The following is a 121,896-nucleotide window of genomic DNA, read 5'->3' as shown; positions in this document are numbered from 1 at the left end:
TACACAACAAACCAAAGGTGAAGTATTTCTGATAAATTTAAAAATAAAAAACTTGACAAATTCCCAAAAAAATATTTAGTATGGCAGGCCATTTGCCAGTGTGGCCTTAAAAGTGCACCTTTTATAGGATATGGAACAATAAATCAAGAAGTTTATGTTAATGAGTGCTTACGAAAATGTCTTTTGCCTTTAATTAAGCTTCCAGTACTCTTTTGGCCTAATCTTGCGACATGTTATTACGGAAAAACCGCTTTAAAGTGGTACCGAGACAATAGAGTGATTGTTGTTTCCAAAGAGGTGAACCCTCCGAATTGCCCAGTGCTCAGGCCGATTGAGACTTATTGGGCCCTTGTAAAAGACGCAACATACCTTTAAAAATGAGAGGCAATTTAGGAATAAGTGGCGAAACGTCACTAAGGACTTCAATAAGGATTGTGTGCAAGCGCTTATGAAGGATGTTTTGTATAAATTACGATTATCCGCTTATAAAAAATATCTTGAATATTATATCTTGAATTCGTACAAATCTATACATAAACTATAACTTGTATAGATATTTCTGAAATTGAATAATAAACATAAGTTTTATAACGTTATACATTCAACCAATTTTTTTCGTGCACATACTTTAATAATGCTATCGCTTAGTAGAAGGTCAAGCATGGAGTTACTTCATTCGTCAGCCGTACTGCCGAGGGTAACTTTAAACTTCTTTGTGCAGTTTGCCCTTTCGGTATTGCTGCCGCTGGGAGAGAGCCGTTATTTCATCCCAGTATTTACTTGCCAAGCGACTATCATATCAAAGTCTGCCGCCAAAAGTTAAAGTATTAAGTGCCCACAAAAACCTTCTTTTGGTAAACGTGAAAATAGTCGTTTACGGCGGGTTGATATTCACTCCAAACATACTCCAACATTCCTTTGCCCGAACTGATCCCCATGACAACGGATCCAATTATTGATTAGCAGCTTATGAAGCTCACCCACAGTGCTCAGTGCTACATAATTAGAAGGCAATACTCCACTCTGCGGGCAACGTGTTGTCATTTCGAGACGAATCTTAGTATCCTCTATAATGATCTCAGTTATCCTAGTGCGCAGTACGGCTTCTAACCACTGGTTCTATCACATTTCTTTTCTGACGTGCTTTTGTTACACTTGCGTGAGACGCATTGTCAAAAGCATCTTCGATGTCTGAGATTTTGATTTCCTCGGTCGCGTGCAGATGCGCAAATAAGGGTTCGGTCTTCAGCGCTTTCGACCTTACATCATGTTCTATACTATTTTCCACGCATTTTAGTAGAAAGAAAGTGTAACTAACTGGCTTAAACGATTCTGACAAGTAAATAGTCTTTATTTATATTTAATTCTAAAGATTCACCAGGGTTCAGGGATATATGACATCGCTAGGCTATCTCTCATCAGCCGAACAAAGTGGGGCAGTTAGATTTACCTTCCCTGTTGCAGAAGTACAAATTTGGTCGTTACAAACTGTCTCCGGGAAGTGTGCAAGCAATAGTGCATTCCTTTTTCTTCTGGGCTGGTCGTATAGGACCCATCAGATCTCCTGATAGCTAACACTGTGCCAGTTTTATCTCTGACCAAAACCCTGTGCAGTCTGGCTACTTCCATGTTTGAGGAGACGTTTTTATATAATTCTCTAGAACTGTGTTGTTTCGCAGGCCTAATCTCTTCATTGTAAAAACTTAAATTCCTCCCAGTTCCGATATTTTGTAAATTTTGTACTAAAACTAAGTGCTGTTTAAAATTAACTTCTTTAGTGATACAAATATAAACAAAACATTGATACCTTTTACCGATAATATTTTGCCGATTTTTGTTGTTGTTAACTTTTCTAAAACTATTTCTTTATTCTCAAAAAAGAGATTTGTACGTTTGACCTTTTATTTACCAATGTTTTGACTTTTAAACCAACAAAAAATGTTATTTTAAAATTTTCTTCCTTTGCTGAAAGAAATAATCGATATACAAACATACATATAAATATTTTTAAATTTTCTACATCATTACAGTTTTCTTTTTTACATTTTATTATCCGTAACAATCGAGATACTTTAGCAATATCTTCAGAGTTTAATATTTGCGATTATAACTCATGTAGTACCACAAATCGTATTATTCGACGTTGATAAAAAATCCAGAAAACTTAAATTTTTTTAACAAAACTATATATTACATTCCCTAATTACTTTATTTAGTGAGTACCAATACTTTACAATTACAATTTTCGTTATCGATAAAAACCGATATTTGGTTTTAGAAAGCTTTTTTCCGAATTGATATTTCTAACTATAGAACAATGGAACTAGTATATATTTATGTGAGCCTTATTTAAATAGTTTTAACAGTCGAGTTGTGAAATATCTGTATGTATATGTGTATAATACTCCAACTTGTATCCTCCTACGTTTCCCAGTCTATAAAAAGCTTCATACAGAGTTATTTAAAAGTGCACGCATGTAAATGTTTGTACCAAACGATAGCAAAGTTTGTAGGCAAAATCGAAAATTTCCGCGCAGGTGCATACACGCACACACACACACAATACATATACAACTCATAGAAACGCCGTTACTTCCTTGCGAGTTGAGCGAGTCGTGCAACCAATGAAATGTGAACTTTGCCAACTTTGATCAGAAGAGAAAAGAACAAAAGCCAAAAACAAAAAGTAAAAGGGATGTAGTAAAAAATAAATTTTTTTGTATTTTGCATATCGCATTTGTCTGTAAGTAAGTGCGTTTGGATGTAACTTGCTAACACAAGGCAATCAAACGGTTTCGTACTCGTAGAAATCGCATGAAATATTCATTATTCTATCTCTATGAGTGGAGTGTTGGCCTTGCTGGCAGCTAGCGTGCTTGAGTCCAAGCTTTAGATCCTGTAGAAAGCGACTTTGTGTTGTTGCTTTAGCCAGTTTGGCTTAACTCAACGCTATGCAGCCAACAATCTGGCAAGTCTGCGAGCCTACAGTCCACATATATAATTTCTATATTAAAACATGGACACATACGTACATACTCAAACATATGTAAATATGCATATATGCATAAATATAACATATGTAGTGACGCAAATGTTAATGTGCTATGTAAATGAGTGAAGAGTTAGCTGGCTGGTTAGCAGCTTTAAAAAGTTGCCAGCGTCATTTCTATTTTGTTTTTGTTGGATTTTCGTATTATTTCAGCTGATGCTGCGGACACTTACACGGTTGCTAAAAGCCCTTTTGAGAGTGTTAGTGGGCATTAACTATTACTATTTTTATTTTGAGTAGACTAAATTATATTTATAACAAATAAGAAAGGCTAAGTTCGAGAGCAACCGAACATTTTATACTCCTACAACTTGCAACAATCAAAGAAAGGAAATACCTTAAGGTCCAAAATGTCAACCAGATGATCAGAATCCAAGCAATTTAAATAAACATACACTATATATAACTCATACACTAAAGAATGAAAATCGTTATATGTATTTTATGGGAGCAAAGTCAGCCGGATGTTCGAAAATCCTGGTAATAGATATATGGGGGCTAAGTCAAATTTATGCCCAATTCTATCTATTTCGCACACAAATATTTATTGTTTTGAGTAAAACATGTAATTTTCATTGCGATAACTCGCAAATTGGCCGATATATGCGGTACAAAGTCATCCTGAAGTTCGAAAATCTTTATATTAAGTATTAAGTATATGGTGGCGCAGAGATAATATTGATATGAAAGGATTCACTCTGATTTAACCCACTTTCAACTTTCACCTGAATTTTAACTTTTCTCATCATCCTGATCATTTACATATATGTATATAGAGGCTTTATATTGAGGATACTAAACTTTTTAATCAAGTGTTTACCGATAAACTCAGTAAGTGTCAATGAATTTTACCTGGTAATATATTTAATATATGTATTTAAGAATTTGCGCGATGTATTATATATATAATCTTAACATATAGTAGTTTAGTAAATTTGTAATTAAAAGGCGATGAACTCATTGGCCGACCAAAAGATTTCTGTTACAGATTAATATTTAAAACACTTCACATATTGATTTTGGATGACCTTAAAATGAAGTTAATCGCGGTAGCTAACACTGTAAAGATATGAAAAGATCGTGTTGGACCATTAATGAAATTCAAGGGAGTCCACAGTCTGCGAATCTGACTGTCAATGACTATTTTCTTGTTTTCAGACCCCGAGAAAATACTTGTTGAAAAGATATTAGGCAACAATGAAAAGGTATAAGACTCTTTGAAGCAAATAAATATGTTAACCTCCAAGTTTATTATTTTTCGTACTGGAATAAAAAGATGCTGAGGATATCTCATCAAATCGATGTTTTGAGTACTCAAAAATGTATTTGTTTCAGTCGATGTGTGAGATTTTTCAATGTCGCGGTGAAGAGTGATTTGTCTTTGGTTAGTTTATCTGATCTTTTGAAAGACTACTAGCAAAAAAATGATTGCGAACCACTCAGAATTTACTGTTCTACGCTGTTCCAGTGGTATGGTTGCGGCAAATCTAGTTTTTGCCAAAAAAACGCGTAAGCGTTTGCTTGGAAGTGCTTCGTGCGCGAACAATTTATGTTGGATTCGGCTTATCTGGAAACACCTATACAGTCGCTTGCTGTTTACTTTCGAGCTCATATGTATGTGTAAAATCACGATTTTGCCGCTGTCACGCTGTCATAGACGTGTTTCGAAGAACCGCTGTCGTATTTTTTAACATTTATCTCAATCTTTTTTGAGCGACCGACAAATTGTGTGTCATCCAACGGGAACAAATTTTTTTGCTGTAAAACGTTCATACTCACGATAAGTCACATGACGATCTTGCAATATTATTTTGCGAAAAACATCATCCACTAATTTTGGACAACCTTTACGAAATTTGATCTACAACCTCGATTGAATTCACGATATTATCGATAAACTCGGGTTCTTGATGGAGCTTCAACTACAAAATTAAATTAAGTTCATCGATGTACTGTTGCTGAATTGTGAAAAATAATCACGCTAAAATGCTTGCGATTTCATTCCATTTTTTGGCCGAGATGAATATTTTAAGTTACTGTGAACAGCACAAGAGATCAAACTTTACTAAAAAGTTATGAGTTGTCAGATTCCAACACTAAGGTTCCCGAAATATATAAGACAACCTACGTATACTTATAATACTTAATTATATAATTCAAGACTATACAGGAAAGTTTTGCTACGAAAAATTAAATATTTACCGCAATATCCCTTCACTGCTGGTGGGATTCCAGCCTTCCCCACTAATGAAACCTAAAACATCATTCCCTACTAGAAGACTTTGTCCATACTATTCTTAAAAAGAGAAATTTTGCTCAAAATTTTGGTCGTTTTTGGTCTGCCGAAATTTGATTTTTGTTGAGATCGAAAAACTGGTAGGCCATTGTATGGAGAACTATGTATAGAAGCTGCAGGAAATTTAAAATATGGAAAAACGAAATATGAATATATTTTTTTAATTTCGCACTGGGTGTTTCCCTTAAAACCTAATACATAAACATATGTGTAGCATATGTATATGTATAGAAAAAGCTTAGAGTTAAGAACACTTATTCGAATATAAATATTATTTTTTTATTTTAAATCTCAAATATCTAATATCCCACAATACTATGTAGGCATTGAATGCTATCGCGCATGCTCGTGGAAATTCATTCATAGTTTCAAAAGCACAAAGCAACAACTAAACATTGTCATTTAACAGTTTGAAATATGTAGTAACTCAGACTCCATCGGCAACTACCAATTCGTTGTAACTTTTACTTTTTTATATGCAATGTCCTTTCAACAGGTGCCAACAGCGACGTATGCACGCATACACACACTTTTGAGCATCGAATGTAAACGCTAGATACCTAGCATGCGAAAGTTGCAGACAATGTTGCATGGTTTTAGGCGTTAGTGGTTTGTTTAATGCAGGGTTTTATGCCACATGAAGCCAATTGTTGATGCTACAACAACAATACCAACAAATGGCCCCATAAAACAGCTGCACCGCAGTTAAAGAAGTCATTACAATGGCGCAGTATATTAAATATGGTGTTGTTGTAACTTCTGTACGTTATTCCATACGTACATATATATATATGTACACACATCGGCATATCTATCGTATCACTATTCGTACATCCGTCGTTGTCTCTTTAAACGCCGATTCATCGGTGTCCATTCGCGTTTGTGCGCGCCAACGCGACCGTCTAGCGGCGAACGCGCGCATACACAAACACAACAACAGCAACGCATTACCACCATTTGGCCACCACTCACAAGTCGCACAATCCACGCATTCAGTGCATTCGACGCGTCTTCGTTGCCAGCTCGGCTACCGCGGCCGCCATCGCTGTCGTTGGCGCTCTGTGTGGCTCGCTGATTTGCCTCATTCGCCGCAGATATTTAACATCCTGTTCCGTTTGATCTGGCATTCAGTTGTTGCATACTCGTCAGCGTGTTCATATTAGCGCTGCCAAAAAAGCGGGCGGATACAAAATTTTAAATAAAAGCTATTGTGGCAAAAGAACAAGCAGCACAGTTAAAAAGTCAGTCACACGGTTTTGAGAGTCGTGATTTTTGAATTTGAATTTTGCTTTAAAGTGCGATAATCAAATTACTGTAGTTTGTGTATGTGCAAATTAGAAAGGTTAATAATTTGAGTAAAGTCAAAACTGTGAAGAATTCAAAACTGAACTTTTTAATATATTTTAAGTGCGCACAATAAAACTTTCAAAAAATTCTTGAAAACTGTCGCAATTTATTCTCAGGTACGTGCTCAAGAGTTTTTAGTTGATTTGGGCATTTCAAAATTTACAAGGTTTTATTTTATTTAATTTTAATAAATGTTTAATAAGGATTAATTTTGGTATTTTTTTATATATTTCTAATCAAACTTCAACCAATTTTTTTATATGTATAATAAATTTTAATGAACCAAATATGTATCATTTTGGTAGACCCCTCTTGCCATTTTTGCGATGGAGACATTATTCCATCAGTGTAAAACTTTTCTGGTTTCTCAGCGAAAAACTGCGACAAGTAATTTTCACAGGCTTCTCTTAGAGCCAACTTTTCTCCATTAAGGGAGTTATGCATTGATCGAAACAAATGATAGTCCGACGGTGCAAGGTCAAAGCTATTTGGTAGATGCATCAAAACATCCCAGCCAAGCTCTCCCAGTTTTTGCCGAGCCAACAAAAATGTGTGTGGTATATGTTGTCCTGATGGAAGTCGAAGCCCTTTATGTTGATCAGTTCTGGCCGTTTTTTTTCGATTGTTTGCTTCAATCTCATCATTTGTTGACAGTAAAATGCAGAATCAATCGTTCAACCAGGCTGAAACAGCTCATAGTGGATGAAACATTTCGAGGCGTCGATCCTGGCTTTGCGACAATTTGTTGAAGCTCATGCCCACGCTTGGACCATGATCTTCTTCGCCCATTATTATCGTATTTGATTCACTTTTTATCTCCTGTTACTATACGCTTCAGAAATGGTTCGATTTCATTTTGTTTCAGCAATGAATCGCAGATGATAATTTAGTCAATTAAATTTTTCACAGACATTTCATGTGGTTCAAAACCGTTTGATGATGAATGTTAAGTTCCTTAGCAATGTCATGGCTGCTTATGTGACGGTCCTGGTCAATCTTTTCCATAATTTCATCGACTTTTTCAACGATAGGTCGACCAGAGCGAAGAGCATCTTTCACATCAAAATTTCCAGAGCGGAAGCGAGCGAACCATTGTTGTGCTGCACGAACTGATACAGCATCGTCGCCGTAAACTTCACAGATCTCACGGCTTGCGTGGTATTCTTCCCTTTTTTATGAAAAAATTTCAAAATATAGCGGATTTATTCATTATTTTTACTCATTTTTGAACAACTGTTACCAACTAGTGTGACACAATGTGATTGGTAGCAATTAAGATATACTCGTACGACTGAAACATCTATTGATAAAATACGAAAATACTTTTTCGACTACCAATTTTTTTATTCAAAACCAAAAAAAAAAGACAGCCTATAAAGAAAAAATTTTACCTTTAAAACTTTTGAAACAATTTAAAATCATATAAATAGAAAAATATAACAATTAACTCTGTGATTAGCTTCTTTATATTTTTTTAAACTATCTCGCTGAACTTAGTTTAAGGAAGAGGACTTCCGTCATTTTTGACGACAGAAAAAATTTAATTTTATTTTAAAGGACCAGTGTGATAAAAAAGTGAATAAAAAGTCAATTTTTGGGATTAAAAGAAACACTGCTTTGTTTTGAAATTTTCCGGGTATAAATACATTTTTTAAGAAATACCTTTTTGGAAAAAAAAAATTTTTTTGAGCTATATAGATCGTCAGCGCTAAAAACGGCGAAATCTAAAAAAATTTACTCGAAATTTTGGAGTTTTAGAATTACTATATACGGAGCAGGCAGAAAAAAATTCAGGATGATCGGCTCATTTGTCTTCAAGTTATCACTGCAACAAATTCGAAAAACCTTGTTTCGAGAAAACGTGTTCAAAGATAAACTGTTAGAGCTGATTGAACTGAGAGGCTATACTTTGGAAGGCTGTAACTTCAAAACGAATAAATTCGCATAAAGTTTTATTATGCTATTTTTATGGACTATCGGAATATGCAAAAATTAGGACTTTTTTCATACTTTCACACTAGCTTTGCCCCCTAATACCGATTTCTTGTCAGTGAAATAGTGAGAAACTTAAAAAAAACTATTTAAACAAATTGTTATACTCTTGCAACCTGTAATAGTTTGTTATTGTTTTGTTCACCTAACGGTTGTACGTATCACCTAAAACTAAGCCAGATAGATATAGGGTTATCTATATATAAATGATAAGGATGACGAGAAAAGTTGAAATCCGGTTGGCTGTCTGACTGTCCGTCCGTCCGTCCGTGCAATTGTTACTTGAGTAAAAACTGATATATGGCGATGTGGGTTCCTTAGAACAAAGAAAAGTTCGAGTTCGTAGATGGGCGTAATCGGAACACTGCCTCGCCCACAAATCGCTATTAACCGAAAACATATAAAGTGCCGTAACTAAGCAATAAATTAATAGAGAAAACTGTCATTTAGTACAAAGGATTGCAGTAACAAGGGACACCAGGAGCGTGGCCCCGTCCTCTAACAAGTTTACTATATATATCTCCTAAACGACTTAAGCTACAATAAAAAAATTTGCTGAGTACAAATCTTATAAGAACCTCTACCGACAGTGTGAAAAATGGATGAAATCGGAATATCCCGCTCACTCCCCATATAACGATACTGTTAAAAACTACTGAAAGCGCAATAAATCAATAACTAAATACGTCAGAGACATTAAATTTTACCTACGAGATGGTATGAGTAGGTTTTATAAGAGCCCATATCTAGGAACCCGACCAACCGATTTCAACAAAATTTAGTATGTGGCATTTTTCTTACATTCTTATGTCACATTGTGAAAATGGACGAATGGACAACAACCACGGCTACTCCCCATGTAGCATAATTTTAAATACCAGTTGATTCGTTCAGTTTCCAATACATAAATCAAGAAGCAGTTAATATAACTGCATAAAACTTTGCATGAATATTGTCTTTATTGTGTGCCACCAATGCTTTCCTCAACCCCCATATACTTAATATAAATATTTTCCAACTTTCGACTTTGTACCGCATATATTGGTCAATATTTGAGTTATCCCAATGAAAATAAAAGAGCGTGTTCTACTCATAACAGTGTATCTCTGTGCCAAAAATGGGTAAATTTGAGTGACAATGTGGGCTAGCCCCGTGTAACTAATAACAGGATTTTCGAACATCCGGTTGACTTTACTTTATATGATTGGTTTTACACCTTAATGTATGTATTTCCCTGGCTTTGATTATTGCAAGTTGCACGAGTATAAAATGTTCGGTTGCACCCGATTTTGGACCTTCTTTACTTGTTTAATTTCTGTCTTTTTTTCGGTTCAACAGCAGTTTAATTAAAAACGATTGTGTTTTTAGGAAATGTTTAATAAAAAAGTAGGTCTAATATCGTTTCTCTTTGTTATAAAATACTTATTATTATTCAATGAAACTGAAAATATGGTATTCGACTAAAAATATAGGAAAAATTTCACCTTAAAAACTTATAAAACAATAAAGAAGATTATATATTTTTTAAGCAATAAAAAGCAAAACTGCTGCAGTGATTACGGCCTTCTCCTTGGACGAAATCTATAAAAATATACCCCAAATTTTGGAGTTTTTGGCCTGCCAAAATTCGATTGCTGATCATATAAAAAACCGATATGTCATTGTATGTAGAATTATATACAAAGCATGCAGTAAAAAATTGAAAGGTTGTAAAGTTTTGTTTCAAATATTCATATAAAATTGTAGTATGGTACTTTTCAAGACTATCGAAATATGAAACAGTGAGAAACTTTCTTTTCAAACTTTACCACCAGCTGTGCCCCTTGTTATCATTTTTTGGCAATTATTTAAAATATATGAAGCTTAACAAATAGTAAAAATTAGTTAAACAAAATTTTTAATTAAAAAAATACTAAAAAATGCTGTAACTTTAGAATAATTTGAATTCCAAATATGAGAAAAAAATCCTTGACTAGAATTCCTGTTTAAGGGATCGTCTCAAGAAAACCCTCCGAAAAATCACTGGTTTTCGCGATTTTTTTAATGTTGAAATTAATTAACTAATTGTTCCGTTTTTTTATAAATAAGTACATTTCAAAATTGACAAAATGGCAGTGGTTTGAACAAAAAGTATCGCATTTAGCCCGTTTATCGTAGAAAAAATAGGAAGATTTCAAAAAACTAAAAGCTTCCATATTGCGATAGAAAATTATGTTAAAATGTTTTCTCCAAATTGGAAGCATATACTCTTCCTTTGAGAGTGGAAAATGTTTTGAAAAACACTATTCTGAGAAATATGCGTTTAAAGATTTCATTTCCAAAAATTTCGATTTCAAAAATTGAGAGAATGTTTATTACAGTGTATCCAATAATGAAAAAAAAATCGATTTTTCAAAAAATTTCAAGCTGAGACGTCCCTTAAGGCTGATGTACAAAAAAGAGAAATGTTTTCACTTTTAAAATTATCGCTTAGTAATTTAAATTTATTTACTCTGCTTACGATTCTGTGGGTGGATGCCTTAAGCTAGGCTTTTGAAATAATATAAAAGGCATATAATTGAATGTTATCGATAAGAATTTAAGATTATTAAAAAGTAAAAGGTTTGCAAATATGTTTTAAAAATGATTTCGGGCAAGTGAGCGCCGCGGCTGGCTCAAATAAATACCAAGCGCTATTCGCTTGATGGTCGTTCGGCTTCAATTCTTACACAAGCTGGATTTTGTACGTTCACTCCCAATATACTTCGTCAAAGCCTTTGATAAAGTGATGGGCACAGGTCCATTTGTTGCGCGCGATAGCTAATGGATTCACAAGGGTCTTCTTGAATACTCTATTTCAAAGCAGCAGTCAAAGATACTATCAGCGCGCACTGGACGGAGACTCTTAAGATGTGATCCATTGTAACTCGAATTACTGACTCTAATCGGCGACTATATGGACAGAACATTGGCCGATTATTATCGTAACAAATTTACACACACCTAGTATAAATCAAGTAACAGCTTTCAAAAAAACAATTCCTTTTTTTATTTGACAAGAAACATACACACATATGTTCACGAAACTAGACACAGATCATTTTCCAAAGCAAACCTATATAATCTGCGAACATATTGTTCACTCAGAACCACTAAAGCATAGTGTCCAATCACAATCAAGATAAAGATCTGCTTATTATGTGAAGAGTATTTTAGTTTCTGTGCAGCTCGGCTTAATAAAAGACCACTCCAAAAAATGGTCAAAAATGCAATACTTTACATCCGAATGCGCTGAGCTTATTCAATGGTAAGGAGATCACCCAGTAATTAGATTTTCAAAATTGCTTTACAACTGTACTTCCGAATTCTTATGATTCCGGCATAATAATGGTTTATTACATTCTAGTTCATAATTTTTAATAAGATACATGTCTATATTATGTGTGAGTACTTTTAATCATTTTAATGAACAACAAAACAAATAATTATGGTTACTGAAATAATCGCATGGTTTAAATAATCGACAGTTAAAAATATTAAAATAAATGGCAGCATATAAACCAGAACTAATTAAATAGCAATTATATTTTGGAATATCACTGGAACGCCTGGCAAGTTTACAAATAAATAAAAACTCATTGTGGGTGGCTTAATATCGCTTTCAAACCGCATTTTTAACCAGCAGCTATTAAATAATTCCAGCTGCACATTAGCGGTAAAACAGTTGTATTTAAATGCCCACCGATTACCAAGTAAACAAGCATATATTTGCATACATACATATCTAACTGCGAGCAAATATATTTTCTTCTTAAAATAAATCATGAGTTGTAACTTAGAATTGTTTTTCTTTGATGTGCAACAAATGTCTGCATGTATTGGTTTCTATGTATATTAACATTACTTTTAATTGAAACACAATTTAAAACAAGAAAAAACGTTAACTTCGGCTGCACTGAAGCTAATACACCCTTCACAGCTGCATTTCTTTTAGTAACTATGTGTTCAGTTTGTATGGAAGCTACATATATGCTATAGTAATCCGATCTGAACAATTTTTTCGGAGATTACATTGTTGCCTTAGAAAATAATTTATAGCAAATTTGGAAGATTACATTGTTTTGATGCAACCTTTTTTTCAACTTAGAAAACTTTCGAAATAAAAAATCGATTCCGACCAAAAATCGAGTTTTCTCGTAAATCGATTTTCAGTAGTCGAAGTCGATTGAGAATCGATTCATGACATTCCAAAAATCGATTATTTTACGAGAAAAATCGATTCGCGAGTAGAATCCGTGAATAAGAATAGTGAAGATACATTGTCAAATGTGAAACTTTTCCATACAAGAACTTGATTCCGATCGTTCAGTTTATATGGCAGCTATATGTTATAGTGGTCCGATATCGGCCGTTCTGACAAATGAGCAGCTTATTCAAGAGAAAATGACGTTTGCAAAATTTCAAAAGGATATCTTAAAAACTGAGGGACTAGTTCGTATATATACAGACGGACGGACGGACGGACAGACAGACAGACGGACATGGTTAAATCAACTCAGCTCAACATACTGATCATATATATATATACTTTATAGGATCTCCGACGCTTCTTTCTGGGTGTTACAAACATCGTGACAAACTTAAGATACCCTATTCAGGGTATAAAGAACAATGGAATACATGAAAAATCGTTTGCTTACATATCACTTTAGTCGGATTATTGCAAATCAGCAGGTTTAATGTATATATCTCCTAAACCTCTATAGCTAGGACAATTCTTCTACTTAGGAACTCTTACCGACAGTGTGAAATTGGATGAAATCGGACGATAACCCCGCCCACTCCCAATATAACGGTATTGTTAAAAACTACTAAAAGCGCTATAAATCGATAACTAAATACGCCAGAGACAATAAATTTTAGCCCCGCGATGGTATGAAAGTATCCGAGCCAGAGTAAAAATTTGATGTTGGGCGTGGCACCGCCAATTATGTATAGGTAAATACCAAAATGGACGAAATCGGACTGCAACCACACCTGCTTCCCATATAACATAATTTTAAATTCCATCTGAGCCTTTCCCTTCCAGTGTACAAATCAGGAAGCAATAAATATATGCGGATAAAACTTAGAAAAATGCCTTTAGCGTATGCCACCTTAGGACCATATATTGTCTTAATCCAACAAAAAATGTTCATGCCACTAGGTATCGAAAATTTGGGCCTCAGAAGTTGACATTTTGCTGCAAATTTCGGTCAATGTGGGAGATATTTAATTGAAATTTAGGGTAGCCCTTTCCTGACAATGTTATGTTTGTACAACAAAAATGGGTTGAACCGGCTAAATACTTAGCTCCCATATACCTAATACACAGATTTTTGAATTCCATGTGAGTTATCTCAATGAAAATGAGAGAGCGTGTTTCACTAATAACAGTGTAGCTTCGTGCCTAAAATAGATAAAATTGGGTGAAAACTTGACCTAGCACCCATATAACTAATAGCAAATTTTCGAACATTCGGCTGACTTTACTCCATATGATTGGTAGTGCTATGTGAGTTACCTTATTAAATAGATAAAATCGGGTCGATACTACCCCCAACTCCCATATACTACTTAAAAAGTTGTTCATTATTCCAGCAAGTTTTATGGCGAATATGTCGGTTAGTGTATAAGTTATGTATATATACTATATATGTACATATATAATAGGTTGTCAAAAAAGTCTTGCGGTATTTTCGCTAGTTGGCGCTGAAAGCGCGTAGTTCTAGTTTTATTCGTCGCATCGGGTCATGCTGTACCTTTTTGGAAAGCCCATTTCACGCGCTAACACGTTACGTGTTTGATTGATTGTCGTTTCTTTTAAGTCGTTCGTGAGTTATAGCGTCGCAAACATGGAGCAAAATAAAGAGAAAATACGGCATATTTTACAGTACTACTACGATAAAGGCAAAAATACATCTCAAGCCGCCAATAAAATTTGTGCAGTTTATGGACTCGATACAGTTTCCATTTCCACCGCACAACGATGGTTTCAACGTTTCCGTTCTGGTGTAGAGGTGGTCGAAGATACGCCACGCTCCGGAAGACCTGTCGTCGAAAATTGCGATAAAAACGCTGAATTGGTCGAAAGAGACCGGCATAGTAGCAGCCGTAGCATCGGTCAAGAGCTGGGCATGAGTCATCAAAAATTCATTTCAATTTCAATAAAAAAAAAAAATCAATAAAAATACCGCAAGACTTTTTTGACAACCCATTATATATAACTGCTTGGATTCTGATTCACTGGTTGACGTTTTGCACCTTAAGGTATTTCCCTGGCAAGGTATTTCCCTGGCAAGGTTGCACCCGAATTTAGCCCTTTTTCCTTGTTTTGCTTAACTTTCCTAAAAATCGAAATTCATGAATAAAAAAAATAATAATTCACAATATTAACACTATGTTCAAAAAGATCAATTAGCTGAGACAATTAAGTATGGATTTCAAGCTACTCCTAGATTAAGATAACATGCAAGGTCTAACACAAAATTAGCGACGATCATTATTAAGAAAACATTTTCAAGAAACTTTTTCATCTGTTCCATTCAACAGCGGCAAACTTTTAAATCATAATACATACTATATAAGACTTTGCTAAAATAACCGCCACTTGGTAATCAAACATAGAGTCTAGCCTCCAGTGTTGATGAAAGTTTCATCAGAAATTCAGATGTGCTTAAAAGTTTTTGTAAATTGGTGTGGTATACGAAAAGATCACGGTAAAAATTGAAGTCATACCGAACTTCTCCGATATTTGGTTCGGACATATGAGCAAGAGTATAGAATAGAGTATATTTTTTTGTCTGACATTTCTTTCTGCGTTTGACATTACCAGCACGAAAGCTCGAAAATTCCATAAAATTCATAAACTGAGTTTTCAACGCATAATCAAAGTATGAACTGGGTTATTGTATCAATTCATTATGATCTATCAATTACTTATTGAAAAATTAATATGTAAATTCATTGTGCCCTACTTTCTTTTATAATATTTTTACGTATATTTTTGTTGAATAAAAAATTTAACATAACTGTTAGATAATAATAATAATAATTCTTGTAAGGCGTTAAAGATGCTGACGTAAGCAAATTTACACTTATTAAATGCATTTAGAAGTGTAAGTGGTGTGTGTGGGAGCACTTGTGTGTGCTAAAGCATCATTACTTATGCGATTATATGAACTATGAGTAAATTATTACAATTTCATTTGCTCTAAAAGCAAAGGCGAAGATGAAGTAACCGAAATGAATCTCCTGACACTGAATAAAAGTCAGGTGTGAATGCTTTTAACCTGCTAAGAGGGTTCAAGTCAACAAAGCACGTTCATTGAGGGTCTGTTGGTGCTCATTTTGAAATCATAAATGAGCCAATGGAGAAATTGTTAAGGATTATATGGTATATAGTCTTGAAGCACGTTTTAAATGTGTGAATATGGCTGTATGTGTCTATTTAAACTTCTATGTCTGAATTTATCTACAATGTTCATTCTACATATGTATATGTCGATAGCCTGCTGAAAAACCAAAATTTGGGAGTATTGCCGACTTTTCCGACAACATATAATCTCAATAGCACAATATATTTGAGTCAGAGAGGGCTCAACTTCAACGGCCGTTCTCCAGTTCTGCCTTGTCGTCGGTGGATGTGTGAGACGGTGAGTAACTGCAAGAGTATTTTTTCTTTCGCTGCATTGGGCCATTTTTCAAATTCCGCATCGAATCGGATCAATAATGGAGCATAGTAGACTAGATTATATCTCGTGAAGACCTTAGAACGGCCATAGTTTTTCCGGTTGATAGGAAAAATTTCACTTTCTTCGTTGCAGGTTCCCCGAGTGAAGCTTGCTTCTGTAAAGTTATATCACTGTTTCGCTTGATGTCCGGAATGTCGATATTTGATATATTATAACATTCTCGTTGTACATGTAATTCGCGGTCCATACAAGATAGGGAACTTTCGACACGCAGTCTTCATTTAGAATTCCAGCATCACAAGCCTAATTCGTTAAACTAAATTTGCTCAAAATTCATGTAATAATCATGTGAGAATTTTAGTAATTCAAAAATAGAAAGAAATAAGTAAAAATTTGCATATCCATACATGCTTATAATATGAGTTATACTGATTTTGCTCCTGAACTAGGCAGTTTTTTTTAGGACGAACCCGTCAGATATATTTAATATCACAACAAAAAATGACATTGGCATTTTCGTCGTCAAAGTATTGCGGATACTTTGCCAGATTATGGGCAAAGGACGCAAATGCATTCATAACAAACCAAACGCGAGATTTAGTATAAAAATTTAGCGGAATAATTGGAGTGTTGATATTAAGGTCTATTATAATTTGAGCTATATTGAAATATTTTCGAACCATTGCACAGAGCAATAAAATGTTTAAACGAAAACGATGGAGTATACTCGTATGCGTACAATTTCAAACTAATTCTTCCTGAAAAATAATAATAATATAAAATAGAACTGCAACCAAATACACAGTACAATAAATTAAAAATTGCGTCGTAATCATTTCATGAATAATAACCAAGTGCATCTCAAAAACCTTGCCAGTCGAGTTTTTTGTCTTTCCACGCTTGAGAACCATTTCATAATATGCAGTCCACTAGGCTGAGTATCGATTGGAGTTGGTTGATTTCACTGGTGCACAGCCCAAATTCAACAGTATTTTCCCCCCAAAAACCAATGCTTTATTAACGCACGAAATTCTTTTTGATTCATTTTTTTGTAAACTAACACAAGTTGGTTCACCAACAATGCTATATCTTCTTAACTAATAGTCAGAATCTAAATAATGGAAATCATATAGATGGTACATATTAGTAGTACTAACTATGTATCACCAACAGTAAAACGTGGACGGGTCCTCTAGTTACTAATACACTAGAAAGAAAAATACTAAATAAAATTCATGTAATTTAAACATCAACAAAAATAAATCATAAAAGTAAAACATTTTAGATTTTTAATAAACACGAGAGAATTCCAACAGTAAACGCAGCTCTGTTGGCTAAAGATGTCAAAACTAAGCCGCAAGCTGTGGCTCTGAACGCTTAATTGGTTTAAAAGTGAGCGGTCTAGATGATCTTAGACCAATGCTTAAGCGGCCTCACATACGTACATACATTTATAGATAAATTGAAGCACATGTGGCCACGTGTATTACTCACATACATACTTTGGTCAGTAACAGAATGCGACTGCGTACAACAGTATAGCCTAAGGAAAATTGCCTGTGTTTCCCACTTATTCATTAAACACCGTCACACATAACATACTCACGTACCTGTATATACCTACAAACATACATACTTGGTTGCCGTTATATTTTTTTTTCGCTGACACGAATACTTCTTCCCACCTCTGCTTATTTCTGTCGCCTTCTACTCCTGCGTGCTACTTAAAAAATCCAAATCAAATCTTTTAACAAAGTAATTGTGCCGTTTCTTTTCTTGTGCGCTTCGTGCAACAGAAACTGTTATAAAATGCCCCCAGTCGGTGTGGCAATGTGTATTTAAAATTTCCTGTAAAGTCATTTAGCGGTTTATGCCTTTAAATAACGATTTACTGTCCTTTTACAAATATTTAAACTTAATAAAAAGTAAAGATTTTTAAGCCACGGTTGTTCTGTTTTAACTTTAAGACATAATAAGTAACTGAAATATAGATATTTTCTTCTCGGACTGTTTTTGAGGGGGCCAATAGAAGTCACTTTTCGAAACATTAAATAGTACAATCACGGATAAACGAAAATGACCAAAAAACCTTTACCAAACTCTATTCGGAGTGTTTTTGAGGTTAGGGAGATCTAAAAGTCACCAAAAGAGTGAACTGATATTACGTTATGTTACAGTAAAAACTCTATTCTAGTTATCATTTAAACAAACTATTCATTCCAGAAATTGGAGTGTACAAACTATGTCAAGGGTGTATGTAGAACTGTGACTTTATATCTAAAATATTAGACATTGAGGTGCGGCGAACTGCTACGATTATTAATGACTATGATATTTAGTCAAAGCATTAGAGTTTTGCCCTCCAAATAGCTGTCTGTAAGCCTTATTACAAAGCTTTAGACAACACCTTCTGTATTAGTAGCAATATCACCAAAGAAAAGTTGTTGAAAAGACAACCACTTTAGATAAAGATTCAACAAATGCAGTTTTGGAGAAATAACGCATACTAGAACTATGATTTCCACGAACTTCATATATATTAAGTCCTTTGACTTGATAAAGACTCTCTAGCTAAATATATTGCGAAGTACCAGCTGTTGTCAATAAAAGAGAGAGGAGATAAAATAAAACAATTCTTTTTTTTCGCCAAATGAAAGTTATACAAGTTTTAAGCAAGTTAACAAGTTAAGGTTTGTCATTACTACCGGAGGACAGATTGCCATAAATGCAGAAAATAGCTACAGATTTCTTCTATCGTCTATAGTTTTTTTGCTTTGAGGATTTTTGTTAAAAAAAAAACAGTGATAAATATATTATTGATATATATATATATAACAATCAATGTACATATATATACATATATTAGGGTGTTTTTTTTAACTATCAATTTTTTTCAGTCCCATGATGAAGTTTCCTTGATTACCCTAAAAAAAATTCCCTGAAAATTTTAAATTTAATATTAACATTAAGGACTGGACCAAGGCATGTAAAAATTTTCCATTGAAAATACACGACAATCGTGATTTTTTTTCTTTAAATTTCCATAGCTCAGAGGCATTTTATGGCATCGCTTTGACTTTAGACACATATTCCTCAGAGTTGAACACTCTATAAAAGTGCCCATTGCGACAAAGTCGAAACTCACACCGGCGAGATAGTAAGGGGCTCTAAACCTGATTTTTCCACGAAATTCGCATTTTTATACCCTGAACAGGGTATATTAAGTTTGTCACGAAGTTTGTAACACCCAGAAGGAAGCGTCGGAGACCATATAAAGTATATATATAAATGATCAGTATGTTGAGCTGAGTCGATTTAGCCATGTCCGTCTGTCTGTCTGTCCGTCCGTCCGTCCGTCTGTATATATACGAACTAGTCCCTCTGTTTTTAAGATATCCTTTTGAATTTTGCCTACGTCATTTTCTCTTCAAGAAGCTGCTCATTTGTCGGAACGGCCGATATCGGACCACTATAACATATAACTGCCATATAAACTGAACGATCGGAATCAAGTTCTTTTATGGAAAACTTTCATTTTTGACAACGTATCTTTACGAAATTTGGTATGAGTTATTGTTTGTAAAAATAATGTGATATCTGAAGAAATTGTTCAGATCGGCTTAATATAGCATATAGCTGTCATACAAACTGAATGATCGGAATCAAGTTCTTGTATGGAAAACTTTCACATTTGACAATGTATCTTCACCAAATTTGGTATAGATTATTTTTTAAGCCAACAATGTAATCTCTGAAGAAATTGGTCAGATCGGTTAACTATAGCATATAACTGCCATACAAACTGAATGATCAAATGCTGGTATGGAAAACTTTTGCATTTGACAAGATATATTTACGAAATTTGGTATAAATTATTTTCTAAGGCACCAATGTAATCTGTGAAGGGTATATTAGCTCGGTGCAGCCGAAGTTAACGTTTTTTCTTGTTTTGTATATATCTCGTAAATGGCAAGAGCTATATAAAAAATGTACACGACAAATTTGTAGGAAATTTTATTTGTGACAAAATAGGTCCGAGGTCAAAATCGCTATCAATAATACTTCTCGAGATATTCGTAGTTAAAAAAAAACACCCTAATATACTCTTCATTATTCATAATAATTTTTATTCATTGAGTTATAAAATTCATTAGAAATAAAAATTTTCCCAAAAATAATAAAATTTTAACTGTTAATATCTTTTAAACGTTGGGTTTACGAAAAAATCGTGGAGAGCTTTTTTGTAGAGCATTCAATTTCCTACAAAATCTAAGGAACAAGATATTTTTTCAAGTAGTTGGAAGCGAGATATAAATTTTTCTATCTGATAATAATAAAAAATAGAAAACTGTTTGTAGGAGGACCTACCCGTTATAATTAAAAACTCATGTTTGGAGAGGCTTTCTTAGAGGTGTCTAGGAACCTATTTTTCCGAGTACCAAACGAAAAAAAAAAATTTTTTTTTTGAATCACCCTAATATACATACATATGTATATACATATTAACCAAAGAGTACCTTAAAATGTTACTGTCGATGTTTTTCGGCGATATTTTGCTTTTGGAGTATCCCTTAACCATGTCCAGCAGTAATCGGCAAGCAAATTGGCACTCCACTTACCTTAGTACCGTTTCTCCATAGCAGAAATGTTTTGGTGGAAGAATTTCTTCACTTACGGCCCTTAAATTTTCGGGGAAAAAATCCAGTTGGGAGTCCAGAAAGTGAATTTTAAGGGACATGTTGCAACCCATTTTTTTGTAGGCAGTAAGTAGGCCCGTATTTCAGTTTCATTGAGCACTTCCTCAAATGTTTTATTTTTCATTAGTTCTCTTATTTGCAGACCCACAAATATGCCCTCCTTAATTTTTGCTTCACTGACTCTTGGACATTTCTGTTTCAGATACAAGAACCCTCTTCCATTTCTGTCCATTGCCTTGACAAAACTCTTCATTAAGCCCAATTTAATATGTAAAGGTGGTAGTAATACCTTTTTGGGTTCACTGGTAAAGTTTTTTTGTCTCGGAGTGAGGGCCTGACGTACTAGCCACTGCTCGGAATAGTCATGTAAATGCTACGAATGCGATATTAGTTGAAAATGTGGCGAAATGATCACGATTAATCAATGCAGTATGAGATGGTGCATTATCGCACTTCTTTGATCAATAAATTCAGACATAGTAAAAATCGAAGAAATCACTTTTAGAGCCTCATAAAGCGACGCGTATCTCAAATTCTAATGTCACTAACAGTACTACCAACTTACACAAAAAAAATTTACCCATTCGAAAAACAGGCGAAGTATAAATTAAAAATACACCTTTCAATTTGATCACAATAGTATTGTAAAATATAAACCGCAGGTTACAGAATATCTGTGGGTGATGGAAAATTTTCGTTTTCAGATTTGACTACAGGGTATCAAACTGCATTAGAAGCACCTAAGAATTTTCATATCACAAATTATGGGTCTACCAGTGTAATGAGTATTTTTGCTTCCAATAGAGCACCATTTTTGCTTTAGTATTTCCACCCTTTAAAAATTGTATAATCGAATGTACTTTCTAAACGTATGAGAAGTCCACTATGAAACATAAGCTGAACCATAACCACACCAATGGTTATTGTTATTTCATAGTGTCCTATATCATCTTGATTATCTCTAGCTGACAAACGGACAGCGGCTAAAGGCATCTTCTACAAGGCTCGGGTACCCAAGGTTTAGTACCAAAATAAAATCCTTTCCCGCTTTTTTTTAAAGTCCTTTATTGCCATCGATTAAAAGTAAAGTTATATAATCTACTAATGTAGATAAAAAAAATCACCACTTTACGTTCTGAGTAACTATTTAATGACCATCCAAATTTGGTGTGTCAGTGAAGGTTATCTCATTGGCTGGAGCTGTACGTTGATATTCGATGAGCACAATGCGATTGTCGCCGCTCTTAAGTACTTCCTGGGGCACGTAGAGAGTCACCTGTGGACCTGCCACCGGCCAATAGCGACCCAAGTTTTCGCCATTAATAAACACCAATCCTTTACCCCAACCTTTCGTATCTAAGTACGTATCGGCTACTTGCCCGTCAGGAATGGTTAACTGTCCATAGTAAATAGTTGGACCACTAGGTAAGATGTTACCGCCCTTTTCTTCGTGAAAGCGACGTATAACATTGACGTCGTCAGCATTTACCAAGGCTATCAGCGTTTCGATATCCTCAACCGATTCCAGTGGATACTTGGTCATAGTCCAGTTGGTCAATATGTCTTTGTCGAGCATAACATTACTGGTGATACCTTTAAAGTCCGTTACCGGCCCAAAATTAATGCGTCCCTGATTCTCCACCAATAATTGCAAACGCCTGCCGTAGGTTGGACTGATGGGAAGCTCATAGATGGGTGTCTCACGTGAAAGTATGCCCACCAACTGATCGTCGATAAACACATACGCGCGATCATGTACGCCACTAGCGCGTAAGATGGTAGGATCACGTTTGAACGTGGGTAGCACAGTTTCATAGAGCACAAAACCCGAATACTGATCGAGCGCTTCAAAAGTTTTCGGCTTTGTATCGACGACAACACCAGTCGAAAGTATTTCCCGCCCCTTCGCTGAAAGCATCGAACAGCAGGCATTCAAACGTATAGTACCGTAATTTTTCTTTGCGGTCGGCGGTGGTATCGGTATATTCGGTAGCGGTAAATAACGTCCGATAATTTCACGTAATTTATGATATTTTTCCGTGGCATCGCCTGCCTCGCTCATTGGCGCATCATAATCATATGAAGTGATATCGGGTTGATAACGACCGGGACCACCGTCATTAGCGCCTGCGGTAAAGCCAAAATTAGTTCCACCGAACATCATGTAAAAATTTACGCTGGCACCAACATCCAACATCTCACTACAGTCACGGGAAGAGAGATAAATGAATAACTTATCAAAATAGCCCATAAAAATACATTTATACAAACATGAATGATTTTGAAATCGCCTCAGTACGCACACGCGCCATTGGTTCTGACCAATGCGTGAGCCAACCTGGATAGAATTCCGCATTAACCAACGGTCCTTTTGGTTGTATCTGTCGCAATCGTGCCCAATAACTACTTATCTGATTTGTTGCACCAAAGTCCATGGTTGCTAACACACCTTCTATGTGACCGCAACTCAGTACGCTCGGACCGTCATTAGTAAAGAGCACGGCATTGTCCTGCACATGTACGAGTGTTTCATCACGCAACCAAGTGCGGTATTTTTTATCACAAGCATAATAGGAACCATACTCATTTTCCACTTGGACCATAATAATTGGACCACCATTTCCGTAGAGGTATGGCTTGAGTTTATTGAAGAGCGCATTGTACCAAGTACGCACCTCAAACAAGTAGTCTATAGAACGAACAATTGTTATTTCTTAATAATGTTAAAAGACCTTGGACCACTTACTGACATCAGATGTACGCAGTTTTATATTGGGATACTTAGTGAGCAGCCAATAAGGGAAGCCCCCCTGAAATGAAAAAGATTTAAAAACTTTAAGTTTGATTATTTCTTTGTCGCGATAATTTTTGGGCCAGAAAAACAACTACAAAGCTTTCCATCTATGGTATAACAAAGGGAGTATTTCTTATGGAATCTTGAATGTAAGAGAATATTGATATACGAGTGGTTAGATAAGCGACGGCCAGGAAGTCGCTAGAATCGGATGTATATTGTATTACATGTTTTCGGCTTTCCCTAACTTAGTTATACTAGGTTGAACACGGCCGGAAGAAATTCAGATAGGTTAGCCTCACTAGGCGAAAGTTAAAACTACTTATACTGATATATATTTGGCGGTTCCGCAAATTTTTCGGAGGAAACACTTCATACAAGTATGTTCTTAAGCTTTCGTATTAGGGTGGGACTAAATTAGGTAATCCAAGTGAAGGTCCCAGCGCATAGTTTTTCATCTACGCAACTAATAGCCTTTTGCACTGGAGTTAATTGATCAATTAACCGGCCTTTGGTCGTTAAAACGCTGATTTAGATCGATTTACCAAACAAAATAAAAGTTTTATTTTACTACGTTAATTCTTAGTCAAATTGAAATCAAGTTTAAATTGGGATGCAACTCTACGGGTTGTTGTCCACACTGTAAAATTGGCTGTGTTTAAGTCTGAATGTTTTTGTCTAGGCTATAAACTCGGCTGTGTGCATTGATAAAATAGCAATTAGCTGATTATCATTCGAAAAAATACAAAATGAAGAACACCAGCAAATATAACAGCTGATCGTTGATCAAGCCTATGGTTAATCGAGTAGCCGGCTTTGCGAAAGGCAAAAACTGGTTCTCAATTAAAATCTTAATGTTCTAAATTAATATGGCTGTGGGAAAAAGCTATAAGAGATGAATGAAACTAACCCACAAATGCTTTTATGATAAGTGCCAACATCACTTGATTGAAACGGGGCTTATTAGCATAAATAGTAAATTGGGAAGAAAATCGCTATCAGCAAAGACATATGTGCATCTTTAATGCTTCATCTGTTGGCGAACTGGTGTCGGTCGAATCACTTTTTATCTATATAGTACCGTAGTAGGTAAACTAACTATCACATCTACGAAATTGTGACGACGATTTTGTTAGATGACCGTCACTCTCGCTTCAAGCCAACGAAAGCGGAGTCTAGCTTCCAAATGCTTATACGAGTAATACTGGAACATCATGAATTGTATATTTTTCTTTATTGGACGGACAAGAATTGACATGTCTTTAGCGGTTTCGGAGAGCCATTGGGCAATTCCATTCCCTCGCCAATGTGGAAGAAGTGAAAATTTTGGTTTTGGTGTCCAGAGACTTCCTAAAAATTTTAGACAACCTTAAAGGAAAAAACGTTATTTCAACACTCTCAATGTTAACTCCTTAATCATTGTGAATGAAAACATCTTATTTTATATTTATAGTTGTAGCCTTTGTCCGAATTTGAAACCATAACCCTCGATGTGGTAGTCACTCTGAACTCACTTAGCTCAAGAATTTGAAGCCATGTGTGAATATTCTCCACAGCCATAAATGAAATAACAACAAAAACTATTTTCTGAATACTTACAAAATCTCGTTCAGCGCAAATATAAGGGCCCGGACGTAATATCACAAGTAGGCCCAACTCATCGGCCAGTTTGATGAATCTCTCCAAGTCGGCAATGCCATTCCAGACGTATGTGCCATCTTTCGGATTATGCAGTGACCATTCAACATAACTGTATAATTATATGGAAAATTTTGAAATTTTTCAACGGCATGCAGAAATATGTAGCGCTCACGTGGTCACCGCATTCAAGCCGGAAGCGCGCAATGTCTGCAACTTGCGTTGCCAACTATCAGGATGTGCGCGAAAGTAATGAAACGAGCCGGCTATAAAGCGAAATGACTTGCCATCCTTCAGGAAACGATCATTATCCCAGTCAACGGTAAAGTTTCTAGATCCCGGTGCGCGGTGTGCATAGCATGCATGGACGCCCAGCAGCAGCAGACAACAAGTTAAGCCTAAGAGGTGCATTGTCTGAATGTAGGAATAGAAATAAAGAATTTGGTTATATACGTATAGAGTACATAGGTATGTATATATACATATATACAGTATATACATATATAGTGGTTTGTCATGTGTATACTATACATATATATATATATATATATATTACTTGTAAGTATATAGCTCTGCAAGCGCCTAAATAAATAGCAGACGCTAGAAACCAACAATGTTGACTTGCTACTAAGCAACTATATATGTATATAGATGTGTGTGTTTGTGTATAAGAGTATGTAAATCTGCAGGAAGTAACTGCATCTGCACTTATAGGTGACCTCAAATAAATATGTTGCTATAAAAGTCATATCCACAAGTGCTAATTAAATAATACACTTGCATTGTTCGAGAGTGTCAAGATCCTCATACGCGTATGACGACATCACAAATTAGATTGAACTGGATTAGATTAGTGGCAGGCTAGTAGGTGCATGCCCCACATACAAATGTATGCATATATATATGTGCGTGTGTATGTTTTGGTCTTGAACGTGCACGGAAGTCAAATTATAATTTCACTATCAATGCTACAGAACCTGCCTGTCTGTCTGTCCACCAATAGACGCAAACAATAGTCATAATAATTTCTTTACAGCGAATTTCGACAATTCGCCGCAAGGCCAAAATCAGACTTATTTGCATTTCTTAGCTCAGCTTGGGGGCAGTAAACAAATATATAGATGCATATCTAAATAATTGGGCATCGCGGTTAATTAACGCAATATGTACTTATATATAGTGCATACATGTTTGTATGTATGTATGAATATACATATAGTATGTCACTCTGGTGGTCACTGATAGTCGCTCCGTGTTCCACTCTGATAATTTCAGCATAAATTAATTTCGACAGCTCCGATATTTATGCACGGCGGCAGAGCAATGCGCAAAGGCCTGCAAAAATTCGGCAAAAAAAAACTGGAATTGCATTAAATTACACACATATGCATATGTAGAAATGTTTGTGTGAGCCTGCACAGCTGGGCACTCGCTTTTCATTTACGATTTAATTTCAAAAGTGAAATTAACAAAAGACTATGACAGATTTATTTAACTCGCATGTTGTAAATGCCACATCTGCTCGAGTTGCAGCAATAGCATTGCTTTCGTTTTTACTAAATGAAATAATTTGATCTCAATCAAAGCCGAATGCAACACTGTATTAATTGCAACAAAAGAAATATTAAATAGCATGGCGATTGGAGTAATTTGAAACAGATTATTAACCCCAACTGTCAGTTGTCAATGGACTATTATCAAATATTTACGAATCTACGACGTTTTTGTTGGCAACTGAAAGTTAATTATGACGTAATTGAAAGAAATACTATTTTGGTTACTCAATCCACACAGATACCACCAAAAATGTATAATATTGTATTTATCAAAGGTCGTTTTACTTTTAAAATAGAATTAAAAACTATCAGTGAGATCTATGATTATTTTGGCACAATTATAACACTGCCTGGTCTTCACCAAAGATATAATATCCTTCACAAGTGCATTTTTTTAGGATAAAAGGGTATGTAGGATTTTTTAATTTGGATGACAGCTATAAGCTGATCTGGAATGCGATGATTGTTAAAAGTAAAAGTTCCCGACCTGACACATAGATAGATAAAACGCTACTTGCATTAATCCAATTTTTAGTTAGCCCTAACTGTGAAAAGGTGCCTGTGCAAATTTGACAGCTGACGGATCATTACTTTGTGAATTATATCATTGTTATTTTAATGTTAATAAAATATTGCTTTTTTGAGGGAAGAAGTACAGTTTAGCAAAAACTAGGCTTGATGACGAATTTCTGGACACTGCCGCAGGAAAATCAACAATCAAGGATTGGTATGATAAGTTAAGACGTGGTGACATAAGTACCGAAGACAGTGAACGCAGTGGAAATAGATTTTTACTGAAGAAAACATTAAAAAGGTGGACAAAAAATGTTGGATGACCATAAAGTGAAGTTGTTCGAGATGGCAGCCACTCTAAAAATATCTACTGAACGTGTACGTCATATCACTCACGACTATTTAGGAATGAGAAACCTTTGTGCAAAGTGGGTGCCGTGCGGTTCACTTTTGATAATGAACAACGAGGAGTTGGTGATTTCGAGCAGTATTTGGAGATGTTCAATCGTAATAAACCCTGGTTTTTGCGTCGATATGTGACAATGAACTAATTACATCATTTCACTCCGAAGTCCAATCGACAGCCATCCAAGTGAACTGTACACGATGAACTCGCTCCAAAGCATGGAATATTTTTTATTGGCTACCTTGAAAAAAAGGACCATTAACAGCGACTATTACCGTCACAGACCAGTGAAAATTCATGAATTGACCTTCGAATTGCTTCCTCATAAACTATCAGAGACCTTATAAAATATATATAGTATAATAAGTAAGGAAGGGCCAAGTTCGAACATTTTATACTCTTGCAACTTGCACTTGCACACTCTATATGTGCAAAACCAATCACATAGAGTAAAGTCACCAGATTATTTGCGAAAATATTATTAGTTATATAGGGGCTATTTTTAGCTAAAATTTTTCTATTTTAGGCACAAAGATATAGTGTTATGAATAAAACACGCTCTTTTATTTTCATTGGAATAACTCACATATTGGCCGAAATTCAAAAATCTTTATGTTAGGTATATGGGGGCTAAGGAAAGAATTGGTTCGATTCATCCCATTTTTTGCACAAAGACGTACCAATATAAGATAAGGAATATCCCTTAATTTCAGTTATCACACATTTTCGATCAAAAGTATGGTACTTTACTATCCTGTACCAAGTTACAATTTTATATCTTAATTTATTGCTTTGTTATGGCACTTTATATGTTTTCGGTTAATGGCGATTTGTGGGCGCGGCAGTGGTCCGATTACCCCCATCTACGAACTCGAAATTTTTTTATACTAAGGAACCCACATACCAAGTTTCATCAAGATATCTCAATTTTTGGTCAAGTTACAGCTTGCACGGACGGATGGACAGACAGACGGTCAACCGTATCAACTTTTCTCGCAACCCTGATCATTTATATATATATATATAACCCTATATTTATCTCGTTTAGTTTTAGGTGATATGTACAACCGTTAGGTGAATTATACTTGTACTTATAATTCTCTGTAGCAACTGGTTGCAAGAGTATAAAAATTATCAGCATCACAAGCTTGGATATAACTAAGTTCGTGTGTTTGTATATATGAGAACTAGTTTCTGAGCTATTGAAATTTGCACCCATCGTTTTCTCACCAAGAAGCTGCTCAATTTTTGGAACGGCCGATATCAGAAAACTATAGAATATAGTTGCCATGTAAACTGAACGATCGAAGTAAAGTGCTTGTAAGGAAAATATTTCATTTGACAAGACATCTTCAAGAAAATTGACATGGATTATTGCCTAATACAATGGTGCAATCTTCGAAGAAACTGTTCAGATCGGATCAGTTATATGATAACTGAAGCATCAAAGCTCTTATCTTGTATATTTGTGAAAAGTATTCTAGCTGCGGAGCAACTGAAGTTAACGTTTTTTCTTGTTTTCTAATAAATTTAATTAATAAATATGACTTTAATTTAATTAATTAATCCTTATGACTTTACTATCGAATCAATATTATGAGATTATTATTATTCCACATGTCAAGAGAATGGCCATGAAACTGAACAATTATTCACATATGTATCTCTCATGGTTAGAGCCCGTCCATAGCATCATGGCATAAAAAAAAACAAATTTCATTCAGTTATAGAAATTCTAAGCACCTTATGGTAATTCAGGGTATAATTTACAAATAATTAAAACTTCAACCAAATATTTTATTTACACAATATTCCTCTACTGACAGCAGCTAATAATTCATTAAATGCTTGAAAGTCTGAAAGTATGCGCCCGCTTGAGCAGAGTGTATTTTTTTTATAGATAATCGTTCCATCTTAGCAAGTAACCAATAACCGTTGAGTAATACTTATACTGCCCAATGATATGCAATGTCTGTCTACTCTCAAAGCGTTTACTTATTAAAAATAGTTGTTCTGTGATAAGAATGATATAAGAGCTCAATTATACAATTCATTACAAAACCCAAGCTCTAGTTTGAAAACCTTATGAACTGGTTATTTATAATAGTAAATTGATGTTCAACCCCAGCTCAACTATGATCAGGTTCAATACTCTCTTGGCTGGCAATCTTCTATTATCTTGAGATAATATGAATAAAACATCATAGTTTGGTTTGGTTGCTAAACATATACATATGTATGTATGATTAGTCAGGCTTAGGTAATCAATTAAAGGCATTTTATTTGATTTTAACCAGCTTTCTCATTTACATATCTTTCGCACATAGTACATATGTATGTAAATTATTACAGATTTTTTTTTTTTGGTTTATACAAGTACTTGTAGAAAGGCCTTAGCATTGAACTTCAAGGCAAGTTCCAAAAAATATTTGCATATAAAATTAATGAAAAGGAATTGCCACGATACGGCAGAAGAATAAATTAGTTTTATTGTATTATTTTAATTGTTAAATACTTTATTTTTTCCTTTTTTTTCTTCTACGCTGCTTTCGTGAGTGTATTAATCATTTGACCCATATTAATTAAGAGCGCTTTGCATACAAAATTTTTAGGCTGATATGTCAAGCCACTTAATCGCGTTTCAAGTAAAAAAAAATTAGAAATAACATACATATGTAAATAAATATTTTGGTCTGTAAAAGTGGTTTTGAAAATTAATGATCTGAAGGGAATATTAAAGACTTGGATATCAAAGACGATAAATAATAATAATTATATAACATAAGAAAAGATCTTCAAATAAATTAAAAAAATGAAATGTAATCCAGAATTTATTCGTCAGAAATTATTCAGTGTTCTTTATGATCAATAGAATTACATTTCTGTGCTAAAGCAGACTTGTGAGATTAAGTACTTCAGGAAAAACTCGTAACAGTCTCTTCTAATCAATGTGCAACTGATAAAATATACCTTGTGTTTGATTATGGCAAATCTACAAACGTTTGTAAATTCGATGCCCGTTGTATATTTATAATATATTATACATAATTATTTAATTATAATAATAATAATTATACAATTATAAAAATATAAGTATGACATGGAAAGGAAAAAAAGAAAAGTCTCCCATTCTCGGTTACTTCATTCCGTCCGCTCGGGTGACATCGGTAATTTTATGAACAATGCCCCGTTCTTAAATAGTTCCATAAACAACTAGATACACCAATCGTTTTGTAAAACGTATTTTTTGTTACAATGTAATATTTGGCAATGCTTTTCTACAGCAAGAATTTTCACTTACTTACCCCTCGAAGCGTATAAAGTAATAATATTAACAACAGTGTCATATTCTATACAAAATACGCTTGTCATTAACATAGTTATCAGTTTTTTATTTAACATAATAAACAAAGAGGGGAGTTTCTGATTCGAAAATACTAATTGTGACCCCTAATGACAGCAGAAGACGCATTATAGAGATAACAGAAACAAATATTTGCACAGAATTTACTTAACTGAAATCTCGCAATTTTTATTTTTTAATAACAAAAAATCCCATTGGCTCACAACATTATGACATTGCTTGTTGTAGATGATAACTCGTAAAGATAAATATTGCATTTTCTTAGGCGTTTATTGACGACCTCTCATCGTTGCTTTATAAGTAATTAATGAATCGGCAACCTATGTACTTGTAAAGATAATGTGGCGGTAAACACAAACAAGAGGTATCGTGAACTTACTTTATTCTCGTACGCCGAACGTTGAAATATTGGATTCATCAGGTCAATCTTTTAAGTTGTAAAATTCAAGTAAACCTTGTCAAGCTTTTATTTACTTAAACAATTTAAATACCAAACCTCTGCATAGTTTCTATAGTTATATAATCGTAACTAGAAATTTACAAAGTCGAGGAAATATATACTTCTCATCACAAAAATATTCTCCCCGAATTTCAATACTAGACCTCACAGATTATATGTAGTTATGTACATATATGCATAGCCCGATTTCCACAATTTTTGGACGTAAGATGAAATACCTTAAGGCATTATACTTATGTGCAAAATTTTACTCTAATAACATCATTGATGATTGATTTGTATACTGTAAAGTTAAATAATCAAATGGAATTAACAACTTTTTATATGGGAAGTAGGCGTGGTTGCCATCCGATTTTCAAAGTATACCATATGATAGAAATATTTGGATAATCACACATACCAAATTTGGTTGAAGTTGGTCATGTAGTTCCTGAGATACAGGATCTCATCTAAAGGTGGGCGGTGGCCCGCACAATGAGAAATTTTTACAGTCGAACCTATAAAGCCCATCCCCACCATCTTGGCTGTGAAATGTAATGCTTCCGGCACATTTATTCATTGAGTTATCGCACTTGTAGCAGTTTTCAACATAACCGTTATATGAAGGGTTTTACAGTGTATGAAGAGGTGCTAAAAGGGGTTCTTCTCAACAAATTTTGGTTTCTTTGGCTTTCTTCTTCTTCTTAATTGGCGTAGAAACCGCTTACGCGATTATAGCTTTGGCTTTGAGGTTTGGAAAATTTGTACATCAAACCATGTAGGAGTCGTGGTCACCCCAATGTTAAACAATTTCTTATCTTAATTTAGTGCTAGTTAAAGGTTTTCGTCTAATGGCTAGTGGCGTGGCAGTGGTCAGGCAGTGCGATTACGCCTGCAATTTTTTTGGGTCCAAGGAACAAATATCGCAAGTTTCATGAGGATTTTTTAATTTTTACTCAAGTTATCGCTTTCACGGACAGGCAGACAGAGACCAAGATTTCAGATCGTATCGTTATCTTAATCCAATACATAGCTACATCTATCTCGATTAGTTTTAGGTGTTACAAACAACCGTTAGGTGAACAAAACTCTCATGCTTCGTGCAACATGTTGCAAGAGTATATAAAGCAATGCTAACTTTTAAACACATTTTCCTGACTTATTTTTTTGCTTTCTATTATTCTATACAAATTTTAAATAATACAATTCCCAGCTATAATTGCCGGTGAAGATATGAACATTTCCCACATATTTCCAGAAACTATTAAACATGTTTGTATGCAAATATGAGTGTAAATCAATTAAATACATATATTAATTAAAACGATCGTAATTCAATTCAATTAATTGTTACTGATAGCTGACACGATTGTTACTCAAAATATAGGAACAATTACTTACGACACTTTCAGCGAGTTCAAATGAAAACGAAACTGTTTTACGCCGCTTAAAATTTGAAAATCTCGAATAAATAAATAAACAAGTAGTATAAAATTTCCAATAGAAAATATACTTGAGCACTTGATGAACGAATTTGAAATGCGGGTATTTAAACAATCACTTATTTACTTAGGCAAGATCGCCGATCTTGTTGACTTCTGTTTTCGTCTTACGCTTCTTTGGCGTTCTTGTGCGGCTAGAACATTTCACGTACTCGTATTTGCTTTTCCCGAACTGCGGCACCGTTGCCGTCACTCAACTAATAGTCAACTTGACTTATGCGCTTACAAAACGCAACTGAGCACTCGACTGGCGATCGCACTGGCAGGGAACCATAAATACACGCAAATCGGGAACACTGCGACCGGCTCGCCGTAGTTGAACGCGGCAGGCACGATGCCCACAATACTGTAAAAGTAAATATGTCACAAATGTGTGTCAAGAAACAATAGGGGGATTCTCTTGCTCTTGCAAGATTGCAGACTGACTCAAGTCAAAATATACAAGGGCACGAAAGCACCCATTGCAGAATCTAATGAAAGAAAAAACGTTAACTTCGGTTGCACCGAAGCTAAATACCCTTCACAAGTGCATTTCTGTTAGTAACTATGTGTTCAGTTTGTATGGAAGCTATATGCTATAGTTAACTGATCTGATCAATTTTTTCGGAGATTACATTGTTGCCTTAGAAATTAATATATACCGAATTTCGTGAATATATCTTGTCAAATGTGAAAGTTGTCCATCCAAGAACTTGATTTCGATCGTTCAGTTTGTATGGCAGCTATATGCTATAGTTAACCGATCTGAACAATTTCTTCGGAGATTTCATTGTTGCCTTAGAAAATAACATTCAAGAACTTGATTCCGATCGTTCAGTTTGTATGGCAGCTATATGCTATAGTTAACCGATCTGAATAATTTATTCGGAGATTACATCGTTGCCTTAGAAAATAATGCATACCAAATTTCATGAACAGATCTTGTCAAATGCAAAAGTTTTCCATACAAGCATTTGATTCCGATCGTTCAGTTTGTATGGCAGCTATATGTTATAGTGCTCCGATATCGGCCGTTCCGACAAATGAGCAGCTTCTTGAAGAGAAAATGACGTTTGCTAAATTTCAAAACGATATCTTAAAAACTGAGGGACTAGTTCATATATACACAGACGGACAGACGGACAGACAGACGGACATGGCTAAATCGACTCAGCTCGACCTACTGATCCTTTATATATATACTTTATAGGGTCTCCGACGATTCCTTCTGGGTGTTACAAACTTCGTGATAAACTTAATATACCCTGTTCAGGGTATAAAAACTGTAACAAATCTTTATAATTTAAATGGAAATTATAAAATCTATTTAAAATTTACATTCCTCAACAATTTAACGTCAAAATTTGTATTTAAGTAAAATGACAGCTAGCACAGGGTTGCAATTATTTTTTTACGTGTCATTGGAAAAATCTGCAATTCGTGCACCGTGCAAGGGTTTTGCAAGAGCAAGAGAATACCCCTAATATGTTGTTGTAAATTCTCAAACATGCTATACATATTTGTACGACTATCTCCACTCACCCGAATACATATGTATGTATGACTTAATTTTTATTTGTTCTTTAGCAAAGTAATCGCGTGCGCCGCAAGCACGTTTTCAGCTTTGTCTTGCCCCCTTGCCGACATTCCGCGACTAGCACAACGCTGCTGCGTGAAAATGCATGCGATAGCGTCCGACAGGCATTGCCCCGCTTTAGGCGTTTGTTGACATGCAAAACGTCAGCTCAGCGACGTTTATACTGCCCGGTACACAATTATTTTCACTTTGATAACCTGTGCTCCCAATCCCCGAGCGCAATCGGGTGAGATGCAAACTTTTCTATGCTCAATTTTCGACTTCTCTTCAAGAGCAAGCTGTGGAGCAATGTTCTTTGAACAGTGAAATACTATTAGAGATCACCAATGTATTTTTAACTTTCATGCAAATGATATTTAAATGCGGGCACCTTGGGTTACATTATTGGCGTTTTAGTAAGGATCTCTAACTTTTTTGAAACTATGATATAGCCTATGTTCAACGGAAAGAGTGTAGCTTCCCAAAAGTAAATAAATTTTCAAATCCGCGAAGTAGTTTCGCAGTCTATTCAGTTCAAACAAACAATCAAATATTCCTCTATAAAATAATTAGTATAGACGACAATTATATAAAATTATAGACTCTTAAGATAGTTTTAAGTACAGAGTATTGGCTACAGTTCCCAAAACATCCTGAGAATGCGCATCAGCATAAAAAGTTGCTTCTGAGGTTAAGTCCGCTAAGTGATGAATATAGATAATCTGTGACAAGCAATTATCTCCACAATTAACAGACTAAACATATCAACATTGCTTCAGGAGGATTTAACTCCGATGAGTTACTGTTCCCTTTGCTCGACTGACAAGCTTTTAATTATAAATGCGTAAACTTGAGTCATCCTGAGGCCTCAAAACACTTTGCAAGTAATCTTAGCGTATTGAAATATCTACCAAGTTTTGGTAAATGTTACTGAGGATTAGCAGCTAATTGAAGAATAATCTAATCACATCTACAATGAGAATTTAAACTCAAAAAACTGTCGGTAGTTGATTTAGAGCCTCTTAAACATTTTCTATTAGTGCAGATCCTCATAATAGGAAATATCTTTGGCCTCGTGGATAAAGCATTACTGTGTTCTCATATTTATATATTATTTTTTCTGCTTCATTCATTTCTACTGTACTTAACCTAATATGTGATTGAAATGATATAAAAAACTAAGAAAAGGATACGAAATCAAATGATTACCATAGATCCAATAAATTTAACAGCAACCTCTGCTCGCAGCTCTTTTGGAACTGGAATTATTGAATGCTTCAAGCAAGAGTGCTCGGGGACGTCTAAACGAAGTATGCTTGATTTGTTTGTTCGATTCACTTCTCTTATATCTTAATATATGTATATGTGAAATAAAATATACATATGTGACTTAATTATAGCTTTAGTGCTGTCAACTACAGAAATAATTGCTAATATATGTATGTACGTAAAATAAATTATAATTTTTATTAGAATGTACAAAAAAAAAATAATGATAAAATCCTTGTTTTTGCCCGCGAAATGAAATTATGCTTTCCGAATATACAGGAGTTTCTGCAAATGTACCGTTGAATTGAATAGAAAACAACATTTCCTGTTATTACTTAAGTCAATTGATTCGTGGCAACTGCTGCAGCAAGTCTTCGTCACTTGTGAGCTGCACATACATACCTATAGATTTGTTGTTGGTATGTAAGAATTGCAATATTCGCGGCTAAGGCAGATATTTTTTGTTTCATTTCCACTTCAACGGATATTGCCACTGCGTTGGTTTTACATAGCAATCTGCATACAGTAACAGTAAATAGCAAACATTCCAAAAGCGCTTGCCGTCTTTGCTGCAGCCGGTTCATTGGTATGAAGCAGCAGAGTAAGTAAAAAGTAAGGAAGCGCTAAGTTCGGGTGTATCCGAACATTTTATACTCTTGCAACTCGCAAGAATCAAATTCCGTGAACATTTTTAAAGAGCTGGCAAAATTTTGTGTTAAAATATTGCAGTTGTAGGTAGTATCGACCGGATTTTATCTATTTTATATACTATTGCAATGCCACATACTAATAAAATGCTCTCCTAATAAATGCTTTTATGCCGCGATGTCTGCATTTGGTATCCCCGCAAAACTAATACGGCTGTGTAAACTGACGTTGCGCAACACCAAAAGCTCCGTCAAGATCGGGAAGGACCTCTCCGAGCCGATCGATACCAAACGAGGTTTCAAAAAAGGCGAATCCCTATCGTGCGACTTCTTCAATCTGCTGCTGGAGAAAATAATTCGAGCTGCAGAACTTAATCGAGCGGTACAATCTTTTATAAGAGTGTACAGCTGCTGGCGTATGCCGATGATATCGATATCATCGGCCTCAACAGCCGCGCCGTTAGTTCTGCTTTCTCCAGACTGGACAAGGAAGCAAAGCAAATGCGTCTGGTAGTGAACGAGGGCAAGACGAAATATCTCCTGTCATCAAACAAACAGTCGTCGCACTCGCGACTTGGCTCTCACGTCACTGTTGACAGTCATAACTTTGAAATTCTAGATAGTTTCGTATATTTGGGAACCAGCATAAACACCACCAACAATGTCAGCCTCGAAATCTAACGAAGGATAACTCTTGCCAACAGGTGCTACTTCGGACTGAGTTGCGCATTGGCCACGGCGAATATCGCATTCGATGGAACGATGAGCCGTACGAGATATACGACGACATTAACATGGTTCAGCGAATTTAAAGACACCGGCTACGCTGGCTAGGTCATATTGTCCGGACGGACGAAAACACTCCAGCTCTGAAAGTATTCGACGCAGTACCCGCAGAGGGAAGCAGAGGAAGAGGAAGACATCCACTCCGTTGGAAGGACCAGGTGGAGAAGGACCTGGCTACGCTTGGAATATCCAATTGGCGCCACGTAGCGAAAAGAAGAAACGACTGGCGCGCTGTTGTTAACTCGGTTGCTTCGATTTGGGCAATTTTTGGTTTTAATGTGGACGGTGCCACGCCCCCATTGTCCAATTTTGACCCAGCTCATTTAAAGCCGTATTTAGTTATTGATTTATCAAGCTTTTAGAAGTTTTTAAAAGTACCGTTATATGGGTTATAAGGATTATCATCCGATTTTATCCACTTTCACACTGTCGGTAGGAGTTCTTATAATATATGGTCCGATTACGCCCATCTACGAACTCCGCCTTACTTTTTTGGAACCAAGGAACACGTGTACCAAGTATCATCGAGATATCTTGATTTTTACTCAAGTTACAGTTTGCTCGGACGGAGAGACGGATAATTACCTGGAATTCAATTCACCTCGTATTCTGATCAAATATGTATATATATACTACCATATATCTATCTCGATTAGTTTCAGGTGATACATACAACCGTTAGATGAATAAAACTAGTATACAATGTAGCAATATGCTTCAAGAGTATAAAAATGTGAGACAAAATTAATACGGGAGAAAGCGAATCTCGGTAAACCTCAATTTATGGTTTCTAAAATATTACTTTCTAACAAGTTATGATTTTTTACGCGAGTGATTGTGAACTGTCTTCGCATAAAGACGGTATAAGCTGTAAATAAACAAATAATTCTTTTACAAGGGCATTTTTCGTTTTCAAAAAGTTCTATTTTGAGTAGACTGCATCAAATTTTATCTTTACATTTAAATACATTTTTAACAAATTTTATAATGAATGTTTTTATGGCACATTTTAGCTCTCTACTATATCCTCAACATAATGATGTTAAGTTCTTATTTATTTCGAATAGAAATACCGGGAATAGCTTCTATAAGCGAGAAGCGTATGAATTCTCTTTCCCATAAAATATCCCTGAAAATATGGCATGGAACTGGTAAAATTTCAATTGTCGAAAATATTCTAAATTTTTGTACGGTCACAAGGGAATATCTAGACCATTCGAAAAGTTCCATCCAACCAATGTTAGTTTTGGATATTCGTGTATCTATGTCTATAATAACAAATCTTATATACTTTTTGCAACAAGTTGCAGTCGGGTATAAAATAGCAATAACGGGGAGAAGCAACAAATTCAATTGACATCAACGGCGACCACAAATGTTATCGCTCATTTGAAATTTCGCTTCGTTTTCATTTACATATATTTTTTTTGTAAGCTGACACTACAATTTCATTGAATGTCTTCATGCCGTCTTCGAGTTGTTGCTCTAATTGTAGTTGCTGTTGTAATTATTGGTGTCAATCAATTCAATTGAATATAATCAACAGGTTGCTGCACGTACTTTATAATGCAGTGTGGCAGAACCAGCAGTCAAAGATGCACACGCAAACACGAGTGCAACTGTATATGTATGTGTGTTTGTAATAATTTAAACCACACATACGCTTTCTTGGAGTACACGCATCTGTGGCAGTAAGCAGCAAAGTGGCAATACTCGTACAAGTCAAAGTAAATATTGAAGACGACTTAGCTGCTCATTGACTGATTGCTCAAGCGCTAAGTTCGCAACAAGAAGGCAATGCATGGACACGAGGTGACAGTTATGTTTGTACATTTGCATGTTTACTTAAGAGTTAGTAAATTTTGTGCTCAATGAAGTTGCGTGGAGACATTTTTACTGTAGTAACACAGAGGAGAACGAACAGAAAGAAGCTCGAGGAGAAAGTCATAGAAATAAAGAGTTGAAAGAATTTGCGTCAGTTGAGGTTTCATTGGGTTAGTAGAAATACATATATGACACCAGGATAACGTTAAATGTATGCCCTTCAGATATAGGCGGCAAGTTAGAGAACATGTTTTCCCCAAACGTTTTTGTACTCTGTACTTTTTGGGAACTGAAAAAGTCTACTGCAATCAAAAATTCGATCGATGTTACGTATCTAGCACATCTTTACTATTTGTTAGACTTAGAGTTTCCTGTATTTATTTATATCCATTATTAAGTGTAGGGTCTTTCAACTGCTGCAGAATTTTTATGAGCGTTACCTCTATGTCTACATTTAACACCACACTTTTAACGATCCCGCTTCTAACCTGCCCATAAGCAATTTGGAGTAATCCATGTGTGAAAGTTTTATTGTCTTCAAAGTCATTGAAGACTCAGGGATGCTGGGTGTATTAAAGAGTCCAAACATGGACATTCTGTTACTCTCTCCGTCTTCGACTGCATCCTAGAAAACTTGGATCATTGCGTCGCAGAGTGTACTTCAGGGCGCTTTTCCTCTGCTCACATACGAGGGATATGTGCAAAGCCGATGAGCTCACAAGAGAGCGCAGCCTTGTTCCAATTGCATCGAGTTGGGTTTCCATTGGCCTCTTACGTTCTAGCAATAGGCTCTTGGACTTAGTGTGAGCGTAGCAAGCGTTAGTCAAGTGTTAGCGCTTGTGTGACTGAGAGATCCATCTGGTCTAGAGTTGAATGCGGGAGACCTCTTCGCAATGTTCAGATGTCTGCAAAAGTAGGAGCTTTACGGGACATTGTTCAACAGGCATATCTGCGGTAAGGCTAAAACGGAAGCAATTTGTATTGAGAAATGCACTTTCTACTCCATTGTTAAGCTTTTGCAAAAGTGAGGTTTAAACATCTCACAGTCTTACTTTGGATCCTAATGGGACTTCATAGGATCGACTTTTTAACGTAACCTAATTTCGTTCCACCACCTTGCATTAAATTTTCAGTTATCCAAATATTTAGTAACGTTTAATCCAACACGCTAAAATGAAATCTTCAGAGCGTAGGTTATGCACCATCAAATCAAATGCATTTGCGGATTTCTTTTTATACATTTTTCTTTAATTTATTTTCGTCTGTAACAGACTCTTTTAGATGTAATTGTTGTAATGGACCTACCATTGAAATATTTTTGTACTTACCTGGTATATCTTATTATCAAACGTGAAACTTCTGGAAGCTTGATGTTTGTGTTAAAATATTCTGCTGCTTCGGAAGTAAAGCCTGTGAGAAAATTTCTTAATTTGAATATAATAATAAATTGGCTGAATTCCGGAATATTTATATGAAAAACACAAACACAAACACAAATATAATTTAAATAAACAAAATTGTGGCTTAACATTCCTCCGTTGCATATTAATATGTTTGCTTAGTTTAAATGAGTAGTCTTGGCCAAAATCTAATTATTTAAAACACACTATTTAAATCAAATTAATTAAGTGTTAAATGTCAAGGCAGCGAATATCTCTTGATACTCAGCTGTTGATTCAACAACCCAAATAGAATCTCAAATCAACCAGCATTGAGAGCGCGACCATTAAGAACAAAAGCCGCAAATAAGCTGCCAACACATTCACTAATTACACAACACAAACACACATACAAATTAGCAGACTCAACCACACACACACACACACATTTAAAAATACAGTCAACGAAGAGTCTTTAGCTCAAACGCACCGAAGCACACATACACACACTAGCGCATTGGGACACATTCGTGTTGTTGCAGAGGCAAATCAGTGATATTTAACGGTGAAATGATGCTGTTAATGCTAAAAGCTTAAAGCTGAAATCTACACGCCAGGGGAACATTGTGTGGCTGAAAATGTGCAGTTAATATCTGCAACATCGTTGTTATTGTATAGATATGGAAACAATAATGTGGGTGTGTTAATAAGTAAGCAAAAGCATAAATACGTGGCCGAGCGCCTAAAAGCGCGCCACGGCTTTCAACAAACCAAGTGACATTGCGAGAGATGAATTTAAAATAAATATGTTATGTAATAAAAATTCGCAGCGACACCGAAACGGAGGCATACTTTGCCACGCAAACAAACTTACAAGCAAAGGCGAGCAACAATTTTAAGTAAACAAAAGGACACTGTGTAGCTTTTAGCTGCTTCGTACTCGTGCATTTAGTTGCTTTGTGGATATTTAAGTGAGTCTGCGAGTTTGCTTGTACATTTGTTGGTTCTTCAAAGCCGTAAAAGGTTGTGTGGAAAACTTTTTCCTGTGGCCTGCAGTCATGTGATTTTTCGCAGCCATCCACTCTTGTGCTTCTTTGATTGTTATTTGGGTGTTTGTGTGTGTGAACTTAGCGGTGATTGATCAAATTGACTTGATTTGAATTCCGTTACTGCAGGCATGGTGACCTATTAATACACTTAACAAGCGAGAAGTTCATATGTAATACAAACACTTTTACAGACAGGGTGGTTCATTCAGTTGTTAGTTCCAAAAAATAGCTCACTTTTCCTTAAGCAAGCATTCACTCAGCAAGAACTGCCATCTTCACTATCTCCTAAGGGTGTTCGATTAGAAAGATGATTTTATGATGAGTCTAGGTTCCAAGACTGACTTTTAAATTTTGCACAATTTCTACAGTACCTTTTTTTATTTTATAGGATTTAAAGCCTCGAATTTGGGAATTTCATTGTGTATTGTACTTGTACTACATATATAAATAAATTATCACCCTTTATCCACAATCAGTTCGACGTTGAGTGGTAAACTAGAGTTGCCCATACAAACGCAAATAACCGCAGGCTGTATGCATTTTCGAGCATATTTATTCAGTCAATATGAACTACTTGTATGACGCCATTCATCAAATTAGAATTGTTGGTTAGTGATCGCTTGCGGACAATCATGAAGAATATTTTACTTTCAAATGACATGCCTCCGCATATTGAGAATACAAATGTTTGTATGTTTAGGAATTTCATTTCATCTTCCTCTAAGTTATGATATGGTGTTTGAAGAAGACTTTTAAGTTGTTGCTATTGTTGTAATAACAACATAGTTAGACTCCCAGCTAACTAAACGGTTTTCAGTATTTACGTTTGCTAATAGATGAGTGACTAAGATTTCTGTAAGTTCCCCCACGAGCAATTCAACAGATGGTTCTGTTCGTATGGCCTTAGGTAGGTTGGATGTGAATTGCTGATTTTATGGTATCTGCCGCTGAAACTCTGCAACCTTATCTAATACGATATCTGCCGATTTCCTTTAGTAGTGCTTTGAGTCATTTATGAAGATACATATATGTAAACGGAAGCCATTCAATGTGTCGTTGTTTCGTTACAGTATCTTCATTCGGCATTCATGTGAAGTGTAAACGGCATATGACAATTACAGCGAACTGTAAGAGCTGTCAAAGCTATTTTTCCCGAAAATACCGCAAATATGTTGTGTGAATTCAGGGTTATCAAAAACGAGAAAAAGTGTATATTTTAATTGCACTAAGACTTTGTCGTGAGACCTCCTATACAAATGGTTCTCTTATTAAGAAATAATACAAACACGTATTTTCGGAGTAAGAAAACAAGATTTTGAATAAATTGATCTTAATATAAGTTTTCAGTTTTATATTAATTTTTTGAAAACTGGTACTTTGTACGGGCTTTTCCTAGTATCATCGTCGCCTACTTTGCAAAATGATATTTTGAGCAAATCATTTTTCACAATTCCATCAATTGAATCATGGTTTAGAAATCTTCAAAGTGTATTTAAAGACAAAAAAAATAGATTTTATTTTTAATTAATTATTAAATTGTTAATTAAATTTTTCAAAAATAAAATTAAAATTGTATTTTATGTTAAAGAACTTTCATCATCTCGTAAACATGCAAGTTTATTGCGTTTGAGAAGAAATGTCTTCATTAGCATAATATTATTATTTCTGCGCGTAAAATGTACGTACACACTTTATGACAGAAAAATACCGTTGTTTTAAAACGCGGTCTACACGCTTTCCGTTACACTTCATTGTGTATGCACCCGAAACCAAATACCATTAATTCAACTTCGCTGCTAGACGATAAGGAAGCATCAAGACCTCATTGTCCACATCCTTACATCGAGCTGTGGTTATCCATCAATGCATAAACAGGCATGTATGTATGTATATGTACGTACATACATATGTAAATATCTGTATTAAAGGTCAATATGTTTTTTATGTTAACTCATTATTGGCCCAAGGCAAGGCATAAATATTCTATTAGACTCCAACGTAAAGAATGAGTGTACCAATACATTTTTAATATTTATTCACGTACACATACGTACAAATGATTATATAAGAAGGAAAATATGCTCATATTTAAGCGCTTGTCTAAAACTTTCCTTTAACAGATGATTTTAACAAAACTTTTGTAGAAACATGAATGAATTAACGGTTATAATTAATAGTACTAGTAATTTACATACATAATATGATATATAACATGGTATGATGTGAATTAAGGGCGGATTATCTTCCACTAGAAACTTCAGATTTACGCAAATATTTCTAATTTCAAAACATTTAATGTTCCAAACATGAGGGTAAAGTCTAAATCGTACGGAACAGAAAAATTTTTATATTTTATTTGAAAGAGATTAGGTAATCAGAGAGTGATTAAAAATGCTACTCGACCTACACGCTTATGTCGAAGAGCTGCAGAAGTTGGACATTAGTAAAACTCTATAACTTATCTTCAGATCTTCACTATATCTCTCACTTAGTTCTGAGCTAACTTGATAAAGTCTTCGGCGTGAAGCACTGAGAATAACCAAATGCCTAGATTTTAGGCATGAAATTTTAACAGTGCGCGAGGCATACCAAATATCCAAAGGTATCAAGTATTTTTAATCAAGTGCTTTGCGATATTTCAATTATTCATAAAATTCATACGGTTTACTTCGCATTCGACTAAAATGGGATCAATCATCCATTACTTAGAACAGTTTTAGACGACCTTAGGGAAAATTTGCACTTGTTTATGAATGTTGCCTAAGGGATAGAATCCTCTTTTACTAGGTCTGAAAATGTTTCGCTGTATTCACATCGATAAATCAGCTGCAAAAACTATTACCTTGGCACGCATACTATCGATTTTGACTTAGGCTATGTGACATGGAGAGCCATCTTCTTCACACCAAACAAGTTCATGTTTCCAATTTTCAATCGAACACGCTTTTGGCCAAAATGAAGTTTCTAGACTCAAAATATCACCCATCGAGATAGAACTAGTTTCTTGACGACTCCCTATGTATGGTTTTATATTTAAATAGTCATCAATAAGAAAGACTGGTTCCGTATAAAGGATGATTTATTCATGTTCTAAGTTGTAAGTCTATGTTATTTCGAGTAATGTGAGAACTTGAGTTACTGAGCTCGCTGATGACTCAAGGTTCCCGGACTGATAATCAACTTTTCGAACTTATTGTAAACTTAATCTTTGTTCGTCTAAAACCCTATTTTGAGGGATTTAAAGACTGAAAAATTGTTTCCAAAATAAGTATATACCGAGATTTCTTTAACTAACTTTATCGAATGTTGCTTTAATCGAAGTTTTCAAACAATTTCTCTAAATACAACGACAATCCTCAGTAAGAATTTCTGATAAAAAAATACTTCTCATTAAATTTGAAGACTATTCCGAGTCCTAATGCATTTCAAATTCTGTTTTTTTTATAATACCAGCTACAAAATAAAAAAAAAACGAACTCGACGGGAAAGTGCCCACTTCACATGGTTGTAGCAACTTATCTCACAAAATATTCATGAAATATACATATATGTACATATAGTATATACAAACTTTACTTAGCTTCGGAAACTTAGCTTTAAGAAACGCCAACTATCCCCCGTCGTGTAACAGTTGCGACTTATCCGGACTAATTATAAGCTGGGTAACACCTGCCGGCAACAGCTCATTAGATGAGTAATAGCGCATTTGCTCACTGAAGTGGAAAGTTCAAGAAACGATAATTTTAGTAAGTTTATATTGCTAATAAATATTTAAATTATTTTTAATCAATCGGCTTGTCATTAACCATTCGTCACATTTCGTCAGAAGATGATTTTATGAAATTTAATTTCATTATGAAGACCGTTCAAAATGAAAAAAGTGAAACAATTTTAGCACTAATAAAGACAAATAGATGTCGAGCCACTGAATCAAAAAGTGTTTTGAGAGTTGTGTCTGCAACGAATATTCTCTTTAATACCTTTGATGTACCAATTGAAGTAATATGTTCCTCGACTTTACCTTGATACCTAACAACCTTGCACGCATTTGATCAGATTTTTCAAGATTAGGTTTATTTTCCTTAATTATATTTATTTTCAAAGAAGAGTTTTACTGATTTGTTTTTCTTCGTAGAGATTTAAATCAAAGTAGCTCAAGTTAAATGAATTTTTAATCTCTTGGTGGATTTTCTGAACGACTCACAAATCCTCTTTCACTCTTTTTTGGTCCAATACGTGAATTCTGTTGTGTAGCGTATAATGGTGTTCACTAATATTATTTATATATCAGATTCGTTTTTTTTTAATAAAAGTGACATCCTAACCGGTAATTTCAAGCCTCGGAATATATTTTTTGTTGTCAGAATGCTTTTGATAAGTATCATTAAAAGATCAGCGTTAGTTTAAAGGTTGTAGGTCCCTCCATTTGTCAAATAATAACAAGTCGCTCAATTAAATAGGAGAACAATCCTACCAACTTTAGACCTATAAGCCTCACATCCTTTATGCTGAAGGTCCTAGAAGGGTATATAAGAAGAACGATGGCTGGTAAGTTATCGAAATCCCAACATGCGTACATAAAGGGCCGATCAACCGAAACTGCCCTTCACGATGTGATGAGTGGTTACGAAGGTTAAACCTATGGGCTAAGAACAATGTACTCGGTGTTAACCCTAATAAAACAGAATTGCTGCTATTCACAAGCATAACCAAAATCCCCCAGTTTCAACTTCCAGTACTAAACGGTACAACACTCTCTCTATCCCCCACAGCTAAATACTTGGTGGTAGAGTTGGAATCCTGGAAAATAAATATAGAAAAAAGAATAAACAAAACATATATGGCCTACTACACTTGCAAGAGAATCGTCAGCAAGAGTTGGGGCCTTAAACCTGGTATAATCAAGTGGATGTATGCGGCTGTCATTAGGCCTATACTTACATATGGAGCGTTGGTATGGTGGTCAGCGCTAAAGAAACAATACAACATTAGGAAATTAAATGGAATTCAAAGAGCAGCATGGGCTGCGGAGTAGGCACGGGAGTGTTTTCCGATGATCTCGACATTTCTCTCTCTATCCGTTTATCGAACTCGGCTAGCATCTTCTGGGCATAGAAAAGGCCTGCGAAAATGAAACGAAAAACCAGACGAGTTGGCAAAGGCAGGAGCTTTCCTTAACGAATCCGAGGCAGATCTAATATCAAGTCCACTATGATCGATCAATAGACAATTTCAACAAGCTGCAAATAACAGATGGAAAAACATAACAAAATGCAATATAACCAAACAATTATGGCCAACATATGGCGAGAAAAGAACTAACGACTTATTAAATAGGTCAGGGAAAAGTATCTACAGAGTAACATCTACCACAACAGGGCATTGGCCATTTGAAGAACATGCGTCCAAAATGGGTATGCCCCATAACAACATCTGCCGAGGCTGCGAAATAGTAGAGAGCAAGGAAACAATTTTCCACTTTCCCTGTGAATGCCCAGCCCTATCACAGATCCGACACAGAACACTTGGAATGCATTTAACACCAAACCTTGAATGGATGTCTACAAAAAGCATATCGGACATATGTAAGTAGCTTCATCGAAATCTCAAAATGGTTTGAAAGAGAAGGTGAAACGTGATAGCAAATATAAAAGGTCTACGACTAGTGCATCAAAATAGCACAGTCAGTGCTAATTGAGCCCGAAAGACAATAGGGCTGCACTCCTACCTACCTACCTACCCACCAGGCAGGCATATGCATATATCCAATATGAATAAATAGACTTAATGCAATAGAATATGTAATATGTCGTTACTTGTCATAGTTTCGGGATTAAGTTAAATCTTTAAGTATTATAAAGATACCTAACTAGTTATTATTGTTGCATCTTGTTTCCATGTATTAAATTTCAATTAGAAACTACGTTGAGCAATCATACGGGTTTTTTACTTCAGCACTACAGAATTCCAAAGCTTTCATCATTGATCTTTGTTTCAGGAACTGGCAAACTGTTTTGTTTCATTGTATTTGTTCGAAAATACTGATCTAATTATATAATAAAGTTCACATGCATATATATATGGTATATATTTTTATTTGCAGCTTTGTCCACTCTTCCCATCAAAATTTAGATCACACTCCACTTGTGTTACGTAAAACTTTAAATGGCCGTGCAAAAACTGAAATGTCTCACTGGGCGTTGTTGTAAGTTGTTGCTTTTGTTTCAACTTTGCAACGCCATTGCAGCAACAAATGGTACAGGAAGCGAGGCGTCGACGCATGAGGGTCATAATTACCCGACGGTAAGTTTACACAACAAACAAAAGACGAAATTCAAGAAGTTTTGCCCAAAATTTAACATAAAACAAAATCACGAACGAAAATAAAGTCAATTTGGCATTTGGCTAAAATGAGTATTTCGAAATGAAGAGGAATCCTGTTGAGACGCTATTCTGCTCTTGAAGCGTGTTTATGGAAAATATATATGAATAGATGTGTACGCTCGTTTATATATACGTATGCACATATATACAATGTATTTTCTCTTGATATACACATTCGGCTTTGTTGTTATCTAAATGGCACTCTCTTATTTGACATATGCCTCAAAATTAAAAAAAAATCACTTCTACCCTTTCTTTGTATGTGGCTCATTTACTCAACCATTAAAAGGCCATAAGCGAGCGGACGAGACGTGATGTTTCAACGTCGGCCGACAGCACTACCACGCTCCAACCGTTAGCCTACAACGATGGTAACCTCAATGCGGGCGATAATAAGGACAAACATAATTTGCCATTTAATGTTGTTGGGTAAGTAACAAAAACAATAACGGAAATACTTGAGTGGCAAGCAAATGAGCGGTGAGACTGTGATGGAAGTTGGAGAATTACAAATTTGTTTACTTAATTGAGTTGAAATTGTTTGGAAAACTAATAAATAATATGATTGCGAATGAAATATATATGTAATTAAGCAGCAATAGCGCTTGCCTATAATGTACAAATATTTCAGTGGCGTAGCTAGGGGGGGCGATGGGGGCCGTCGCCCCCAGGCGCAACGTCTTGGGGGCGGCAAAACGATCTTCGCTGTTTTTTAATATTCAGAAAATACTTCAACAAATTTTAAAGATAAAGAGTTGTACACTCACAATGTAATAATCTGAATAACAATGAAAAATATTAATTTTTACTCGAATACTCTTCAGTCTTTGAATTTGTCTTATATCTTTCTTAAAATAGGAGGCAAAATAGGCAAAAATTCCTGCAAATTTCGTCAAAATACCTTATGATGAAATCCTTATGAAACTTGTAGGTAGGTAGATAAAGAGGGGCGGCAGAACATCCTTAGCCCCGGGCGCCCGAAGTTGTAGCTACGCCACTGACATATTTATACTCTATATTTTACATACCAAGGTGTGCCACAAAATCTTTTTAAAAGCTAAATGCGGGCGAAACCACACATTGAATATTTTACGATGTATGTACAGGATTAATAAGTCATCTTCTTCGGTGCATGAAACCCGATTTTATGTATATTATGCTAAAGGTGAAATACTCGTAGAATGTTAAAGTACTGACTGAATATAGTATACACTGTAATCTATCAACATGTGGACAATTCTTATACTAATTACTAGCTGACCCCGCAGCCGTTGTCCTGCGTGAAATTATGTATTTCGAAATGAAAAGAAAGTTGAACTTATAATTTTTTTTTTCAATGTAACGCAGCTTGATAAACAACATTTTTTGGTTTCTGTTCCGGTGTACAGAAAAGATGGTTTTCCAACTCGTGAGCACACCACGTACATATATCAGGCCGTGTGAAAAACATAGCGTTTCCAAATTTATGCCACACACTATGCGACTAAATATCCTTGTGTTTTTTGATTGTCATATCAAATGCAATTTTCACTGGAAACGAAATACGTTTGAACTGAAATGGCAAATCGTTAGAACTCAAAGGAATTTGTAGAATCAGCATTCTGCCCCCTGTATACGATAGCTGCGTCACAATCAGTCGGGTTCCATTACACAGTTTCGGCCCATGAAAATTGCGAAATATAATAACGACAGATCCAACTTTGAGACGTAAATGATGCGGTGGCATACCAAGCCTCTCCAAAGAATTTAGAACACTGGATAATTTACGGCGTCGTCTTCATTGTCAAGACGATCGATCGATTTGTATGAGAGCAAACCTCCCGGAATTCGACTTTGAATCTTCCAGTTTAAGTCAACAACATGGGTAGTTTTAGTAGCTAACATTCCGTGCACTTAAGGAATCGTAATTACGATAATTTGGCCAATGTCCGAACATTCATTCGTGAATTGATAAACGGCCGATGGAATTGATATCAAACCTCCGGAAGTATCAACCGGAATTGACCCACTTACAATTCTTAGCGAATACGATGTCAAATGTCTTCGGCAATGTCATTTTTGTTCGTATCCCACAATTGTCGCGGATTTGAAGGCTGATATGTCGAAATGATCATCGCGAAAAGTGTACGAACTTCATTTGAATTCGAAGTAGCTATCGCATCGTCCATCGTTTGATTCCAGTGATTAACATGTTCCAGCAATTATAATTGCTGACTTGCTTCTCAAAAAGTTGCACTACGGTACGCATTCACAGTACACAATGACTCAAATGAAGTTGAACCGCGTACATTTATCAATAGCAACCGAAGGTAGAAGCAATCGTCGTTTTTCGGATGGATTGTGTAAATTCGTCCCAATGCATTAGTTGAGAATACACCTGGATGTCCATCTAATGGTTGGCCTTGCTTTCTGCGCAGCTATTTCTTCGACGATGCATTCCATGTATAATATCAAGGCAGTTCGGAATAGAGCAATGTTCCTGCAAACGGATCACTGACGAAAGTTGAGAAAAAACTCGTCAATGTTAATTTTGTTGCTGGTGGTGTTTCCACTGGCTGTACTATATTCTGTGGGTTGAAATACACTCTTTGGCCATTCTGCAAATTAACTGCAAGACGCACAACAGTCGGAAAACATTCATGAATTGCAAAAGTAAATATCCTACAAAGCGCTTTATTGCAGTTCACGTATCAGCCGTATCGTTGAAGACCAATAACCGCCATGTTGCTTCCTTTGGTGACGTACTTACAAACGTATTTTATCGATTTCACCAAACTGCAATACTCACATTGTGGTGACTATGTATAGTATGATCTATGTGTTGACAACTTCGATATTCGCTAAATTGAATGCTGAATGTTGAATGAAAGCAATTGGATAGTATTTCGTGCATTTATTGTCAGACATACAAACCGAAAAGGGATTTTAGTGTCCACAAGGTCCATGAACCATATTGGTTTTCACCACTTCGTATAATACTGGATCTTTCTTGGATCAGGAATTTCCGCAGAAATGATTTCATCAATTTGATCTGGTGTAACCACCATCCACCATCCAAAGAAGAATGTGTGCGCGCGACAAACCTCTCCTTTGCCACTCAATAGAGTACATCTAGCATCTAACAGCACCATGTCGGGGATTTGGTTCGTTGATGACTCTGTAGAGGATTTGCTTATGGATGTCTCCATATCACTTTACACTTCACAGTTTTACACTTTACACTTTACTCAATAACTTCACTATACGAGCACAGCAAGTTCTGCTCCTATCAAGATCACTTCTTGAACTGATTCTGCGAGAATATAGCGCCTTATTATATACGCACCCCTTCATTGCTCTAAAAGTAGCTAACGTCTAACTAAAAGTCTCTTCACTCTGTTCGCAGAATACGATCAGACCTCACTCAGTAACAGTTTCTCTAGTCCTGTTACTATGCTTATTTGCGCATTTAAATTCTATAGAACCGCAATATATGCCGCCAATGCGTCGCCTACTTCAAACGACGCTGTGCCACATACAGTCACCTACAGAATATTAGCACTCCCACATACGCATTTACAGTGACATACAAAATACAAGCATAAGCGCTCCGACACGGCCTTCCTGACAAATCACACGTCCTCGTGTGTTCACTTCAAACCACAATATTCTAACACATCAATTGCAACTGCCATTGCCACTTACAAACATTTCATTAATATTTCTTCATATAAAGCTTTAGGCATCTAGACAAAACCAAGCAATAGACAAATAAGCAAATTGATTTACATTCTCTTCTTCGTCATACTTTACAATTCATGCAAAATTAATTTTCTTTACTAACTAGTGTATTTACTTTTACACCCACTTATTGACCCCCGCCATAACAAGTCCTTCTGTTATGGTGCAATCATTCTATCCCTTCTTGGGATTCCAAAGCACCTACCGTGCCATTCACATCTTCCGACCCCGGCTATAACAAGTCCATCTGTTATAGTGCGGTCATTACATCTCCTCTTGGGATTTCAGAACACCAACTGTGCCATTTTTTTAATCTCTATTTCTCCTTTGAAAATCAGACGCATCTTCTCTTGAGTCTTCTAAATCAACTTCTTTACTTATCTGTCTATTTATTTGGCATTGCTTTCAAAAATTCATGCTCATACTTACATATGTATATGTTTTTTTCTTCTTGTTAATGATTTTAAAACATCTCTCTCTGAACTTACAAGTTTTGTTTGGTCCATTTTTTTTCTTCTTTAGCAACACATGGTCTCCTACATTACATTTTACTATTTTTGCCTGAATAAAGCACCATGTTTGTCATAACGAGCATAAACTTCAATATTTTCCTTTGCTTGTTCTTTTAAATATTCCCTATCAAATAAGCTATCAACTTCTTCATTTATTGGTAATACGCGCCAAAAGGTTTAACTTGCAAAGTTACCGCCCAGATACGTTATACTCCGAATAGGCATACCAAACAAACACACAGCGGCTTTAACGACTATTATAGAACTTTCAGTGTCAATGTTTAAGGTGTGATAAAAACAAACAAACCACTTGCTCCTTTAAGTAATTTTTTTCAATCATTTTCACCTTATGCCTATTGCACTACGGAAATGGAATGTCTTTCTCTGAAATCGGATTTAATTCAGCCTACAATTTTTCTACTGATAGCTTAATTTGCAGCTGATACGATTTTCGACAAACCAACGAACATACTTTGACATATTTTCGAACAAATCAAATTCATCGGCTTTATCCAAGGTTTTTTTTCCAACCTAAATGCATAAGAGCTTCGTGGACGTGATTAATCACTGCCCATCTAAATGCCCTAGGAATCAAGGACAAACATTTAGTTTTACCTTTTCTTTGTATCCTTCTATGCAAAACTCCTTTCCTCAATTCATATTTTTATACTCTCGCAACAATGTTGCTAACGAGAGTATTATAGTTTTGTTCACATAACGGTTGTTTGTAAGTCCTAAAACTAAAAGAGTCAGATATAGGGTTATATATACCAAAGTGATCAGGGCGACGAGTAGAGTCGAAATCCGGATGTCTGTCTGTCCGTCCGTCTGTCCGTCCGTCCTTGCAAGCTGTAACTTGAGTAAAAATTGAGATATCATGATGAAACTTGGTACACGTATTCCTTGGCTCCATAAGAAGGTTAAGTTCGAAGATGGGAAAAATCGGCCTACTGCCACGCCCACAAAATGGCGGAAACCGAAAACCTATAAAGTGTCATAACTAAGCCATAAATAAAGATATTAAAGTGAAATTTGGCACAAAGGATCGCATTAGGGAGGGACATATTTGGAAGTAATTTTTTTGGAAAAGTGGGCGTGGCCCCGCCCCCTACTAAGTTTTTTGTACATATCTCGGAAACTATTATAGCTATGTCAACCAAACTCTATAGAGTCGTTTTCTTTAGGTATTTCCATATACAGTTCAAAAATGGAAGAAATCGGATAATAACCACGGCCACCTCCCATACAAAGGTTATGTTCAAAATCACTAAAAGTGCGTTAACCGACTAACAAAAAACGTCAGAAACACTAAATTTTACGGAAGAAGTGGCAGAAGGAAGCTGCCCCCAGGCTTTTTTTAAAAATTGAAAATGGGCGTGGCGCCGCCCACTTATGGACCAAGAAGCATATCTCAGGAGCTACTAGACCGATTTCAATGAAATTCGGTATATAATGTTTTCTTAACACCCTGATGACATGTACGAAATATAGGTGAAATCGGTTCACAACCACGCCTTCTTCCAATATAACGCTATTTTGAATTCCATCTGATGCCTTCTCTGTATAATACGAGTATAAACATTAGGAACCAATGATGATAGCGGAATAAAACTTTACACAAATACGGTATTTGAAAAATATGTAAATGACGGATAATGAAATCTCGATTATCACTTTACCATGCGAGAGTATAAAATGTTCGGTGACACCCGAACTTAGCCCTTCCTTACTTGTTTCTCTAAATTTTCTGTCAAATCATTATTTTTTTTTTTTAGCTTAGTTGATAACTTGGCTACCTCAGGATCACGTTATTCAGATACTAGCCAATTATCATTTGCCTAAGTGAATTCGATCTGTCTTTTAACTATTTTTTTCCATACTTGAACATTCTTTAATCATTGGATTTCTAGATAAAATATTTACATACGTGTGTCATTTTTAACTTTTGGTTATGCTTTTATCAACTGCTGGGTATCACAATCCATGCGAAAGCAAGCAAATAAATAAACGCATACTACCACATATACACACGCACACCTTATAAAAGCCTGACGCACATTTAAGGAATAGGAAGGGCCCATGTTTTATTTTTTTAATTTTATTTTTTTTTTGTTCCTCTTCCCTTCACAATCTATTTGCGCCCTACGCCCACTTCTTCTTTCGATTATCTAATAATTTTGGTCCCTTCTCATTTTCCATGCACTTAATTTTAATGTATTACAATCTCGTTTCCACTTTGTACTTCGCTTTACATTTTTAACTCTATACTGGATTAGGATTAACGTTAAAATTCAGGTAAATCAATTTCGACATTACCACCCAACCACAAATTTTACCAACATTAAAGTTCTTCAATGAACATTCAGCTCCAGAGTTAAATCAAAATGGAACGAACTCACCTGCTAATTTTACCACCACCTTTGGCGAAACTATTGTGCAAATATCTACACGCATCTTCTATCTTTTCCCTTTCCCACTGATCCGGATTTCAGGACATGAAGTAGCGTAATGTTCCATCATTGCACTTGAAACAACGCATACTGTACCGATCTATCACTCCAGAATTGATGCTCTTATTTCGATGTTTCCTTTTGCGTTGTTTCGCCTTTCCAGTCGATTAGAACTTTAACTTCTTCCGCCTGGGCCGTTTACTCATGCATCCTCTTCCGTGTAACGCCTCTTAAAAGCGTAGGCCTCCAGTTGTTGTAACTCATTGCGACTCGTTACATTTAAGGTATGTATGTACATACCCAGTGTAACAAACTATTGTCGGTTTACGCCATGTGTGCCAATGTTATCGACTCTGCGATTTCCTCCAAATCTTCTTTCCACTTGGTTATGCTTGCGAAACATATTTGTAATAACCATTGTAATGTGCTTTCGTCAAGCGCCTTGCTCAACACTATCCCAAGTGCGCCTTCTTCGAGGGTATTTTCATCAAAAAGCTGGTCCACCGTTGCACACCTTGCAGAGGCATCCGCTCCAGCACAATCGGGATTGAATTTTGTCAAAGCAACGTGGACAGGCGTTGCGTCTGGTACGGGTCTTGATATCTGCATGGACTTCATTATGTTCATTAGATTCCGATGCTGTGCTTCTAGCGCTACGAGGATCTGGCACGAGTCTCGGCTTGTAGGATTAGCCGATCCCACTTCTGATGTCGGGGATTTGGTTCGTTAATGACTCTGTAGAGGATTTGCTTATGGATGTCTCCATATTACTTTACACTTCACAGATTTACACTTCACACTTCACAGTTTTACACTTTACACTTTACTCAATAACTTCACTATACGAGCACAGCAAGTTCTGCTCCTATCAAGATCACTTCTTGAACTGATTCTGCGAGGATATAGCGCCTTATTATATACGCACCCCTTCATTGCTCTAAAAGTAGCTGACGGTTCCTGAGTCTCTTCACTCCGTTCGCAGAATACGATCAGACCTCACTCAGTAACAGTTTCTCTAGTCCTGTTACTATGCTTATTTGCGCATTTACATTCTATAGTACCGCAATATATGCCGCCAATGCGTCGCCTACTTCAAACGACGCTGTGCCACATACAGTTACCTACAGAATATTAGCACTCCAACATACGCATTTACAGTGACATACAAAATACAAGCATAAGCGCTCCGACATATACATACATTGCTTCAAGATAAAGTCCATCAAATATCGTAACTGTTGTTTGAAAAGTCGTGCTATGACATCGTGACGATCGCTTGCTGATTGACCGCGATCCATAATTCCGCACGTATGTCATGGCATCCTGGGAGTACTCGGTCCAGTGGATGTTGATGCCAAAAAGAACGCCGACCGATATTAGCGCGACCTCTTCGTGGCATCGTAACAAATTTCTATCTGTAATTAATCACTTTGTGTGAAACACACATAGCGTTTCCGCTGAATAAATTTCAATAATTTTTTTTTTGAACAGCCGGAATAAAGAAAGCAAACGACAAATTTGAACGTTTCAAATAATTGAAAAAAAAATTTAAAAAAAATGTGTATGAAAAAAAGTTTTTTTTTGGAATTGTCCAATTTTACGACTTTTCATCACGAAAATCATACGGTGAGCGGCGAGCAACCTCTGAAAATTTCATCAAGATTGGTTTAGCCGTTCTCGAGCATTAGCGTTACTATATGTATGTACATATAACAAACAAACATCAATTCATTTGTATGTGAAAAAGAAAAGTCCGTTTTTAGGAGTTTTCTGGCAATTATTCGAAGTTTTCTCGACATAAAAACCATCTTTGAACCTCAACGAACATTTAAAAAAAGAATTGGTCAAATTGGTCCAGGCGTTGTTGAGTTATGCGCTTAGCAACACATTTTGCGATTCATTTTTATACGCTCGCAACAAAGTTGCTAAGGAGAGTATAATAGTTTTGTTCACTTAACGGTTGTTTGTATGTTCTAAAACTAAAAGAGTCAGATATAGGGTTATATATACCAAAGTGATCAGGGTGACGAGTAGAGTTGAAATCCGGAAGTCTGTCTGTCCGTCCGTGCAAGCTGTAACTTGAGTAAAAATTGAGATATCATGATGAAACTTGGTACACGTATTTCTTGGCTCTATAAGAAGGTTAAGTTCGAAGATGGGCAAAATCGGCCTACTGCCACGCCCACAAAATGGCGAAAACCGTAAACCTATAAAGTGTCATAACTGATGAAGATATTAAAGTGAAATTTGGCACAAAGGATCGCATTAGGGAGGGGCATATTTGGACGAAATTTTTTTGGAAAAGTGGGCGTGGCCCCGCCCCTACTAAGTTTTTTGTACATATCTCGGAAACTACTATAGCTATGTCAACCAAACTCTATAGAGTCGTTTCCTTCAGGCATTTCCATATACAGTTCAAAAATGGAGAAATCGGATAACAAACACGCCCACCTCCCATACAAAGGTTATGTTGAAAATCACTAAAAGTGCGTTAACCGACTAACGAAAAACGTCAGAAACACTAAATTTCACGGAAGAAATGGCAGAAGGAAGCTGCACCCAGGCTTTTTTAAAAATTGAAAATGGGCGTGGCGTCGCCTACTTATGGACCAAAAACCATATCTCAGGAACTACTCTACCGATTTCAATGAAATTCGGTATATAATATTTTCTTAACACTCTGATGACATGTACGAAATATGGGTGAAATCGGTTAACAACCACGTCTTCTTCCAATATAACGCTATTTTGAATTCCATCTGATGCCTTCACTGTATAATATTATATATGTATGTACATTAGGAACCAATGATGATAGCGGAATAAAACTTTACACAAATACGGTATTTGAAAAATATGTAAATGACGGATAATGAAATCTCGATTATCACTTTACCATGCGAGAGTATAAAATGTTCGGTGACACCCGAACTTAGCCCTTCCTTACTTGTTATATACATACATATGTACATACATATGTATAAGATTAAGCGAAATGGCATGTAGAATTAGGCGGAACCACGCCCATTGCTGAATTTTCGAAATAAACCAGACGCTACTTCCTCGCCGCTTTGGATTCACCACTCCTCACTTTTTATTCGTTGGGAAATTATAGCAAGGATATATAATTTTACTAAAGGTCGGGGAATGGGAAAAATAAGTGGTTATTATTTAATTTCATCCTAATAAAATGACAATTTCCTAATGGATATTACGGCTAGAATAAAATATCCGGTTTGAATATATTCGCTCCATGAGCTTATATTCGTACCGCGCCTAAACACCTTAATCCCAGTGAGAGCAGTGAGTCAGTTAGACTTATTTATAGAGACAACAACACCGATATTCTAGTAGGAATTGACGGTCATAAACACCTCGGCAGACCAGGCAATAATTAGGATTTTAGATGTTTGTCCACATCTTGTTTGAAAACAGTTCAAAATATCACACAATAATAATTTAGAATTTCTCTTTTAATATCCTCTAACTACAGCAATCCACTGCGTACCTTAAACATTGTCAAGCGCACGCCAAGCGGCTTTATTGGGATGCGCGGTAAAAAGGAATACGAATACACCGATTACAGTAATGCCAACAATCTGGCAATGGATGACGATCGGACAGCCGATTGGGACATCGATCCCATACAACGAGTTGCCTACGAAAATGAGCTAAATGACGTCTACGGTCACTTGTTAGCCTTGGAATCACGCTTCAAGAAAGCACCCAGTACATTCTATGGCGTTCGGGGTAAAAAGTACAGTGACAACGATGTAAATCGTGTTAATTCGTTAATACGGCGTTTAGAAGAGGACCGTTTGCGTCAAGAGTTGACGCAGAATTTCCTCAGAGAATTAGTAAATCGGCAAACAACACCACAGAATGATGTCACAAAGCGTGCACCAACCGGTTTCACAGGAATGCGCGGTAAGCGACCATCGGTGATGGACTATTTGTATTACGACGAAGATGGCATGTTGACAGTGCCCTTCGTGGAGGAGAAGCGCGGTCCAGTCAATGCATTTATGGGTGTACGTGGCAAGAAGGATGCGGATCATCAGACGTTCAAGAGATCTCCATTAGAAGTAAGCTAAAAAATACGCGCTTTATATAATAGTTTATATTTCTTACTCACAAACTTTTGAATGCGTGAGCTATATCCTAGAAATCTCAAACATAATATTAAACATTATTCATTGTGTAATTTGAAAACTGCGTTTTTAAAGTTTGAAAATGTAAAGTTATTTTTCAATAGAAACTCCAGTATTTTATACATTAAGTAGACTTGATCTCGACTAAACTAGTTGATAACTGCTTATTTCCCTGAAAACATTCTACTCTTCAACATTTTCAAATCCGGAAAGATATATCAATCATTTCTGTTTTGTAATTTTATGTTCAAACCTTTCTCCATACTAGATCTTTCCTTTCTTGCACCTTTGTCTTAGATTCTTTTCTTGCCTGGAGTTGTCCTGCCAACTCAAAAATTATCTTTTAAACATTTAGGATAACCTCAAAAGTCCTTGGATCCGAATTGAATTATTCTCTGGGTCTAAGTTAACTATTTTTTTTTAATTTTCTTATAAACAAAAAAAGTGGCTTGGTTATTTTAATTTTATTTCTCCGAAAATTCTATATTTACTACGAATAAATAATTGAATAACTGCAGTTTTCTTATTTGGACATTTTCAATATTTTCTCTCAGTCTGGCAACCGGCGCAGCAAGTCCCAACGTTTTGTTGATTTCAACAACAAATTCGTGGCGGTGCGAGGCAAGAAAGACGATACCAACGATGACAGCAGCAACACTTTCACCGATGAGACACACCAGGGGTACAACGTCAACAATATGCCGCTACTGGCGCTGCACAGCATGCGCGGCAAACGAGCTGTAGGCACGCCAGCGGAAACGGAACACGCGACATACAAATTAGGTATGTACGAACACTTGCAACACATGCTGTTGCAGGCAAAAGTAGTTACACTGAGCCTTTGTGAAGGACACTTCGTGTCGAAGTAAAGAAAAAAAAGTAAATGTCTTCCGGATTTATGCATATAATGAGCAAATACTACACTCTTCCTGCAACAATAAAGACAACGTCAACGCTAGAAAGCTTAAAATAGTATACAGAGCTGTATTTGTGAGTCCTGCTGCAGATTTGTTTAGAAATGGGTAGACAGTCTTTGGCGGCAATAAAAAAACAAAGATGTTTAGCTAAGTACTTGCATTTATGAATCTGCGCAAAGATGCCATGCGTTACGTGGCATGAAAACTGAATAAGAGTGGCAGTGCTGAAGTGTACCCACTTCAGCCGCGTCTTGAATGTGCGAGCCAGTCGTTGTTTCGAGTGGCGCTTAACCTTTTTCATGGATTCATTAGAGTGTCGCACTCGGTCGATTGTCACTAGCGACTTATTTTCTTGAACTGTAATGTTTGAATTATTGTCGCGAACTAGCCGGCAAGAATTTAAAAATATTTTTATTACTAAGATCAAGAGTATTCTAGATTTTTCTGGTTAACAGTTGTGTGCGAAAATGTATTTAGTTGAATAGTTCTTTGAAAAAAATACAAACAATATCCTCTGAAAAACTTAGACACGACACATGAGCGCATCTAGGTAGATGTTGCTAACTAAAATCCCGTTCTTTGAGCGAGTCCAGTTACCATACTATGAAGTTTTTTTCCATTCAAATTCCACAAGAGAGGTCATCTTATTAGCGCGAATAGGAATTATAGCCGGGTAAAACAACACCAACACATCTAGGATGCTATCTCTGAGAAACATTCAATCCAATCGCTTTAATTAACTCTCACTTACGGAATCCACTCCAGCTCTGAAAGTTTTCGATGCAGTACCCGCTGGGGGAAGCCAAGGTAGAGGAAGACTTTCACTCCATTGGAAAGAGCAGGTGAAGAAGGACCTGGCTACACTTGGAATCTCCAATTGGCGCCAAACAGCGAAAAAGAAGAACGAATGGCGGGATGTTGAAAACTCAGAAGATGAGAATAAAATTTTGTCATAGGTTGTCAGGGTCTGCTTTTTTATATAGAGGATTAAAGCATCGAACGAAGTTAAGCAATAAATCATTGTTAAGCTGTTCATAAACCGGTAACTTATTTCTGAAAGGCTATTAAGGCCAACCTTATCTTCGAAATAAATTCCCAACATAGGAATGGTCTAAAGCAAAATTTTCCCTCCAAACTTTTTCCTTCCAAGAATCTTAATTTATGTCAAATCTTTAGCAATTATTTAAAACAACATAGACTCAAAGGTGTAGAATTGATCTAAACATTAAGTCAATGACTCCAAAATATCGAGGCTTACATGACGAAAATACTCGATTTTTCCCGATTCTACATATTGTATATCATAATCGACCTACTAGTAGGTGGAGGAAAAAAAGTTACAGACCAGTCGCAAATCCATTCTACAGAATTGTTTCTAAAAATCAACCCTAAAAATGAAAGTGTACTTAACATTTCTCAGAGTCTTTCTATGCGTCACTCCATAACCTGCTGCATAGAACGGTGGCTGGCGATCACTTTTTCACATGTCATTCCAAGGTTTATCTCATTATTCAGATACCATTGATTTAGCAAATGTTAATAGAGACGGGGGTAACAGTATTTGTGTTAGATTCGCTAATATCTGCAAAGTGACGAATAGAACAAACAGCTGATTTAAATAGAGCTAGACATGACATAGTAAAATATAAAAGTTATATCACCGTAAAGAGGTCGTGTACCCTATTGTGTAATGGTCAACTGGCAAACTTTCTGAGCTTTTGATCCAAAATTTCGCACGCATATTTTTCTTCCTGAGAAGCGCTAATTTATCGGATCACTATAGCGTAGCTGCCATACAAACTAGCCGATCAAAATCAAATTCTAGATGTGAACTTTTCCATTTGTGAAGGGTATTATAGCTTTGGTGCAACCAAAGTTGCTCGTTTTTCTTGATTTCTACTCTGCTAATGTTCTTATTGATTTATTTAAATAGTTTCTTTACCTCTTTTTAGCAGTCGACGACTTACACGCGCTCAAGAACTAAACTCGTATCTCCTGGCTTTGGAACGCACATCATACAGCGAGCTACATACTAACGGAAAGCAAGTTTTATTTTACAAAAGTTTTCATGCAAAAATAAAAACGATATAAATAAATTAAATAAAAGTTCCTCTCATCGTCAACATTCAAATTTGCAAACAACTCAAAAATACATACATACAAACACACTATTTACTAACACATATAAGAGGCTAAATTTTCAACTGCGAGTACCTTGCATACACACTAACTTTTGATTCTTAAGTTCAATGGGGTTATTCACTTGTGGCTCTTGGTGGGATTGTAGATAATTTACAAAAACAAAATAAATATTATTATAAGAAATATTGGTTTTTGTTTCTGACTGAAACGCCGTTATTTATTGTTTCTTAACAGCGTTTTTTCTTCTTCAATTATTAGCCTTTTAAGGGGAATGGCTTGAACAATCATGGGCTGGAATTGTTCAAGCGCAAAAACCTCAAGCGCGCTATGATTGAAGCTTTTATATTGCTTTTCCCTACAAATAAATGCTTTGTCTCCAGCAAAAGACTAGAACTACCTAATAAAAGACCATTATTTAAAAAAGTTCAAAATAAATATAAAATCTCTGCAAATTAATTTAAGTAAGTAAATATGTAAATTATATATATTTTAATTAATAATAACATATAAATTATATGCAGTATAGTAGTAAATCAATAAATCATAATAATATGAAAAAATGGAACTTGAAAATTATATACAAAAAATATTTTGATTTATTGATTATTTCAAATAATTGATGTGTGTTCTTTCTTGTGATTCTTAAGTCAATTTTGCATAATTTAAGCATATAAGAAGAGAAAAATTAAATAAATTCCAAACATTCATTATATGTCCTTGTAAATACCACATACACATAATGAATTGTAACTGTACTTAAACATATACATACATACCTTATAAACGTACAATTATTGTAAATTTATTAATTATTTATTAACAAATTATGGAACGAATAAAGAAATAAATGCATAAATCTACAAAAAAATTTCTATTTACTTTATAAAAATACATAAAATACAATCAAAAGTAAAGCAGCGCTAATTTTGCTGAACCAACTCACATTGTAAGAAGCCTAAGATAACTTTCGAATTTTTATTAAAGCATCCTATAGCCTTTAGTCTGGTCCAGATAACGCGCGACAAACAAGCCTTCATTTATCTATCTCTCTTATGAAAGGTGACCCTCAAAAGAGAAAACGCAGAAACTTCAAATTTAATGGGGAATGTTTATTATCATTCGAAAGAACATTCTTTGGCATTTATTTTTTGAAGATTATCTTTTTCAAATATTGGTCGCGGCTACGTCCCAGACGGTCCATCCGTAGAGTCCATTTTTCGATGACTCGTTTGAGCATTTCGACTGTTAAATAGTGATGGACACGCGTGATACGTATATTTCAGACTTCAGACTTCACATATCCCCACGGGAAAAAGTCTAACGTTGTGATATCATACGTGAAATTATCTGCTCACTTCATCTTTAGGTGTCAAATAGTTGGTTATCATGGTGCAATAATGGTCGCCATTGACGGTGACGTTCTCACCATCCTCGGAAGATTCCATTCGTCCACAAACCACACCAAACCGTTGTTTTTCTGAATGAAATGACAGTTCTTGAATCTCTTCACGCTTACATACCCATTGATCTAGAAATGGGCTTCATCGTTGAACAAAATTTGGCTCGAAAACGTCAGATCATCTTGGAGCCCATTGAACACAAGCAGTATTTTGTACACTTTAAATTTAAGATCTCGACGTAAAATGCGGCAAGTCGTTCCATTGGATCACCCGTTAGTATTAACTTTATCTATAATATTTTCAAAGAGTCATGACATTTCCTCCAATCGTTCTGAAGTTATTGATCTCAAAGTGACGCTGCTGCTACGATTTTTATTATAATGGAAACAATTAATTTCGTGCTGTGATTAAATATAAAGAAAAAAATCAATGACAAGCTCTACAAAAACATTTGTTTTTTGCCCTGGATATAGTAAGTTTCCAGATGAAGACCTTGTTCATAAAAATATTAAATGTGCTCTCGCTTTTATTATAACTCTTCTTCTTCCTTTTTACCCCTAGTTAACAACAGCGCGTCAGTCGTTTCTTCTTTTCGCAATTTTTATGATAATTATATATCTAACAATTTGATAATTATAGGCTTGTTAGTAATAAAAATTTAGTTTTCCAGTCATGATTAGCGCATATAAATCGTTTTCGCACAAACAAACATCACGTGGTCATCATCATCGAACATGGAGTTATCTAGGATTACAATTGCATATACCAAATATCCTGTTTTACTCATTGAAAATCTCGTTTTCGTTTCAAAAGTAATTCGCATGATACACAGATATGAGTACAGTTTACGAACGGATGTAAATAAGAGGGTGAAACATCTAAAGGAAAGATATTTTCTCAAATTGATCTCAGTGTTTTAATTTTTGTGATAAATTTAAGAATGACAAAGCAATTTGTCAAAGCGTTGGACGTGGAAGGATATTGTTTTATCTTCTTCTTCTTCTTCTTCTTAATTGGCGTAGACACCGCTTACGCGATTATAGCCGAGTTAACAACAGCGCGACAGTCGTTTCTTCCTTTCGCTACGTGGCGCCAATTGGATATTCCAAGAGAAGCCAGGTCCTTCTCCACTTGGTCCTTGGTCCAACGGAGTGGAGGTCTTCCTCTTCCTCTGCTTCCCCCTCGGGTACTGCGTCGAATACTTTCAGAGCTGGAGTGTTTTCGTCCATCCGGACAACATGACCTAGCCAGCGTAGCCGCTGTCTTTTAATTCGCTGAACTATGTCAATGTCGTCGTATATCTCGAACAGCTCATCGTTCCATCGAATGCAATATTCGCCTTGGCCAAAGCGCAAAGGACCATAAATCTTTCGCAGAATTTTTCTCTCGAAAACTCGTAACGTCGACTCATCGGTTGCCGTCGAAGCCTCTGCACCATATAGCAGGACGGGAATTATAAGCGACTTATAGAGTTTAGCTTTTGTTCGTCGAGAGAGGACTTTGCTTCTCAATTGCCTACTCAGTCCGAAGTAGCACCTGTTGGCAAGAGCAATCCTGCGTTGGATTTCCAGGCTGACATTGTTGGTGGTGTTTACGCTGGTTCCAAGATAGACGAAATTATCTACAACTTCAAAGTTATGACTGTCAACAGTGACGTGAGAGCCAAGTCGCGAGTGCGACGACTGTTTGTTTGATGACAGGAGATATTTCGTCTTGCCCTCGTTCACTGTCAGACCCATTTTCTGTGCTTCCTTGTCCCGCCTGGAGAAAGCAGAACTAACGGCGCGGGTGTTGAGGCCGATGATATCAATATCGTCGGCATACGCCAGCAGTTGTACACTCTTATAGAAGATGGTACCTTCTCTATTTAGTTCTGCAGCTACAACTATTTTCTCCAGAAGCAGGTTGAAGAAGTCGCACGATAGGGAGTAGGTAGGGGAACGGCTCGGAGAGGTCCTTCCCGATCCTGACGGAGCCTTTGGTGTTACTCAACGTCAGTTTACACAACCGTATTAGTTTTGCGGGGATACCAAATTCAGACATCGCGGCATAAAGGCAGCTCCTTTTCGTGCTGTCGAAAGCAGCTTTGAAATCGACGAAGAGGTGGTGTGTGTCGATTCTTCTTTCACGGGTCTTTTCCAAGATTTGGCGCATGGTGAATATCTGGTCGGTTGTTGATTTTCCAGGTCTAAAGCCACACTGATAAGGTCCAATCAGTTTGTTGACGGTGGGCTTTAATCTTTCACACAATACGCTCGATAGAACCTTACATGCGATGTTGAGGAGGCTAATCCCACGGTAGTTGGCGCAGTTTGTGGAGTCTCCTTTTTTATGGATTGCATAGCACACTTAAATTCCAATCGTTGGGCATGCTTTCGTCCGGCCATATTTTACAAAGAAGCTGATGCATGCTCCTTATCAGTTCTTCGCCGCCGTGTTTGAATAGCTCGGCCGGCAATCCATCGGCCCCCGCCGCTTTGTTGTTCTTCAGGCGGGTAATTGCTATTCGAACTTCTTCATGGTCGGGCAATGGAACGTCTGCTCCATCGTCATCGATTCGGGAATCGGGTTCGCCTTCTCCTGGCGTTGTGCGTTCACTGCCATTCAGCAGGCTGGAGAAGTATTCCCTCCATAATTTAAGTATGCTCTGGGCATCGGTGACTAGATCACCTTTGGGGGTTCTACAAGAGTATGCTCCGGTCTTGAAACCTTCTGTAAGCCGCCCGACATCGACATTAATAAAAAATGGTCAAATTTAGTATGGCAAAGTTGAACGATGAAATATGGATGCTCCCCAAATACGGCAAGTAATGAAAGATACAGATTGTATCGAGATACTTCCTCGAAAACCAAAGCTTGGAAAAGTTTTCCAATGAAGGGGTGAAAATGGACTCAAACCCTTATTTGGAAAAATTGTTAAAACAAAAGCATTGCTCTAGATAATAATTAAGTCGGAGAATAATTTTCGATCATTGTTAGGACCATTTTCCTTGTCTTATTTAGTCTCCATTTTTTGATTTGGAGACTTTTTGAACCACCAAAGGGATTTCAGAACACATTGCATTTACTCCATCTTTCTCGTAGAGGAAGCTTAACCGTTGCTAAATTAGTGGCAACATTTTTAAAAATCTGGATGCAGAAGAGAAGACTCGACGTTACAGTCAATAACATGAAAACTCCGTCGAGTAGCAATTCGAATATTCTTGCTATTTATAATTATTTAATACACAATGAATATAGATAAAGGAACTATAAACCAGTTGGGTAGGAAGGACGTCGGTTCTGAAATGCGAACAGACTTTGATTTTCCGAATAAAATAAGAGAAGGGGGCAGACATTTTAATAGGGATATTGAAAGATGAACCCTAAATTTGAATGATGTGTTACGTTATGCTTAGAAAAGAGACAGTTATCTCTAGGCTATATTAGATATATGTACTTTCCTCTAATGTGTCCTCTCCTTTCTGAGATAACCATTCAACTGATGAACATAAGGAAATCTTAACCTTGAGCTTAGCCGAGCTGCATTTACGGGTATGTCTTTCCAATGGCTTTACTTCTTCTTCTTGCAATCGCTGGACATTCACCGCAAGATTGTGGTACCTTTGGTTTTCCGCCGAGTAAAGTGAGGTCAGCTATCCTCCCAGAAAGATCCCTTCTTCTGAAGCGCTAGTTTATTGGGGAAAGATCTCTGCTGCGACAATTAGCTTAGGTCTTATTTGCTTAACGTCCACAATATATACATTCACATATACACGTATATAATGTATAATATAATATAAATATATTATATACATATATATATATATGTATATATTTTTAAATCGAAAACGAATTGGAAATATAAGAAAAACAAATTTTCTGGCGCATTTTCTGCATGGTAATTGATATTGTCCACTATTTAAAAGGCAATTTAGAGTGGGCGGCTCATTTTGGTCGCATGTGCGCAATCACTTCACCGATTAATTGAAATGAAATTAAACATTTGCACATTTCACTCTAAATTTAATTGCTGCTATTTGTGGAACTCGACTGGAGGTGCATGCAGAGGCGCATTCGTATACATATATGTATGCATATGTATGCGTATGGTATTTTCGGACAAGCTTCTTTAAGTAGACGTAATTACCGATTACACTGCAGAATGAAGGAAGTTATATTTCAGGCAACATATGGCACACATGTTACTTTATTTTAACAAAGGTATGGCAAAGTAACCTCTTCATCTTCACGAAAGCTTTTAATACAACTTTTCGGAGTTACAGATACCTTTCAGAAAAATCAACATGGTACTAAGGCATAAATTTGTGAAAAGTGTTCACTTGTCTGCAACAAACGAAACGAATTCATAACGGTTTAACAATGTGAAGATCCGATAGATATAAGGTTCATCGCCCGAGAGTCACTATTGCAAGAGAAATTAATTATCGTGGAGTAGTTATTCCTAAATAGTTTCAGCTCAGCCGAATCCGACCTGAAGTTCTGTTTTGACTACGTCTGCAAACAGACATGTTCGCAGATTGCAGAAAAATTGAAAAATACAATATCGATCGGTGATTTAATTTTTGATTTTGGAATCGAAATCGCGTAATGAAACATATGAAAATCGATGGCGAGCATCGAGATCGGTCAAACAAGTTTGAACGTGGCCCTGAAATCGGCTATTACGGAAAATAAATTGACGAAAGCCCACGATCTCGTATTGATACTTTGTGAATATGCTGAGATAGTAGCCAACTCAAAAGACTGAGAGGGTCAAATCCGGCATAAAATATCGGGGATAAAGAGCTGTTCGAGTAACCATGAAACCACCCTATAGCAGTGTTTGATGCTGTCGAAGATTTCAAAAAAATTTTCTGCGTAATTTCGAGACCTTTTACGAAACAGGGCTCACTCGTACAGAGTCCAGGGAACATCGAAGCAACTGCGAAAAAGTCGAGGCTTCTGGATGGAAAATCATTTTCTGTGATGCACAAGGTGCCTGATTACTTGAATAAGTGCCAAAGGTGTCGTGAAGACAATTTTGACGAAAAAAAGACCGGCCATTTAAAAAACAAATAAAAAAATCAAGGTTGCGATACGCTCTCGCGTCTTCGTTACCTCTAACACTTTTAATTTCGCGAGCTTTTGCTTTATTACAACGATGCTGCTGGGCAGAAGGTCTACGTCATCGGAATATCTGAAAGACTATCTGGAATCCAAAAATTCCCAGCGCTGTAATATTTCCACGTTTTAAATATCGAAAATTATAATCGTTTCTGCTACAAACCTCCAACTATGTGAGTGTTTACCAAATCGAAAATAAGTCATTGCAAAGAAAAAAAATTTTGATTTTCAGCACCTTTTTATTCTTAAAAGTTTTATTATAAACATACATTTCTTAAATGTACATATATATGTGTAGTAAAGCATTTATTTGTAATATATAAGCATAATATTTGTACTGATTTCAGATTTTTAAAACCACTGACTGGCACTTCATTAATAATCGTACAAAAATTATATTTATTAGACATGAACTACGCGGTCATGTTAATAGAAAGGAATTCAACGTACACAAACAAAAAATTTAATACAAATTATTGAGTAAGAAATAAAATAGGAATTGAAAAATATGTACTTTTAATTAGAATCGACTAAAATTTCGGCGGATTGTTTCAAGTAGTCTACTAATTCTTTCAGGTGCAATTTGCTACAACGCTTTGCAACATTATGATTTAATTGAAGCGGATCTTGTACAACGATTTGGGCATTCAGTTGTAAGCCCCACTCTTTTGTAGCTGTGTTGTCATTTGTAATATAATTGGTATAACTGTAAGATATATATATATTTAACATCGATATTAACAAAAAAACCTTTCATAATTACCGTTCTGGCATTAAGTTTTCGAAATTTTTAATTTCTATATTTGGACGTCCAAAATAGGGGCAAACGACATGCAAATCGTACTTGAAATTTGCGTAATATTGACAAAATTCTTTAATGTGCTGCTTGCAACATGGTGGACTGACCCCAATCTCTTGCATTCCTAAAGTATTCAACGGTATGTTATTAAAGTTGCCGATCCACGCTGTAACATCGAAATTTTATAGTGTTTAAATGTATTAAAATTATATATAATATATTTATAGTATATAAAAACATATTGGAAAAGTTTGCTTACGTCCAACCAGAACATTGGCTAACATATTCTTCTGCAGCGTCTCAATTGAGGGCAAGCACTTTTTGACTTGTAGATAATAAATGACCATCAGAGCCATGCAATATGTGGTGATATGTTCGTTCAAACGCGTGCGCTCCAACCACTTTTTCATAAAAATACAAAGTCGACGTGCTAAATAAAAATGGAGATTAATGTTAATATAATTACATGCGGCATTTTGTTATATAAAACAACAAACCTAATGGCTGTTGTTGGAAAATATACTCCAGCAACTGCGTGTTGCAATAGCTAAGACTGTTTGAAAATCCAACATCGCATTCAATATTTGTCTTTCTATTAGTCATACGTATTATAGGTACACGTGCCGCACGAATAGCACGAATCTGATCCCAATCGATAGAACTTTTCTTAATGACTTCATAAATGCGATCGTAGTTATTAAGCGTTTCATCGCTGGCAGTTTGCTCGAAAACATTAAATTGTCCACCTAATTTGAATACCGTATAAATGCACATATATAAATTAGATACCCACAAGAGATATACTATAGTAATATATCGTTTTTACCAATATCAACGTAGATATCCAAATCCGAATGGCGCGCTCCAATGCCAGTAATACGCGAACCAAATTTATATAATTTGATACTCTTGCTAGGGACCGCCTTTTTTAACGCTGTTAGCAATGCATTCTCTATGACTTCATATTCTGGAATTTGTTTAATTTTTTCTGCAACTTGCAATTGATCAGCAAAAAATTTCGCAAAATCGCCCATAACCAATGCTCTACCTTCTACATTACAAGCGCAAAATATAAACAAATAAAATATTATAAATAAACAATTCAATCAACTTGTAATCTGAATACGTATTTGTTTTGCATATGTACGATTAGGGTGTCCTCTATTTAACAAGTTTATTTTTTTGGGTAAACGCATTTTAAGTTTCAATTTTTGCGGTAGAAAAGGTTCCAATAAATAATTTAACTTTTCCATACATTTTACACGCGAATTTTTGATCTTTTGACATAATTTTTTATCTCCTAAGCAAATTACCTAATAATGCCATGATATACATATGTACATGTACGTGGGTAACAGATGTTGATTAGAATAATTTTGGCACAGTTTAAATTAAAAATAAAGAGCTAGTGTACGTGGGATACTTGTTTTTAGGGAAAAAATGTAAATTCCCGGGGCGCTTGCAAAACTACAATCAACTTGCGAAATAACGGACTCCCTAATGTAAATTTGTCATACTTTTCGGCAATTTGTTCAGCTTAGTTTCGGCCGCTTTCTTCTGAGCTTTTTTCTTTTCTCTGTTGATTGGATTGGCTTTAATTTCATGCTTCGCCACTAGATGTAGTGCAGCTTTGTCAGCCGTTTTGCCCAAATCCTTTTTGCAAATGTTGCAGTGGTAAATACTCTGTATTGCTGCTAAATCATTACGTTGAACTAACTTAGTTTTCTCCGTAGCCACAATGGGTTCGGGATTTTGATCCAAAAACTTTTGTATACCGAGCACAATATTGTTCAACATATCACATAAGTTTGTGTCAATTTGATTGTACTTTTGGCTGTAAGTCTCTAAAGAATTGAGGAATAGTTGAGACTCCAATGTTAACGGATGTAACTAAATGATGTTATTGCGGATTAATTTGTGTATAATAAATGGTAAATAAATGCTTACATAAGTCGATCCACCTTCCTGTTCCATTTTTAAAGTTAAACTTATTTTTGCAAAAGGTTTGACACTTTTTACATATATGTATATTACAAGAGGAAATCAAATAAAAAACGTTAAAACAAGCTAAAGCCAACGCTATTGTGGGAAGTACAATTCTTTGAATCAAAATATTTTTTTATCTGTTTCTAGCTAATCACAGCTGATTGCTGCATACATGTCAAACAGTTGGCCAATGTTGCATTAAAAATTTTCAGAAAATGTTTGGAATATATCTGCAAGCCACCAACGTGTTAAGTCACCCGTTAACTACCAAACAGCGCTAACAGAAAGTTATGTGGTAGTTTGGATGAGTTTCTTAAGGTAAAAAAATGGTTAAAAAAAGTTCTTTACCGCAACAAAGATTCTTGGTTATGTTAACCAGAACTTAACTAACAGCTAGTTGCGAAAACGGCCCTTAATACCCAATTGACAATTCTAACCGAAACTATTGTGTAAAAAGCTTTATAAGTTGTTATGTATGGGCTGGTTTCCACGCTAAATCTTTCATTGTGCTTGAGTTTCGGTAGCCCTGACTTCTGGGTTTTATCATATGATATATGTATGCTCTCTACTTCTTGGTATTCGCTCTTAATATTTACTTAACACATTTAGTTTGTAATACTTATTAATACTTCTTACAATATTTATAAATATTTTAAAAGAGTTTTCATAAATGCAACCCTATATGAGAACAAATCTTCCACGACTTTTTTTAACTGATATCGATATGCAACGATTTTAAAGACACATCTTTATTTTTTTCTTGAAAAGTGTGTGAATACTTTGTCTAAGAGAAGTATTTTCTGAATTTAAGTAAGAAAAGGTTATTTATTATTCAAGTTTAGTGACTATGGACGCTGAAGTCGAAGGCAGCGTTGAAAATAATGTACAATCTGGCGACGAAGCGGCTTCACCATCTAAAGATGGTGCGGCTGGGCCTTCTCAGGAAAACAATTCAACCCCTAATATAAATGGAAATGCGGGACAAGCAACGCCAGATACAAGCGAAGGCGAATCTCAATGGTACGTAACAAAAAAAAATTATTGATAAGTTAATTTGTGTGAACATATTGGTCGTAAAAATTGCAGTTGTCTTGGGTTGAAGCGGCAAAAATCTGCCGAGTTGACAGTTCTGTCCCGTCCCGGTTAAGTAGACCCGACTGTTATAGAAATGTTGAAGTTAGACTTTACGAAGTATCTTCGTTTATGTTATAATATACATATAATTTAATGCCCACGTATCATTTGTTCGCATAAAACTTTTTTTTTTCATTTGTGACCTTAAAAAACCCTAGCCGGGAATTCAAAAATAAAAATGTATACAACTTTTCATATCCTTAACACACTACCAAAGCATAAGCTGTTAGACAAACTCCCCGATAAAAGTGTAATAGCTTCGGTGAAACTAAAGTTAACTTTTTTCTTTTTATTATTATAATTGTCACACACAAACCCACAAGTATTAGCATGCGTGCAAAATGCTTTTATGTTGCTTGATAACCTATTTAATTTCAATATGTTATATTCAGGACTCCAAACAATCAAAGTGCTGTTGCTGCTAAACCTTTTAGTATGCCGCCATTTGGTGGACCACCCGGATCTTTCCGTGGTGGACGAGGAGGTATTCATATAATGCCTTTTGGTCGCGGTGGTGCTCGAGGGGGTGGCGGTAATTTTGGCGGACGCGGACCGGGAAACTTTGATCCGAATTGGCAGGGACAAAATCAAAATGGCCCACCAAATATGACAAACGGGCCACCACTCGAACTGTGGGTGGAGACTAAGACAGATGATGGCAAATCTTATTTTTATCACGCCATGACACGTGAAACAACATGGACTAGACCAGAAGGTCAAAATATTAAAGTTATGACTCAAGCAGAAATTGAGGAAGTGAATAAAAAACAGCAACCACCTCAGCAGCAAACTCAACAGAATAACGCACAGCTTGCGGATGCAAATGTTAAAGGGCCAGAGCCGGGTGGTCACGCTCAAGGTGGCATGATAGATGCGCAAAAGGAGTTACCCCCCATGTCGGTTGCTCCACCCATGAAAGCACCAGATACATTGACGCAACATCCACCACCAAATATGATGTCACAACCACCACCCACACAACAGACCTTGACGCAGCCACCACCAAATGTAGTACCAAGCGGTGCGCCACCAATGACACAACAGCCTCCACCTGCAATGCACCAACAGCCACCTCCATTCTTTCCACCTGGTATGCATCCACCGAATTTCTCGCAAACTCCATTTGGAATGCCTCCTCCTGGTTATGGTGGTTTTCCTGGTGGACCAGCACCTTGGGGTATGCCCTGGAATCAGCACATGCATCCACCACACGGTCCGCCGGTGCAAGACAAACCGGCAAAAAATTTAATTATAAAACCTGGTGTAATTGATCCTGCTGTAATTGCACGCGCTGCTGAATGGTCCGAACATCGTGCACCTGACGGACGTCCCTATTACTATCATGCCGGTCGCGGCGAGAGCGTTTGGGAGAAACCACAAGCGTTACGCGACATGGAAGCAGCACGAATGGCTGCTCATTCGGGGACAACACCGCAACAGGCAGTGGCGCCCCAAGTCGCACCCACCATGCCACCACACATGATGCCCAATCCTGCACTTATGCACATGACGCCGGCAGCCGGCGGTTATGAACAGGCTATGGCATACAATGCTGCTGCTGCCGCAGCCGCAGCCGCCGCCGCTGCAGCAGCTGCTGCCAATCTTAAACCCATCGAACAAACCAAAGCGGCGCAAGCTGCGGCACTGGAAAAAGAATCCAGGAAGGTGGCAGAGGAAAAACGAAAGAAAGAGGAGGAGCAACAAAAGAAAGTTACGGCAACAGCAGCAAAACCAGTAGATAAATCACGTCCTATTTCAAGTACTCCCATTGCTGGTACACCATGGTGTGTCGTTTGGACAGGTGACGCGAGGGTTTTTTTCTATAATCCTTCCACACGCACATCTGTTTGGGAAAGACCCGACGATTTGATAGACCGTGCCGACGTAGACAAAGCAGTCAACAATCCGCCGGAGCAGTTAAAGGCTGCTGGTAGTGTCGCTGCGGAGAAACAGGTCGAAAAGATTGAGACAGAGAAGAAAAAAGAGGTTGAAATTCCCGAGGAAGAGGAAGAAGAAGAGCAAGAAGATGATGAAGTTATCAAAATACGCACTGAATCTGAATCCAGTGTGGAAGAAGTACCAACGAAGAAGTCCCGATTATGTAAGTAATTAATTAATAAATAAAGATATTTTATTTATTGACATTTATTTTTTAACAGCCGCAAAGCAAACCAGGAAGGCGGATGCCAACGAAGCAGCCGTAGAAGCCGAGGTACGCGCGGCTAAGGAGCGCGCTGTAGTGCCATTGGAGACACGTGTCAAACAGTTCAAAGAAATGTTGCGTGAAAAAGATGTAAGTGAATTAAACCTTTGTCTTTGAATGTGCATGCTTGGTGCTAATCATTCTCAATCGCTAGGTATCAGCATTCAGCACTTGGGAGAAGGAGCTACACAAAATTGTTTTCGATCCACGTTACTTGTTGCTAACCTCCAAAGAGCGCAAACAGGTGTTTGAAAAGTACGTTAAAGATCGCGCCGAAGAGGAACGCAAGGAGAAGCGCAATAAGATGCGTCAAAAGCGCGAAGATTTTCGCAAGCTTATGGAAGATGCAAAGCTGCATGGAAAGTTCGTAGCAAATCAGAATTTATAAAAAATAATTTTTACAAATATTTATTTCCTTGGACACATCGCTTAGGTCCTCATTCAGTGAGTTTTGTCAGCGTTATGGCAAAGATGACCGCTATAAAGCTATCGAAAAGGTGCGCGAACGTGAGAGCCTCTTTAACGAGTATATTGTAGATGTGCGTCGTCAAGAAAAAGAGGAGAAAATACAAAAAAAGGAACAGGTATGTGCGTGTTCCCTTAAATGCATGCGGGCCGAGAATGCGTTTGTTAGCTTAGTTAATTTGGGTTTTGGGCCGCAGCAAACGTACTTCTTATTTAAATATTTAGTAATTCGTATTTTTAAATGATTAATTGAATTTTTCATACGTCTCTATTTGTATATACACTTATTATATTGTTAATGCTTCACAGCAAAGTTTATACTTTTTATTTTTTATAAAAATTTTCTTCACTCTAATCTTGAAATCTCAAAACAAATCAAACAAAAAAATCTACCACTACTACTTCAACGCTTATAAATGTCGGCTAAACTACGCACGAACAACAAATTGTCAACCAACTACAAAAAAACATAGTCAATTGCAACCAATCATGTGATTATAGGTCAGCTGCTTGAAGTGTGTTTAAAGCGAATATTATTTTGCTTTGCCGTGTAAAAGTTGGTTGACTTAGAAAAAAAGCAAAATTGCTAAATATCGTTTTTAGGCAGCAGTATAAACGTAAGGAAAACGCAGCAAATAATATGTAGCAGCGTAACGTGTGACTGATTGATAATTCATGGTCATCCAGCTGCCAACGACCGCATCAAATTGCATTGATCCGCCAGGCAACCATGTCCATCCTACTACTACCACCCATCAACCCAGTGACTTGCCTGTTCGTTAGTACCTTCACGCCTGCTCGGCACGTTTTCCCCAAATTGTTTGTGTCTATCTAGCTCGAGCTCGTGGTGAGTTATTTATATGCAAATATGAAAGCATTAATACAATAAAAAAGTAAATAAATGCAAAAAACAAATCAGATCAACGTTGACTTCATTAAACAAACAGCAAACAAATGCAAATTATTGTATATCAACGATAAAACTTGGTGATTTACCCTTCTGCCACCAGGAACGTCGGCACGTCACATGTTACATATTGAAGCTATTTGGATGCGCACAGACAAATGGTGTATATTGATGGATGGAAAACGCAATGGACACATAGAAGACGTAACGGCATTAGGCAGACGACAAGACATGCCAAACTCCCAACAGCTGGCAGTTTAGTTAATGTTGGCGCTCGAGTCTCCAGTCTCTGGTCTCTGAGTGTGGCAGAGCTTGAACTAGAGCGGGAGTGGGAGTTGAGCGAGAAGAGACAGAAACAGTATGAATAAAAACTCAATCTAAACTTCATACATTTAGAATTTTTGTTACAGCCGCAAGTGCAATAAGCATTTCAAAATTCGATATTTCACATTCGTGCCAGAAGTGCATATTTTGAATATATATATTTAATAGATTTTTTGCTAGTAAATCATAATCTATGGCACGTGACACTTATTACCATTTCAAAAATGTCAAACGAATGTGAAATATTGACTTTTACTGACGGGCTTTACTTGTAAGTTCATAAAGTAAAGCATTCAATACATTATCTATATGTATTCTTATTATATAACACACGTACATGTCATTGTTGTCCGTCCGTCCGTCCGTCGACAAAGTGCCCATACACATTGCTTCTCTAATTTGTGACAATAATATTTTTAATTTTCAGCTCTACACTGTTGGATTCTCATAATTAAGTCATCAATAAATTTCTGTTTCAGCATTCGACGCCATTTAATTATACTACTAATCTTGAAACTTCTCTTGCAGCATAATTAAGTATAATTATTATTTAAGTTATGATTGTCGACTATTAAGTTAGTTAGTAAGCGTCATCTATAAGCCCCTGTTATGTGCCTATAAAATTATGGTGTAAGCTAAAACGAAAGCCAATGCCTGAAATCGTCTAATTCTTCATATTTGTTTTCTCTCTTTGTATCTTCCTGACTGCACTTGCTACATTTATCCAAATGCACATCCCAAAACACACACTACGTACCTCTAACAAATTTTAGATACGCAAAGATTTCATAGAAATGTTGCGCGAACGGTCGGACATGGACCGGCATACACGTTGGCATGACATCAAGAAGAAATTCGATGCCGATACACGTTATCGTGCTGTGGAGAGTTCTACTTATCGCGAGGAATACTTCCAGGACTTTATGCGCATCATGAAAGAAGAGAAGCGTAAACAACGTGAGCTAAAGGATCGTGAGCGAGAGCGTGAGCGTGAGAAGGAACGCGAGCGGGAGCGTGAACGTGACAGGGAACGGGATCGTGAACGTAAGTCAGATCGCAAACGTGGGCGCAACGATCGCAGCCGTAGCCGCAGTCGAGAACGCGACCGTGATCGCAGTGACAAGGACAAAGGTAAAGAGCGTGAGAAGGATAGGGAGCGTGAGAAGGATAAAGAGCGGGAGAAAGACAAAGAAAGGGAGCGAGAAAAGGACAAAGATAAGGAGAAGAATGGCGAACAGAAGAAAAAGCACGATGAGTCGGTAAGTTTCTTACTATTACTTAAACAAAAAATAATAATAATGAATATATGAACGATTTGCCCTTGTCAATGAAGGATGAGGAAGGCGAGCAACATGACGATGAAGGGGGTCACACTAATAGCGAGGATGATGAAGCGGAGCGGCTACAAAAGGAACGTGAAAAGCAATTGCGTGCCGAACAAAGTATACGCGAACGTGAGAAGGAGGTTCAACGCACATTGGCCGGGCATTTGCGCGATCGCGATAAAGAGCGGGAGCACCACAAACGGGATGAAGCTATTGGTCATTTCAATGCGCTGCTGACGGACTTGGTACGTAATCCAGATCTGACATGGAAGGAGGTGAAACGGCAACTACGTAAGGATAGTCGGTGGGAACTAATTGAGACACTGGATCGAGATGATCGTGAGAAGTAAGTTTACTGCACTGAAATCTATACATTTAACTTGTCCTACTAATATGTAACATATTTTTAGGCTTTTCAACGAACACATCGACACACTGATGAAGAGAAAGCGTGAAAAATTCCGTGAAATGCTCGATGAATTGTCAGCGCTGGAGCTGACCAGTTCATGGAAGGATATCAAAAAATCTATCAAAGAAGATCCACGTTATCTGAAATATAACAATTCCGATAAATGTGAACGCGAATTTCGTGATTATATTAAAGACAAAACTCTCGCAGCCAAGACTGCATTGCGTGAGCTTTTACAGGAATGTAAACTAATAACACACAAAAGTAGCGAAGTTGTTAAAGACAACCCGAATCATCTGAAGGAAATACAGGATATACTGAAGAACGATAAACGGTACGCCGATTTAAAATCTGTTGCAATTGCTAATATTTTATATATATATATTAATTTTTTTGTTTTTCATTTCCAGCTATCTAATATTGAACCACATGGAAGAGGAGCGCACCACTATCATTGTGAATTACTTGGAAGAGTTGCACAAACGTGGTCCTCCACCGCCCCCCACGGCTTCTGAATCAACTAGACGCAATAAGTAATTTATCATCCAACATTTTAAGTAAAAACACCAATACCTTGTGGTAAAATAACATTTTTATGCGATGTTATGCTCACAAGAATGCATAATGAAAAAGTTGCATTATAACCTAATGATAAGCATTTTATTACACATACCACTTTAGTTGAAAATAACAAAATAAATTGCATTAATTAGAAGCTAATTTGTGTCAACTAACCGATTCAGTTTAACCTCATTCATTATGTATGTATTAACCTTGTAGTTTCTGCAGTAAATTGTGAAATAAACAAGAATACAATTAGTTTTCATAAAAGCATTACCAATAAAAATTGAAACAAGGAACCACTTCTTAAACAGGCGTGTTTTATTTGACCAGCAAATTAAGCTATTAGCTTGTGATGGTCAAATAAAACACGGCTAATTACATTATTTTTTCTATGCAATATTTATACCCTGAACGGGTTATATTAAGTTTGCCACTAAGTTTGCAACACCCAGAAGAAAGCATCGAAATGTACATATAAATTATTAGCGTGACAAGCTGAGTAGATTTGGTTGTTGTTGTTGTAACGGTTGCCTAATCCCCGTTAGGATGGTAAGGATTAGATTAGTTGTTATCGACGTCATCCAACGGTAGGGCGAGGAAACGTGCTGTTTCGTAGGCTCCCCTAAAGGGAGGAGGGTGTCAGGTGAGTAGGGTTAGCAGGGTATGCAAAGAGGTGGATATTGTTATGCGTAGACTCATTGCACGTTGGACATATGTTCGATATGTCGGGGTTTGTTCTGGATAAGTAGGTGTTTCACCTGCTCCAGACCCAAGCTGCGCAAAAGTCACTCTCGTTTCTCGCGGCAACTCGAGATCTTCGTCTGCCTTGGGTGGTGCTTTGACTCCAAGCAAGCCATTCATTGCCCACAACAACTGGTTCTAGGTTACCGGAATTGATCCGAATTTTATCCGACCAAGTGCTGTTATTTCGGATATCTAACCCCGTTTAGATCGGTAAGTCTTAGTCCACCCATGTCCATCGGACTGACTGCATATTCGCAAACTACCCCCTCAGTTTTTCAGATATTTATTTGAAATTTTTTTAAAGTGTCTTCAAGTGAAAATACTTTTATCAATGTGGCAAGTATATCAAAAGAACAAGTCGAAGATATCCCACTCGTACCAGGAGTGGCAGGAGTAGGAGTGCAGCCCAATCCTCCGGACCAGGAGCTCTACGAAATCAACGACGATCCAGCTAAATGGACAATCGACGAGTTCACGCGTGATCACATTTGTAAGAACGGAGCCAATCAAAACATCCAAAATGATTTTCCCAAGAGTGAGCGCATTTACAAAGATAAAGCGCGACTGTTGTCGAGACATTTATTCGAACGTCAGCTTCTAAATGGTGAAAAAGTTCCGCGAAAGTGGATAATTTATTCCAAAAGTACTGGATGTGGTTTTTGTGGGGCTTGTTTGCTTTTTAATGGCGGGGAGAGTCAGTTCGACAAATAAGAAGGAGGTTTCAATGACTGGAAAAATTCATATAATCGAGTGTCAACTCATGAGAATTCGCCTACTCACAAATTATCTGTTCTGCATATGAAAGAACGAAGCAACGTGTTAGGCCGCATTGACCGCGCATTAACAATGCAATTAGATGAAGAAATAAATTACTGGAAAAACATTCTGAAAAGAGTGGTTTGCCCTTCAGAGGATCAATCCACAATGGAAATTATTTAATGTCCTTAGAGCTTATCGCCGAGTTCGATCCGTTCTTAGCTAAACACATTGCACGTTATGGAAATCCAGGCTCGGGATTTACGAGTTATCTTTCTTCAACAACATGCGAAGAGTTCATTGGACTTATGGGAAATAAAGTTTTGGAAACAATTGTAATGGAAATATTAACAGCAAAATATTTTTCTCTGATCATTGACTCGACACCGGATATATCTCACGTAGACCAGCTCACTTATGTAATCATATACGTCCTGCCTAATGGATCACCTGTAGAACGGTTTCTCAAGTTTATTCCAAACACAGGCCACAAATCACAATAAACGACAGATGCTGTTACTTCAACTTTAACTGAATTGGGAGTTGACTTTTCAAACTGCCGCGGGCAATCATATGACAACGCAGCTAACATGTCAGGCAATTATAACGGCCTGCAGGCTAAAATAAAGGAAATTTCACCCCTTGCTGACTATGTTCCCTGTTCAGCACACTCGCTGAATTTAGTAGGTGAATGTGCAGCTGAAAGCAGCCAAGAGGCTTGTTCGTTCTTTTCCCTACTCCAAGAGTTATACAATTTCTTTGCAGCGACAACTCAGCGTTGGGAACTCCTTCAAACCCATTTCACCGTCAAAAGTCTATCAACGACTCGTTGGTCAGCTCGTGCAGACGCATGCAAAAGTTTACGCGAATCCTGGAATAAAATCCATAAAGCGCTAGTCACCATCGAAAAACTGGAAACTGGAACGTTTTGAAACGGCCCTCATGGCTGTTTTTTGGGGATGTTTACTAGATCGCATTAACGCCACAAGTAAAAAACTTCAGAGTGTGGAAATTGACATTACCATTGTCATAGAACTGTACGAGGCTTTAATACATTTTGTTGGCGAAACAAGAGAGAATTTCGATGATTTCGAAAAAAAGCGAAAAAACTGTCCTTCGTATAGGAATACGAAAAAGATTTTCGACGCAATCGAAAGCATAAGCTGCTTCCTGGCGAGACAAATACAGGTGAAGAGATGCAACAAAAAAATGACCGTGAAAATTTTAGAATAAATACTTTTTTAGTAGCAATTGATACATTGTCAGAAGAACTGAAAAGACGTCGGGATGCTTATAAATTGCTGTACAATAAATTTTACTTTATTACCAACCTGACGAATCTAATCATCTCAGAAGTCGAAGATAAGGCCAAGGCATTGCAAATGATTTATTCTACTGACTTAGAAGACGATTTTACAGAAGAATGTCTATATTTTAGTTCTCACTGCAGCATAAAAAATGAGGAGCGAAAGAGTGCAGTCAGTTTGTTGAAATGGTTACGAACCGAAGGTCTTCAAACCATTTACCCAAACGTGGATATTGCTCTTCGTATGTGTGTGTGTACACCTGCCAGTAACTGTACTGGAGAAAGATCGTTTTCTTGTTCTGCGGAGAGTGAAAAACTATTTACGCACAACAATGACGGAGCAGAGGTAAAACGATCTTGCTGTGCTTAACATAGAAGCTGATTTTTTAAGCAAATTGGATTGCGAAGATTTGATTAATGATTTTGCTGCGCTTAAGTGCAGACGAGTTTTGTAACACATTATACGAGTAAAACATTTATTTTATTAAAAACAAAACCTAAAACCCTTTTTAAATGTTTTATTTAAATGTCCAATCATCCCTGAAATCTCGGAAAATATTATAAACTAGCTTTATCCGCTAGCTTTTAGTTAAACAATTTTCTGAATCAATTAAAAGTGGGAATAAAGTAAATTCATGAATTATGTCTTTAGTCTATAATGATGGGTGCTGGGAAAGGGGCGGCACATGGCATGGGGCCTAGAGCGACTAGGACTGCAAATCCGCCACTGCTACATGCAACATATGCAAGTATGTAAATATGTACACTCAATGCTTCATTCGAAATTTCCGTTCACACGGACAACCAATGGCGAAGCTCACGTTTTGTCAAAGAGTCAAAGTGTCGACGGACCAACGTTACAGCAATACATATGTATATAGTTTTGAGCATAATTTTTATTCCACGCTCAGCTCTGTTCAAGCGAAAATGTTAAAATTTCTCCTGCCGAGCTGGCAGTGGTGAAACTCCTCCATCTCCCAATGCTCAAATTTGTAGAAAAACACACAACAACAACATTTTCATTCATGAACGCAAGAGCACTTTCAACAGACAAACTCGCATCATTCATAAAAACAAACACCATTACTCTACCCGAGCATGCCTTTGCCAACAAGCGTCTTTTTGCGACGATGGCAAAAGCTAAAAATCATAAATTGAACAATTTTTGATATTTGTACGAGAAAGAAAAAGTGACAACGCCGCAAATATAAGTATTCAAATATAATTAGAATAAAATTGACAACATAGTTTATTTGCCGATATTCAAGTCAAGAAATGTTTCAAAGAAAATATTCAATATTCCTCTGATTTATGTGTACAGTGATACCCGGTTAAGTAGTACCCCGCTTAAATGAAAGTCATCCTCTTAAGTGCCTATATCCTGCTGCATCTCACTGTTTGTTTTTTGAAATACATAGAAATTATTGTTTTAAGTACCACTCGCTTAAGTATCCGCACTCGCATATGTGCCATATTATATTTTTATTTTTAACAAACCATAAAAATCTGTATCTTTGATTATGGCGGGATTGACTGTATTTTTACGCGGCTTGCAAAAATCTGCGTCGATATGGATGCACGCTTATACATATATGTACATACATATTTACACAAGTTTGTTGGTAAAGCTGTTATGGAAGGCATACACGCACCAATTATTGTACCAATTTCATCGAATTGTACAACTGATTGTTACGTATATGGGGCAGTTGTATGAGTTGTACCGACTGATTGGATGAAAATCAAATTTTTTTGATATTTTGTCAAGTTGGTTGTGTTAGTTGGATCGTGTTTGGGTTGGTCGTGCGATTTCAAACGATTTCGCCATTTTATTTCGGCTGTCGAAGAGAGCGCGAAATAAAATAATAAGTAAAGCAACAACTTCCGAACTCATGTTTAAGCAACGAGGTGAATATTCAAAATGAAGTTGGCCTCAAAATTGTATTAAAAGTTGTGTCGTAAGTAGCGACAAGGGCAATTTCTAGCCAAACTCAATCAACTAACTAATTGTTGTGTGTATGCCTTCCATAAGAAATAAAATTTTTTATTTGTGTCTCCTTGTGTTTCAACTGCGCATTGAACGTACGCTAGCATAAAACAGCTGTTTTGTTGTTACTTTATATTAATTATTCCGGCATATTCTCATTACCTAACCCAAATAAAATAATATCCAGAAATTGAGATGTCCTGGATAACAAATAATATTCGCAAGGCATTAAACTGCACAACCAATCAGCCATTCCTCCAGAAATGGATAAATATTCCCGCAACAATTACCAGCACACCAACCAGTGCAGTGGGCTTGCGCCATCTTTCGTTCGAGGAAAAGCGTGCCAAAGGTCCCCTCATTCGCCGCTATGGTTATAAGGAGCGTCTACATCAACGTGGTCTGCTCCCTCACTGGGATAATGGACAGAAATTGCCAATGCCAGATTATCGACCGAAAAATGCGTGGTCTGAAAAGCGTGCGCTTTTTGGTCAAAATGATTATATCGACATACTAGGTTCTGATCGTCTACATCCCACGAGAGTATTATATTCAGTACCATCATGGTTGCGTGGTGTATCGGGCAATGAATATCAAGTGCTGCTGCGTAAACGTAAAATGCTATGCAAAACCAAGTATCCCATTGCGCGACCAACAAAGTGGAAACAATTACAGAAGCGTATACTTTATTTGTATCGGTTCCTCAATCGCAAAACCAAGACCAGTTACTCCAAACAATAGTGTATAGCTTATAAAAATGGTGTGGAATAAGGCAATATTATGGGATTTGAAAAATTTTATTAAAAGTTTAAAATATGTTTGAAATAAAATCGAATGATTCAATTAGAAATCGAAATGTATTGTATGTATTTGGCAAAATATTGTGGATATTGTTTAAGTTCCGGTGCTTGAACTGATTTCTGTAGACTCGAAGAAATCGTCTAAACTCCCATCGTCAAAGTCATTGATTGTCAATTAAAGTAGTCAAAGTTTTTGTTTTAAATAATTTTTATTTGTTGTTGTTTCTTGTTTCCGTTCATAATGTTTTACTTCATAATATATAGTATATGTTTTCATTCATAATAATAATTATACTCATAATAACCATATAATAATAGCATAAATCTTAGAGGTTGTTCTTAAATACATTCGTTATACCATTATAAATTTTGTTTTTGAGTACAATAATTAATTTATAGCGTTCACCAAATCTTCACATAAAAAAAGTTGATAACTATGTGTGTAAAAACGAACACCAAATGTTCAAATTAAAATCACTTGTAAAAACAAAAATAAATACAGAAAATATTACACATTTTGAGAACAGAAACGAATTAATAATTAAATTTTTATAAGCGAATCGTTTTTTTATTTTTATTTGACTAAATTTCTATTGTAGTGTGCCTATTATATCAGTTTTATTATAGCTATGCTTGTATGTATGTTAACAAATATGCTTTCTTCTTTTCATGTAAATTTGGAACAGAAAATGGTTTAATTTTCAAGGTTTTTTCTCCAATTGAAATTATATAAACTTTTTCAACATAATTTTTATGGCGGGAACTAGGAACTCCATTATAAAATGAAACGATAAATCATTTATGTACATATATGTACGTGACTACTTGCCCTCGTCTGTCGGAAGCCAATTGATTTGTATCATAAAAAAAATATTTCAATTAACAGTTTTACAGTGCTTTTGCCTGCAAACCACTTCAGGAGTCTTTAGAATCTTGTTACTATTACATTAAGTAGAATTTAATTGTAAAATCTTACCATCTCTGCTAATGATTCGCTTTAAACTGGAATTGAAATACTTTTTACCAATTATTTTAACGAAATTGAAGTTAAATTTTCCTTATTGGGATAAAAAATCATTGTTTTAAATATTTATTATATTGTTTGTTTGCTGTGGTCTATAGTTTTTTACTATATTGGTATATAGTGGTGTCGAGTATATTTGTTTTTTTTTGTGTTTAATTAAATTTTTTGCTTCATACAGTTTTTAGTTATTTTTTTATTCTTTTTTGTTTGTTTGTTTTTTTTAGTAATTTACAGTTAGGCACAAAGTATGATTTCCATTATTATTTTATTTGCTCGCCAGCATTCTTCAACCCATCACCGTTCATTTTTTAACTTTGCTCCAACTTTTTCATTTGCATATTTTTGTTGTATTTTTTTTTTGGTTTTTTATTGATTTAATTAGCAGTATCTGTTTGTAATTATACGTTCTTCCAGTTCTGGCTATAAACGCACACACATACCTATAACATACAAGTCGCGCCAGTTGGCTCACTTGCAAATTGGAAAAATACTATTTATACATACAAGTCCTAATTTCGTTTAGGTTCTAAGTGCTACTATTATTAAATACAAATATGCAAACATACATATTCGGGTTTGTTTGTTGTCGGTGTTTTTGTGTATTTAAGTACTATTTATTTTTTTATGGTAGTTCGATCTACGAAATTAATTATTACTTGGTAATCACTAAACGCTATTGTATTTGTTCTTATTATTGTTGGTGTTGTTTTATTTTACTTTGTGTGTAGTTTTCTACCGACGTTCATGTTCGTCTGTATGTTTGTGTTTTTCTCTAATGTAGTAATTTTGTATTTTGCAAATACAATCAAAGTATTCAGTAATGTGTGCTCACTTATTGATTGCGGTAAATAAAAAAATCTCAATATAATCTCATGTTATATACAAACCATAGCGTGTTCCCAACTTAAAATTATGTCAGATATATGTATATACATATGTATGTTACAATCGAAAAAAAATAAAAATTAAAAACTTCACTGAATTTACTAAATTAATTTTTTTTATAGAAATAGTGATTAATTCTGGTTTTTCAGCTCTTAAACGTTGATTTTTCAGACGATATTTAGTAATTAAAATTAAAAACAAGAAAAAAGTTAACTGCAGTTGTACCGAAGCTGAAATACTCTTCGCAAATAAAAAAAATTCATAAAATAACTTATTTTTGATTGGCTTGAACGATCTTGGGCAATAAGCCGTACCAACTTTCCTCAATATATCTTGTCGAATAAAAAGATGTTCCATACAAGGACTTGATTCGCATGCCAGCTATACGCTATAGTGGTCCGACAATTGGTAAAAAAAGAACTATTGAAATTAGTTCGATATCTAAAAAAGTGAGGGACTAGTTTGCATATATACGGAAAAGCATGGTTAAATTGAGTCAGCTCGTCTTGCTGATCATTTGTAAATATACTTTATAGGATTTCCGACGTTTTCTTTCAGGTGTTACAAACCACGTTAAGAGTTAGTGTTAAGGTACGTTAAGGTATAGTGTTATGTGCTTTGAAATCAAGCAAACCGAAAGTAGTCGATTTAAAAACTAGAAGAGTAACAGCAACAACCACTAAATGAAAAGTGTGGACAGGCAGCTATCAAACTGTAAACTTGTAATATATGGAGTCCCGATTGAATCAAGTAAAAAAACTCATACAATTTTGACAGCCCGAAATTATGCTACTTCACTACGAAATTATTTGATATTGATTTTTGAAGTTCAAACTCAATAAACAATACTCAAGCGCTGCACCAGCAAATGCGTTCGGATCTTTGAGTTTCTTATGAACAGACTACACTAAAACCCATCACTTAGAACTCATAATAAAAAATGTATAACAGTATTCAACTCTGCCACTTTTTAGCAAAATAAAAATAAACCAAATTTGCTTTTAAGTTTTCTATAATTACAAATATATATTATATAAATAAAGGTGTCCGTAAGTAGTAGAGCGTTTTAAGGTGTTACTTCTGCTTGTTTGTTTGTTTACTTTACTTAACTTTCGTTAATTATAATTTATAATTATGTATAAAATGCTAATTATAATTAAATTGTATGTAATTAGAATGACATAGTCTTACAAAAATTGTCTCAGTTTCTCTGTTAAATGTATGTATGTAATCGTTCTCACGTTAAAGTACTAATAACAATAATTAATTTAAATACAAATCAAATGAAATGAAATAAAATATTACGCAAGGAGACATTTAAAATGCCAACCAGCTGATATAAAATGTTAAGCCTACAAAAATAAAACTTAATTTCTTCCAATGAATTTAAAATACATTTGAAAACACCCGCATAACGCAAGGTAATATGTGCGAGTAATGCATTATATGAATTTTTAATATATTTTAGTTTTCAACGAAACAATCAAATTTTTTTTCAATGATAATTTTCAAAATAATATGGCAGCAACACTTGTGTCGCGCCAATTTATAAATAATTACGGTAACATTTATTTTTAATACATTATATAGCAATATCAAATGCCAAACGAAAATTAATTACAATTTCGTATATTTGTATTTTGCAATCCTTTCAATCGTTACCACACGCTGATTTCTGTATGCTGTGCAACACCTTGGCCCATTTTCGAAACTCACGCGCAATTTATGGTACAAACTATATATGCTATATAGCTATAATAAAACGACTGCGTGCCTTGCTCTCATTTTGCGCTTAATAAAACGTTAATATATGATCTATATATATGTATATATATACATATGTATCTCTCAATTTAATACGTTTGTCTAAACTGCAGCTATGTAAGTGTATCTGTTCGTGTTGCCTTCGTGTCGTGGTGTTATGAATTACATAATTTTCGATCCTAGTTTTATTGTTATTGTTTAAATGTATGTATGTATATATATATTGTTTTTTGTTTTCTTTCAAGTGTTTTAAGTTCTAATTTCATCACTTTTATGTAAATTAAATTAATGCTTCTTCTTTAATCAGTTTCCTTTAGCGGCTTCTTTGGCGGCCATAATAAGAGGCGTTAAGCTAGCCAATGGACGTGCTAATTTCAGGAAAGGATGCTGTGTGCATAAGAAAGAAATTAGTTTAATTTTGATCAGAAAAATATATGGACGGTTTTCACTGAACTACCTTCAACAAATCGTGTGCACTCGCACGTCGTTCGACATCGACTTCCAAACACTGATCTAGAAAATCTTGAAATACTGTCGATAGTTTCTCCTTCTCCTTGATTTCTGGCTTGCCATTTGTGGCAATGAGGTACAGGGCTTTCAATGGATTCTCATTCAGATAGGGCGGCTCACCCTCAACCATCTCAATAGCCATAATACCGAGTGACCACAAGTCGACCTGCAAATTAAAATTCAACTTAGTTTTGAAAATGAACAGTTGCAGTTCTTTATATAAATATATGCAAGTAAAAATTGTTTAGCTCTGCCGAAATAAATTCGTTTCGAAATTTCAACTTCTATCGCATACTAATTTACATTTAGTGTGTTTCTTGGTATATTAATACTCACCTTGGGTCCGTATTGTTTGCGCGTCACCACCTCCGGAGCCATCCAGTACGGTGTGCCCACCATTGTTGTGCGTTTCGACTGTTCTGGCGAGATTTGCGCACAGAAACCGAAATCCGTCAGCTTCACCGAGCCGTCCAGGCCCAACAGTATGTTATCACTCTTGATGTCACGATGTATCACCTGATTGGAGTGTAGGAACTCCAAGGCCTGCAACACTTCGCGACAAACTGCCGCTATTTGACCCTCATCCATGCACGTCTCCGTGACGACATCGGTGAGCGAACCACCTGGCAGATATTCCATCACCACCCACAATTCCTCGGACACCAAATAACTGTCCAAATAATTCACCACATTCGGATGCTTATTCTCTCGCATAACAAGTATTTCATTGATGATTAGTTCCTTTTTCGGTTGTTGCGATAAGTTCATCTGCTTAATGGCCACTTCCATACCCGTAGATGACTCGATCGCTGTGTATACCGTGCCCGATGCGCCCTGGCCGATCTTCTCCATCTTGGTGTACTTGCGATTCGGATCACCAACCGAAACGATAGTGCGTAATTTCTCCAATATTTCTTCATCGGACATTTTCTTCTTTTTGGCGGTGCCGGAGCGCGGCTGTGGAGCTGCGGAAGCCGCCGTGCTCGGTGCCACCGCTGATGGTGTCACCAATTGTGCCGGTGTCGTGTTCGCCTGTTGCGGTTGTGGCACTGCTGCTGGTGAGCCCGTCAAACGTTTCGTATTTGGATCGGTAATATAGAGGTCTGCAGACGAGGTGTCGCCACCAACCGGTGTGGCGTATATTTGTACAGCGGCAGATGTTAGTTCACCACCGGAGATTGGTGTGGCCGGTGTTATTGTTGTGGTTGTAATGGTAGTAGGCGTCGGTAAGGGTGGTGGTGGTGGCGTTGACATCGCCACAGATTCGCAGATGGAGGAAGACACCGATGGACAATAAATGGGTGGCAGCAGTGACGCATCGTCATTAAATGATGGAAACGATGAAAAGGAGGAAGCAGAAGAATCGTGATTAGTCGTCGTTGCATTACAATCGATAAATTGCAAATGAGTGCTAGCAGTGGAGTTAGTAGCTGTTGTTGTTCTTGTTGTTGTAGTAGTAGTTGTGTCAACTGTTGCAATGTTAGTAGGACTAGCAGTAGCAGTAGCAGTAATGATAGAAGTAGAACAAGTACCAATGACACCAATAACACTCGTATTGCTATCAAGATTACTGGCAATGGTCGTCGACGTAGTCAACAACGTTGCGGTTATATTACAAATGGATGTCGATGCATGCGTAGCGACAGGCTCAACAGTTTGCTGTGGCAGAGGCGGCGCAGTCGCAACGCACTCGGACGTTGCTGTTGCTGACTTTGCTGCTGCTGCTGCAGGCGAAACAGAAACAAAAACACAAAACGAAAACAAACAAACGAACGAACGGAAGGCGAAACGGAAAAGCAGACGATACGCAACATACAAGTCAGTTATTTCTTATTTTTTTTGGTTAATTTTTGTTATAAGATTGAAATTGGTTAGTACTAAAAGCGTTTGTGCACATAATTTCCTTACAGTGACCGCGAAAATTATGTTTTTACGCGCTACATACTCACACTTTCATACACACACACATATATGTATATTAACCGGCAGAAAAATCCACATTCAAACGTATGATACATTGTATGTATTGCTATGTAATGTATGTATGTATATGTGTTAGTAGTGTTAGCCATACGCAAGCGAGGATGTGCGTGATGCGTTTGCCAATTACACACGTGCCAACAACTGTATATCGTATAATGGAATTAAAAAAAAATACTTTTACACCATCAATGGCTAAGTTAATTTGCTGCCAAAATGTCGTGGTTTCACATTTTCAACTATGCACTTCAAAAACGCACTGCAGTTTGCTGGAACGCGTGCAACTTGCGAAATGTATTGTTTACTACTAACTAAATTATTTACAACAAAGTGGCAAAACAAAAAACCAAAAGCATTTAATGGTAGACTGTAATTACTTTCGTTATTTTTGTTCTTATCCAACGTGGTTGTTGTTGTCGCACTTGTTGCTGCAGCTGCGGCGGCGACGCTTGCGGTTGCCGCAATTGCGTTGTTCGGCGTGCGGTATTGTTGCTGTTGCGGTTGCGCAACATTGTTCTGGTGTTGATGTTGGTGTTGCTGCAGCTGCTGCTGTTGTTGTTGTTGCAGTTGTTGTAGCGGCGTGGTTGGCGTGACCGCACGCAAATGTTCAATGCCCTCCGACACAGACACCGCCCCCTCAATGGGACGCGTATAGATCGATTTCGTGCGTTCGGGTCGCGATGCGATCGGCGGTGGCGCCGGTTGTGGCGCACCCAATATATCATCTTCATTGGCGGACGAATGTTGCGAAGATGAGGAGGCCGTATTTCCACCAAAATTATACGAATGTGATTGACTCAAAGCGCTACTATGTGTCTGATGGTGATTGCCATGTACCGTCGGCCCCACACCACCGATACCACCGCCAATGCTGCCGCCCAATTGACCGATCAAACCAACAGTGTTGGCATTCGCATTCGCATTTGTACCGCCAAGGCTTAGATTGCTGAGATTGACGCCAATCAAATTGCCGCCACTATTCGAAGCGTGTAACTCCGAGTCTGTTGGTGTGCTGCTGGGACTGCTGCTGCTAACGCGGCTTAGCGAGGAGCCTATAATGAGGGTCATACATGAGAGCATGTATTTTATAATATTTGTGTGCAATGAGTTTACCTGAATGCGTCGTAATGGCATTTGTCATGTATTTGGAACTTGGTCGCTGCTTTGTTGTATTGTCAAACCACTTGAGCACATCCAGCACCGCTTGTGGGTTGTTCTTCTGCTCTTGTTTGCTGATGTTTGAATTCATCAGTAGACGCGCCCACGCCTCCGGCATGCCCTGGAAACATAGGAAAACGGGGAAGATTAATAAAAAAAAGAATCGATTAAAAGGAAATGGTAAATTCAAATATTTAACCATAATCAATATTTGCTAAGTGGCTTGAAAATTAATTACATTTACAGCAAAATGTGTGTGCCTGCTAACTAGCCAAACTAAATTCGTGTGCTATGACTTGCTCGTGCGTACAACTTACAGCGCAGTAGCAAAAATAAAGCTTGCGAAGAAAGAAAGGTGGTAAATTCGTAAAAAATAAATAAAATAGATAAACGCAAGTGTCTGCGCCGGCAGCGTTTTTGCGTAAAAGCTTGTTTTGTTTTTTTGTGCCAACGGCTGAATAACAATGAAAATAAATACGACCGGCCAATTCTTACGAAATTTATGAATAACTTTTGTTTAGGGCAATGTGAAAGGGATACGTACGTGATTGGCATATGAATAAGAATAACATTAATTGCATTTTATGTGGCCGATTTATGATGACCGAAAAAACTCGAAAGAATATGAGGACATATCCAAAAATGCATTATTAAACGGATATAGATGTAAATATTATAATTTAAAGAAAAAATTATTTGAAGTTAAGTGATTTGTTTTCCTGTGATTCTCATTTCGTTCAGATATTTTTCAAAATCGCATGCGAAATTTTTGCACTAATTCTAAACAAAAAACATTGAAAATTGAATTTAACACCAGAAAATATTAAATATTTATTCCTTGAAATAAAATATTTGATTGTTATATACAAGGTGTGTTCCAAAATAAACAGGACTTTTTGAATCTGCTATCTTTATCGATTGTCCAGTGAAAATTTCATGACATTTCATCGATTGGAAGTTATTGCGTTTTAAGTGTCAGTATGTTTGTGTTATTGGTGCGAAAATGAGCTTCGAACAAAGAGCCAACATTAAATTTTGTTTTAAAATTGGTAAAACTTTTACCGAAACGTTGACGAAAAATTGATGAAACAAGTTTATTTCGATGATTCCCTATCCCGTAACAGAGTGCACGAGTGGTTTCAACGTTTCCAAAGTGGTCGTGAGGATCACTGGAAATTCCATCAAAACTGTGCGTGAATTCATCAAAAATCAGCCAAAATCATCGTTGAAATTCATGGAAGTGGAATTGAACATCTCCAAAGCATCGATTTATCGCATTTCGACCGAACATTTGGGCTTACGAAAGGTGTTCCGCACAAATTGACTGACGACCAAAAATTGCTCAGAATCCAACATTCGAAGGACGATTATTTGACCAAAAATCACATTTTAACCATTAACCACTCCCCGTATTCACCTGTTATGGCACCGTGCGACTTCTTCCTTGCAAAAGCTGTATTGAAGCAGAAAGAGACTATTTTGAATAAAATAAATTGATTTTGCCGAAAAAACCATTTGTTCTGTTTTTTTTTAAAGTCCTGTTTACTGTGGAACACACCTTGTATAACAAGTTGCACCGAATATAATAGTATTATAATCTTAACGGTTAGACGGAGTCGGACCATTGCCATGTACACAAAATAATTTGTGTGAAAATATGTAATTTAAAGTAGGGTTCAATAGGAAAGCTCCTCTAATAAAATTAATGGATTCCTTAAAGTATTTGATTTTTATAACTAAATTAGGAGAAAATATTTCTTGTTCGATTTTTCAAATTTACTACTAAATTACTAAAAATTCCATAATTTTTAAAATAATAATGCCAGAAACGTAAATTTCGATTGCAAGAAATATAAATTATATGTACATGGTATACCTTTATAATATATCAGCACAAAAACTTTCTTAACATTTTTTTAATGAAATTTTATATGCAACTCTCAAGCCATTTGACCGATTTCAATCAAATTGGACATATAACAGCCCCGTCTTTTTGGTAAAGTTGTAAAATCGGCTCACAATCATACCTCTCATGCCATGCCATTTAAACCCTGAGTTTGTTATGTACTTGATATTAAAATAATGGATAACATTTTGCTAGTTCTCTCTAGCCACGTTGTTTGATAAAAAATTGTATTTTATGAAAATCTTTATGAATCTGAACAATATGATCGGAGATTGTAGCGCTGGAGAATGATCCTTAGACAAAAAAACTCATGCTAAATTTCGTGAAAATATCTTGTACAGAAATGTTTCTATATAACGACTTGAATTTTGGCAGTTACCATATATGCTATAGTAATTCGGCATTCGGCGGTTCCAATAAAAGAGCAGCTTCTTGGAGAGAAAAGAACTTGTCCAAAAACTGAATATAATATATACTTTGTAAGGTCTCCGACGTTTCATTCAGGGCATTACTTCGTGGTAAAATTAATATACTCTGTTCAGGGTTTAAATAAAAAACATGGAATCTAAGCTTAAGGGTTAGAATAATGACAACTTAACAAGAAAAACTGGTATTTTTCGATAAAAAATATGACCTTGAAATGTTGACTTTGAAAATTTGATATAGGCACCGATATAAAATTTATTAAGTTGGTTGAATGTTTTACTACAAACTAACACATTACACCAAACAAAACTTAATTTCACATTTAAAAACACATTTTTGTATATTTTCCAATACTTAAGTGTAAGTTTAATAGATAATGCAAAGTAATGCAAAAGTGACATAACTTTAGGCAATAGCACGTGTGTGTACTAACTTTAAGAGTATAAAAGCTGGCTAGAGTTTTTATAGCATTAAAAAATATAAATATTATATTACTGGCATACATACATACATACGTACATAGATATTACGTACACATGTTAAGCGATTATAGTAGATTTAATAAAAAAAAAACATTAACAGCCAGTAGAAAAAGGAGCAAAGCATTTGACGTTAGGTAATTCTGTGTTTATGTTTGTATACAAATGTACAGATGTTATAGTGACACTATTTTCTAGAGCTTAGTAGAAAAAATATAATTAAAACGAATAATGAAAAAGAAAATACTGTAATAAAAACTCTAACTAGCACAAATCAGCGCGCGTTTGGGGGTGTGAATGCGTTGGATGCGCTACAAGCAGATTTTGACGTTGGCTGCTAAATAAATCCTCAATATGTAGGTATAGCGCTTATTGCTTGGAAGTTATCTTTACACTATCCTTAACGCTTTTTGTCGTACATTTACACTTGCATAGCCGATACTTACTTTTATTGGCAGCTTGTATGTGCATAAGCAAACACGCACGCATATTTTCCAAAAAAAAAGATTGAATTGATAATAAATGTATACAGGAAGAAAGAAAGAAAAGAAGAAAAAGACAACAAATAAAATAATCACCGAAATTACAACTAAATACTGCCTCAAAACTTAATAATATTATAATTTGTTTGTTGTTGCTGTTATAATGTTTGAATAAAGAAATGTTTTTTGGTATACATATATATTTTTTGTTTGTTGCAATTGTATATCTTAATATTCGGTGTAGTTTGCAACTGAAAAGTAGCGCAGACGAAGCAAAAAATGATTGAAAGCGGTGCTAAATATATGTGAAAGTTGTTGTTGCTTAGGCAAATTTTAAAAAATGCCAATTGTAAAGATATGTAAAGATTTCTTTTTCAAAATCTATTTTACTAATTTAAAAAATTGTTGCGTTTACACTTTTGTTTAAGGTCTTCAAAATTTGCAATGCAAAAGAGCATAACAATCGAAATTAAAACATAAGTAGACTGATTTTTTTTTGCATTTTGAAAAATATTTAACTTTTGAAAAGAAAAGTATGTAAACATAGCCTTACTGATACTTAAAAATATGGCTCACAATTTGAAATTAAAGCTTTATTTACTAAGCGAATTGGGCTGTAAGGAAAATTTATGATTTTTCAAATGAATATGTATGTATATGTATATATTTTTTCCCAAATACCAGACGTATTTGGAAATTACATATAGTTATTTACTTTTAAATATACCACTTATCTAAATCATGGTTTCCCTTTCCTCAACTGGAATTTGGCTTGAAGATTTCTTAACGGAACTACTTATAACCAATTTGTTTAATTTTTTTCTACCATCATCTCGAACTCAGTTTACAATCAGCATAAACATATTTTTCCAATTAGCGACTCTACGGCAAGTAACAGAAAACTTCTGAATGCGGGCGACTTGAATATTTCGATGCCTCCTACATGTCGAATATTTTAATACACCTATCGGAAACAAGAGGGAAATCTCGACCAAACAACTAGCAATTACAGAATAAAACTAGAAAATCCGTTAACTTCGGTTGTACTGGTGATGTAATCCCCTTCACAAATACAAAAGTTTAGATACCAGAATTTGCCATATGCAATATGCAATAGTGGTCCGATCTGAATAATCTCATCGGGGATCGTACTGTTGCTTTGGAAAATGATCTATGCCAAATTTCGTTAAGATATCGAGAAATTACCAGCTTATTAGAGATAAAATTTTAGATCGATATATCACTGGTTCGTGCTTATACAGACAGACCGACATGTTTATACATAAGTTTTATAGAGTCTTCGACGTTTCCTTCTTGGTGTTACAAACTTCGTGGCAAATTTAATTTACCCTTTTTCAGGGTACCAACAAATGTATCACCCACACAAAAAAGTTGTTTGGACACATTTTAGAACCACTTCAGGACTACAAACCGGCATCCGTTCCCGCGACCGGTAACCGGAACGGACACAGATTTTTATACGGCCAAGGATTGTCAAATCGGCGTCATTTCTCCAAATTACTTTAGGAATGTTTTCTGCCGCTAAAACTACTGCTATTACAAACAGGCATATAAAATTGATTGCACCTAAGATTCGGTCAAAAAGCTGCCTAGATAAAGTCCTATTTATCAGTACATATTCCTTCTACGACATACTATATACTTGTATTATATTTCCAAAAATTAATTAATTTCCTACAAATCTATTTGCAAATCGAAATGGGTCATATATGGACTAAGTTGCTACTTAATCTAGTTTCCAAATAGTTTTCTTCTTTTAATTATTAATGAAATCAACAAAGTAGAAATAAAGGTAAATATGTACATATATAATCAAGCATAAAATGTGCTTAACCAGTACACAGCATACCAAAAAATAATTATTCTAACATGTTAGTGTTTTTGCTTAGCAAATATTTGCATAGAACTTTGCATTTCGTTTAAGCGAAGATTCGCAGTGGGAAATTTGCTAAATGCATAAAGAAAAATTTGGTGACCGTAGCTGAAGGGCACGCGTGAGTTCTTCTTATACTGCGCGAATAAACCTCAAGCTCTTAATAAAAAAAGGGAAATATACGCAAATAATGGTGATGATCGGTTAGATAATATAAAGACTGCACGCACCAAACAAGTCTTGAAGCTCGGCCGAACACAGAAAAAAAATGTGAGGCGCCAAATACAAATACATATATTGCCCATAGAAAAGTTCCACCAGTTACTTTAGACAAAATGCATTACATCTCACATGCACTTACAGCCGTTTTCTCCGTGTATGCCGTTGTGCGCATTCTGAAGGATGTCGGTGTTTCATAAGCACTTGCAACAATTTTTGTTTTGCCGATACAAAATAAAGACGACACTACCCGAATTCACGCATTATCACGATTTCACTATAACGGAGGAAGTAAACGCTTTTAGAAAGTATGAAGAAAACGACACTGATTCGAGTTTCTAAAACAAACACTGTTATCTGTGTGTTGTTTAACTGGCGACTTTATCAGCAAGAATGTTTGCACTGCTGCACTTGAAAGTGTGAGAGTCATGATTGTGGTGAGTCATTAAGGTGGCACCTATACAGAGAACAAAGCTTGTTTTTCATAGCGCGAAGATTTAGAAAACTAATATTTTTTTATATTTTACTTAATGATTGAATGGCTGTGTTAATTTGCAAAAACAACTATTTGAGTGAGAAAGGCAAAAGTTAAATTTTCAGTTTTCTTGAAGCATGAAACTATGCGCATAAATAAGCAGCAATTTGTACCATAAATATTTATGCATATCCAGCTTTTCAAAATGTGCATAAGCGGCGATTCGTATTGAATGAAATGGACAACTTACCGTAAATTCACCGGTGATTGCATCGAAGCCCACATGCACGGTATGCTCGAAATTCGTGGGATAAGATATATTCGGTTTAGAGTCTGTATGCGAGGGCTTCGAACCTTTTATCTTATTTTTTAATGTCTTTTTCTTGCGATCGGGATCATCTGGCTCTGTGAGAACATAAAATTGAGAATTAGCTGAGAACAAACAAACTAAACACACGCACTTACCTTTGGGCAACGGGCGCATATCGACGGGTGGTCCATCACCAGCACTGCCTACACCAACCCCCGTGTTGATGGCACTACCGCCGACACGATCGCCACCGCGATTGCTGGTCAAACGCACAGGCGGCGCTGGTGGTTTGTCCTCTTCGCTGGACATTTTTTTCCGTTGCTGCAGCGGTTTGGGGAGATGATGATGTTGTTGTTGTTGATGTTTTTCGTTTTGTAGCTCTGCAAATGGATATTGGTATAGCGTATAGTTGCGATTGGTTGGACGAACGATAGCCAACTGAGGCGCGTCGATGACCGGCAAGCGTTCAACTGTGGGCGCTGCAAAACAAAAACGAAATAATGGATAAGAACGGTAATAAATATACATATTGTGTGTAAAAATAAAATAAAATAATATACATATGTACAAATATTTGATTTTGTTTTCTATTTATGTTGTGTGAGATTACTCAACATTTTCGGACTAAATAAGCTTTGCTTCACTCCATTGAAACTTTATTTTGCTTTTATACATACATATGTTCTGCACAGCAATAACCGTCAGTCGATTATTACAGACAGACGCTGATAGCAGGGAACGCGATCGCGTCATGTCATTGAAATTCGAACTTAAGAGCGTTTGTCACACTTTTTTGCAAACAAGGCTATAAAACGAGTGGAATAGAATGTAGCAAGAGAAGACCGTGAGGCAAAGGCGTATGCACTGGCTTTATGATGAGTGGAAACGAAGAAAGGTGACAAAAATACAAATTAAATAATAATAAAAATTATCAACTAAAATCAATCGCATTAGAACTTGAGCGCACAGCACATAAATAACAAAAACATATAGACAAATGTATGTACATATATTCATATGATATTATACAATAATATTTTTTGTTATCTGCTTTCACACGTTGTTTGTCAAGTTTGTTGCTTATTTTTCTTTATCCAACGCTTTTCTAAAACTTATTGTGTGCTGCGGGAAATTGGAACAACTTTGCATTGTCTATTGTTGGTATCAGCAATTGATAAGTAGCCAGACTGCAAATGGAAGAATGGGGCCGGCAGCAGAGCAATGAGAAATACTAGAAAAGCTGAAGGCTAGAGCCAGTAGGAACTGAACAAGTTAACACTATATACATATATATATATATGTTCGTCAAAATTTTACCATTATCGGCACCCCAACAACAGCAAAAACAAATGTAAATTGAACAGGAATGACAGCAGCGACGGCGGCAGCACAAAATGTCAATAACTTTGCTGTCGCAAGACATTCCTCGCCGTTAGTCTTCCGGTTGGCTTTGAAAATCACGGGAAATTCACGACAGCGAAGTGGGCGATGGAATGAATAATATGTATGTACGATGTGTACAACCGACGGTGCATACGTATATCGATACATATAAACGCAAACGTACGCGTGCACAAATGCAACAAATAATCAAAGAAAACGAAAATAAATCTATAAACGCGCGCGCTCAACGCAATGTCAGACAAACAGCGGGGTCTTGATATCGGCGGGTGGCATAGGATAGGCCAGAAGATCAACAGTGGCAACCGCGTAGGTGACAAGAGCGAGTGTCACATAAATTCTTTGAGAAAACTATATTTACTAGAACAAATAATCTGTGCTGTGCGTGCCGAACGTTGGGATGTAGTAGACGTTGAGAGAGCGCGAGCGTAGAGCCAATGCTTTTGCAGTATACGTATGGTTGGTAATTCAGCCGATTTCGTAGGCAAGAAAATCCAAAAACCAAAACCCGCATCATCCTACATGGCTAAAAATACGCGCAAAAAAGCAAAAAAATAGCATAATAAAGAAATAAATATAAATAAAAATAAGTTAGAAATCAAAAAGTAATTGAAAACGGTGGTAGTGCTGGTAGTAGAGACGAAGGGAAATGGCAGTGGTTTTGGAGCGCGGAGGTGGTGAAGGTAATTGTGACAGTGACAGTAGCGTAGAAAAAGAAAACAAATAAAATACAATATGAAAAATAAAAATCACAGCAAAGTAGATGCTGCCTGCCAAATGATGTGCGGCAAAAAGTGCACACACGCACGCTAATATACATATGTATACATATGTGTGTATAGTGCGCCTATGCAAGTAGAGATTGACGTGGGCGTAGTAACATTTAATTGAATGGATAAAATAACATGCGAATAAAAGTAAAATTTCACATTATATAGATAAAACAATCCATTTAATTAGACTTGCTTATGCAATTACACTTATTTGTTCGAGCTAACTTGACTTATCTCTATTTATCAAATAAATAGAAATATACTTGGTGTTATAATGGAATAATGTTCTCAAGTTTGCTATTTTCTTTATACAGTAAATCTTATTAGAAAAAAGTCAATTCATTTAAAATTTATACATCGTGAGCATTTAAACTTGACAAAGCGGTCATTTATCATTTAAGAAACTGCCTGTATTATATAGACTAAAGTCAATCTTTGCTATGGGACAGAAGTTACGGTTCGGTTTTTTCATGCATAAGAACGTTTGAGATTGATTTTTAGAAACAATGACCTAAAATTAAAAAAATGCACTAATGTTTTTACTTAAAAATCCATAATGGAATTATTATAAAATTATTACCACAAACTTCTTCTATTCCGCTCAAATCGGAATATTATGTTATTGTGGACTCTGTGAGTCATCGATTTAGAGATATTTTAGATTCATGTACATTAGCAACTATAACAATTTTGTAATTAGATAAGTATATATTCCGAGAATCTAAACTTAGTGGTCATAAGATAAAATAATTAATGATCAGCTTTTTTGTTCTGATACCTTTTATTGCTGTATTAGAGAAAATTAAAAACAAAAAGTAAACAAGTTAACATCTGCACAACAGCTATAATACCCTTCACAAATACAAAAAATTGCTTACAAGAATTTTATTTTTATTGCTCAGTTCTTTGCCTGATTTAGTAAAGATATGTATCTCATCAAATGAAAAAGTTTTTCATACAATCACTTAATTCCGATGGTTCAGTTTGTATGGAAACAATACGCTATAGTGGTCCGATGTAGACGGTTCCGGGAAAGAACGTGTGCAAAACTTCAGATTGATATCTCAAAAACTGAGGGATTATAGTTCTCGTATATATAGACGAACAGGCGGACATAGCTAAGTCGACTTATACTGATCGTTTAGATATACATATATACATATATTTTACAGGATCTCCGACGTTTAATTCTGAGTATTACACACATCATAGCAAACTTAATATGCCCTGTTCAGGGTATAAAAAATGGTGTGAAAAGAACAAGTAAGGAAAAGCCAAGTTCAGATGTAACTCATTTCATACTCTCGCAACTTGGAAGAATCAAAGCCAGAGGTATACCTTCAGTGTTATAAGGTTTATTAGTTATATGGGGTCTAGGGCAAGTAATAAATTTTAGGCAAAAGATTAACCACTATTAGAAAAACATGCTCTCTCAATTTGGTTAATATAACACATATATATATGTATTTGCAGATATACACGGTATTAAAGCAAAAAAAAATCGAAAATCTTTCTATCAGTCATAAGATGGCAGACCTCTATTCGAGGAAATTTTTTATCTCGATAAAGAAAGATGGAAAATTAAAGAATCAGACGGAAATAAAAATTGTGTTATTGTATGTAGGCGTGGTTTTTGTCTGAATATATACATTAAACCTATTAGGGGTAACACAGGTTCTCTCGTTTTTGCGATTCAATGTACCATTTTACATAAATGGCGTTTTGAAGGCGTTGTAGTGGTCCGATTACGCTTATCCACGAACTCGTCCTCCCTCTTTGCCATGGATATTAATATGCATAAACTTGGGACTTAATAACAAGAGAAGTTGCATTAAATAAATCTATAAATTTAAGTATGCAACTCGCATATGTATAACCCAAAAAAGCAAAAAAATTTCCGAGACAACTGAAAACTCTCGATAAACGCATATCGGATTAACTGCACCCGCACTGCAGCTAAAAAAAAACTGTTGCTTTTGTGGCAACTATGCCTGTCACAGTCATTGATCGTCGCAAAACAAGCGCTGTCTGTCTGTATGTATGCATGAATATATGAAGTGGCGTCTTGCATGGATTTTCAACAGCGCCACTGGCTGCATAACTCTCTACGCTGTCAACACAAACCAAAAAAAGGAAAAACGACTGAAAAAATAGCGGGAAAGGAAGAGAGTACCACAACTATGTCGACTGGTAGGCAAAAAATTAAAAATAAAGTAACTACATCAACGATGGGGAAATTGAAAAGTGTGCTGGCAAAATAATTCAATGGGATAAGAACAAAAAGCAACAGGAATGGCAGAGGCACAGAGCAATGGCATCAGTAGCAACGACTGCGAAAGGGCATGCACATATGGATGTACAATACATGCTTGTGCATTTGCATATCAAACGCAAGAGCGTGTGTGCCTCACATAGCCATATACCGTCGTCCATAATTTCAATTTCAATAAATTTGCCGCAACTTGATAAAAATAAAATCCACTAAATACTAAATTTAAAAGTGGAAGCCAAATCCACTGAAAATAAATGCTACTGCAATATAAAAGCGTTGGAGACAAATAATGTAATAACAAAAATAAAGCGAAAAAACTCCAAAGAATTAAAGAAAACCATTGCAGTCTGCCGCCAAAATGGGCAGTGCCGGCGGCAGGTTGTACAAGCAAAAAAAAACAGGCGTCGCACGCGCGATAAGCAAGAAGTCGCCACTACAGGCTAACAATATATGTATGTATGTGTATGTCTACCAATATGAATATGTAACAAATGAATACAACTGCTAACAGAAGCTGTCATTTTTGTAGGCAAAAAGAGGGCAATGTACCATAAATATAAAATCTATAATCAAATTGCTGAATCAAAATCTGTGGGGTAAAAAGGCTACTGGTGTGAAAAAAATTAAAAAAGATTTAGTTAATATGTATACAAATTGTATAAAATTACAGAAAAAAATCAAAAACTACAAAAATGCACTACAATAAAGCGGAAAAAGAGTCATAAATACTTTCACAATCAAAGTATAAAAAGTTAAAATTTTGGACCGATACAAAACTATTGCATTAGCAGAAATGCGAGAGAAAGAAAGGGGGTATCAGAAACTGGCTGTTCTAAAAACAGAACTCAATATGGGTTCGATGGAACTTAGTAGTTTCAGTTTTATTATATCCCTTATTAGTTTACCTGACTCGAGAAAAAGTAGTTATAAATGTTATAATACATTTCTGAAATCAAATTCGTTAAATGCAACAGGTTTCACGCAACAGGCCATAAACAACTTACTGCAAATATACATATTCACACATACACACTCTTATAACCTTCACCTGATTAAATCAACTACCTTCTTTATCAATGAAAATTCATTATTCAGATATAAGAACGTTTCAACACTGGGAATATAGAAATGCACATGCACATGCTAACATTTTTAACCATACATATGTATTTAGGTAGGGGGTACTTGTTGCCCTCTATAACAACTAACGAATGGGGAAATGACTGAATTCTGCTACCGCTGCAATGGAAATTGTCGATTAAATAGTGACAAAAAGGCAGCACAGCGCAGCGGGTTGAAACATCACTAAAACAGCAGCTCTCTGGCATATCGACGTTTGCAGCAGTTGCGGCAGCGAGTATGATTCATCTTTATCAGTTTGTCGGTCGACGAGACAATCAGCCCCAGCAACGGCAGCAGGCCTGGCGTCAACATTGTGAGTCCGTCCAGCACACAGCTGCTGACTCCGGCTTTGGTTGAGACCGCCGGAGCAAGTGGTTGTGGTTGTGCCACGTTGTCAATGTTTGGCTGAAGTCAATAATAAGTATGAACGTATATATGTATGTAAATGTATGTGTAGGTATGTTTGCATGTAGTACAGAGGGAACTAGATGGAATATAGGCGGTAATTGAAGCTTTACTGCTGAAATGATATATGACAGCTGTGAATTTGAATTTTACGCCACTGCCATATGTAGCACCAACGTATTAACTGGAAGGTGTGAACATGTAATTACGCGAGAACAGTAAGCAAATAAGCAAAATCTGAGCGCAAATATATATTTTACAAACATGCATTAGTACATATAAGAATCGTAAAACCTACATTTACATACTTATATTAGGAAAAGAGAAAATTTAAATAAATTTTTTTTTACAGAACCAAAGCAATATCGGGAAAACAAAACCAATTTTTACAACAATAGATTACTTACAAACCTGAGGAATAAGTCTTGGAAAAACCGCTAATAAAATTTCGGAAATATGAATTTTTTAAGAAATTAAATAAAAAAATAATAATAAAATGAATGGTACATATTGTGAATAGGCCATATAACCGTCTCGTCCTTTGCAAACCCCATAATGATAGGCCAATTCCTTCTTTAGCCATTTTAACAACCTAACATGCATGAAAATATGCACACGTGCATGGAATTCGCAAGAGACAAAAAACCAAGAAGGAAATAGATAACATGCCAGCAAATAACAGTCAAGATGATCCAAGTAACAGGCACAGTTACAAAACAAAAGAGGCAAGAGGCAAACACTTGCCGTATGAATATACAACAGTCCCAGCACCACTTGTGCATTACCTACAGCCTACCAACCAACAACATACACGACACAATCATTGAAGAGCACACACTGAAGTAACACAGCATAGGTTGGAAGAAGTGCATACGGAACAAAGGTGAGCGCAAATAAGTAACCTAAGTATGACGTAGACCCAGGCAAAACAAAACGCTAAAGTATACAAGAAAATTAATACAATATGTGTGTAATGTATAAATATACATCTACATATGCAACTAATTCGCTGACTGGCTATATGAGTCGCTTGCTTGGCTTGTCTAGCTAACCGACTACCGGCATGCTTAACGCATTCAAGCGCAGTGGTATTACCGCATATGCAGATACTAATGCAGTTGCAACATAGGTGCAATATACCGTAGAGATAGGTTGTGGTTACTTCGCTAAGACCAGTACTAAGTAACACTATCAGCCCATTACTATGTGGTTGTTAGCCAAATTGGGACTACCGTTGCTGTTGTGGAAGCCCTCACTATTAGACTCACACTACTTCAAGTAGCGTCTTCAACAAGCAGCGCCCACTTGTATTTTTGGTTAGGTATGCCGCCGCGATTAAGATGCACCTATTTAGACTGTAAGTATATGTAGGGGAAGCGGAGAGTAGTTCTGAAAGTGGCATGGAAATTGTGGAATTAGCGGTTGTGTAACTGCGCGTATGCTAACGTAAGCCGCGTTGATTTTAAAAATAACAAATATGAATTTATATTCTTATTTATATGTAAATATGTAGAGATGTCTATTCGTTTGTTGAGTGTTTCAGCAAAAGTACATTTGCACTGCATTGCATGTATGAAATACAAATAGTATATGTATGTACATAAGTCTGTGATTTCATACTCAAGCGTGCTTTGCGGGCTTTTTCTATTTTAGGTTTACTTACTTCACAAAAAAATGTTTCACTAAATACATATGACATAGTGTATAACATTGACAACAACAAAAATATATGTATATCTATTAACTTAAACAAGAAAAAACTGTTAAGTGCAGTGAAGTTGGAAAACCTTTCATTTATAAAAAAGTACACGGTCAATTCGTAAAAAAATTTTCCTTGCAAGGACTTGATTTTAATCATTCAGTTCGCATGTCAGCACCATATATGATATAGTGAACGGATCTGGATTTTTTTAGATTGCAGCATTGCTTTTGATAAATTTTTTGCCCATTTCAAAAAGATATCTCGTCAAATAATATAGTTTTCCATATACGGTCTTATTTTTAATCGTTTAGTTTGGTAACCAGGCTGCTTGGCAATAAAAAGATATGTGCAAAATTTCTGAACGATATCTCAAAAATTAGGGGCTCCCTAGGCTATATACAATTACCGTGTTAAAACTTTATGTAGCAAGTTAACCGGTGTCCACCACCTTCTTCCTCGTTTGCGTTTACTTTTAAGTCATATTCGGAGGCGGAAATACTACCATTATTAGTTGTTGCTTTAATAATTTTTTGTTTTCATATTTTCTCTTACAATTACACATAGCAATACGGGCATTTCATGCGTAAAAAAATGGAATGATGACGACAAAAGTGTTAGTGGGTTGCTGCCGAGTCGTGGTGTTGCGCTTCTTTAGGTGCCTCCGGAACCGTACGACGGAAATATGAAGACCACAAAAGGAAAACTAACAACTATAACTACTTCTAGTAGTTAAAATTTAACAATAGGCTACACAACCACTAGAATAGCTATAGCTAAAGCACATAAACGAGTGTGACACAAAGCCAACATTGCGCGTCAAAGTGTGTTCAAGTGAGTGAACGGAAACATATGCATAAATACTTAAAAAGACTGTAACACATAAATGACTGGATATGTAATGGTTTAGAATGACCAATTAGCTATGTGACTGACTAAGCGTCAAAAATTTTAAACTGTGCGTTAGGCACTATGTCTTTCAGCCAATAACTTATCAAAGCCTGAGTTAGTACGGTCGGCAGAGGTTTTGTCGGTTTATGCAAACCTGATATTAAATTAAAATTAAATATTATCGCTTATATGTGCCTGTATATTTATAATATATTTATATGCGTAATAATGTTTGATTCAATTTGGTGAGAAGGGCTTATTAACCATCTTATTTAGTAATTAATACTAGCCATTTAGCCACATATTGTGAAAAATAAAAAAAGGGTGGTTGTCAAAATCGTTTATTACGAGTTTTATTTAAACTAAACGGATATTTCCAAATTTAAAAACAAAGGTTTACATAATTATCTTCTAAATCTGAAAATGTTCATATACGTAATCATCATCATTCGCAACTTAACATTTTCACATTTGATATTAGTAGTTATAAATAACTGAATAACTCGTCCTCTACCAAAAATCAAGTCACAATGCGCACACAATTAATTAAAATTTGATGTGCATGTATTAGAGCAAGAACAAATTAATACAAACTAATTCACATTAATAATGCATATAATAGTTTATGGTTGAAAAATCAATTTATCTGCTAGACATGCGTTAGAGCAGTTGTAAATTATTTGCTACTAATAAAGGTGTTATTCGAACAATAGAGTCTCTGTTGAAACACGTCGTGTGCAAGTTTTACGAATTTTATAGAATTTAAATAACTCACCCAATAATTTAAAATACGAGGTTCTTAGAAACACTACCACCTCTTTCCTTTCCCTACGTGCTGTTACCGAGGTTAAACTTCCACATTCCTTTTATGGTTGTCTCCAAAACTTGGAATGCAAGTGTCAGCGTAATTGGTGGACCGCAGCAGCTGGTGACAATTGCGATAAATGTAATTCAGCTTTTTCGTTGTGCTGGTTTAGCTTTTTCTATCTTTACAAGTAATTTTTTTAACAACTCGCAACACCTTTCACGTTTTTAATCAAATTCTTTTCAATTTTCAACCAGTATATCTTTTTTTCTTAACCAACTTTTTGTGGAGCAGGAAATGCGTCCACTTGCCTCTCGGTCGTTTGATTAGTCTTGCCGACTGTTCCTTCTCGCTTTTTCTTTCACTTTAGTTTCATTTCAATTTTCTTAACTCTGCACTTTTGAACATACAATCAAAAAAAATAATGGCCGAGTGCAAGATAAAAAAAAATTAATGAGCGGATGGAGTACTGAAAGGTAATGAAGGAGTGAAAAATCGCATTGACTGACGAAGAACGCGAAAAAATTAAGTATGACGATTCAAACAGTAATTTACGCGACGGTGTTGCAAGCTAATCATTGTAACAATATGAAATGAAAAGTTCACAGCGATTATACACTATAATTCAATAAATGGTTAAAAATAAATTTAAATTTTTAGTTCACTTTTATGGAATTGTCTGCAAGTTAAACTTGGCCATTTCTTGGACTTATTAGACAACACAAACACACCATGGAAAAAAGCTAACTGCACTCTATCGCTGCTATCGTTTCTTGTCTACTGTCACACTCGCCAAAGGTTGCATTCGCGTGGGCGCTTTATGTGAAATATTTTTTCAAAATTCTTTTAATAAACTTTGGTAATGTTTTCGAATTTATTATAAACCTGCGTATATTTTACCAGGAATAAATATTTTACAATAAAAGACAAAAATATGTCAAAAGACTAAAATAAACGGTAATCTGTATTGTAATACAAAGTGCTAATGCTAAAAACTTCACAAGGAAACACTGACATATGCAGTCTAATTGGCATTTCTCTTTGTTTGGAATATTCGCACCGACTGTCAAATAAGATATTTTCTTAATGTTATCCTTTTCTTACATGCTTAATATGATTACTTGCTAAAGAGAGATAGTTGTTCTGATTGGATTACTGCAAGGTTGCATTCCTTCACTGTTTATGTTCACAGCGCTTTGCAAACTGTTCGATAATGCATACTTGATGAAATATTTAATATTGCAATTAATACCTTATTTAATTACAAAAACATTTGTATCAAAAAAAACTAACAGTAACCCCAGTTGTTCTTTTTAAATATGTTTATTTCAGTTTTAGTGTTCATAATCTGTTTAGTTGCAATTATTATTACGTTAATCACTTATTAGCATCGATTGAACATACTGCATCAATTAAAATATCTTTGCATACCGCTTGGCGCTTTTGATAAATCACAGAAATTCGCTTAGTTCAAATTAATAGCGGGATTCTGTAACCAGTCTCTAGTCTCTATTTGAGACATTTTGAGGTAAAGTCTCAATTTGTGACTAGTTACTATTCACTAAACAGTCCCTAACGTTAGTATCAAAATATTGCCTCCGATTTGAGACCTGATAGTTAGCAGGTCACAAAACTAAAAAGAACTCTTTTCTGCCATTTTGAATATACTGAATACAGATCATCAAAGATGTTAATCGATTGTCGTTTTTTTATATTTTGTAAGCAACTCAAACACGAAAAAGTTAAAAATAAATACATTTTACATAAATTTCGTAAATATTATGAAACAAAGTCAACACATATTTTTATTTTTATTGATAACTAGATTACCCGTCCACGCTTCACTGTGGCTGATACATAGATAATAATACTACTGCCATCTATATGATTTCTATTAGTTGGATTATAACTATTAGTTAATGAGATATAGCATTTTTGTGAAGCAACTTGTGTTAGTTTACAAAAAAATGGATCATAAAGCATTTCGTGTGTTAATAAAGCAATACTGTTGAATTTGGGCTCAGGGAAATCCTCCGATAAAAACATATTTGCTTAGCTTAAAGAGGCGAAAGCTCTGTGCAAAGTGGGTGCCTCGCAAGTTCATAATGCAACAAAAACAACGAATAACTGATTCTGAGAAGTGTTTGAGTGCTCTTTAGTCGTAATAAAACCGAATTTTTGCGTCGATGTGTGACAATAGAAACATATGTAGCTCCATCATTTCCCACTGAAGTCCAATCGACAGTCATTCTAGTGGACTGCACATGATGAACCGGTCCTCAGGCGTGGAAAGACGAAAAAGTCGGCTGGTAAGGTTATGACATCAGTCCTTTGGGATGCACGTGGTATAATACATTCTCAACGACTGATTACTGAGCCAGTTATAATCTATTTCACTGCGTATTTGGTTGCAGTTCTTTTTTACAATTCCAAATACTTAGCAATTGTATTATTTTTTAGGAAGAATCTGTTTAAAATTGTACGTATATATTCAAATGATTCCTACAAACATGAATTGTGAACAAATGCTTATTATTTGAAATATAATTTTTGTATTTATGAGTTGTAATAAATTTTGACATAAAGAGATAAAAAGTATCCTATGTCCTTACCCTGGTTCTAAGCTACCTCTCCACCAATCAGCGAAATCGGTTCAGCCGTTCTTGAGTTATAAATGGTGTAACTAACACAACTTTCTTTTATATACTAATGTACATATGTATATAGATTATGTTTTTTGACTATGTTATAGAAAATTAAATATTTGTTATCGACATATTTATTTGCATTCAAGTGTAAAAACATCTCTGAATAATGAAATGTAATAGATTTTGTGACTGTCACTTACAGAATAGCAAAATCGTCTCATGTCTCAAAAATTGTCTCCAACTTAAAGTCTCAAATTTAGAGACTTAAGACTGTATCACAGTACAGAATCGTACGGTAAATATTATATGAAGTTTATTTCACATGCGTACAAATTTATTAACTTGTTTTTTTTTTGTATTACTTAACTGCTTACAGATCAATTGAATCATTCAATTATTATACTGAATGTGACGAAGCTGTTGGGTACATAGCTGAGATTGGTAAATCGGTTAGGCCTTACACATCGGGACATATTTTTTATGGTCTGACCGGAAATTGCCTAAAGTCAGATTTGAATTTCTAATTAGTGAAAACTTGTGGACTTGTGAGGTGGAATAAACTAGTCCTATATTTTGTTCGCTGTGCAATCATAGGCGATGGAAATGTCATTTTTTGCGAAGTGGTTTCTCATGCGAAGTGGTTTCTCATGTTGTAGCGGCAAACATCCCTGAAGTAATTTCGAAGAATGTTGCCGATTGACAATCCGAGTTCCTTCTGATTATTAGACCCGACTGTTCTGGGAACTGTAGCGAAGGAGTGACATTTTGTGGTGCATTGGAGATAGAAAGGCACCTTGCGGAATTTGGTTTCATATGTATGTTATTGTTGTAGGAGCATAAAATAAATCAAGATATTATTATGACATAACGCCGGGTTGACAGTTCCTTTGTGAGATAAAATTCCGCGAGGGTTGCTTGGAACTACCATTATTCAAATAAATGTCCTCTCCCACAGAATGTAGAGCTGTCAGTTTGTTCGGATTTCGTTACAGTGTCCGTCGCTTTAAAGGAACTTAGCAATAGATTGGTGTCATGTAAAAGTTGAGGTTCTCTAGTTCGATCTCTCCTAACATGAATTCAGGAACTCGACGCCGATGCGTTGTGCTGCTTTATGGTATTTTAGCCTTTCATTTGTGATTCTCTCTGCTGAATTATAACCTTTTATATTTACATGATACTCACATGATCATCCTTTTTTAGTTTGATTCCGGTTTAATAAATTATCTTTATATATAAGCAATAACATGATTTGAAAATAGTTGGTTAAGCAGGTAGACAGACTTAATTCTTTATTTCGTCATTGCATAGCTTTTCGAATTAATGAACTTGGACTAGACCTTTTCACGGCCCAGATACCAGATACAGGACCTACTTGTCTATGGCTGTATTGAAACTAATGAAAGCCTCCATACACCAAATAGAAATATTTTCGAGCTTCCGGTTGACTCTACCATATACCGCATCTACATATGTTAAAAATATTAATGAAATTCGAAAAAAATATCTTTAGATTAAAGTCATAGGCGATGGGCAATACCTCACCCAGTCCACATATACCTAATATATGGATTTTCAAACATCCACTTGACTTCATACCTTTTACATCGACCAATCTGTCAGGTTGCATACATAAGTATATCAATTTCAAATTTCCGGTGGGCTATATACCGTACAGCTTCTTCTTAATTGGCGTAGACACCGCTTACGCTATTATAGCCGAGTTAACAACAGCGCGTCAGTCGTTTCTTCTTTTCGCTACGTGGCGCCAATTCGATATTCCAAGCGAAGCCAGGTCATTCTCCACTTGGTCCTTCCAACGGAGTGGAGGTCTTTCTCTTCCTCTGCTTCCCCCGGCGGGTACTGTGTCGAATACTTTCAGGCCTTGAGTGTTTTCGTCCATCCGGACAACATGACCTAGCCAGCGCAGCCGCTGTCTTTCAATTCGCTGAACTATGTCAATGTCGTCGTATATCTCGAACAGCTCATCGTTCCATCGAATGCGATATTCGCCTTGGCAAATGCGCAAAGGACCATAAATCTTTCGCAGAATTTTTCTCTCGAAAACTCGTAACGTCGACTCATCGGTTGCCGTCATCGCCCAAGCCTCTGCACCATATAGCAGGACGGGAATTATGAGCGACTTATAGAGTTTAGCTTTTGTTCGTCGAGAGAGGACTTTGCTTCTCAATTGCCTACTCAGTCCTAAGTAGCACCTGTTGGCAAGAGCAATCCTGCTTTTAATTTCCAGGCTGACATTGTTGGTGGGTTAATACTGGTTCCTAAATAGACGAAATTATCTACAACTTCAAAGTTATGACTGTCAACAGTGACGTGAGAGCCAAGTCGCGAGTGCGACGACTGTTTGTTTGATGACAGGAGATATTTCGTCTTGTCCTCGTTCACCGCCAGACCGATTTCTTTTGCTTCCTTTTCCAGCCTGGAGAAAGCAGAACTAACGGCGCGGGTGTTGAGGCCGATGATATCAATATCATCGGCATACGCCAGCAGCTGTACACTCTTATAGAAGATGGTATCTACCTTCTCTATTTAGTTCTGCAGCTCGAACTATTTTCTCCAAAAGCAGGTTGAAAAAGTCGCGCGATAGGGAATCGCCTTGTCTGAAACCTCGTTTGGTATCGAACGGCTCGGAGAGGTCCTTCCCGATCCTGACGGAGCTTTTCGAGTTACTCAACGTCAGTTTACACAGCCGTATTAGTTTTGCGGGGATACCAAATTCAGACATCGCGGCATAAAGGCAGCTCCTTTTCGTGCTGTCAGAAGCAGCTTTGAAATCGACGAAGAGGTGGTGTGTGTCGATTCTTCTTTCACGGGTCTTTTCCAAGATTTGGCACATGGTGAATATCTGGTCGGTTATTGATTTTCCAGGTCTGAAGCCACACTGATAAGGTCTAATCAGTTTGTTGACGGTGGGCTTTAATCTTTTACACAATACTCTCGATAGAACCTTATATGCGATGTTGGGGAGGCTAATCCCACGGTAGTTGGCGCAGATTGTGGGGTCTCCTTTTTTATGGATTGAGCATAGCACACTTAAATTTCAATCGTTGGGCATGCTTTCGTCCGACCATATTTTACAAAGAAGCTGATGCATGCTCCTTATCAGTTCTTCGCCGCCGTGTTTGAATAGCTCGGCCGGCAATCCGTCGGCCCCTGCCGCTTTGTTGTTCTTCAGGCGGGCAATTGCTATTCGAACTTCTTCATAGTCGGGTAATGGAACGTCTGCTCCATCGTCATCGATTGGGGAATCGGGTTCTCCTTCTCCGATGGTGTTGTGCGTTCACTGCCATTCAGCAGGCTGGAGAAGTGTTCTTTCCATAATTTATGTAGTATGCTCTGGGCATCAGTGACTAGGTCACCTTTGGGGGTTCTACAAGAGTATGCTCCGGTCTTGAAACCTTCTGTAAGCTGCCGCATTTTTTCGAGCCTTACCCCTGTCGGCCAGCTTATCAAGCTCTTCGTACTCACGCATTTCGGACTTCGGACTCTTTCTTTTTCTGTCTACAAATGCGTCTCGCTTCCCTCTTCAACTCTCGGTATCTATCCCATCCAACACGTGTAGTGGTCGATCGTAACGTTGCGAGGTAGGCAGCCTGTTTTCTCTCCGCTGCGACACGGCACTCCTCGTCGTACCAGCTGTTCTTTTGCTCTTTCCGAAAACCAATGGTTTCGGTTGCAGCTGTACGTAAGGAGTTTGAAATGCCGTCCCACAGTTCCCTTATACCGAGTTGTTGACGAGTGCTCTCAGAGAGCAGGAGTGCAAGCCGAGTAGAAAATCGTTCGGCTGTCTGTTGTGATTGCAGCTTCTCGACGTCGAACCTTCCTTGTGTTTGGTGGCGTGCGTTTTTTGCTGCACAGAGGCGGGTGCGAATCTTAGCTGCAACAAGATAGTGGTCCGAGTCGATGTTAGGACCTCGGAGCGCCCGCACATCTAAAACACTGGAGACGTGTCTTCCGTCTATCACAACATGAGCGATCTGGTTGGTAGTTTTTCGATCCATATTTCGGGCCCCGGCGAAGTCAATCAGCCTCAACCCATTTGGGGATGTTTCGTCGTGGAGGCTGAATTTACCGACCGTAGTGCCAAAGATACCTTCTTTGCCCACCCTGGCGTTAAAGTCGCCAAGCACGATTTTGACATCGTGGCAAAGCGCTCATAGGTGTGCTCCAAGCACTCATAAAAGGCATCTTTGGTCACATCGTCCTTCTCTTCCGTCGGGGCGTGGGCGCAAATCGGCGATGTGTTGAAGAACCTCGCTTTGATGCGGATTGTGGCTAGACGTTCATTCACCGCAGTGAATGATAGTACTCAGCGACGGAGTCTCTCTCCCACCACGAATCCTACACCAAACTTGCGCTCCTTTATATGGCCACTGTAGTAAATGTCACAAGACCTACTCGTCTCTGTCCTTGTCCCGTCCATCGCATCTCTTGGCGGTGATGTCAGCCTTTGTTTTTACGAGTACATCAACCAGCTGAGCAGCGGCACCTTCCCAATTAAGGGACCGGACATTCCAGGTGCATGCCCTCAATTCGTAGTCCTTATTTCGTTTGCCATGGTCGTCATCAAAAGGGGGGTCTCTCATCCGAGGCTGGTTATACCTATTCACTGGGGGTGTTTTTTTTACGTGGCGGGTCCCAAACCCAGCGCACAACCCTATGCAGGGGATGTTTCGCCTTCTCACTTTAGCTCGCCTTCAAACGGATGTTCTTAAGCTACCCAGAGGATACTTGGTCAAAGACCGGAAGTAGTGAGCTGCTTGAGCCATGTGTAAAAGAATCGTTTCTGGCCACTCCCAGGTGAATGGCGATCAGAGAACTTTCTTCACTTGCGTGCACTTCTACACATGACTCCATCCTCCAATACCGTACATACCGGTCAAATATTTTGGAAACACCTGAAGGTTCTTCCCCGGGCTTGATCCTTGCAAGTTGGAGAGTATAAAATGTTGGGCTACATCCGAACTTAGCCCTTTCTTACTTGTTTTTAATAAACCCGAAACTATGTGAGCTCAGCCTAAATTGGAAAGTTTATGAAAAACTCAACTCAAGGTATAGATTTATTTTTAACTAGAAACATATATACTTTTATCTTTGCATCATCTCTTACTAAATATCTATTCTTGTACGCTTTTTTTGTTAATTTATATGTCATAGTTCCAAAATCATCGCTCTGAACTAAATTCCATGACATTTTCGTAATAAAATGTTGCAAATTAAAATTTTATCAATAACAAAAACAACAATAATAATATCGCCTACACATTTTAACGGTTCATTTGTAGCACGTTACCCTCATTTGTATAGTTTTTAATGCGCATTTTGCCAAATTCATGCACACACACATACATACACACAGTGCCATTAAGGGGCCATAAAATGTCTCCAAAGAATCCAGAAGAGCTCATTTGATTGCCATTAAAAGCGTTGCGGCAGAGGCTTTTAATATATTTTGGCTTGTATTTGTGCTTATTGGCGTGTTATATTAAGTTGTTGTTGTCGTTGCTATTTGTTATAAATAAATTTATGCATTTATGGTAATTTTGAAATGGCATTTTTGAATTTATGTCTTGTGTGTCTTTCATATGTGTGTGTGTGCATTTAAGTTCTAATACGCGTTTGGGATTACGGCTGAACGCTGCTTGGAGCTACTAACACATATATACATATACATATATATATATACATATATATATATATATGCTTTTTAGAAAAAAGCTAGCAAAGCGGAATCAAACATCTAGGTTGAAATTAAAATTCAAAGTATTATAAAAAATAGAACAATAAAGCCGCTGTGTGTTGAGAGTATACATACATATATACATATATATGAATATGCACATTCAAACATATCTACACATATACATTAACACAAATATATATGTATACACATACATATTTGTACAACCATGACAGCAGCAGCATCCATATGCATACGTCCATATCATAAATGTGTGTGGAATATTTTACCATAAAATCTATAAAGTATTTACCCCGCCACCCCGCAGTCGTAGCTGCATTGCTTCCTCCACCAAGACGGAGTCGAAATGCGGCTGAAAGCAAAGCTACTGACGCTAAGTTGGCCAGGCGGCTTGAGTGGCAGCCACGAAGCCGCAACCCGTTTGTCTACTTACAGCTTACACACGCACATACTGCCACAAACGCAGCGCGCAGCAAGTCAAGACTGCGTCCCACTGAATCGCCGCAGCTTCAATGCGACGGCATTAGCATCGAAATTAACATCGTCTCTTTAACTTTGGTAAGCAAACTGCAAGCTCCAGCTTCTTGGTACTCCGCACAGCCGGTTCTGGCTACATTGCTCCATTGGCGGGTCTGTGACGACGTCTTTAGCCGCAACAGACACAATCAGCTACCAGCTAAATGCCGACAGCCAGCCGCACTAACAACGCGCTCGCTATTCACAGCATAAGTTGATTTGTCTGCTTTAGCGATTATATTTTTTCAAACTTTTCGTTTTTTCCAACTTTTTTCTCACTCTCCTTATTGTTGTGTTTCGCGTTGACCTACTTTTGCACATTTCATTTCTTTTTCATTTCTTCGTCGGTCTTTCTTTTTACGTAGAGCAACAGTTGAACGTGTCTGTGTTAGCCATTCGGGTATAATTGAGTTTGCTTACGTGTATGCGTGCGTTCAAGTTGCCGGTTGTATTCAAGCCGACTCACTTATACTTGTATCTCGAGCAGCTTTTTGGCGCGGACAGTGGGGCGTTGCTGTTAAAAACTATTACTTAAATATTACTGAATTAATTCAAACTTGGTCGATATACCAGGTACCGACTTATACTACATAAAAGGTTTCTCCAATATCGGTCGTTCCCTTCTGACAATGGCTAACCTCCGAAGCTATTTTTTTACGCAAAAGGTTCTCATAAAATGTAAGATTATATATCTTGATTCTGGATCCGGAATCCAAAAAGGCTTTTCTAAAAGTATTTATTCTCATTTTGCTGCGGCTAACCTCCGAAATCATATTTATCAAGAAAAAATTTCTTATTGGTAATTTGAATGCGGTTTGGAAAGCCAAATTATGTCGCCCTCCTTGATTTGAATATTTGGAGCCTGGATTTAGAGTACTTTTCAGGAGGAAGTACAGAGAATCGAATTTGTATTTTGTGGAAATTGTTAAAGTGAGTTTTTGCGAGGCTTGAGAGGTTGTTGCCGAACTTCTGGAAACATTTTCGTATTCCATAAAACAGATATTCTAATATTTATTTTTTTTAGTTAGGAATTTCATTGGATGCAAATTATTTCTTATTTAAACGATTCATTCTTCATAGTAATAAAAATTAACAGAAAAAACGCAATCTACGGGACACAACGGTCAAATTGTTTTTACAGTAAGTAGAGTTACCATATGATAGTTGTACTTTTTTCGATTGGTACAGCTGGGGCTAGCCCCTGCCCTAACTGTTTCTTGATATCTGCTGTATTGTTAAGGTTTCTTAGCTTCCACTGATCCTTGGGAATTCTTAACAGAACTATAGTTCCTCCCATGTTATACAAATACCACAAACATTTGTTCGAAACGTTGTTAATCATAACCGTACACTCCCGGTTGTGATCAACCGAGGCTCATATTTCAAAATAATCAGGTATACTGTGTGGCGAAGACTGCTTTAGACTTAGGAAATGAAATTCTGCAATACTTCAATTGCAATCCTTACAATGTAGTTCACTGCATCGCGGAACCTTTTCCTGATAGTCTCATTTTCGCTCACACGCCTGTGATGGATGTGTGGGTAGGGCGAGGCCGTTGGAGAAGAGGTGCAGTCATATTTTTACGGATGTATCAAAGTTAAGAGGGAGTACGGGAGCTGAGATCTTCTGTCGGGAGCTATCCATTAACTCTAGTTTTACGCTACCAGACCATTGTAATGTTTTTCAAGCGGAGGTGGCAACCATTTAGGTAGAAGTACATGAAGCTTTCTTCAGAGACGTGTGCATTCACTCCGACTGTGCGCTCAAAACTAGTGAAAGTGCATGAATTCGTTGGCAATAACATCAGCGGAGTCGCCGAAAACTGCAAAGCCGATGAGCTAGCTAAGGAGGATGAGCTCGGCAAGGGCTATTCAACAATGAGAGATCTTTCCTACTTGCTGTTAGCAAAGTCAATCTAGATGCAATTTTAGGTGTTTTGACTGCACACTATCCAATAGGCTTCTGTATGGAAGAAGGCGTGGCAAAATCATGTTGTCACTTTCCTGAGACTGAAATATCTCGGTAGGCACACTGTTCGCAAACCTAGAGTCTGGGATTGATATTGACTGCCTTAAAAATTTTGTGGTAAGCTCAAAACGCTTCGTCCATCTATAAAAATCTAATGATCCACTTTTAAGAGTAGATGACTAACACCAAGGACGAACATCTGTCGAAGTGAGATCTAACAATTTAGGATCAACGACCTAAAGTAACTTGTTAACGCCACCGAAAAAAATAGATCTAAACGTAAGGACTAGAGACCTCCAGGTGTCAGATCCGCCAGGACAGACGTAACCTTAAGATTCAAAATATTTTTGGAGTGTTGTTAACTGTAAACTGTAACAGTAGAGTAGCCAGATGGATGAAATGAAATAAACAATATTAAGACATAGATCTCCTGCTCTTGAAAATAATTTGTAAGTGTGTTCAAAGGTTCCAAAACGCCATTTAGACCCACTGTATCCGCAAGTAAACGCTTTATGCTCAAGCAGAAAAAGTAAAACAAAAAAGCATCTTAAACTAAATTGCCAACAGGTTATGCATATAAAGCTTCAGTATATACCCACACACACATATGGTATACATGAGCATACAGTTATGGCGTAAATCACACATCTGTATGCAGCAACAATGCAATCGCAGATCAGAGAAACGATGTTATACGAACAACCAACTTGAATACGAAGTCTATTAAACGTGTATATTTAGTTATATATGGTACTTATATGTATGTATAATATATACAACAACAGCAATAATAGGTAAGCAAGCGAACTGCTCAAAGTCAATGCAGTGAAAAGGGCCATGACAGTGACACTTTAAGGCTAAAGTTGAAGTTTGAGGTTGTAACTATCAAGTTGAGGCATTGCTGCTGGTTGTTGTTGTTATTGTGTTAGTATTGCTATTGATTTTGCTTTTTCGTTTTTCTTTATTTTGAATGCATTGTTGAGCAGCATTTGTTTTTGTTTTAAATGATTGCATAGACGTAAATAATGTTAAGGTGTGCATAAAAGTATTTACTTAGTAAGTGTATGTGTGTGTGTATTTTTGTATGTGAGTTTGCTGGCGGCGACGTTGGCGTTTGTTTTCGTTGTTGATTGCCGAAGTATGCATTTAGTTGAATTGACACAGATAAATATACATATATGCATGCATGTATATACATATGTATGCATGTATACATATGTATGTGTATATGTGGGTGTGTCGCTCGAAGCTAAGAGGCAGCATCAAAGGCAGCTAATTAAATGGACTTTCTGACATGCATACATACATATGCTTTACATATGCACATATTAATGTAAATGTCGACTTTTTCGCTTACAAGTGTTGTGTATTAGCCTGCAGTCTACTTGTAACAGTTTCGGCTAACATTTACGGCCTCTGCTTTTCATGCTTTTTGCCAAAATTTTGTACGCTTGTTACCTGTGGCTTCTATGTATGTAAGCACTGTTGTAGTGGTATGCAAGCGCTACCGTTGCATGCATTGTAAGCTCATTCCCTGCATACAAATAGACATATAGATACATACATACATACTTACATTAATAGCTTATGCACATGATTCGACATTCAAAAGCAATGGTCATGACCATTGGCGATTAACAAGGTCACCACACCAATTCACCAATGTAATGGTAATTTTATGTTTGTTGGTGCTGTGTGTAAATGTTTTGTTGCTTTTTTCGTTAACCGATATTTAAAAATTTAATTGAGCGGAAAAATTAAGGTGATTGCTAGGAGAAAAGATATGTGGACACGTACACACACATACATACGAAGCCACGAAATGTACACTATTAATGCATGAAGGAATGCTTGGCGAACAACTTGCCTTACAACCTATTTTAGTAAGTGATTTTGTGGCTGATTTTAAGGAAAGCATTTAATTTGGGTAAAGCCCAGCTAGAAGGGCTAAGTTGTAATGGTGTCGTTACGAAAAGTACAAAAAGAATGTACGGCTGGTGGAGAGTGCGCAGGCGTCTGCGCTAAAAAGTAATTTACTTCTATTTCTAACGGTATATTAGTAACAAATGACAGCGTTTTGAGGTCTTCATTTGAAATTTGGAAGGGATGTTATTTATATGAGTAGTATTTGTATATTGAGGTTGCAACAGTACTTTTTGGAAAAGAAATTTCATGAATTAATATTATTTGTTATGATCAAAATCAAAAATACTTAGTTGGTGAATATAAAGCTTTATTGGATGGTTTTCCTTAAAAATAATATTTTGAATATGTTAGCATCTACAATAAGTTCTAGACAATTAGGATTAAGTAAATTCATGTAACCAAAAAAAAAAAAACTAAAAGAGAAGAGAAAACGCACCGTAGGGCGGGGAAACGCACAGGGGCGTTTCTTACAACATAAAATGGTACACAACATACAAGGATGATTTTGATCGTTTACTCTCAACTTTATTGTGAAGATTAGCATGAGATCAGAACGCTATTTGTGTTGTTTACAGTAACTTAAAACATTCATCTCGGCCAAAAATTTAAACCGCGAACATTTTTGCGCGATTATTTCTTGCAATATTATTTTCAATAAACCTCCATCAAGGATATTATGGTGAATCCTATCGAGGTGGTAGATCACTCCAAGGCGAATTTTGAAAAGGTCGTCCAATATCAGTTGTTGTTCTATTCTAACTATTGATGCTGTGCGCAAACTAATATTGGAGTTTGGACAACTATAGCCATTCCTGTTGTTTCTGCGAAATGAACAGCATGCACATTTCGGTCACGGTCGTGTCGAGAGAAATGTTAAAAAAACGATAACGGTGCTTAAAACACGTTTATGAAATCATGTCTGGTGATGAATCGTGGATTTATACGTATGAGCCAGAAAGTAAACAACAACAACAGCAAATAGTTGTCTGATTTTTTTGGAAAAACTGAAAATGTCGCAACCATATCATTAGAACACAGCAGAGTGGCAAATTCTGAGTGGTGCATAACCATTTTTTTACTAGTTATCTTTCAAGATATCAGGAAAGCCAACCACCGAAGACGGATCACACTTCGCCACGACAATCGACTGAAACAACTGCATTTTTGAGTACAAAACATCGATTTGTTGCGTAATCCACCGAAAGGTCTTGACTTGGCACCGCATGCCGTATTTTTATTCCCGTACAAAGAGCCTTGAAGGGTCTGAACGGAGTGGAGGTCTTCCTCTTCCCCCGGCGGATATTGCGTCGAATACTTTCAGAGCTGGAGTGTTTTCGTCCATTCGGACGATATGACCTAGGCAGCGTAGCGGCTGTCTTTTGATTCGCTGAACTATGTCAATGTCGTCGTATATCTCATACAGTTCATCATTCCATCGAATGCGACATTCGCCGTGGCCAACGTGCAAAGGATCTTTAATCTTCTGCAGAACCTTCTCTCGAAAACTCCTAACATCGACTCAGATGTTGTCATCGCCCAAGTCTCTGCACCATATAGAAGGACGGGAATAATGAGTGACTTATAGAGTTTTGGTTTTGTTGGTCGAGAGAGGACTGTACTTCTCAATTGCCTACTCAGTTCAAAGTAGCACCTGTTGGCAAGAGCAATCCTGCTTTGGATTTCCAGGCTGACATTGTTGTTGTTGTTAATGCTGGTTCCAAGATAGACGAAATTATCTACGATTTCGCAGTTATGACTGTCAACAGTGACGTTCCCTCTGCGGGTACGGGGGGACCCCCTCAGGGTTCGGGGGGGAAACCGAATATACCCGCGGTAAGGCATGCCTGTCGTAAGAGGCTAGTAAGATCCTGGCCACCAGTCCGGGGCTGTATGGAAGCTCAACTGGTCGTAGCTTCGGCTACAAGACTTTAAC

General features: G+C 36.5%; 6 protein-coding genes and 1 long non-coding RNA gene across 18 annotated transcripts; 4 read left to right on the top strand and 3 right to left on the bottom strand.

Moving 5' to 3' along the window:
* Positions 1 to 6,360: 6,360 nt before the first annotated feature.
* Positions 6,361 to 62,475, top strand: LOC126767956 (tachykinins). Of its 2 annotated transcripts, none has more exons than XM_050485788.1 (6): positions 6,361 to 6,808; positions 47,918 to 48,117; positions 48,488 to 48,627; positions 58,374 to 58,965; positions 59,586 to 59,814; positions 61,904 to 62,475. In XM_050485788.1, exons 2-6 carry the CDS (start codon positions 47,980 to 47,982, stop codon positions 61,930 to 61,932), a joined length of 1,128 nt encoding a protein of 375 aa, XP_050341745.1. In that variant the 5' UTR covers positions 6,361 to 6,808; positions 47,918 to 47,979; the 3' UTR covers positions 61,933 to 62,475. The 2 variants fall into 2 exon arrangements, with proteins under 2 accessions (XP_050341745.1, XP_050341744.1); XM_050485787.1 differs by having other exon boundaries at positions 6,363 to 6,808; positions 61,901 to 62,475.
* On the bottom strand, positions 22,141 to 33,560 carry LOC126767932 (beta-galactosidase). Of its 4 annotated transcripts, none has more exons than XM_050485734.1 (7): positions 33,317 to 33,560; positions 33,205 to 33,249; positions 25,701 to 25,939; positions 25,487 to 25,637; positions 23,840 to 23,903; positions 23,365 to 23,782; positions 22,141 to 23,294 (listed from the first exon to the last, which is right to left on the bottom strand). In XM_050485734.1, the coding sequence occupies exons 3-7, from the start codon at positions 25,934 to 25,936 to the stop codon at positions 22,241 to 22,243; spliced, it is 1,923 nt and encodes a 640-aa protein (XP_050341691.1). In that variant the 5' UTR covers positions 25,937 to 25,939; positions 33,205 to 33,249; positions 33,317 to 33,560; the 3' UTR covers positions 22,141 to 22,240. The 4 variants fall into 4 exon arrangements, with proteins under 4 accessions (XP_050341691.1, XP_050341693.1, XP_050341690.1 ...); XM_050485736.1 differs by having other exon boundaries at positions 33,373 to 33,560; XM_050485733.1 differs by having other exon boundaries at positions 33,205 to 33,560.
* Positions 62,476 to 68,815: 6,340 nt separating the features above from the next.
* Positions 68,816 to 71,507, bottom strand: LOC126767949 (terminal uridylyltransferase Tailor). The gene is made up of 7 exons (XM_050485779.1): positions 71,343 to 71,507; positions 70,913 to 71,285; positions 70,222 to 70,446; positions 69,893 to 70,141; positions 69,655 to 69,825; positions 69,360 to 69,561; positions 68,816 to 69,302 (listed from the first exon to the last, which is right to left on the bottom strand). Exons 1-7 carry the CDS (start codon positions 71,367 to 71,369, stop codon positions 69,113 to 69,115), a joined length of 1,437 nt encoding a protein of 478 aa, XP_050341736.1. The 5' UTR covers positions 71,370 to 71,507; the 3' UTR covers positions 68,816 to 69,112.
* A 614-nt stretch (positions 71,508 to 72,121) lies between these two features.
* On the top strand, positions 72,122 to 79,008 carry LOC126767911 (transcription elongation regulator 1). 3 transcript variants are annotated; one of them, XM_050485661.1, is made up of 9 exons: positions 72,127 to 72,401; positions 72,908 to 74,616; positions 74,675 to 74,808; positions 74,873 to 75,081; positions 75,152 to 75,302; positions 77,188 to 77,673; positions 77,748 to 78,085; positions 78,150 to 78,482; positions 78,559 to 79,008. In XM_050485661.1, the coding sequence occupies exons 1-9, from the start codon at positions 72,229 to 72,231 to the stop codon at positions 78,683 to 78,685; spliced, it is 3,660 nt and encodes a 1,219-aa protein (XP_050341618.1). In that variant the 5' UTR covers positions 72,127 to 72,228; the 3' UTR covers positions 78,686 to 79,008. The 3 variants fall into 3 exon arrangements, with proteins under 3 accessions (XP_050341621.1, XP_050341619.1, XP_050341618.1); XM_050485664.1 differs by lacking the exons at positions 77,188 to 77,673; positions 77,748 to 78,085; positions 78,150 to 78,482; positions 78,559 to 79,008 and adding an exon at positions 75,657 to 75,822 and having other exon boundaries at positions 72,122 to 72,401; XM_050485662.1 differs by lacking the exons at positions 77,188 to 77,673; positions 77,748 to 78,085; positions 78,150 to 78,482; positions 78,559 to 79,008 and adding an exon at positions 75,493 to 75,822 and having other exon boundaries at positions 72,122 to 72,401.
* A 4,601-nt stretch (positions 79,009 to 83,609) lies between these two features.
* LOC126767984 (39S ribosomal protein L51, mitochondrial) lies at positions 83,610 to 84,361 on the top strand. Its single transcript, XM_050485822.1, has one exon. The coding sequence runs from the start codon at positions 83,701 to 83,703 to the stop codon at positions 84,244 to 84,246; it is 546 nt and encodes a 181-aa protein (XP_050341779.1). The 5' UTR covers positions 83,610 to 83,700; the 3' UTR covers positions 84,247 to 84,361.
* A 1,103-nt stretch (positions 84,362 to 85,464) lies between these two features.
* Positions 85,465 to 108,049, bottom strand: LOC126767916 (serine/threonine-protein kinase Pak). Of its 6 annotated transcripts, XM_050485696.1 has the most exons (9): positions 107,851 to 108,049; positions 107,156 to 107,582; positions 97,973 to 98,296; positions 97,758 to 97,912; positions 91,582 to 91,747; positions 90,846 to 91,520; positions 88,825 to 90,212; positions 88,436 to 88,654; positions 85,465 to 88,365 (listed from the first exon to the last, which is right to left on the bottom strand). In XM_050485696.1, exons 3-9 carry the CDS (start codon positions 98,124 to 98,126, stop codon positions 88,282 to 88,284), a joined length of 2,841 nt encoding a protein of 946 aa, XP_050341653.1. In that variant the 5' UTR covers positions 98,127 to 98,296; positions 107,156 to 107,582; positions 107,851 to 108,049; the 3' UTR covers positions 85,465 to 88,281. The 6 variants fall into 6 exon arrangements, with proteins under 6 accessions (XP_050341653.1, XP_050341652.1, XP_050341655.1 ...); XM_050485695.1 differs by having other exon boundaries at positions 107,156 to 108,049; XM_050485698.1 differs by having other exon boundaries at positions 88,825 to 89,591; positions 107,156 to 108,044.
* On the top strand, positions 99,019 to 106,697 carry LOC126767998 (uncharacterized). The gene is made up of 3 exons (XR_007669187.1): positions 99,019 to 99,901; positions 104,143 to 104,673; positions 106,057 to 106,697. It is a non-coding gene; the product is annotated as an uncharacterized LOC126767998 (long non-coding RNA).
* Positions 108,050 to 121,896: the final 13,847 nt, after the last annotated feature.

This window comes from Bactrocera neohumeralis, chromosome 2 (genome assembly GCF_024586455.1).
Source record: "Bactrocera neohumeralis isolate Rockhampton chromosome 2, APGP_CSIRO_Bneo_wtdbg2-racon-allhic-juicebox.fasta_v2, whole genome shotgun sequence".
In the NCBI taxonomy this organism is placed as follows: domain Eukaryota; kingdom Metazoa; phylum Arthropoda; class Insecta; order Diptera; family Tephritidae; genus Bactrocera; species Bactrocera neohumeralis.
This window is presented reverse-complemented; position numbering and strand designations above follow the sequence as displayed.

Excerpts from the sequence above, each read along its gene's own strand:
- LOC126767932 (XM_050485733.1), bottom strand. The coding sequence starts at position 25,936 with ATGCACCTCTTAGGCTTAACTTGTTGTCTGCTGCTGCTGGGCGTCCAT. Across the intron at positions 25,638-25,700 it reads GGCTTGAATGCGGTGACCAC|TTATGTTGAATGGTCACTGC; the intron begins GTGAGCGCTACA and ends ATAATTATACAG. Across the intron at positions 23,783-23,839 it reads ACTGCGTACATCTGATGTCA|ACTACTTGTTTGAGGTGCGT; the intron begins GTAAGTGGTCCA and ends TTCGTTCTATAG.
- LOC126767956 (XM_050485787.1), top strand. The coding sequence starts at position 47,980 with ATGGCCGTGCAAAAACTGAAATGTCTCACTGGGCGTTGTTGTAAGTTG. Across the intron at positions 48,628-58,373 it reads TTGCCATTTAATGTTGTTGG|CAATCCACTGCGTACCTTAA; the intron begins GTAAGTAACAAA and ends CTCTAACTACAG. Across the intron at positions 58,966-59,585 it reads TCAAGAGATCTCCATTAGAA|TCTGGCAACCGGCGCAGCAA; the intron begins GTAAGCTAAAAA and ends ATTTTCTCTCAG.
- LOC126767949 (XM_050485779.1), bottom strand. The coding sequence starts at position 71,369 with ATGGAACAGGAAGGTGGATCGACTTAT. Across the intron at positions 71,286-71,342 it reads AGGAAGGTGGATCGACTTAT|TTACATCCGTTAACATTGGA; the intron begins GTAAGCATTTAT and ends AACATCATTTAG. Across the intron at positions 69,303-69,359 it reads GAAAACTTAATGCCAGAACG|TTATACCAATTATATTACAA; the intron begins GTAATTATGAAA and ends TATATCTTACAG.
- LOC126767911 (XM_050485661.1), top strand. The coding sequence starts at position 72,229 with ATGGACGCTGAAGTCGAAGGCAGCGTTGAAAATAATGTACAATCTGGC. Across the intron at positions 72,402-72,907 it reads AGCGAAGGCGAATCTCAATG|GACTCCAAACAATCAAAGTG; the intron begins GTACGTAACAAA and ends TGTTATATTCAG. Across the intron at positions 78,483-78,558 it reads ATACTGAAGAACGATAAACG|CTATCTAATATTGAACCACA; the intron begins GTACGCCGATTT and ends TTTCATTTCCAG.
- LOC126767984 (XM_050485822.1), top strand. The coding sequence starts at position 83,701 with ATGTCCTGGATAACAAATAATATTCGCAAGGCATTAAACTGCACAACC.
- LOC126767916 (XM_050485695.1), bottom strand. The coding sequence starts at position 98,126 with ATGTCCAGCGAAGAGGACAAACCACCAGCGCCGCCTGTGCGTTTGACC. Across the intron at positions 97,913-97,972 it reads TATGCGCCCGTTGCCCAAAG|AGCCAGATGATCCCGATCGC; the intron begins GTAAGTGCGTGT and ends ATGTTCTCACAG. Across the intron at positions 88,655-88,824 it reads GCAAACAATACGGACCCAAG|GTCGACTTGTGGTCACTCGG; the intron begins GTGAGTATTAAT and ends TTTAATTTGCAG.